Source organism: Pristis pectinata, chromosome 6 (genome assembly GCF_009764475.1).
Source record: "Pristis pectinata isolate sPriPec2 chromosome 6, sPriPec2.1.pri, whole genome shotgun sequence".
Taxonomy (NCBI): Eukaryota; Metazoa; Chordata; class Chondrichthyes; order Rhinopristiformes; family Pristidae; genus Pristis; species Pristis pectinata.
Window position 1 is genome coordinate 2795487 of NC_067410.1, and position 144179 is coordinate 2939665.

Genomic DNA, 144179 nt, shown 5'->3' on the forward strand with positions numbered 1-144179 from the left:
GCTGACTCCCAGAACAGCAATGCTATCAGTCCTTTGTCTTGCTGCTCAGTAACAACTCCCCTCTCACATACCCACAGATTCACATTTTTATTCTTTTACCACTTGCTTAGACTAGCAGCTAATTTACTGTTGACAACCAACCTGCACCTCTTTGGGATGTGGGAGGAAACTGGAACACTCGGGAAACCCACACGATCACAGGGAGAACGTGCAAACTCCACACAGACAGCACCCACGGTGAGGATTGAACCCGGGTCTCTGGAGCTGTGAGGCAGCGACACTACCTGCTGTGTCACTGCACCACATGACCTGCATATTGTTCATTTACCTCTGTTCTCCCAGATCCAACAAAGCCTAGAAATTAAAATTCTCACCCATCTATTCAATTCCCTCTGTCAGGCCAACAACCTCCACAATACCATTCCAGCTCACCCATTAGTAATTAGTATGTCTTGATGCAGGGTCTCAACATGAAATATCGACCATCCCTTTTCCAACACAGATGCTGCTTGACCTTCTGAGTTCCTCCTGCAGCTTTTTTTGCTCGTCATCAGCAACGATGACTGCAGGATCACTGGATTGTGGTATAAACCCGTCTGGTTCATTGATGTCTCCATGCAGAGGAGATTTGTATCCTTACCAGACTGGCCTCTCCAGACCCACCAATGTGGCCGCTCTTTGGTGTCCACTGAAATAGCCGAGGTAGCCACTTAGTTGAAAGTCACTTAGTTGAGGGCACGTACCACCAGGCTCAAGGACAGCTTCTATCCCACGGTGATAAGAATATTGAACGGTTCCCTTATACGATGAGATGGACTCTGACCTCACGATCTGCCTTGTTACGACCTCGCACCTTATTGCACTGCACTTTCTCTGTAGCTGTGACACTTTACTCTGTACTGTTATTGTTTTTACCTGTACTACATCAATGCACTCTGTACTAACCCAATGTAACTGCACTGTGTAATGAATTGACCTGTACGATCGGTTTGCAAGACAAGTTTTTCACTGTACCTCGTACAAGTGACAATAATAAACCAATACCAATAAGGGCTGGTCTGGATCCCAAAAATAAAAAAAATTGTTGCAATGACCAAGACCCAATTTCCTTAACCTGCATTTTGAACGGTTAATTTACCTGATGAATATTAATCAGACATCCTGGAGAAAGGGGAAATTAAGTAACATTAAAAGCACAAAATGCATGAGAAACAAGGTTAAGTTTAGCATTTCATGGAAACGGGTAGAATCAAACCATGTATTCAAAAAAGATTTTATTCAAAAAAAGCACAAAAGATAGCAAAATGATTTATAATTTGACTTTTCTACAATGGACAATGTTTTTTTTGTGTTTTTCCTTTAATCCAAAAAAATATAAATTCATTACAACTGGTGAAAGCAGCAGAGATGTACATATAAATGGTACCAACTTCACAGCGTGGGGGAAACAGTTACATACAGCACTTGGGGCAAAAGAATAGATGGAGTTATTTTCCAGAGAGTAAATTCTAAACTACCCGTGTTTTCCCAACCCTCCCCCGCCCACCCTGCTCATTTTAAACATGTAAAAACTATACAAAACTTTTTTTTAAAAAATAAAAAATAACACTAGCACACTTCCTATCTAAGCTGTACAATAATATTACAAAACCATTGGAGCCAAACTCTGGCCTTTTTTGCTTTTCATCATTTAAGCACAGACCCTGTACAGAGACAACAGCTCTTCCCCTGATGACCAAAAACCTTCCGACTTTGCCACTGACCTGCCCATTGGACTAAACAACAAACCATGGGCTATGTTCCAAGAGCTTAAAGCAAAAGGCTTCTGGTTTGGGAGCTAGGGTGCTCTTTCAATCTCTGACAGACAGGATTGATCCAGGAAATGGGGGAGGAAAAAAAGCTTTAATTATATGTACAGATTCTAAAGTTATGAAATCCAGATAGACACATCCCGTAGTCTTTGCAAAGAGGTTTAGAAAAAATGCAGAAACATTTGCACATTACCTCCTCTCAGGTCTTTCTGTAAAACTATATATAATCTTTAAAAAAAAACAGGCTCAGTTATTACATTTTAAAATAAAACCTTAGTTTTGCCACAACCAGGCACACAAAAGCAGGGCGATTGTTAGACCGTCTGCATTGGAGGTGCTGTTTGATCGGTCTCTTTGGACAGTGATTTGGTGCGACCAATTCTGGACTGCGACGTCAGGCTGCTGCTCGTTCCAACTGCTGAACAGAATCCATGGTCACCGACATCAGTACTCCCACCTAGAAATACAAACTCCTGGCTCTGACCTTTCAACCAGCAGCAGCCCAGGCGGCTCTGAGCTGTGCAAGTGTAATTTGACAGGAGGGTAACATCATTTCTCAGGGCTTTGTCTGAGGAGTGGTTTCTTTCACAAGAGATTAAAAAACAGGCTGTTTTGTTTTCACAGGAACCTACAGATCTCAAACGTCACTTTTGAATAGACTGAGATATTTGCCAGAGAGTAAATTCTAAACTGTGTCAAAGATTTTGCTCCAGGTTTTCAAATCGTGCCTCCACAAATCTCAACATAACCTGGTTCCATTATTAATATTGTTCTTGCAAACTTGGAGTGTATATACCTATCACACTAGGGGAAAGTAATGATGGATACGTGTCTGTCATAGTATAACACTGATAAACCGTTCTGTAACTGTATAACACTGGGGTACAGTATTGGTTAATACTGGCCTGTCACAATGCAGCACTGGCAAAAGTAGTGGTACACTTGGGTCCTAGTCATTAAAGAAAACAAGAATTGCACTGGCAGGTCAATACACATGTCAAAGAAATCCAAGGAGAGTGCTGCAAGACATTGATCAGAAGACTCTGCAGACTCCAATGATTAAGTGCCATCTTTGAGGAAAGGAACACAAGTTACTGATGTCACCACAGGCAGTGTGGAGCAGGAAATACACAACATCTAGCACACTGAGCAGAGAACTAGCTTTTCAAAAAAAAAACCTATTGCCCAAATATTCTCTCTTCTGTAACTCCAAAGTAATTTCAGTTGTCTCTTGTCGGAGTGGCCATTCTTACATTGGGCTGAATGATGGCTTCTGGTTGCCCCATCAGCAAAGGCACAAGGATAAAGGCACCCCTCAAACTGAATCCTCCTCCCACTACACCTGTTACAGGTAGGACCATTAGAGGCACCCCACTGACAATGCGACCAATCTAATGATTTGAGGAGGTTCAGAATACTTCTGACTATTACATAGGAAAAATCTAAACCTTCACAAAACACTTTAGAGAGGAAATTATGTCCTCATCGTTTCCTGTGTAATGGTTTGCACCTCAGTAGGAGATTGGCACACTTGGTTCAGCTCAGAGCGTGCAGCCCATGTGATTACTCAACCACTCGGGGAACTTTCCTTGTTAATTTTTCTGCTTGATCTTGTGTGTTTAACTCACACCAACATGAGCTGTTTCCAAAACAGGGGCTGTGTGTTCAAATCACGTCCTGACATGATAAATACAATGCTGAACACCAATCAGTTGGAAACACCTACCCAGGCAGGCAGTGCTGCTTCCAAACGACTCAGCCCTGCGTTTCAGTGGCTCACACACTGACGCTGTTTACGTGGTGAGTGTCATATTTTGGGGATGTTTCTTCCCACAGATGCCGATCCTCCTTCTGTGCACTGCCGTTCACATTCTCATCCAGCGACAACTGGGCAAGGAGGCAGTGTTCAATAATTCAGTGTAAACTCAGTACGCTGAACTCGAGGGACTGTGTGCAGAGTGAATACACCCGTGCACTTTGCAACATATCGAGATGGTGAAATGATCTTCAGATTTACATCTTTTCTCCTGCTCTTAAGGACGGGTAAACAGTCACTATCAGGACCCAAAGCAGAAGCATTTTATTTGTAATCAGCATCCCTCCTGCCAACTTCCCAAATCTGGGAAACATTTCCACTTCCTGATTAACCACTTCCAGCATCCACACAGCCCCTTATCATCCAGAATTTGGCTGCCTAGGGTAACTACAAACTTCTCACCACATCCAGTCATTCACTCCACAGGCACAAGGAAACACCTCAAGCCACACACCATCCTCCCCTGGAAATATACTGCTGGTCCTTCACTCTTGGGTCTCAGCCCTGGAACTCCCTACCCTACAGACCTGTAGGAGCAGCTTCACATCAGATGGTTCAAGGCAGCAGCTCACCAAGGGCAACTGAGGGTGGGCAATGATTGCTGGCCTTAACAATAATGCCCCCAACCTGTGACTGGATGAAAACAGACCTGCCTCAGACAGACCTGTACAGCTCATAATCAAGACAAAAATCTTGCCTCCTCCTCTATGCTCACTTTCTGCAATCCAGCTCCACAATTAAGGAATTAATTTCCACTCCTTCTCCCCCCTGCTGCCATCTTAATACAAAACCTCAGGACGTTTTAAACCAGTTGCACAGGTGAGTGCTTTTCCTGACTAGTAGGTAACAAGGGGATCTTTGATAAAATGGTACAGTGATAGTGTGCACAAAGTCTTGCGTTGTGGCAATAAAACAGGAACTATATATTCAGAATTCCCTCCGAAAAGATACAGCACGTGGGTGCACATGTTCTGTTAAGCGTTTACAAAGGCTCCAAGAATTGCTTCAGTTATCTCCTGCTCAACCAGAACAGGCTGGAGATGGGGTGGTGTGAAAGAAGTGCTTTTCACAGAAGTATTCAACTTGGGAATCAGCACAGAATTCCCCCAAATGATCCCAGTTACCCTGAGAAGGAAACAAGCTGGCAAGGACTGGAAGACGTCTGGAATCCCAAGTGCCACTTCCCTTTTAGAGAATGGTACATGGCTGATAATATTGGGTCTGTATTCTGGCCTTGATGAGCATTTCGTCAAAGTAAAATGAGTAAGCGTCATATGGATAGGAAAGAAAAGGGACTAGAAAAACAAAATAGCTTTACTCTGATGAGAAAATCTGTATAAATTGACAATGGATAATTTGGCAAATGAATGAAGTTCCACGCAACAGGGTGCCTTTCCTTCAAGTAACACCATCAGTTCACTGCAGGTTTCCACTGAGATTCTGTCCTCATTTTAAATGAACAGTAACAAAAGCGAGGACTGTGTTCTTCTGAAACAAAACCCTCCAAATAGAAGGTGTGCCAGCATATCGAAGTGGATCTTAAACCAAGCAAGTTCTCAGGCATATGAAACAAAAAGGCGACAGTTCACAGCGCACAAGGGAATTAAGATCCATCTGGCCTGGGCTTCTTGTTCAGGTTTAAGAGCTTGCTGTTTATGGTTGGAGGGAAGAGAAAAAAAAAGTGTTAATCTTGGGAAAGAAACATTACAGGCATATCCCCCTACCCCTTCTAAATAGCAAGGGAGCTAGCCTTGGATCAGGGTTAAGGTTCAACGAGTTGGGATGAAAATGCTTTGATTTCATCCCCAAAACAGTAATATAATAAAGCTCATTGCAACAGTTCTTAAATTTAAATATTCTCTTAACTCAAATTAAATCTTGTTCCCGCATCTACTCACTGACCTTGCTCTCTGAATTACACTGGAACATGGTAAAAATAAAAATGCATTTTTAAAGTTCTTCCTTTGTTTTTAAATTCCCAAAAACCTATTGCTCTCCACCTTGAATCTCTGCCAGCCCTGCAGCCCGCAGTTAACTGTACTCCTCTAAATCTGGCCTCTTGACTAGCAGTGAATTTCTTTACTCCAACATGTTAAAGATGACATGGAAATGCAGGCTATTACTGGTAACGTGTCTCTAAGATCAATTCTAAATGAGTCCGAGCTCCACAGACCAGGAGGTGTCTATCCTCTGGTTCGCAGCAGATATTGAACTTCAATGGACTTCAGCATTAAAGGAGCACAAAATAAATCCCCCTCCAGCCTCTTGTTCCCTGCAACTGCCCAGGGTCTCTTTCCAGACAGCGTCAGGATCAGCAATGATTCAGCCTACACCCACTGTCAAGAATCAGACACGAGTAGCAATTTGGATGAGAGACAAAGGGGAGCACTTGTAACCTTAGTTCAGGATGCCACTGACCCTGACTCAGAAAGAGAAGTAAACACGTTCAGTCCTTCAAATCGTTTAGTTAGCCAGGGCAACTCTTATCTTGTTCACTTTGAGTAAATCTCTGAGCCCATCAACACTCCCAGGGCAGAACGAACAGAATCTCTCTGAAATGTGCTGTCAAATATTTCAAGGAAACATAGCATGGGTTTGAAGAGGGTAAATTTCCCCATCTCATGACTTTGAAACAATTCTGTTTTCAGAACAGTATTCCTTATAATACTAGTTCTTTGCATCTCCCAGCATCTCTGCACTGGTAATTCAATGACCCTGAGGTCTAGTCTTTTCACAGCTTTGAGGGGATGGGTGGAATGAGCCTTAATTAGATACCGAATATCAGCAATTCCCTGCAACGCAAAGTACTTACTTATCAGGGGATGTGACAGAACGCTTGACTGCAGGTCTTGCCCCATCTTTACTGGCATCTGGAAAAAGATGGAAGCTTGTTAGAACTCCAGCTCAAGATCAGATGTCCCCGTAGTTGTGGGGAAGGCACCAGAATCAAAGGTTACGGGTTCAAATTAATTTCCCCAGATCCTAGCGTAAAATCCAGATCCACTTCTCAAAAACTTTTCTTCACTTCAGATGAAGAGTCTTTAATCCAAAATGATGACGGTTTCTCTTTCCACAGCTGCTGTCTGATCTGCTGAACATTTTACTTCAGACTTCCAACATCTGCAGGTTTTGGATTTTTCTTCACTGAGATTCTGTCCTCTTAAACGAACAGTAACGAAGCCCGTATTCCCAAGTGACTCACCCCTCATCAATTATGAGACAATGTGCGAGACTCCTCCATCACAATCCCTGGATACGTCCTGTTACACTGGTAGGTCAGATGCACTAGAGGTGGCAGTGCAGTGTACAGGTATGGAGAGAGTGCTGCACTATTGAAATGACAGGACTTGGGCAGGTTGGGATAGGGTGGGGAAGACAGTGAATGGTGGTGACATCTTTTGTATAACATCTTTTTCTGTTTAACATCTTTTGTATAAGATGTTAAACAGAGGCCTCAGCTGCAAGATAGTGGGAGCAAAACATCCCTGTTTAATGTGAAGAGCAGGAAAGTTTATCCCAGTAACCCAAGCCAATTTATTGTGCCACCAATATGACTAACAACCAACTACCTGGTGGTTTATCAGATTGCTATTTCGGGAGCTTGCTGCAAGTAATTTGGCTTCTGTTTCCCACATTACAACAGAGACTACACTTTAAAAAGTATTTCATTAACTATAAAGCACCTTGGAACATTCTGAGATCCTGAAAGGAACAAAACTGAAGCTCAATCATTTCATTTATCAGCCACTTGGTTAGACGTGAATTGGTTCTGAGGCTCTGTGGTTACAGTTCGATGCCAAACCAGGCAACGAATTCACCTGCCCAGCCAACAAGAAACACTATTCATTCAGTATCTACCAAGATAAACTGCAAGAGATGCTAAAACAATCTGCAGGCCGGTGATAACACTCCCTCCATCCCCTCCCCCAGTGAATAACAAGTGTGAAAACTTACATCCTGAACAGACTTTAAACCCTCCTTAAAAATATTCATCAACAAAGTGATTTAAAAGCTCGGATGAAAATCTAAGCATACAAAACTGACAAAGGGTTCAAGGAGATACAACACCTGCAGATTGTTTGTGATGATGCAGGCACAAGGCAGATAAGGCCCAATTATTTAAAAACAAATCACAAAAGCATCTCAGTAACAGGAAACCTTCTGAAAACAAAATGCAGAAGAGCATATATGGAGGTCAAGTTTCAGATGTTGGGTCTACATTAGAATCATACATTTCATTTCATTGTAGCTGCATTCTGACCTGTTGTGTGACCCCAGCGTTTTGTACACGATCACCAGCATATTTCCCATTTAGTCTGAAATAAGTCAATTTATTCAAGGGTCTGACAGTTGCTGAACTAAATAGATGAGCTACATACAATTGAATGGGAATAGGTGTGCTCTCTGTTAGGGTCATTGTGCGAGGCTGTAGAATACTCATGGAACTGGATTACAACATGCCAGCAGTGGGGAGGTCACGAGGGACGCTGGCAAGGAACAGCAGTGGGCTTTTGCTCCCACCTATTCCACCATTTTATTATCCTGTCACTGGTGTACATCCAGCCTTTCTCACTTCTCTTTCCGACAAAGATCTATTTGTTGAATAAGAGAAATTCCAATATACATTCCTGCTTGAATCTCTCCACCCCTCCCCTCCTCCTTGACACTCGTTCAAATCTAATCAAGCATTTTGTCCTCCATTTTAATCTCCTTTGGGGCTCTAATTTGATAATGTCCTATGAAGACCTTGGGGCACTTTATTACCTTAAAATTGATACGTAATCAAAGGATGTTGTGACAATCTCTGGGCCATTAATGCTTTTACCCTCCCCCAGTGATTCCCCCACATCAAGTACGAGACAACGTGCGAGACTCCTCCCTCACAATCCCTAGGTCCATCCTGTTCCAATGGTAGGTCAGAACCACTAGAGGTGGCAGGGCAGTGGAGTACAAGTAGGAGGGAATAGCCATGGAGTTTTCAATACTGGCTCTAGACTCCACAAAGCCCATGGCATCAGGTCAGATACGAGCTGAGAAACCACTGCTTCATTATCACCTTCCACCCTCCCTCACCTGATGAAGCAGTGCTCCTCCATGTCGACAATACTTGGATGAAGGACCAGAAGTGGCAAGGTACAGAATACAATCCGGGTGGGGGACTTCAATGTGGTGCCACAGGACACTATGAAGGGCATCACTAATGTGAAGATAGGACTGTCTCCACAAGAACCCTGCAGTGGTCACTTCTACTACGCAGAGAGTTGTGGACACAGCTCAGTACATCACAGAAACCAGCCTCCCCTCCATGGACTCTGTCCGCATTTCTCGCTGCCTCGGAAAAGCAGCCAACATAATCAAAGACCCCACCCACCCTGGACATTCTCTCTTCTCCCCCCTCCCATCGGGCAGAAGATACAAAAGCCTGAAAGCACGTACCACCAGGCTCAAGGACAGCTTCTATCCCGCTGTTATATTGAACAGTTCCCTAGTAAAATAACATGGACTCTTGGCCTCACAACCTCCATCATTATGACATTGCAGCTTATTGTCTACCTGCACTGCACTTCCTCTGTAACACTTCATTCTGCATTCTGTATTGTTTTTACCTGTACTACCTCAATGCACTCTGTACTAACCCAACGTAACTGCACTGTGTAATGAATCGACCTGTACGATTGGTATGCAAGACTAGTTTTTCACTGTACCTCGGTACAAGTGACAATAATTAAGCAAAACCCACCTCAGTGCACTATGTAATGAATTGATCTGTATGAACGGCATGCAAGACTAGTTTTTCCACTGTACCTTGGTACATGTGACAATAATAAACCAATTTAACAAGTTACTAATGCTGTCATGTACAGAGGACAATGTATATTTACAAGAATGAGGTCCCTCACCACCTGACAAACCTAATCTGGATTTGGCCAGCTAGGTCAGTGGTGGTGCTATGGAACTACCAACTGTGCTAGGTAGCGAGACAGCCAATCCAGTGTAGCTCATTCTTGCCAATCTATCAATCAGTGGACAACTAAAACAGCCAGTTGGAGGAAGCAGCTTCCAGATGCAAAAATCACCTTAATCATTAACTCTGTTCCTTTTCCCACAGATGCTGCCTGACTTGCTGAGTGTGTTGGGTTCAAGAATGGCTCTATCCTCAATGATAGCAGGGCCGGTGATGCTAGTGCTAAAAGCTTTAGCACTTGCATCACAGTCAGCCAGAAGTGCCAACTGGATGATCCTCCTGAAATCCTACCAGCAGAGAAGCCTGTCTTTTGCCAATTTGATTCATTTCACATGCTTTCAAGAAATGGCTGAGAGTGCTGGATACAAAGCTATGGAATCAGACATCTCTAGGCTGTTGTATTGAAGAGCTGCACTCCAGAACCAGTTCAACTCTATCCAAGCTGATTCTATACAGTTTTCTATGGGATAATGTGGAAAATTGCCCAGGTATAACCTGTTAACTCGATAGTCTCCTTACCATCAGAAAAGTGGTGGTAGCCCTGTCAAGTGGCAGTTACCAATAACTGCTTTGCGTTTCACCAGGACCTCAGCACAACCTTGGTCCAAACACGGAACAAAGAGCTGAATTCCAGAGGGGTGTTGACAGTGTCATTAGGGCATCCTTTCACTGAGATTGGCAACACAGAGCCCTGTTAAAAGTGAAGTCAATGGGCATCCATGGGGAAAACACTCAAATCACACAAAGGTATGCAGTCTTTGGGAGGTCTATCACGCCAGCCCCAGGACACCACTTCAGCTGCTTCCTTGCAACACAAGGTCAGAAATAGTTATGTTTGTTGGAGACTGCACGAAGTTTAATTTCATTTTCAACTGTGTAGAAAATGTAGGAGTCTGTACATAGCAAGACCTGGACAAAATGGGCAGACGTGCCAAGTGACTTCACCCAGCGTGTATGGAGCATGAACGTCACTTGCCACATCCTGAGGGGAGGGTTAAAATTGATCAGAATCTCAAGTGGACCAGCCAAATAAATGCTGTGAGTACAAGTTGGAAACTGACTACCCCGTTGTGATTGACACGTCTCCTGCCACCCAGAAGCCCTTCCACCATTTACAAGACAACTCAGCGTTATGGAACCACCTCCACTGGCCTGGAGGAGTGCAGATCCAAAGGTGAAGCAGCCCGACACTTTCCAAAACAATTGGCACCTAATCCACCCTCCTCTTCCAAACTACAGGTGGTGTGTGCACACCATCTACAAGCTGCATTGCCAGGCTCCTCCCACAGTATCTCCCAAACTCATGACCTTTACCACCAAGGACAAGGCAGGAGATGCACGGGGACCACCACCACCTGCGGGTTCCCCGAGCTGCACCCCAACCTGACTTGGAAACACATCACTATTACTTTGTCATCACTTGATCTAACCTTAGAACAGCTTTGTGGAACTACCTTCACCAAAAGGACTGCCATGGTCCAAGGTGGTGATTCACCATGAACTTCTTAATGACAGTTAGTCATTTGCAATAATTCTGATCCTCCTCGTGATGGTGGAATCCTGAAAATAAAAATCCATCTTACCTTGTAGCCACCTGACCTGGGTGGCTGGTCCGTAGCCCTTCTCGTTCTTGGCTGCTATCCTAAAGATTATTGCAGGCTTCGTGGTCGTATCAATGTGTGCGTTTGCCAAGTTGGTTGAAGACACCAAACAACTGGGAATTGGCCCACAGTAAACACGGACAAAGAGCAGATGCGAAGTCCCCACAGGCTTGGGATCTGCTGCCTGTGACCCTGGCAGTGCCAAATACACAGAATATTCAATAATGACTCCAGAGGTGACGGCAGGAGGCTCCCAGGAGAGCTGTGCACCTTCAGCAACCTACAAAATAAAATGTGCCCCAAAATAAGATCTATTAAATTCTGTGAATGAGCTTTTCTTGACTCTCAAAAATATCTAAAAAAACACTGAATGATTACTGGGGCTATCTGGCCCAGAACCCAGATGATCATTGTCAACTGATCAGTGTTCACAATTCTTTACTGTAATAATAACTGAAAAATGACAAATGGAATTTAATGCAGACAAGTGTGAGGTGATGCACTTTGGGAGGACAAACCAGGGTAAGACTTGCACAGTGAATGGTAGGGCTCTGAGGTGTGCGGTAGAACAAAGGGACGTGGGAATACAGGTCCATAGTTCCTTCAAAGTGGCATCACAGGTAGAGAGGGTTGTAAAGAGAGCCTTTGGCACTTTGGTCTTCATAAATCAGGGCATTGAGTACAAGAGTTGGGATGTTATGTTTAGGTTGCACAAGATATTGGTGAGGCTGAATTTAGAGTACTGTTTGCAGTTCTGGGCACCTACCTACAGGAAAGATATCAACAAGATTGAAAAAGTGCAGAGAAAATGTACACGGATGTTGCTGGGACTTGAGATCCTGAGTTATAGGGAAAGGCTGAATAGGTTAGAACTTTATTCCTTGGAGTGCAGGAGAATGAGGGGGGATCTTATAGAGGTATAAAAAAATTATGAGGGGTATAGATTGGGTGAATGCATGCAGGCTTTTCCCCCCCAAGGCTGGTTGAGACTAGAGCTAGAGGTCATAGGTTTAGGGTGAAAGGTGAAATATTTATAAGATATCTTTATTAGTCATATGTATATTGAAACACACAGTGAAATGGATCTTTTGCGTAGACTGTTCTGGGGACAGCCCGCAAGTGTTGCCATGCCTCCGGCGCCAACATAGCATGCCCACAACCCGTACGTCTTTGGAATGTGGGAGGAAACCGGAGCACCCGGAGGAAACCCACACAGACACAGGGAGAACGTACAAACTCCTTACAGGCAGCGGCCGGAATTGAACCCGGGTCACTGGTGCTGTAATAGTGTCACGCTAACCGCTACACTACCGTGCCTGCTATTTAAGGGGAATCTGAGGGGAAACTTCTTCACAGAAGGTGGTGCGAGTGTGCATTGAGCTGTGAGCGGAAGTGGTAGATGCAGGTTCAATTGTAACATTCAAGAGAAGTTCGGATAGGCACATGGATGGGAGGGGTCTGGAGGGATCTGGTCTGGGTGCAGGTGGGTGGGACTAGGCCAGGAGTTCAGGTTGGCATGGACTAGATGGGCTGAAGGGCCTGTTTCTGTGCTGTAGTACTCTATGACCATAACTGGTGCGTTAAAACAGCAATAATGAAGCAGAACATATCGTTGTTAATTTAAAGTTCTGATCAAATGGGGCTCGTTCTGTGTACTGAACCGTGGCTCAGTGGAGGCAGTTGAGCAGAAGGTCATGGATTGAAGTAATGAAGAGTCATAACTTCTGAGGCACTTCTGCAAATGGTTGGGAATTTCTTACGTCTCCCTGTTGAAATAGATGCAAGAAATTCCATGACACGATTCGAAGGGCGGAGGAGCCCTTCTGGCCCATGAAGCAAAATGAAAGGGTCAATCCTCTGGGCAGCGTCTGTGGAATCTTGCTGCATTTAGTAATTGTACAATGATCATCCATCAATAGCAATTCATGAATTCACTCTGAAGACCATGGTAAAATGAAGTTGTGAAAGTCAATCCAGAAATGCAAGCTCTTTTGAGTGGATTAATTGTTTTAAACAGCAGCTGCTGTCGGTTTCAAATTAGCTAATGTATTACCACATAATCCAAAACATTTGAATGGATAACATGGGTCAGGAAATATTTCTGTTGTCAAACAGTTCATAACATGAACAGTTCATTACTGTTCATAACACAGTTACTGATTACTCTTAATTTGACTTTTCAAGCCACATGACCAGGTGCTGGATCAAGTGACCAACTAAAAGAACTTGTGGATCACAGCCAGATGTTACTTGGGCACTGCAATTTGTCTCCGTCCCTCTGGGCATGCAGGAAGGAAGCAATATAGGGGATCAATCAGGGGACCCGTCCCCATCCAGAAGTTTGCTTTCTGTCCTTGGTTTTAATTTCTCCTTGGTCTTAATTTCTCCTTGGTCACAGTTTCAAATTTTGTTTGATAATGTTCTAGTGAAGTACCTTATGACATTTACCACATTAATGGCTCCATGCAAGGTGAGACGTTGCTTTGGCCTTGGAGCTATTCATGCACGTACCTCCTTACACATCCTCCCTCACTTCAGGTACATGAGTAAAAATCTCCCCAGTTCACCTTGTAGCTTAGGCAGCCGGCCTTTAGCTCCCCTCAACAGATCTCATGCATTGGATTAGGTAACGAAATTTAAGATTATAATTCACTACAGGCCGTCCCAGGTAATGAATGGGTTGCTTTTTTTTAATTTAAAAACAAATATTCATAAGGTGATTTGGCCCATTAGTTGAAAAATACACAAACACAAAAAGAAAATCACTCAATATGGTAATCACATCTCCACAGTATTGTACTGAATGGCATCAAAAGCACACAAGAGTGATCAGAAAGAACAATTACTACTGGGCAGGCACGGTAGTGCAGCGGTTAGCATAACGCTATTACAGCGCCCGCGACCCGGGTTCAATTCCGGCTGCTCTCTGTAAGGAGTTTGTACGTTCTCCCCGTGTCTGTGTGGGTTTCCTCCGGGTGCTCCGGTTTCCTCCCACATTCCAAAGACGTACAGGTTAGGAAGTTGTGGGCATGCTACATTGACACCGGAAGTGTGGCGACACTTGCGGGCTGCCCCCAGAACACTCTACGCAAATGATGCATCTCACTGTGTGTTTCGATGTACATGTGACTAATAAAGATATCTTAAAAGGCGATGAGAAAAGAGAGAAAACTAATTCTGCTGTTTGTAGTAACAATGTATGTGCACATGTTGGACATTTGAATCTATTATTATAGGAGCTCATTTGTATGGTGGGGTGTCTACAAGTTGGGCGTTCTTAACCTGAGGGTGGCCTGTGGTAATATATGAAAGTATTTGCCTAAAAACCATAATGGCTTTATTTCAAAAGCAAATGGTTGGTATTCCTGAAACACATGACAGAAAACTACATAAATGCCAGCTCAAACTCTGGGCTGCAGTTGGAGGCCTCAATAACCTGAAGCAGAAGCTCACGAGTCTGGATCATAAAAACCATAAATAGTCACCAGTGATAACGTGTACAATAGAGAACAGCCATTCAGTTCTTCAAGCTGATTCACAATTTCCTCAGTCACGGTCTGCTTCTCAATTCCTGCTACCTACATTGGTTCTGGAGTCCACAATACAGTAGCGCAGCCAGTAGAGCCACTGCCTCACAGCACCAAACATCCGGGTTTGAACCTGACCCTCTAGTGCTGTTTGTGTGCAGTTTGCACGTTCTCACTGTGACCGTGTGGGTTTCCCCTGGGTGCTCCGGTTTCCTCCCACATCCCAAAGACATGTAGGTTGGTAGGTTAATTAGTTAAATTGCCTAGGGTGTAGGTGAGTGGTAAAATAAAGTTGATGAGAATGTGGGGAGAATAAAAGAGTGGAATTAAGGTAGGATTGGTGTAAATGGGTAGCTGATGGTCACTGGGGTGGGGGGGGGGGGGGGGGGGAGAGTGGAAAGTGAAGGACCTGTTTTCATGCCCTATGTTTCTATGACTAATAATCCTACCCAACAAGAGCCTTCAGTCCTAGTATCATGGCAGCACTGTCAGAAAGAACAGAAGCAATCAAGGTAGACAGGGTTGTAAAGAAGGCCTTTGGCATCCTGGCATTCATAAATCAAAGTACTGAGTGTAGGAGTTGGGATATTATGGTGAGATCGTATAAGACATTGGTGAGGCCATATTTGGAGTACTGTAAGATATCTTCATTAGTCACATGTACATCGAAACACACAGTGAAATGCATCTTTTGCGTCAAGTGTTCTGGGGGCAGCCCGCAAGTGTCGCCACGCTTCCGGCGCCAACATAGCATGCCCACAACTTCCTAATCCATACGTCTTTGGAATGTGGGAGGAAATCGGAGCACCCAGAGGAAACCCACGCAGACACGGGGAGAACGTACAAACTCCTTACAGACAGTGGCGGGAATTGAACCCAGGTCACTGGTGCTGTAATAGCGTCATGCAGTTCTGGTCACCTAACTATAGGAAGGATATCAGTAAGATTGAAAGAGTGCAGAGGAGATTTACTAGAATGTTGCCGGGTCTTCAGGAGTTGAGTTACAGGGAAAGATTGAACAGGTTAGGACTTTAATCCTTGGAGCATAGAAGAACGAGGGAAGATTTGATAGAGGTTTACAAAATTATGAGGGGTAGAGACAGACTAAATGCGAGTAGGCTCTTTCCACCCAGATTAGGAGAGATAAGTACAAGAGGACATGGCTTTAGGGTGAAAGGGGAAGGGTTTAGGGGGAACTTCTTCACTCAGAGAATGGTGGGAGTGTGGAACGAGCTGCCATCTGATGTGGTAAATGCGGGCTCACTCTTAAGTTTTAAGAATAAATTGGATAGATACATGGATCGGAGAGGTCTGGAGGGTTATGGACTGGGTGCAGGTCAATGGGACTAACGGAATAAAGTTTCAGCACAGACTAGAAGGGCCGAATGGCCTGTTTTCTCTGCTGTAGTGTTCTATGGTGACAAATTCAAACAATACTGCTACAACCAAATAGCTGCAGGGAGACCCTACAGGACTCAGGAACCTGTAAAACCCAAAATCGGAATGCTCCGATATCCCCCAGTGAACCTTCCCCTCTCGGGAGATGATCAGTTGCTGAGAACCCAAAGCAATACTGAGGCTGCACAAGGCCACTAAAACAGGGAACCATTTCATTCTCGTTCAAGTTTAAGATTCATTTCCACGAGTTGGTTTGAACCAACAGCCACTTACCTTGCTTATCTTGATGGCAGATGGTGCACCTGGGAATCCTGGCATACAGGTCTTGAAGGCTGAAATTTCACTGAAAGGACCCCGCCCACAAGCATTTATTCCGGCCACCCGGAACTTATAGGCAGTACCCGACTGCAGCTTGACAGTCTTCAGGTTGCTGTGGTCTGGGATATTGTCTCCACTTCCATCCTGAGTGAAAGGAACATCACAAAGAAAGATCTTCAAAACCGATTTCACTCATGTTGACAATCGAGTGTTTAGTAGACCCAGCTCAGGTATTAAAAGTCTTTAAATGATCAGCTTCTCAATCTAAATGCACCATCACAATCTGCTATAGCAAGTTCCACATTCTAGCCACCTTTTAGATAAAGGCAGCTCTCTCAAATCTTCTGCTGGTTTTATTAATGGCACAATTGGACATACAATTTGGATCTCGAGATTAGATTGTCGATTTAAGGAAAGGGCATAATACTGGACAGGACGAAAATAATTTTTTTTCTAGAAAGTGATGGAATTTTTAAGAAACATTTTCCACCTTAGTAGGGAGACAAATCGGTGGTGAAATCAGTGCTACACTCACTTGAAGGATGGCAGCTTTGATATAATAGCACTTCCTTCGAACACGAGCAAGGGACCAGCTTGGTAACGTGCTCAAACTTGCAGTGGGGATCAAACCCATAACCTGACAGTCGAGGGATGGTCCAACTGAATCAAGCTGACAATTTCTTTGAGGGGTTGTGTAAGTAAATAAAAGCTCTCCTTTCAAATGCTCCATTATGCAGAACAATCCCCTATCTAATTAATAATGCATGTAAAAGCCTGCACTCTCGAATTGCTGCTTCACTATTAGTGGGTCTAAGAGAATGAAAGTACCTTTCTGGTCATCACAGGCTGATGAGATATGACAACAGAATAACAAGATGCAAAGCCTGCATGTCCTTTCAGATGATATTTCAGAAAAGAAAGGTCACACCCATCAGGAGATGAATATCATAGAATCATAAAACAGTACAGCACAATACAGGCCCTTCGGCCCACAATGTTGTGCCGACCTTTAAACCTCGCCTAAGACTATCTAACCCCTTCCTCCCATATATCCCTCTATTTTAAATTCCTCCATATGCTAATCTAGCAATCTCTTGAATTTGACCAATGTACCTGCCTCCGCCACTGCCCCAGGCAGTGTATTCCATGCCCCAACCATTCTCTGGGTAAAAAAACCTTCCTCTGATATCTCCCTTGAACTTTCCAACCATTACTTAAAGCCATGCCCTCTTGTATTGAGCATTGGTGCCCTGGGAAAGAGGTGCTGGCTGTCCACTCTATCTATTCCTCTTAATATTTTGTACACCTCTATCATGTCTCCTCTCATCCTCCTCCTCTCCAAAGAGTAAAGCCCTAGCTCCCTTAGTCTCTCCTCATAATGCAAGGTAGTAAAAAGAAAACAATGCAGAATATAGTGCAGAAACTACAGAGGAAGTGCAGTGCAAGTAAACAAATAAAATGCAAGGACCACGACGAGGTTGACTGGGAAATCAGGAATTCATCTTTAGCATACGAGAGGATAGGAATAGGAATGGTGATATACTCCCAAATCTGTCACAGAGGGGAACCTACAGGTGGCATTGCTCCCATGCACCTGCCAAGCTTGTCCTCTGTGTGTGGGAAGTGTTGGAATAACCTAGGTGAGTAAATGCAGTGCATTTTATAAAAGTACACAATGAAGCCATTGTACTTTGGTGACATAGGGAATGAATGTCCAGGGTGTTAGATGGAGTACCAGTCAAGCAGAACTGTCTCCAATTGCCTGGACAGTGTTGAGCTTGAGTTTTATTGTAGCTGTACTTATCCAGGAAATATGACAGTATTCCTGACTCATATCTTGTAGACAGTGGAAACATTCTGAAGTGTTAGGAGATGAGGATGTCCAGCCTTTTATCTGCTTCATACTTGAAATATACCACTGAAAATTGGGAGTATTTCTGGCACAGGTAAGCAAACAATATGGTACTTGGAGAACTAGTTTCAACAAAAAGATTTATAGGACCATCTTACCTCTTCCCCTTGGGAACCCTCTGCAGGCAAGAAATAGGAAACCACCACCGTGCTCGTAGTTTTAAATACACCAACATCGAACCACTGATTGGCTTCCTTCCTGACTGTTGGCTTTGGCTGCGGCTGCGCAGGAGACGCATCTTGTTTCTAAGGAGTTGTATTAAAAATATTGGTCAAGTATTCAGCTTTGGATTTCCACAGAAGATAATAAAACAGAACAAACTAGCAGTAATTATTTCTGCTGAGGGATGACTACAGCCAAATATTGGAAGATTTCACCCTTCTACAATGGTATTTGTTGAGCACCTTTAATGAAGTGAAGCATCTCTAGGTACTTGGTGTCGTTTTTGTTCTCAAATCTGACAAACTGTGTACCCATACTGTATATTATGGGGTCGTTCCACTGATCACATTCTTACATTGTATGATCCATTAGTGACATCCTCTGCAGGCAACCTAAATAACCTGCCATGATTCTGTTAAAATGGCAAGGATTGTTCTGAGATGTTATTGTGGCATAGCTCTCAGTTTTCTCTAAGGAGGTAGAAACATTATATTTTGCTCTTACAGTGTGTCTCTGGAGCGTCAGGATCAAATCTGGACCAGAAATTTAGGATTGCAATCACTACTTTCAGCTACTGTGCATATTGGTGCCAGTCTTCTAGTTCTGTAATATAGTTTCATTATACAGTATGTCTCAATGTTTAATGACTTTAATTGAGAATAATCTATTGTAATAAAACACCCAATCAGCTGATTGCAGAATCGTTGAAGTATAACTATGCAGAGATACAAAGGCAATGTGCAAGGAACATAACCGCTTTAAACCCCCAGCTCATAATTTCTCAGGGAACATTGAATATCAGTCAGGAAAATAGCTTGTATTTTCCCTCCAGCACGGGCATGGCACTTTTAGTTCCAACCTGATCCACAGGAACAGTTGGACAGACAAGTTTCCATTTCATCTGAAGGACAGGTGAAACATCTCCCTGTCCAAAACAGTGGCTGGTGTAGAAAGGCTACTATCTCTCCCTACACAATGGGTACTGCAGTCCAACAGCAATGTGTTTTCTGAACCATTCTGGGATACCTTTTAGCCTACATGCCTTTGAGTCAATAGCATTAAAAGCCAGACCAAACTGCAAGGTCCGGGGAGGAATGGGAAAAATGTATTAAGATGCAAATGTTATTCATATCAATTAATACTAATTTCAAGTCAATACCAGATTTTAAGACAGTAACTTTCCTCCAGGATTTGCATATACTCATAATAGCAAGAGGAACACATAAGACTGCAGATGCTGGAAATCTGAAGCAACACACTAAAAGCTGGAGGAATTCAGCATCTGTGGAGGGAAATGGACAATTGACGTTTCAGGTCGAGATGAAGGGTCTTGACCCGAAACATCAACTGTCCATTTCCCTCCATAGATGCCGTTTGACCAGAGTTCCTCCAGCTTTTTGTGTGTTGCTCAGAGCAAGAGGGACTTGTTTGTGGAACTAAGAGCTTCCAATTTCAGAGACTCAAGGGCATCAGATTATACCTTGCAAGGACAAGTGCAGTTGATCTGTGAGGAATGTTACCTTTGCTCCAGCTCAAGTGTACAAGGCAACCAATGGTTTACAAGGGACGTAATTATATCACGTCCTTGCAGGAGTACTTACCGATGCAGGAAGTCCTATTCCATTGGCTACTTGAGCTAAAGCAGTGGCTGCCTGTAGTTTCACTGGACTGGAGACTGGGTTGGTTGACGGTGTCAGTAGAGAAGTATATGGCGTTAGACCTGTTTTACAATGAAAGTAGTACCAGTCAGTATTCTTCTCAAACTGCATTTGGAAAGACTCAAGGCTCAGCTCCCATGCTGTGGTTGCTTAATATTCCTATCCTATAATGAAATGAACACTCTGTTCAAAGAAACATTTGTTTCCCAGGTGTAAACCCATATTCATCACATATTATATGCTTTCAGATGTGTTGTCAATAACTTCCATTCATACAGCACCTTTTTTAGCTGGTAAAACAAGCTATATCATGCGGCACTGAAGAAAAATAAACTGACAGCAAGCCACACATGGTGATATTAGAACTGGACCCAAGCACAGTTAAAGAGGGTTGTTTTAAGGAGAGCCTTAAATGATAGAGGGTAGGACTGTTGAGAATTTTAATTTCTAAGCATATTGGTAGCTGGAAACATGGCCAACAGTGGCAAATGAAATTTGGGCCTGATCAAGAGGCAGTTGTAGGAGAAACGCAGGAGGTTTTGTAGGGCTGGGGGAGATTACAGAAGAAATGAGGGAACTGAAAGTATTAAGGAAAATTTTAAAACACGTGTCAGCAAGTACAGGAGTGACGGTTGAATGAACAAACAGACAGTACAAGTTCGGTCATGAGCAGCAACATTTTGGATGACCTCAAGTTTACAGAGATTAGAACCAGAGGCAGTCAGTAACAAAGGCAAACAGTAGCAGGTGCACGAGTGGAGGGATTCAAACCAAGAATTTTGGAAAGAAAAGGGATGGTGTTCAAAGGCTAGAATTCACTCAACGATTTGAGAGAAAGGGAGACTGGAGGTGCAGCAATGATGTGCAAAGAGAAAGGGCAAAATTTGAGTAGGTTACAATAGTACAATGTCTGACGTGTGGGAGTTGTTTAAAGAACAGCTGATTAAAGTTCAGGATCGGGATGTTCCAGTAAGGAGCAAGGACAAGGATGGTAAGGTAAGGGAACCTTGGATGACCCGAGAGGTCCTAAGTTTAGTCAGAAAGGAAAAGGAAGCATACGCAAGGTTTAGGCTAAAAATCAGCCTGGGCCCTTGTGGAATATAAAGATAGCAGGAAAGTGCTCAAGCAGGCGATTAGGAAAGCCAGAAAGGGCCATGAAATGCCCTTGGCGAGCAGAATCCCAAGGCATTTTATACTCGCATAAAGAAAAAGAAAATAACTAGGGAAAGGGTAGGATAAAGAAGGGAATTTGAGCTTGGAATCGAGAGTAAGTAGCTGAGGTGCTAAATGAGTACTTTGCATTGGTATTTACCGAGAAGGAATTGGAGGACAGTGAAAACAGAGTGGGGCATGCTAATGTGCTGGGACATTTTGAGATTAAGGAGGAGGTAGTGCTGGGTCTTCTGAAAGCATTAAGGTGGATAAATCCCCAGTGCCCGATGGCATATATCACAGAATATTGAAAGTACTGAGGAGATTGCTAGAGCTTTGACAAAGATCTTTGTGTCCTCACTAGCAACAGGCGAGGTCCCAGAGGACTGGGGAGTTGCAAATGTTGTGCCTCTGTTCAAGAAGGGAAATAGGGATAATCCAGGTAATTATAGGCCAAGGTATGGAAGCTATTGGAGAAGATACTGAGAGATAGGATTTATGCGTATGGCCTGCTTAGGGACAGCCAGCATGGTTTTGAGGGGCAAGTCATGCCTTATAAACTTGATGTGAGTTTTTTGAGAAGGTGACAAAGGAGCTCGATGAGGGCAAGGCGTTTGATCAGGTCCCTCATAGTAGGTTGTTTCAGAAGATAAAGATGCATGGGATCCAGGGTGAGTTACAAATTTGGATTCGGAGCTGGCTTGCACATAGAAGACTGTTATTCTGGCTGGAGGCCCATGACCAGTGGTGTTCTGCAAGGATCAGTGCTGGGACCTCTGTTGTTTGCGATATATATTAATAACTTGGATGAAAAATGTAATGGGTGGATTAGAAAGTTTTTGGATGACACCAAGATTGGTGGAGTTATGGATAATGTAAAGGACTATCAAAGAACACAGTGGGATATAGATCAGCTACAGAAAGTTGCAGATGGGGTTTAATCTGGGCAAATATGAGCTGTTGTACTTTGGGAGGTCAAATTAAAGGAGGAAGTATATAGTATATAGTTAATGGTAGGCCCCTTAATGTCATTGAAGTACTGTGGGATCTTGGGGTCCAGGTCCATAGTTCACTGAAAATGGCTATGCAAGTGGATAAGGTGATAAAGAAGGTGTATGGCACGCTTGCCTTCAGCTGCAGCTGTATAAAACTTTAGTCAGACTGCACTCGGAGTGTTGTGTGCAGTTCTGGTCACCCCATTACAGGAAGGATGTGGAAGCTTTGGAGAGGGTACAGAAGAGGTTCACTAGGATGCTGCCTGGTATGAGCTATAAGGAGAGGTTGGACAAACGTGGGTTGTTCTCCCTAGAGCATCAGTGGCTGAGAGGAGACCTGACAAGAGGTTTTTAAAATTATGAGAGGCATAGATAGGGTAGACAGTCAGAATCTTCTACCCAGGGTAGAAATGCCAAACATCAGAGGACATGTTTTTAAGGGGGGGGGGGGGGGTGTGAGAGGAAAGAGTTTAAAGGTGAAGTGAGGGACAAGTTTTATTTTTAAAAGTGTGGTGGGTGCCTGGAATGGGTTACCAGGGGTAGTAGTGGAAGCAGGCAGTTTGGTGGAGTTTAAGAGGCTTTTAGATAGACACATGAATATGAAGGGAATGGAGGGACATGGATGATATAGTATAAATTGGCATCAAGATCAGCACAACAACATGGGCTGAATGGCCTGTCTTGTGCTGTACTTTTCTAATGTTTATGTTGTAACACAAGGTCCTGGAAGGAACACTGGTTTGATTAGCAGATTTGTGGGAATGGGGAGCAGGAGGTTGGTCTCTTCAATGACAGGAGCTCAAAGGGGCCAAGGGAAGAGGGAAGGAAAGCTACAGAAATTTGGGGTTGGGCACCAGGCAACATCTAAAGGTTGAACCAGAAAAGCTACGGGAAGAAAAGGGCTATAGCAGGGTCTAAACCAAATCAGATCGAACTGAGTAATTAGTAAGATGAAGACAACTGATAAGGAGTACCTCAATAATGCTAATGAGACGATGCCCACATGGAAGAGCAGGAGGGGCAGCAAAGTGAAGGAGAGCGGAAAGTAACATTTTCAGGAAAAATATCATCGCAACAACCACAAGGGTTGGTCAGCATTAAACACATTTTTGGAACAATTTACTAGAAGAATAGGAGATACAACAACAAAGGGTCACAATAAGTACGAATTCCATCACACAGGAGGCAATATTTACCAGTAATAGCTACTTTATACATAAATTGAAAGAACCAATGATTTGCTTATGGAAATGTCTTTTTTGGGAAAAAAATATATTCACACATCTTAAAAAGTAAACAAGGTCACTGAAAAAACCCAGTCAGATACTATAATGTGAAGAGGTCACCAATACTCTGTACCACCTTATGGGAGATCATTGGCACAGAATGTCAACATTGTACCTTTCAAATGCAAGAATTTCTTTCAGAGCAGTTTGGGAATAATGCAAATTAAGATGTAGCCTCCAAGACTTTTAATTATGATACCGATGGGTCCTTCCTGCATTTACTGCAGCCTTAAATATGAGCTTCTTCCAGGTTAAAACTAGTTGATATACAGAGCCCAATAACCAACTTGTTTTCTCACAGATTTTTTAAAAAATAAGTGGTACCCATTTGCAGGTTGTACAGAATTTTGAATTGCTCGAGTACTCACTCTGAATGGGATTGTCCCACTTAGTGATGTTAGAAAACAGTAGTGCAGTGGTACAAAACTGAATTAACAGCCAAGAGAAAAAAATTGACCACCAAAGCTCCTGGATTGTCGTAAAAATCCAACTAGTTTACCAGCATGCTGTTGGAAGCTTGCTGCGTCTTGACCGTTGACCCACATTATCTGCCCAGATCAAAGCTCGAGCAAGTCACTTTATGAAACAACTACTCTGCCCTTTGACCAGTTGGAACATCTTTGCCCTCATCCCAAAAACAACTTTATCTGGCTAGTGGCTCTCAACCCACAACCCAATCTGCAGCTGCTGTAACCCATTTGACGTCATCCTGATTTACTTTAACAGTTAATATACTTTGTTCATTTAAAATGTATTTAGTAAACATTTGACAGTAAGAATGAAATATAATTACAGAATATTGATTTATACTGCGTTATGGTCAGTTAATAATTCCAAAATATTTAAAATGGATACATTAGAAGTAAGGCGTGTGGCTGTATCCCACCAAACATTGCAAGTTGTAAGAGTGGCCCTAGGGCAAGTGGGTCGAGAACCACTGATCGAATCCTGACTTACTACCACAACCAAAGATCCTTACTCAAAACAAAGCTTAATGAAAAAAAAGGATAGATGACAGGCTTTGAAGATTGCCTGAGAGGAAGAGGGTTAGTGAGGTAGACAAGTTTAGAGGAAAAATACTAGGGTTTTGTTAACTAGGGTGAAGTCATCAAAAATCAGAGATACTCAAGAAGCCAGAGATGAAAGTTTACTGTGATCCTGGAGAGCTATAAAGCTAGCAGTTGTTAAAGAGATGGAGGGTGTCGGTGGGCAAAGGTCATGGAGGGGTTTGAAAACCAGACTGAAAACTTTAAAATTGGAGTAGTTGCTAACGCAGAACGTGCACAGAAGTCGATGCACAAGTTAGGATACAGGGGAAAGAATTTTGCATCAAAACAGAAGCGAGGGGGGAGGAGGAGAAATGTTTTTTTTTGCTGAACTTACCCGTGGTTCTCAGAATGGGCAGCTGAACACTTGAGACAGTGTTGGCCAGTTCCTGAGGCCCATTGGTCTCCGAGGTAGAATCATTGAGACTATCTGCTGGTGCTAGAGCCTCTGCTAGCCGGGAGGGTTGGTTGCTCTCTGAAGCCTGTTGCTGGCCTGCTCTTTCTATGTCCTGCTGTGCAAGTTCAGCTAACGGTACAATAGACTGCAGGGACACCAGTGTCTGCAGAGCCTGGTGAGAAAGCTGTGCTGGCTGCATTGTTGCCAAATCTGCTGATGAGGTTTCCATTGGCTCTTCCCTTGCTGTATTTTAAAGAGGGGAGAAAATTGCTGCAGTTTTGAGTTAGTTATAAGATCAATGCGCACTAAAACTGGCTAGTCATTTACCAGGCAAAAAGTCACAAAAAAAAATCGAAGGATGCTGGAAATTAAGAGAGATGAGGAGCAGTAGACAGATTAATATCTTGAGTGCACAACTTCCAGAAGAAATGACAATGGAAGTCAATGGTGTTCTTCCCCATTCTACACTGAAGAATCGAAGGCTAGAATGATTGAAGATACCTGCTATGCCATTTGCAGGGTTTCTCCTCCAACTGTCTCTTTATAACTGATCTCACCTGCAGGTGTACAGGGCAATTGTAGAGCCGAATGAAGAGAGAGTGAAATGTGTGTGTGCTGGAGGAACTTTAAAAACAGTGCTTTCACATCATCTCTTAAAAGGACACAGCCTCAGAATAAAGGGACATGCCCTTAGAACGGAGATGAGGAGGAATTTCTTCAGCCAGAGGGTGGTGAATCTGTGGGATTTGTTGCCACAGATGGCTGGGGAGCCCAAGTCATTGAGTGTACTTAAGGCAGAGATTGATAGATAAGGGGGTTAAGGGTTACGGGGAGAAGGGCAGGAGAATGGGGTTAAAACAAAAACCAGCCATGATTGAATGGCAGGGCAGACTGGATAGGTCAAACAGCCTAATTCTGCTCCTATATCTCATGGGCTAACACTCCAGACAGAGTGAAGGATGCCTAGCCAAAGCTTAGTAACAGTTAACTTCATCCTGCTTGCCTGAAAGGGCAAGGCCTCTCTGAATGGACTCATTCCCGTAGTCGCTGAAGCGGGCAACTTGCGTCATTACCCATCTCTGCATGAAACCCAATTAGCAATCACCCTTTCTGCACTCATCCTCTCAGATGGCATACAATTCCACAGAGAGGGTGTGCTCTGTAACCATGCCTCAAGTGGACACACTTCAGCGCTAAGCATTGGGTCAGACTCCAACTGTTGTACACCTGGTTTGAGGCAACATACCCCAAGAAAAATATACTGGCATTAGACAGAATGCAGAGCAGATTCACTGGAATTACATCCTAGTTAGAATGGAATTACATCCTAGTTAGAATGGTTAAGTTTTAAATACTAGGCTCATATTCTTTTGAGTGTAGAAGACCAAAGGCTGATTATAATTACAATTTAAAGCATTTTAAAAATAAAAAAGGTTTGGCCTAGCTTAAGAATGGAGAATACAGAATTATTTTAACATAATACCTAGGCCATCCTAAGAGAGGAGTGAGGAAATACCTCTTCCACACAAAAGACGGGAAGAGCTGGTTCTCTCCCCATTAGGATGGTAGGTAAGTAATGACAGATTTTAGTTAGGCAAGGATGTCAAAGGATATGGAACTGGTTCTTAAGTGGAGCTAAGGTAATCATTTAGTCGAATGATGGCATGGGCTTGAGCGTCTAAATATCCTCCTCTTGCTCCTGTATTGATCAGCAACAGTGTAATAAAATCATGAGGCAGAGACAGAGTGAATGCACACAGTCTTTTTCCCAGGAAAGAGAATCAAAAATTAGAGGGTATAGGTCGAAGATGAGAAGGGAAAGATTCAAAAGGGATGTGAGGGGCAACTTCCTCACAGGGGGTGGTCCGTACAAGGAACGAGCTGCCAGAGGAAGTGGTTGAGGCAGGTACATTAACAATATTTAAAAGACATTTGGACAGGTACATGGATAGGCAAGGTTTAGAGGGATATGGACCAAACATGGGCAAATGGGGCTAGCTTAGATGGGCATCTTGGTTGGCATGGGACAGTTGGACCCATTTCCATGTTGTATTGCGCTATGACTGATTTGAGGAGATTACAATCACAGCCAATCCTATAAATTGGAGCCCCATGCTATTTGCACTATTTGCATTCAACTGTTAGGACAACAGTTTTAACTTGGTCACTTTTAATAATGCAGTGTTATACTTACTGCTTGCTAGCTGGGTGCCCAGCACACACCTACCTGTAGCCTCATTAGATGCCAGAGCCACCGCTGGTGCCGTCGTCGTTGCCCTGGCTTCTTCATCCAGTAATGCCAAGCGAGCTGCTTCCTCTGCAGCCGCTGCTACAGCCAGCTCTTCGGGGGACAGCCCCAAGTCAGCCAGGGTCTCAGGCCGGCTGTCAGCCAGCAGCTCACGGGGAGGAAGGAGCTGGTCCTGCTGGAGGCCGACAGAGGACTGGGGCTGCAGTGATTGCACTGCTGGGGTACTGGGCATCTGAACTCCTTCTGGTGCTGTCTGAGGAGCTAATGTGATGTTGGCTGTTGCTCCTGAAGAGCTGGCAGGAAGAATCTGTAAAATCGTGTGACCCATCGTCACCACGGAACCTTGCTCATCATTATTAGGTTGAGCTTCAGTCAATGGGACCGCCTGAGGGGACGGAGAAATAATAAAGGACCTCAGTGGTTTGCTCTTAATTATCTTATTGCGACATAGAAGACCTGGACTTCATTTCAGTTGTAATTTAATCACAACACGAGTTAGTTAAAGCACGAGGAAACATTCACAAAGAAATTAACCCCGAAATCTCAAGCGCCTATTTTTCAGCTCTTCACGATCCATAAACTCAGAGGGCTAGACATATCACTGCTATCTGAATATTCATTAGACTTTCACTTTGGTTCATTAAATTGATTGTGGGTGAAGGAAAGAGGGTGAAAATGAAAACTTTGAATTTCAAATAATTTAAAAATCATTCCTTGTGATTAAAATTACTGAACATAACGTAATGGTGGGAGTGCAAGTGTGAACGTGTATACAGACCAATTTACACTGATATGTGCCTCTGTCAACCTACCAGGACAATCACACTCCCACAAAAGGCTTATTGGGGTGGGGGGGGGGGGGTGATGGAGATGGAAACAGTGGAATTTTTAAAATTGCAGCTTTTTAAGCCAGTATGTAGATAGACATGGTTGAGGAGTCAGTACTGGACCTATGGAATGTAGCGAGGCAAGTTGACTGAAGTGTCAGTGGGAGAGTATTTTGGAGATAGTGACCAATGCAGCTACGGAAAGAGATAGGAGTGGTCTGGAAATTAAAGTTATGAATTGGGGAGCCTGATTTAAATATCATTGGACAATACAAAAGTCTACATTTGACAAGTGGAAGTCAGTTGAAAGTGAAATATTGGTATTGGTTTATTATTGTCACTTGTACCGAGGTCCAGTGAAAAACTTTTCTTGTGTACCGATCGTACAGGTTAATTCATTACAGAGTGCATTACACTGAGTTAGTACAGCGTGTATTGATGTAGTACAGGTAAAAACAGTAACAGTACAGAGTAAAGTGTCACAGCTACAGAGGAAGTGCAGTGCAGGTAAACAATAAGATGCAAGGTCATAACAAGGTGGACCCTGACAAAATCTATCTCATTATATAAGGGAACCGTTCAATAGTCTTATCACAGTGGGATAGAAGCTGTCCTTGGGCCTGGTGGTATGTGCCCTCAGGCTCCTGTATCTTCTGCCTGATGGGAGAGGAGAGAAGAGAGAATGTCCCGGGTGGGTGGGTGGGGTCTTTAATTATGTTGGCTGCTTCACCAAGGCAGCGAGAGGTAAAGACAGAGTCCAAGGAGGGGAGGCTGGTGTCCGTTACGTGCTGAGCTGTGTCCACAACTTTCTGCAATTTCTTGCAGTTGTGGGCAGAGCAGTTGTTGTACCAAGCTGTGATGCATCCAGATAGGATGCTTTCTGTGGTGCATCAATAAAAGTTGGTGAGTGTCAAAGGGGACATATTGAATTTCTTTAGCCTCCTGAGGAAGTAGAGAGTTTAGGGCCAACCTGTTCTCATAAGGCGAAATGCAAGGATAGCAAGTCCATGGGTTTGCACTAAAATGGACTTCTTTTTTTGAACTAATTGTGTTCTTTCTTGTAAAAATTAATGTTTTTCTTGTGAATGCTGCTTATATACTATGTGCCTGTGATTTTGGTGCAAGTAAGTCTTTCAGTGCACCTGTGCATACATGTACTTGTGTATAGGACAATAAACTTGACTTTGGATAATAAAAGCATACAGTAGTTATAGAGAACTGAGAACAGGGGAGAACCTTCATAAGTATAGAAAGTGCAGCAAGTATTCTCATTCAAGATAAATCAGCTACATGGCAAGGAAGGGGAATTCTGTTGGAAATGTTTTGAAATTATAACTAGCAGGACGTTGGTAAATCAGTGATATGGTGTAATTAGGTTTTCCACAAGGCCTTCAATATTTATCACAGATTATTACACAAAATTAGATTGCACACTACTGGGGTAATGTATTGCCATGGGGTAATATATATTGCTGTGGGTTAGGGGTTCATTGACTAACAGATAACAGTAGGAATGTGGACTATTTTTTGATTGGGAAGTGCAACCATTGGGATGCAAGCTGTTCACAAATTTATGTTAATGATTTGCATAAGGGGACCAAGTGATTCAGTTAGATGACATTGTGGGCTGCAAGAAGGATACTGAGGGGCTACAGGGGACCTAAGTAAATAGACAAGGACATGGGAGATGGAATATATTTTGGAAAAGTGAGGTTAGCCATGGTAGAAAGGCTGATTATTTAAGTATACAAACATACAGAACCTACAGCACAATACAGGCCCTTCAGCCCACAAAGCTGTGCCAAACATGTCCCTACCTTAGAAATTACTGGGCTTACCCATAGCCCTCTATTTTTCTCAGCTCCATGTACCTATCCAAAAGTTTCTTTAATGACCCTATCGTATCCACCTCCACCACCGTTGCCGGCAACCCATTCCACACACTCACCACTCTCTGAGTAAAAAAAAACTTACCCCTGACATCTCCTCTATACCTACTCCCCAGCACCTTAAACCTGTGTCCTCTTGTGGCCACCATCTCAGCCCTGGGAAAAAGCCTCTGACTATCCACACGATCAATGCCTCTCATCACCTTATGCACCTCGATCAGGCCCCCCCTCATCCTCCGTCGCTCCAAGGAGAATATATAGAAATATTTTGTTGTTCAGAGGAACCTGGCTGTCACGTTCAGTAAGGCAAAAAGTAAGGGGACCTTTATTGCAAGAGAATTCCAAGAAAATAATAGACACCTTTTTCCAATTATATACGAATCCCAGTGAGACAGCACTGGAAGTTCGTGCACAGATCTCGTCTCCCTACCTAGGGAAGGATATACATAAGATTGAGCGAGTGCAGAGGATCACCAGATTGATTCTTGGGATCAAGAGTTTACCATACAAAGCGAGATTAAGCATACTAGGCCTGTACCCTCGTATTTAGAAGAATGAGAGGAGGTCTCGTTTAAACATAAACTTCTTAATGGGGCTTGACAGGGTAGATGCAGAATTCATGCTTCCCCTGGCTGGGGTGTCTAGAACCAGGAATCACAGTCTTAAAACAAGGATCATCATTCAGGGTAGAACTGAGAAGAAATATCTTAAACGACAGGGGAGTGAACCATGAATTCTTTACCCAAAAGGGTGTGGAGGATCAGTCGCTGAGTATATTTTGGACAGATCAACAGTTCTAGGAAACAAGGGATATGGAGTTAGTGTAGGAAAGTGGTAGGGAGCTAAAAGAATAGCTGATATCTTACTGAATGTGTGTGCCGATGTGAAAGGCTGAATTGCCTACTGTTGAGTCTATATCTTTTGTTCAGAAACAGACTTCTCCCTACCGCACCAATAAAAAGTAAGTAAGTCACTGAAAAATCCTGCTTCACAAGAGGAATAGGCTCAGTAATTCTTCCAATCGCCTATACTGATGGTGCATAATTCTTGGTCCCAGGTTTACCCACACTTCTTCGGTATTCCCAGGAGAATACTGGGAATTTCCATCTGTGGCTCAATGCAACACACCTGCACCAGTTCAAGCACCTTCCCCCACCCCAGAGACGCGAGTACAAATATATAGGCTAACACTTCACTGCGGTACTGAGGGTGTGTTGTTAAATATGCCATCTTTTGGGCGAGTTGTTAAATTGACATCTCAGGTAGGATCATTTGAAGGTGGAGAAAGATCCCACATGATTTCAGAAAGAGGGGAATTACCTTTGGTGTCCTGGCAAACAGCACCAGAAGAGATTATGTGGTCATTACCTGCCACTTCAATTATTGCAACAGTGCTTACATTTCTGAAGTACTTCACTGGATGTAAATGTTTTGACATACCCTTAAAGACACTACCCAAATGTAAGCCTCACCTTTCCAAACTAAGGTTATACATTCAAATAATTTCAAGCTTAGAGATTTTTGTCTAGTTTGTCCTTTCAGGCATCACCTGTACCTGGCCTTAAACTGTTAGGCTGCTGGGTTTGAAAGGGATTATATATTATTGACGGATAATCCAGAATAGCAGCAGATTTATTTTGGCACTTCTTCTCTGTTACAGAGTCAACAGTGTGCCCAACACGGCTCTCAGCCACTCCTCTTGAAGGCAGACATCAAAGCCAGTGCCTGAAGTATTTCAGAAATTAAACAACACAACTGGAAAGCAAAGAGGTCACCTACTTATTTACAGCTATGTGACAGAATGCTGTCCTATTCTGAACTTGCATTGGTGCCATGCAGCTGTAGAATCTTATATGGGAATACTGGTGCTGAATACAAGAGTGCCAATGTGACATCTATTCAAATAGACAGATGACTATAGGCCAATGAGCCTAACACCATTGTTAAAAAGTTGTTAGAATGAATTTAGGAAGTAAAAGCAGCACATTTCAAACATGATAATCTAATCAAACAAAGTCAGTATGGTTTCATGAAGGGGAAATGTTCCCTGACAAATTGAGAGATTCTTGAGGAATCCACAACCAGAGTGGAGAGAAGGGAACCAGTAGATATTTCGTATTTGGACTTCCAGAAGGTGTTTGACAAGGTGCCTCACAAAAGGTTAAGTCAGTAGACGAGAGCCCATGGTGTTCCAGGTATCATATTGAATAAAGGACTCGCTAACAGGCAGGGTGCAGTGATTAGGAATAAGGGGGTAATTTTTTTTTATGGCAATCTGTGCCAGGGTGGGCTACCACAGGGATTAGTGCTGGGATTGCAACGGCGTATATTGATGACTTGGATCAAGGAAGCAAATGTAATGTGGCCACATGTGTGGATGACGTATAAATAGGTGGGAAGGCAAGCTCTGAGGAGGATACAAATGGTTGACAGATGGTTACTGATAGTTTAAGTCAATAGGCAAAAAGTTAGCAAGTAAAATAGTCACAGAATGATACATCACAGAAACAGGCCCTTCAGCCCAACACATTCTATTCTATACTAATCCCATTTGCCAGCACTTGGTCCCTAGCCTTAATATGTTGTTGATTCAAGTGCCTGTCTAGGTACTTACTATATTTTGTGAGAATACCAGTCTTCACGAGCCACTCAGGCAGTGTGTTGCAGATTACAACCACCCTCTGGGTGAAAAAGTTTACTCAAATTCCCTCCAAACCTCTTACCCGTTAACCCTAAACCTATGCTCTCCAGATTTGGGTAACTGCTAAGGGGAAAAGTCTCCTCCTATCTACACTGCCTATGTATAATGTTGTATACCTGTCAGGATCCCCTCCCACCCACCCCCCCCCCCCCCCCCCCCCCACCCCAACTTCCCTGCTCCAAGGAAAGGAAATCCAGCCCATACAGTGTCTCCTCATAATTGAAACACTCCATCAAAGGCAACATCCTGGTAAATTTCCTCTGCACCCTTTTGGTAACAAGAACTTCCTACAATACTCCAAGCTGTGGGCCTAATCAATGTTATATAAAGTGGTACATAATCTCCTTGGTCTTACATTCTATGCTCCAGCTAATGAAGGCAAGTATACGATGAATGCAACTGCCTCTCAGAACTGCAGGTTTAAAACAAATTTAAATTAAGTGATACTAATCATATTTCTTGATGGCACTGGTTGAGGTAGAAGGACTGACCACACTTGGCAATGCCATGCTCTTCAAAAGGTGGCACCTGATCTTTACTTTTACACGGCCCAATGTTATATCCAAAGGCTGGTCCTGACAGTGCAACATTCTCAAATAATGAAGTGCCAGCTTAGACTTTGTGTCAGGAGGAAACCATCCAGAGGCTGTCCATGATTTAATTGAGGTTTAGAACATAGAACAGTACAGGCCCTTTGGCCCACGACGTTGTGCCGACCTGTACAAACCTACTCCACGATCAATCTAACCCTTCCCTCCTACACAGCCCATAACCCTCCATTTTCTTACATCCATGTGCCTGTCTAAGAGTCTTTTAACTATCCCTATCGTAAAGGCTTCTACCACCATCACGGCAGTGTATTCCAGGCACCCAACGCTGTGTGAAAAACCTACCTCTGACGTCTCTTCTAAACTTTCCTCCACTCACCCTAAACGGATGTCCTCTGGTATTGGCCACTGCGGCCCTGGGAAAAAGGTGCTGGCTGTCCATTCTAATCTATGCCCCTCATAATCTTAAGCCTGTTTCCCATGTGGCATCATATCCCCAAAAGGCTCTCCCTTTCCTACCTGTGTGGAGGGGCCAGGCGCAGGTGTGGACTGCGTTACCATGGTGACTGCCCCACTCTGAGCTGTAGATGCAGTGGTTGCAGTGTTAGTCGTCCCTGCTGTTGCAGTTTCACCGTGCACACTTTCAGGGAGACCTTGAGCATTCAGGGCGGGAGGCTGGACTGCAAAATGTGGAGAGACATAAGAGATAGGGAAACAGAAAATTAGGTTAAGCATAGCTTCAATGTTATTCGAAGACAATTCAGCACATTGCAGCCTCTGTAACAATAACCATTACACCACTTAGTTGTAATGAAAGCCCCATTTGGTTCAGTAATGTTGTTCAGGAGATGGCAAGGTATTATCTGTACGCAGTCTGGCAATGTGGTTGACTCTCAGTTGGTGTGCAATTCGGGATGAACAATAGACAGCAACATCCACAGGAAACAAGAATGGGTCCTTTACCAGGTGGCAGGCCGAGAACTAAGCGTAATACAGACGACACAAAGCTTGGGGAAGATGTAAAGAGACAAGCTGAGCGAGTGGGCAGATGCAGTATAGTGTGTAAATGTGAGGTTATCCACTTTGGTAGGAAAAAAAATGGAGACCAATTATATGAATGGCGATAGATTGGTGGAGAGGGGAGGCACAACAGAACCTAGGTGTCTGTGCACACCAGTCATGGAAAGGAGGCAGATCAGGTGCAGCTAACAGATAGGAAGGCAAATGATATGTTGACTTTCATTACAAGAGGATTTGAGTACAGGTGCAAAGACGTCTTGCTGCAGGGCCTTGATGAGGCTTCATTTGGAATTATTGGGCTCCTTATCTTGAGGAAGAATGTTCTTGCCATGGAGGGAGTGCGACGAAGTTTGATTAGACTGATTTCCAGGAGGGCAGGACTAACACAAGGAAAGAGTGGATTGATTAGATGTATTCACTCAAGTTTAAAAGAATTAGAGGGGATCTCATAGAAATTCATAAAATTCTAAAACAGACTAGACACAGGGAAGATGTTCCTTATGAGGAAGCCACAACTGAGGTTACAACCTCAGGATACAGGATATGCCATTTAGAACAGAGGTCAGGAAAAATTTCTTTACCCGGAGGGTGTGAACCTGTGGAATTCTTAACCACAGAAGGCAGTGGAGGCCAGGATTAATGATGTTTAAGAAGGAGGTGGATGTATTTCTAAATGCTAAAGAAATCAAACGACATGGGAACACAGCATGAACAGGGGACTGAAGTGGATAATTGGTCATGACTATATTGAATGGTAGAGCAGGGCTTAATGGCCTACTCTTGATCCTATTTTCTGCAACCCTATCTCATGAATGAATGAACAAAAACCCATAAAATGCATCAAACTTCATCATTTGGCCTCCCTTTGGATAATTCCTCATCACAAATATATATAACACATCATTGACAAGCCCACATGTGATGAAATGAGTCTAAAGGAAGCCACTAAGCTGGTTGCACCATTCAATTAGATCAAGACTGATCTACTTTTCCTTAACTCCATCAAAGGACATGGGGTTAGTGCAGGAAAGAGGCACCAAGGTAAAAGATCAGCCATGATCATATTGAATAGTGGAGCCAGCACTGTCTGTAAGGAGTTTGTACGCTCTCCCCGTGTCTGCGTGGGTTTCCTCTGGGTGCTCCGGTTTCCTCCCACATTCCAAAGACGTACAGGTTAGGAAGTTGTGGGCATGCTATGTTGGTGCCGGAAGCGTGGCGACACTTGTGGGCTGCCCCCAGAACACTCTACACAAAAGATGCATTTAAATGAGAGTTTGGATGTACTTGTGACTAATAAAGATCTTATCTTAAAATGGCCTGCATCCAAATTTATTTCCCATGTTCTTTTCCCTCCTAATGCTAGATACCCATGGCCCAAAATTTATCAATCCCACTTTAGAAGTTTGCAAGCGACTCACCACACACAATTATTTTGTGAAGGAATTGGGGTTGGGGTAGGGGGTGAGCTGCAAATTAGATGTCAATGCCAGGGAATCTCACCCAGTAACCTCAGGGGGAGGAGAGGAGGACAAAGCAAGACAGGTGATGACGAGAGGGAAGAAAATTGATTTTATGGTTTAAAGAAATCCAGAGTGATGAACAAAATATGTCAGAAAACAAACAGGATTCTCACTGCCCCAATTCCTGCTACACACTCACCCTGGTTTGCTGCGATATTCGCTGTGGTGGTTGTAGAGGTATTGGTGGTGTTAGTTTCCATCGTCTCATGTGGAGGGTTCGAACACCTAACCGGTACTTCTATCAACTCAAGCTGCTGGGTCTGAGTGTCTGATGTCACGGTGGAAGCCCGAGAAGCTGCAATCAAAGTGGACCCTGAATTGACGAGCTGTTGGGCTTGTTGTGTCACCATGCCACTGGGGGCAGCGACGATCGTCACCCGGTTTGGCTCAGAAGCAGGCTGGAAGAAATTCACAGATAGACAAGGGTGAGAGGCGGGAAAACAAAGAGGACGTGCAAAAAAAAGTCATTGTACTTCAACTATTTTAACCCAGTAAGACGAACAGAGAAACGACCAAGTTCAAGCAATAGAATTGAAAAGAAGGAGCTTTTGGAGAACTCCTTCGATAAAAATGTGGGTAAACACATTGCAAACAATAATATGAAATACAAGTGTCAGATCTAGGCTGAGCTACCTACTCTCAACCAGGTGGGTGTTGTGTTATAGCTGTGCTAGGAAAGAAACCATGCAAATGCACCTGATGCAGGTATGGATAAACACAAGACCAGAAGTGGGCATAGCTGAGATACATCAAAAAGCCGACGCTTGAACCACCCAGGGCGCACATGCACACAGACAGACGCAGTTACAGACACAGTTCATGAAGCTGAAATCTGACCAGTATTTTTTGACAATATTACTAACAAAAAAGCATTATGATTTTGGATTTATGTTCGGGGCGGGGGGTGGGAGGAAGTGAAGGAGGGGAAAAGAAAATAATAGGAAAGGAATTAGAAACCAAAAGAATTTCAGTGTATTATGTTATTAGCCAGTGGAAACAGCAGGTTACTTCCTTTCTCTTGAATGGTCAGAGGAGGTACACATGATTCTGGGCCTCATTAAACATCGAGATGGAGAGAAACAGCCTGTCTGTAGTTGACCATGGCACTAAAAACCAAGCCTGCTCCTGCTGGCTCCACAGAATCAGAATCAGATTTATCAGCACCAACATGTCATGAAATTTGTTGTTTTTAACACTCTAGCAAGTAGATTTTTAGATCCATACTTGGTTGGTTGCAGTTTAACAGTTAGTCAGGGCAAATGACAGCAGAAATAAGAGGTCCAATGCTTGTTTTTGTCACTACACAACAACAATTATTTTAAGCCTTTGCCACTAAGGTAGATGAAATTCCAGTTATTTAAATCAGTGGGCATTTCAAAGCATTGTACTGAAGAGCTCTGAAGGTCTAACACCAAAAGCAGGCACTGGCCAGACTAATATCCAGGATGCAGAGTTGATTTAAATGACTCCATGAATATGTTTCTGGTTAAAAAAAACAGCTCCTGGTTCACAATCCAAATTAAAACAAGGTCTTTTAGGAAAAAAACCATGGATTGCTTAATCTCTTGTGGGTGGGGCTAGGGGTTGGGGAGGTTGGTATACTCCACATTTTCTGGTATCTGCAGTGGTGCACTGCATCAAGTTCCCACTGAAATAAAATAAGGATTCACTTGAAAAGTAACTTCATTCTGGGGCTCAAAGTAACACAGCATGTGATGGGATGGGATGGGCATGAGGGGTGTAGTGAAGTCCTGCTCCAATTAAATTCCTACCTGAAGAGCGATGATGGGAGCTGTGGAAGTGCTTCCAGTTACTGCAGTGAGTTTCTGAGAGGTATTGGGGGATGCACTGATTACCTGGCCGGTAAGGTTGGTGATGGCGCCAAGGGTTGCAATGGGAGTGTTGAGTGTGGGCGATACAGTAGACACTCCTGCCAGTGTGGTGCCCATTGTGCCCAATGTATTGACATCTAATAAACAATTTAAAAAGCAGTCAATAGAAATACCAACAATCAATTTACACTCAATTCTAATGCTGAACAAAAAAAAATTTACATTAAAACCAAATTGCCCCAAGACCCTTGTAAAATGTTTGTAGATTTTTTTCTCCAACCATCAATTTTTGGGTAAGTCCCACCTTTATGTTTCTGCAATCTCCATTAATTTATTAATCTGACGAGATACCTGAAGCAATAGGAACAAACTTGTGCTCAATAGGGCAACTCATACAAGAGGGCCTGGCTTTAAAGTAATGGGTGGGAAGTTCAAGGAAGATATCAGAGGAAGGGTTTTTTTACCCAGAGAGTGGTTGGTGCATGGAATGCGCTGCCTGGGGCGGTGGTGGAGGCAGGTACATTGGTCAAATTCAAGAGATTGCTAGATAAGCATATGGAGGAATTTAAAATAGAGGGATATGTGGGAGGAAGGGCTTAGATAGTCTTAGGCGAGGTTTAAAGGTCGGCACAACATTGTGGGCTGAAGGGCCTGTATTGTGCTGTACTTTCTATGATTCTATGACAAGGTAGTTTCTGTACCAAGCCTCCTGGTGGGATCAGGGGTGCTCCCTCCAATCTCTCCTGGATATCCACCACCTGTCCTAAGCAGACATCATTTATCTACACAAAGTTATTCCTCAGTGGATGACATTACAACTGTGCCCAATGTCAAAGCAAACATAGACATGTTTGAGTAGGTCACACAGTAATCTTGTTAAACTCTTGCTGGTATCTCTCTACCCACTGGCCTATGTTTACCAGAGACCAGTGCAGTGTCACTTGGATGTCAGTTAACACAGGTTAATCAAACACAAGACCTTATGATATTGGTCCTGTAATGGGTGAACTGTGTGTCCACTTTGCAACCTTGGTGGATCACATACTTCCCATCCATTCAAATAAATCCTCAAAACAACTTCTACCCACGAGCATCTACAACCTCATCGTCAGTGAAATATAGTTAGGGGCTCAAATGGTTTTACATGGTGTCAATAGATAGCTCAATGGAACAAAACATGCATTGCATAAGTACACACCTGTGGTGCCTTTCACTACCAAAGTAGTGAGTGCTGGTTTTGTGGTAGATACAGTGACTGGGGTGATCAACCTGACACCACTCACTGGTGTCCCAGAGATTGTTCGTAGTATAGTGCCAGGCTGTCCTGCGGTGCCCTTCAGCAATACCTGCCCAATGTGAAGGGTGGATTAACATGAGAATGGGGTGGGGAGAAGATACAAGACAACATGTTAATGTATTATTGCTTAATTACATAGAAGACAAGCAATACCAAGTGAATATTAGCTTCCATCTTCAAAACAATTAAAACAATAAAGTGAATCCTTTTCAAGACTCTGAACCCTATTCTCCAGGAATGTTGGCAGTTTTAGACTGCACTACAGTGCCAGCCAATTAATGTTCAGATCTATTCTTGGGGAAAGAGGGATATTTTCCTGCTAAATGTACATATGTAAAGAAGAAAGCATACTTACAGCAGATTGGATCTGAACTTGGTTGCTTTGATAAAGTCATTCATTTGGAATGACAGGTTATTGGATTAAAGAGACCTTCCCACCTAGATACCTCCTGCCAACCTCCCCGGCTGCAACATTGCAGGAACCACTGTTTGCAGAGGACAGGACTTTTCTTGTTCCTTGACACGGTCCACTGCCCTCTCCTACCGGATTCCCTCTTCTTCAGCCTTTTGCCTCTTCCACCAATCATCTCCCAGCTTCTTGCATCTTCTCCCACCCCCCCATCCACCTACCTCACCTCCCCCCACCAACCTACCCCCTGCCCGCATGTATTCCTCCCCCTCCCTCCATCTTATTCTGGCTCCTTTCCAGTCCTGATGAAGGGTCTTGGCCTCCATGGATGCTGCCTGACCTGCTGAGTTCCTCCGGTATTTTTTTGTGTATTGCTCCAGGTTCCAGCACTTGCAGAATTTCTTGTCTCTGTCACTGCTTAGCTCGTTATGCCTGATTTACCATTCCTTAAGAATATGCTAATATTCTACCTCATTAATCTGCTCCATTTCCCATACTCCTCGATGAACAGTACCAATCACTGAGAACCCACAGCTCTCTCGGTAAAGAATCACAAAGATTTGCAATTTCTGAAAGAATTTTCCCCTTCTTTCAGTTCTGAAGTACTGATCTCTTCTCCTGAGACTATGTGCCCTAGTTCTAAATACACTCATCAGAGGAAAAAAGCTAGCAGTATTTACCCTGTAAATCTTTTTCAGAATCGTCTTTGTTTCAATAAGATCACTTCTCATTCTTTTAATCCTTAGTGAGTACAGGGCATCCTACAACATCTTGTCATAGGAGAACAGCCTCATCTCAGGAACCAATCCTGTGCATCTAAGCTTCTCTAACTCCAAGGCAAGCATTTCATTTCTTACCAAGTGCACAGATATGATTAGAAGATTCCCCCACCGGAGTTAAATTCTACAGAACAGGCTTTCTCCTTCTGGATTTGACATTAAAACTTATTCACAATTTCTTTTTAAGATAAATACCTGACCCAATAATATGGTTATGATTGTTACCATACCGCTTTAGAGAAAGGGAAAAAAAGGAAATCAATTTAAATTAAAATATTATTCACAGCAGTGTGTAAATGGCACTAACCTGGGTCAGTCCTTGTTGCCCTGCCTGCAGTTTAGGCACAGCAGTAATGAATTTTGTTGGTGTTCCAGTTCCAGATGTCATTACTTTTGTGGTGATGATTGTAATTGGCGATTTCATGCCAGCACTCCCCGTGACACCTTAAACATAAGGGAAGGAAAACAGTAACATTAAGATTACTCACTGCACTCTCAGACATGAATTTCAACTGATCAGCTCAGCTCAAGGATACACACTGGGAGTTACACTCCTACAGTGACTTTCACAACCACAACATTCCAAAGCTAATTAATTCCCGTCTAACGAGAAAAAAACTGCTGGGGGAGCTCAACGGGTCAAGCAGCATCCGTGGAGGTAAAAGAATGGTTGACCTTTCAGGTCGAGACCCTGCATCAGAACTGAGAGGGGAGATGGCCAGTATGTAGAAGTGAGAGGGAAGGGTGAGTCAGGGGCTGGGAGGTGACAGCTGGAACCTGATGAGGAGGTAGGTTGGAAGTGGATGATGGGCAGATGGAGCCAGGCGGGGGAGAGTAGAGTAGAGACAGGGGCTGGTAGGTGAAAGGTGGAGCCAGATAAAGGAGGGACGATGGGCAGATGGGACCAGGTGGGCAAGGAGATAGGAAACGTGAACCAAGAGAGAAGAAGCCAACGTAGATAGTTCAAGCATCTGCAGTCTTGTGTCTTAATTACTTTTTAAACTGATGCAGGGAGCTTGGCAACCAAGAAAACATCAGGGATGAGATGATCCATTTTTAAATCAGCTTGGTTGAAAAATTAACATGGGATAGGACCAGTGGGAAGAAAATCCTTTCTCTGCTTTCACAATAGTAATGATATTTTAAACGTCTACCCGAGAGCAGACAGGGCAGACTCACAGTGCTTAAAGCAGTACATGGAATCCTTGGTCCCCCAGATCCTGTTTGCTGCAAGATTAAATAATAATTTGATTCCAAAGTGGATAACCTCACGTTTTTCCATGTTATGTTCCATCTGCCAACTTCCTGTCCTTTGCGGACTCTGTGTCCTCCTTATGATTCGCTACCCGCCTGTCCTGGCATCATTGGCAAATTTGGCTGTGGTATACACAGTCCCTTCATTCAAGTCATTGATATAGATTGTAAAGAGTTGAGGCTCCAGCAATGATCCCCTTAGCACTCCACTAGTTACTATTCTTCAATCTGATATTGATCCACGTACCCTCACTCTGCTTTATGTTCGTTAGCTGATCCTCTATCCAGGCTAACATAATACCCCAACTCTTTGTGCTCTTATCTTGTTCAGTAACCTTGATGTGGCATATTACTTAATGCCTTCTGGAAATCAAATCTACTAGTTCCCTTTTATTAACATATTTGTTAATTTCTCAAAGAATGCTAGTGAATTTGTTAACCACAATTTCACTTTCATAAACTTGTTTGATTTTCTTTCTATAATAACGGATTCTGGCATTTTCCAATGACTGATGTTAGGCTAACTGGCCTATAATTTCCTGCTTTCCGTTCCCCTCCTTCCTTGAATTGTGGTGTTATAGTTCTGGTTTTCCACTCCTTTGGGGCTTCTGCAGAATCCAGGGAATTTTGGCAGATTACAACCAAAGCATCCACCACATCTTCAGCCATTTCTTCCAAGATTCTAGGAGGAAGGCCATCAGGTCCAAGAGACTCGTTGGCCTTCAGCCCCATTACTTTGCACAGTACTTTTTCCTCCAGTGACAGATTCCTTCCTCCCTATGGGTTCTTGTTATCACTATCATTGGGACGTTCATAGGGCGTTCTACCTTGAATTACAGAGCAGGTTTGCGGGGCTGAGTGATCTACACCTGCTCCTCCTATGTTCTTGTGTGTAATTCATGAACAACCTTTATAAAACATTGGCTCAACCATAACTGGAGCATTGTGCTCAGTTCTAGGCACCACATTTTAGGAAAGGAAATCTAACCAATGTTGGAAGTTAAAGTGGAATTTGAGAAATGCTGCCTTTTCATTGTATAAATAGGGTAGAAGAGCAAAACAATTTCCCAAGGAGCAGGTTCATCCAACACACACACACACATGCCTGTATTAAAATAGATCAATATCTATCCCTCTTCCATACCTGTAGCACTAGGCTGTGAAATAAGTGCAGACATAGGGATAGTTTTGAGAATGGTGGTTGTTGGTTTAGAAGAGGCAGGTGATATGTTGCCAAGGCTCACGAGTGTCTGCTTAAGGCCCACATTTCCTGCTTGGGAAGTGGTGATGATGGTGGCAGGCTTCCCATCTGCAGAAGTAACGAGCTTTAATATGGTGGCCCCTGGGGGCAGTTGACCTTTAGTCTGTTGAAATTTAAAAATATACAAGCAAGCCATCAGGAGAATGAATTCAGTATTACAAAAGCAATTTGTAGGCTGGTCCCATAAAGCCTTCACCACAAATGCGTATAGAAGAATTGCAAGAATACTTAGCCACTCCATAATGAATTGAATGAATGCAAATTGTTATAGTAAACCAGAACAATGTGCAAATTACAATTTTAATTGTTGCAGATTAGACGTTCTAACATAAAGCAGCAAATTATTACATATATATTTTACATGGTGTATAACTTGATATTAATCTAAACAGATTTTAGGTACAGTTTTTCCAATCACAGCAGCAAAAAGAGGCAAAAAAACAGTATCCCCAAGGCTTCCACAATGGGTTTTTGAGAGGCTCCCACAGGAATTGCAAGTATTCTAACATTTAAAGTGTACAAAAAGTCAGAGTTATTATAAGCTTCATGGACAGGTCTGTACTGGTCTCTCCACACTCCTCTTTATAATTAAAACTGGATGGACAGAATGTGACATGAAATTAAGGCATCTGGGACATGATACTACCTTGTGTTGAGATATGGGATGGCGCTACCCAACTAACATGGCATATATTTGATCCCAGAGCTTTCAAATGAGAAGCTTGCTTAGGCACTCCTATTGCAGGAGGCCATTGGCAGCATTTTGGTCACCTTTCAATACACAAAGCTTTTACGTTCTAGAAAGTCAAATTTAAACAAAACCCCTTGTGGTTTTTGAACGAGACCTTTGAATTAAACTTCTGAAGGGAGAAGAACCGAGGGTCCCTTGTAGGATAAAGCACGGAATCAGGCTGGTTGGTGCATTGGCAATTTTCTACTTTCACAAGCACTGTTCTGTAAAACTGCACAATTCTCAGTTTAGGCCAGAGATTGGGGACTCATGGTTCCCAAGATGCCCAAACTAAAAGTGAAGGCCAAATATAATTGACAGGAAGAACCCAAGGAGTTGATGGCTTGGATTTATTCAGATGAGCTTCCAAAGGCACATATATAAAAAAAATAAATTTCACCATGTTATAGCTGTGTGAAATTAGAAAGCAGGAAAATACCACTGATCCATAAAGGTTACTCCCACGTTACCTCACCTTCTACCAATAATTACAGGTTTTCCTTTCCCGTAAACTTATTTCAAGAGCGCATACAGGGAAACAAACTACTTATGTTTTGAAATTTGCCAACCTGGAAGATCTGTGTAAGTGGCCCAGTGGACCCTGCGCCTGAGATGGTGGCCTGTTGCCCTGGTTTAGCTTGTAGGGTTAACACTTTGCCCAGGTTGGAAATCTAGGACAATAAGAGTGAAGATTTACAATTCAGGTAAAACACTAAGAAAATCATTACAGTACTTTCACTATCCAAGAGAAAACACACAATACATCACGGGCATCCTCCCCACCATCGGTAGTATCTACAGGAGGTACTGCCTCAAGAAAGCAAAATCTATCAAAGATTCCCACCATCCGGGCCATGCCATTTTTTTTTGCAGCTACCATTGGGCAGGACGTACAGAAGCCTGAAATCCCACACCACCAGGTTTAGGAACAGCTACTTCCCTTTAACCAACCAGCAAAACCCTAATCTCTACAATTTTGCAACACTATTACCACTTTGATCACTTTGCACTAAAATAGACTTTGTTTTTCTTTACTCTAATTATGTTCTTTCTTGTAAAAATAGTGTACATGTTTAATTTATGTTTTTCTTATGAATGCTGCTCATCTGATGCTCTGTGCTTGTGATGCTGCTGCAAGTAAGTTTTTCATTGCACCTGTGCACACATGTACAGATGACAATAAATTCAACTTGACTTGACAGTTACTTACCTCCAGTACACATCATATTTTATTTTCCATCATAATTAGTGATACAAACTGTTCTTCTAGCCCAACCTCCCTTTGATGAGCCAGGGTAAATTATGAAAGACTTGCATCTAACCTTAACCCTTCTGCACTGATTTCATAATGTCCAAAGCACTTCACAGCCAATTAAGTCATTCTTAATCAGAGTCACTACTGTTAAAATTCAACATTCTTAATCGGAGTCACTATTGTTATTAGAAGACACAGCAGCCAACTTGATGATTGTTCAGTCCCTCGTTGTACCGCTGAGTCATCAAACGGCCCACAGGGGGAGCATTAAAGGGACTAAAATTCAACAATTTTGTCTCTTTGCCCCATTAGTTCTGATATTATTCAGAAGTCAATCAAGTGGAACAGATACTCCCACAAGGATTGGTTCTGGGACCTCTACTTTTTGTGATTTTTTTATTAATGATTTGGATGAGGGGGTAGAAGGGTGTGTTGGCAAGTTTGCAGATGACACAAAGGTTGGTGTGGATAGTATAGAGGATTGTCAAAGATTGCAGAGGGACATTGATAGGATGCAGAGCTGGGCTGAGAAGTGGCAGATGGAGTTCAATCCGGAGAAGTGTGAGGTGGTACACTTTGGAAGGACAAACTCCAAGGCATAGTACAAAGTTAATGGCAGGATTCTGGGCAGTGTGGAGGAGCAGAGGGAACTGGGGGTCCATATCCACAGATCCCTGAAAGTTGCCTGACAGGTGGATAGGGTAGTTAAGAAAGCTTATGGGGTGTTAGCTTTCATAAGTGGAGGGATCGAGTTTAAGAGCCGTGAGGTAATGATGCAGCTCTATACCGTGTCCAGTTCTGGTCGCTTCGTTATAGGAAGGATGTGGAAGCGTTGGAAAGGGTGCAGAGGAGAGTTACTAGGATGCTGCCTGGTTTAGAGAGTATGCATTATGAGGAGAGACTAAGGGAGCTCGGGCTTTACTCTTTGGAGAGAAGGAGGATGAGGAGACATGATAGAGGTATACAAAATATTAAGAGGAATAGATAGAGTAGACAGCCAGCGCCTCTTTCCCAGAGCACCAATGCTCAATACAAGGGAGCATGGCTTTAAAATAATGGGTGGGAAGTTCAAGGGAGATATCAGAGGAAGGATTTTTTACCCAGCGAGTGGTTGGGGCATGGAATACGCTGCCTGGGGCGGTGGTGGAGGCAGGTACATTGGTCAAATTTAAGAGATTACTAGATAAGCATATGGAGGAATTTAAAATCGAGGGATATGTCGGGGGGAAGAGGTTAGATAGTTTTAGGAGAGGTTTTAAAGGTCGGCACAACATTGTGGGCCGAAGGGCCTGTACCATGCTGTACTGTTGTATGTACTGCATCAGAACAGTTTTTCGTAAGCAATAAATAAAGAATATTAATTCCTTGAAAATTTCCGTCACATCTCAGCATTCTGAAACGTTAATAAAACAAGTTTCCTATTCTATTTTTGCCTGGTTTTCAATTTCCCCTCAGTGGGAAGTGCAGTCAAAGAAGTCATGGTAAGTTGCTAGGCTGCATGTTGTAGATGCTATACACCATAAACATTTCACTCCTTCCAGTATTGGTGCATTGTGGTTAAGGGGGCAGGGGGTGCAGGATATTTTGTCCTGCATGGTGCCAGGCTTCATTGGTGCCTCGCTCATGTAGTCAAGTGCATGGTACCCTATCAAATTCCTGAATTGGGCCTCATAGATGGTAGGAAAGGTTTGGGGGAGTTAGGAGGTGAATCACTCACTGCAGGAAACCTAATCTTTGATTCAATCTTGCAACCAGAGGCTGGTCCTGCTAAGCTTCTGGTCAATGTTGACACCCTATGATGTAGATGACAAGGGACTTGGTGATGGTAACACTCTTCAGTTCACTTTTTGTTGGAAACCCTCACTCTCTGGCACTTGCCATTTGTGGTGGCAATGTCACTTGCCCCTCATCAACCCATGCCCAAATGCTGTGCCAGATCTTGCTGCAAGCAAGGCCTGCGAATGAAGCAGAACATTTTGCCATCACTTACATCCTTTCTCTTCTAACTACTGTGCTGCCATAGTCTACTTTTTATACTGTTAAGCCTCTTGACATCGCTTATTCATCTCTTCTCATAGATAATTCTCACATCCAGGAATCAACCAACCGAACCTTCCTTGTACTATTCCAAGTATAACCTTCCTTAGGTATGGAGACCAAAATGGAACACAGCATGCTGTATGCTGTCTTGTCAAAGCTGCAAATGTGGCAAACTTTACTTAATGCTCCAAACTTCTCCGTGCAATATGCCCTCTCAACCCCTTGAAGTAGCTGCACATTGTATTTTGTGTAAAAGACACTCGCTGTCATGTAGTCTCCTTCGGAGGTCACTGGCTAAAGATCAGGTTCAACTATGAACCATCAATCCATTCCTTCAATTTACGACATTCAAAATTCACTCAACAATACTAGCTGCTCAGGAAAGGTACCACAGTTTTACAGGCAAACGTAGCCTGGCAAGAAATCAACAGCTTCAGGAGAGCAAAGTGACAGGAAGCAAAAACTACACAGCAAATCTGAAAATGAAAGCAAATACACAATATTATTTCAATTTAAGAAATAAGACAGTGTTAAGAGGAGTTCCAATGATCAGTAACAACATTAAGGTAAGCACGACTGACTTCTAAAGGCTTTTGAGAATTTTAACTGGCCTGAATGAAGGTGTCATAATTTGAAATTAAAAATGCAAAATTATTTGACTCCTTCTTCTGATAATGAAGTCAATGATGATTAAAAGCTCACCGCAGCTACAGAGCTCCTATCCTTACCAGTGTGCTTCCACCTGCCATGGAGATGGGGCTCTTTACCAATGTAATTGTTTTGGTGACCCCTCCCACCACAGTGGTCACCACCTGAGTCTGCTGGGTCACAGTGACCGCACCCGATTTGTGCACTGTAATAATGGGCCTAGTCGGAGCGGTGGTGGTGGCAGTATGAGTCGGAGTCACTAACTGAGCAGCGGCTGTCTTCAACATCGAGGTTGCTGGTGCGTTGACCTGGAAAGCAAATACAGATTTGCATCAGGATAAGTGAAAAGCCTTCCAGGAAGCAAGTCGTGCCTGCACCATAATGTTTGGATTAAAGTAAAATAGAAGAGTCCAGACTTTTGATACCATACCCTACCACGCGCCAAACCTGCCCCCAAAAGGTGGAGGAATACATTCTCACACTAAGAAACAGACTTATAAATCCAAGTGGGTGCTTAAATTCATAGCACCTACCCCGTGAACTGTGATCTATGCTGCAGCTTAATACTAATTTAAGGATGCAGTGGCAGAAGAGTGTGTAGAAATGGAATAGGCTGCCATAATATGGAAGTTTCAAAAGCATTACAAGGGAAAGAGGCTAATTGTGCAGGACTGTGTGTAAACGGATTATAGGGGACTCATTTAACCTTGCAGCTGTGACTTCAGCAGCCAGTTCTTGACGATACATAAATGAGAGGTTGGACAAACTTGGATTGTTTTCTCTGAAGCGTCGGAGGCTGAGGGGTGACCTGATAGAAGTTTATGAAATTATGAGAGGCATAAATAGAGTCTTTTTCCCAGGGTGGAAATGTCAAATACTAGAGGGTATAGTTTTGAGGTAAGTGGGAGGAAGTTTAGAACATAGAACAATTACAGCACAATTCAGGCCCTTCAGCCCACAAAGCTGTGCCGAACATGTCCCTACCCTAGAAATTAAAGGAGATTTATGAGGCAAGTTTTTTTTAATGTAAGCACAGAGAATGGTGGGTGCCTGGAATGCACTGCCAGGGTAGGTGGTGGAGGCAGATACAATGGCAAGGTTTAGGCACTTAGACAGGCGCAAGAACAGGCAGGGAATGAATGAATATAGACCACATGCAGGCAGATGGGATTATATTCAATTGGCATCATGGTTGGCACAGACACTGTGGGCCAATGGACCAGTTCCTGTGCTGTACTGTTCTATGTTCTGTAATACAACAAAATGCTGGAGGAACTCAGTGGGTCAGGCAGCATCTATGGAGGGGAATGGACAGTCGACGTTTCAGCTCGGGACCCTTCGTCAGGACTGGCCTCTTTTAAAATTAGAGGTAGAAACGGTCAGTGCAGGGTTAGGGAACAATGAGGTTGGAGGCTGTACAGGGGAGATCTCCAGAGGTGACGAGGTTGGTGATGGTGTGGGAGGCAGTGGTCTGATGCTTCTCAGTGGGGTCCTGGTTCAGGGGTAAGTAAGAGGAGGTGAACAAGAGCTGCCATCTGGCCTCTGCAAAGTAGAGTTCAGTCCGCCAGACTACAACAGCACTGCCCTTGTCTGCCAGTCCTGATGAAGGGTCTCGACTGGAAACATTGACTGTCTGCCTGACCTGCTGAGGTCCTCCGGATTTTTGTGTGTTCCTCCAGATTTCCAGCATCTGCAGTCTCTCGTGTCTTTATGTTCTATAATGAGCTGGGAAGTAGTGGGGAAATTACTAGTAGACCATACTTTCTGAAACAGTAGCCTAACCCTTTGAGTTGGTAATATGCAAACCTCTGAGTCAATGCTATAGGGTTCAAGTCACACCTTCAGCCTTGTTGCAGACAGGAGGTCCAGTTGTTAGGTCAACATCTAGTGATACTCAGTAGATAAAATTGTCTGTGCAAATGTGGCCATCATGTTGCCATCTCTCCCACCTTGTGGGATTAACCCCATATCCCTACACTGGTTAAAAAAAAAGTTTGAGCTATGATGTGAATATTCATGTTACACACATTCTATAAATTCTTCCTCTACTTAACGAGGGAAGGATGTGTGTGTGTGTGTGTGTGTGTGTGTGCGCGCGCGCGCACACGCCCACATTAAACAGTAAATCAGTATATGAATCTTCCCACTTTATTCTGTTTTCCAATGGAAAACTTCTTGGTTAAAACAATCAGATTTGTACCATTTCTTTATAGAAATGACATACCATGACTGATGGAGTGGCTACTTTCACAGTGGCTGGCAAAGTATTGGCTCCAGGGGTGACTGTCATTGTTTTTACCATGGTTGTGCCTGGGTGAATTCCAATTGAGGTAACTGCTGTGCTTGAAGGAATCTTCTGAGTGGCAGCGGCTGCAGCAGCAAGAGCTGCCATTCCACTCATCTGCGGGCTGGAGGTAAGTGGCTGGGAGAAAAGGGGAAAAAAAAATCACCAAAAGCAGCAAGAATGGGATCAAACATCATCCTCCAATGCAATACCAATCTTCTCCTTCATTGACAACACATTTCAAGAGCCTATTCATAAATAGGCAAAGGAGACCCTTGCTTCTAGATGTATTCAATTGAGAAGAGACAATGCAAAAGTGCTTCACTATAAAACATTAGAATTTATTAGGAGCAATTCTGGCTTCCCATTATTTCCCAGTCTCTTAAACAATGCAAAGGCAACTCTGCAACTGAAAATGCAGTCATAGTTGTGCAGAGAGAATGAGGTCATTTAACCTCCATGAAGGTCACGTGCATCATAGGTTTGTACCCTAATTTGCAGTGATTTGCAGATGTAGTTAGGGCTGCAATGGTAACCTATGCGAGGACACAAATATTTGGGCTCAGTTGCGAAGCTCCATCAGAGATCAATAATCTTCCAACAATCCCTTCTCTGATTTCACAATAAAGAATTGCCACTTGGGTAAATTTCTTTATTAATTAACATATGGTCCCAACAAATGTTCTTTTAAATTTTTGTCTCATCTCCCTTTTCACAGCTATATACTTGCTTTTAAAAACAGATCCAGTTCCAATGACAAGTCATTGATCTGAAACAGCAGGTCCTGCTAATCTCCTAAGTGTTTTCAGCATTCAATTCCCTCCCCAGTAACATTCATAGGATAGTAATTACTAGTGCGAATGCTGCTCAATTCTTATCCTTAGTTAGCAGATACCCAACGCTGGCTCGGCGCTTCTGTTCTGAGTGCACAGTGGAAGAAACCAGGGAACAATGCGAATGCTCATGAATGCACCAACCACGACAGCCATTGAGGTGCCCACAAGAAAACCTTTTTCTGGTATGGTACACATATTACCGTTGATTCAATTTGTTTCTTGAACAGTAAATGTGACAGTTAAACATTTGTCTCAACTCACTAACTTCGCTGATGCTGTGGCAGCTGTAATGCATTTCCTAAAACATCTCATTATGTTGCATCCGCTGCTATCCACCCAAGAAGCTTGACAAAAAATTGAGAACATCGAGACAATCAATTTTAAGCCACAGGATGTAACACTGCACCTGTGCACACAATGCTCCACAGAAACCACAAAGCAACAAAAACTTACAGTCCCTGCTGTGGTCTGTGCTGGTCTCACCATACGAATACCCGGTGGAAGGGTTGCTACAGTGATGGGTGCTTTACCCTGAGGTGCAACTTGCCGTTGTACAGTGATGAGGGGTGCGGTTGAAGCTACTGATGCAACCACTGCCTGGCCTGCTGCTGTTCTGATCATTGTTGTCCCTGCATTAAGAAGAGATTAATTAAATATTACTCTAAAGAAGCCAATGAACTAAAAGATGAAGTTGCATTTTCTATGGCACTTCTCACACCTTCAGATATCCTAGAGAATTAACTGGTAATTAAATATTTTTGAAGTACGGTCTCTGTTATACTATAGCAAACATGGCAGTCAATTTGCGAGCAGCAAGCTTCCACAAATCATCTGCTTTTGGTGTTGGTGAGGGATATACATTGGCCAACATGCCAGGGAGAACTCCCTTGCTCTTCTTTGAAACAGACCTTCTATCACGATTATCCCAACCTGAGAGAGGAGATGGAATCTCAGTTCAACATCTCAACTGAGGACAAGAACAGTCACAGTGCAGCAATCCCTAAAAATGACTCTGGAACGGTCAGCCTAAATTGTAAGTTCAAGAGAGCTGAAGTCACAACCATCTCAAGAGAGGGACCTGACAGAATCACAATTGACATGTCACCCTGATACTGTTAGAGACACAATAGACTGGAATCTGGAGCAACAAACAGTCTGCTGGAGGAACTCAGCGGGTCAGGCTGCATCTGTGGGAGGAAAGAAATTGCTGATGTTTCGGGTCAAAACCCTGCATCAGGGGAAAAATTCAAAAGGGATCCGAGGGGCAATCTTTTCCACACAGAGGCTGATGGGTATGTGAAATGAGCTGCCAGAGGAAGCGGTAGAGGCAGGTAGAATTATAATGTTTAAGAGACATTTGGACAGGTACATGGATAGAAAAGGCCTAGAGGGACACGGGCCAAACACAGGCAAGTGGGACAAGCTCAGATAGACATCTTGGTCGGCATGGACAAGTTGGGCTAAAGGGCCTGTTTCTGTGCAGTAGAACTCCAAGATGGCAAATTTTATCCCATTCCCCAACATCTGCCAGAAACTAAAATATTTTGCATTCTTCAATATTGTATCTTACCACACACCCATACCATCATTAACTCCATGAAGCTACAATTACTGCGACATTTACTGTAACTTGCAGTTTACAAAGCATTTCTTCACATCAGCTGAACGTTATTTACACACTAATGACAGTACACATATTGTACTTTTGCCAGTAAATTCTGTGCTAATAAATATGCCTTATATATTAAACAAAGCACCCATTAATCACCTCTCTACCCAAAAGTACAGGAGTAGGTCCTTTACCTGGCGTGCGCGGAGAGGCCACAGCAGCAGGAATCCTGAGTACAGCTGGTGACGTTGCGGCAGGGGTGAGGGGTGCAGCCTGTGTCCCCACTGTGGCGGCTGTCTGCGTAACAAAGCGGATTCCCGGTGGTGCTGGCGAGGGTGATGACGCTGGTGCGGCTGCTGCGGGAGCAGGACTGCTGGGCGGTCGAACGCCCGAAACGCCAGAGTTTGTCAGAGGGGTCATGGCAGCAGTGGCTGCTGGCACGTCGTACTTCTGGAGCTGAAGCAAGTAACTGTCGGCTGTAGATACTGATCCCCAGCTGACCTCCAGAGAGTTGGTGCTTGCTCGAACCAGCTGGACTTTGCCAGGAGCAGGAGGCTTTTCTATTAGAAAGCAAAAAAGGAAACACAGATTTCATTAAAAAAAAGGTGGCAATGGAAAGTGCAAGTGGGGGGAAATGGTGGTATGATGACGGTCATTTGACCCAGCTAGTCACAGCTTTTTCATCCTACTGCAGAACTTTTTACTTAATCTGTTGGTGAAAACCTTGTCCAGCAGCAAACGAGCATGCCCTGGCAATGAGTTTGAGCTCATGATTTACTATCTTTCTTCTTCTTCCTCCTATTTCACACTTGCTTAGTATAATGACCTTTGACTGTTACAGTACAGGAGGAAATCATGTTACTAAATGAACTCTAAGAGTGCTAGCCCTGCCCTTTTCCTTCTACATTTCAAGCATTTAATCACTGTTAAAGCAAGACCCTTAATAGTGCTGATGTACAGAGGGATCTTGGGGTCCAAGTCCACAGCTCCCCGAAAGTGGCTGTACAGGTTCATAGGGTGGTAAAGGCAGCACATGGCATACCTGTCTTTATTAGTTGAGGCACTGAGTTCAAGAGTTGGGAAGTTATTTTGTAGCTGTATAAAACTCTAGCTAGGCCGCATCTGGAGTACTGCATTCAATTCTGGTTGGTCCATTATAGGAAGGATGTGGAGGCTTTGGTGAGGGTGCAGAAGAGGTTCACCAGGATGCTGCCTGGATTAGAGGACATGTGCTATGAGGAGAGGTTAGACAAACTTGGGTTGTTTTCTCTGGAGCAGTGGAGGCTGAGGGGAGACCTGATAGAAGTTTTATAAGATTATGAGAGGCACAGATAGAGTTGACAGCCAGTATCTTTATCCCCAGGGTCGAAATATCTAATACTAGAGGGCATGTATTTAAGGTGAGAGGGGGTAAGTTCAAAGGAGATGTAAGTTTTTTTTTTAAAAAAAACACGAAGTGGTGGGTGCCTGGAATGCACTGCCAGAGGTGTTAGTGGAGGCAAATATGATGGAGGTGTTTAAGAGACTCTTAGATAGGCACATGAATGTGCAGAGAATGGAGGGATATGGACATTGTGGAGGCAGAAGGGATCAGTTAAATTAGACAGATGATGACTAGTTTAATTAGTTCGGCAACATCATGGGCTGAAGGACCTGTTCCGGCGCTGTACTGTTCTATGTTCTAATTATTACTCATTTCAAGAGTTATTACTCATTGCAAACAATCTTTCTGGTCAGGTCTGCCGTTTCCTCACAATTTCTCCAAATTCCCTTCCCCACTCTTGTTCTTTTGATGATCTCAAATGTACTCCCTGACCAATAATAGCTTTTATCTATCCAGCTTCTCAGAATTATTTATGATGTTGAATGTTTCTATGAATTCTCAAATCATGACCAAAAGCCTAATCTCAATTATCATCACAGCATCCATTAATAGCCCAAGGACTGAGTTATATAGTGCTATTAGTGCTACTAATCTTGCAAAGGAAATTACACTTTGAATTTTTCCCAGAGTGGGTTGCACAAACTTAGGGGATTCCTTGCAATTTCTTTCGAAGTTCAGTCACTGTTGTAATGAATTCCACAATGAATAGCACAATAGTGAACAGATAACTGTTTCAGTGATATTGATCGAGGGATTGGCACTCACAGTTACGTCCTCTAATTGTAAAAGCTGGGTCCTCCAAAATTGTCTTTTTTCCAACCAAGGTTAATGATCAATGATAGAATTGGTGGAAGTGACCACAAAGTGGAAACGAAGTTCTGTTTCCATTGACAAGGCCTCCATTGTCTTGTGTGGTGCTACAATCAGCTGAACAGGACAGAACAATCTGGCAGCTCAAATTCGGGCACCCATGAAGCACAGTGGATCATCATCATCAGCAGACGAGTGTACTACCACAACTTAAAACCTAATGGCTCAGCATATCCCTCACTCTACCAATACTGTGAAGGCAGGGGATCAAGCCTGGTTCAATGAGGAATGCAGGAAGACACGAAGGCAACATTAGCACACCTAAACATGGAGGTGTTAACCTGGTGACGCTACGTCAAGGCTATGCACGTGCTAAAGAGCATGAATTAGCGAGAGTTCTCATAATCAACAAATCTGAATGAACCTCTGTAATATCATAACCAAGACATGAATGGTGGTCGACAACTACTCAGCTAACAGGAGAAAGAGGCTCCAAGAAAACCCCCATCCTCAACAATGGAAGGCTGAAGCATTCAAAACCATATTCAGCCAGAAGTGCCCAGGAGATGATCCATCGGGTGGCAGTTAGTCCTTGTGGGACCAGATTTGTCTCGACATTGGCTGCTGCCCGTGTGGATCTTGCACGTTTTCCCTGTGACTGTGCTGGTTTATTCTGGGTGTTTCATTTACCAGCAAATCCCAAAAAGTGGCAAAACAATCACAAGAGAAAGTTGGAGGGAATGCAAGAGAGGTTATGGTAGTGTTATAGGAGAAGATGGTGACAGGAGACTGGACTGATGGACTGCTTTGTTGGGAGTCAGAATGGATGATGGGCTGAATGGGTTGTAACTGGTATTTTTTTTTGCTATCAAAGCAGCTCGTCTTCAAGCCAATTAAATTCATTCCATATTATTTTGAGAAATATCTAACAGCACTGGATACATGAAGGCTCTGGATCCAGACAGCACTCTAAGTACAGCACTGAAGACCTGTGCTGCAGAACTAGTTGCTTTTCTTACTAAGCCGTACAGTACAATGGTTGGAATCATTCCTCACAGAAGGAAGATTGGTGGAAATCAATCATCTCAGCCCTAGAACATCACTGTTGACAGTATCAGAGACCCAAACATGGTCAGCTGCTTCAAACGGTTAGAAGTGGGGATATTTACTGATGACTGCACAATATCCAACTGCGACCTGCATGTGCGTCCGGCAAGGTCTAGACAGCATTCAGGCACGGACTGATAAATGGCAGGTAACATTCTCACAACAAAAGTGCCTGGCACTAACCATCTACCACTTGACATTCAATGGTAATACCACCATAGAGTTCCCTTCAATTAACATCCTAGGGATTATGATGACCAGAAACTCAACGCTGCCAGCCACACAAATAAAATGTTACCAGACCAGATCACTGGTTGGGTATCCTTCAGGAAGTGACTAAACTCCAATCACGTCACAGCCTTTCCACCATCTACAAAGGTACAGGTAATGTGTGGGATGGAATACCCTCCTCTAGCCTGGATCAGTGCAGGTCCAACAATAATCAAGAACACTTGGAACCATCCAGGACAAATTAGCCTGCTTACTGGCACTCCATCAACCACTTTAAACATTCATTCTATCCATGTCAGTGCACAGCAGCTACAGTGTGCACCATCTACATACTTCACTGCAATTACTCGCTGAGGCTACTCCAACAGCATCTCCAAACTTTACCACCAACAAGGGCAAGGGCAGTAGGTACTGGGAACACATCCTGTAGGTTCCCCTCCAAGTCACACATCATCCTGATTTGGTGATATATCACCAGTCGTTGCGGAGTTCAAATTCTTGAACTTCCTACACAACAGCACTGCGAGAAAATAAGTTCTACAATAGTTGAAGAGGTAGCTCACCTCCTCCTCAAGGGCAATTAGGGATAAGCAATAAATGCTGGCTTGCCAGTATCACTCAGAATATAATTCTAAATTATGGTACTGTACAACTGTAAAATTGCAAACTGATCCCTAATCAGCCCTTACCCGTTTCAAGATACCACAAGTCTTTACAACAGACTTGATTGTTCCAAGCTTTTCGATAGCCATCTCGACCACTCCACACATACAGACGTGTGCTTATGGAGACAGAGCAGTGACCTGCTCTGGCACGAGGAATGCTGTCCTCAAACGATTCAGTTGAGATCTGAGTCCAAGTCATTGTTTCTAGTTTGAAAGAAATGAAGAAGTTAACAGGCGAAAGGCAGCACTGGGACATAAACGCGACTCCACATCGAGGAATTCATGTTCACAAATGCTATGTTGGCCAGATGCTTATAAAAAGGAAGGGAATGGGAAGCAATCCAGAATAAAAGAGGGTAATAGCTTGAAGAGTACTTCTAACACCCTCCAAAAACTAGCTGACTCCATTTCCAAGTCATGGAAAATTTCAGATGTGCGAGGCAGTAATCTAATTCCACAGATCAGACAAAAGACAAGTTGAACATTTTGAATATCATTGAATTCCCCCTCTCAACCTGCAAGAACACAGTCACTCAAATTCACAATATTCTGAATTTTACAGCAATGGACAAATTACCAACACCAATTTTGGCATTTATTCTCTTCCACTGGGGATTTACTATTAACAGAATAGCACTGGAACAGAGAGACACGAGTTAAGAAGCAATTCACTGTACCAAGATCCAGACACGCCAGGGTATTTGTGCACTTCCATTCTTTCTCGTGTGTGGGAGCTTTGACATCTTCAAGCACAAGGGGGACCCAGCCACCAAAAACATACATTCTGGAAGAAGGAGAGCAAAGTTAAAGGTGTCACTGGATAGAAACACAACGAACACAAATACTAAACATTTCATTGCATCTGCTCTCAAGTGTAGTGGAATTTCTTACTTGCTCCCAATCATTGTGGCAGAGTGCAAGCTTCTGGGCAAAGGTGGAACTCCGGCAACTTCTGGCTTATTCCACGTTAAATTCTCTGCATCGTGCAAACAAATTACATTTAGAAATCTCGTCAGTCTGAAAGTGCAGGACTATGAAGTAAATTCTAGTTAAATTGTTAGTTCCAGCAAGAAGGGGGACCAGGAAACACAGATTTTTAAGTAACTAGTCAAAAAAAAATGGGGTGACAATGAGAATATTTGTTTAGTTAAAAACCACAAGTGGTTGTTGCAGTCTGGTATATGCTGCCTACTTGGGCAGTGGAGATTTCCAAACAGGGAAGAGATTAAAGACTTGAAAGGCAACATTTGTAGGGCTATGGATAAAAAAAGACAAAAATGGGACCAATTTCAAAGAGCTGGCACAGGGAAGAGTGGGCTGTTTGGCTCCTTCTGATGTAGTTATGATTTGATGACTGGAACATCTTTCTGGTTTTGACTTCAAACATTTCCTCAGGAGTAAACTGCACAATTGACTTCAAAGTTCATTCAATTAATGGACCAGAAAGGCCCACGGTCAATGTTTGCTGTCACCCAAGGTAGAAGGGGCATTACATCAACTTCAGCTGGAGGGAAGGGCAGGAGAAGGGGCGACTTTTTGGTAATCTTTGGTGGAATCTGGATGGCCGCAATGATCAGTTTCGAGCTCTGAAGATTTCTCCCATTCCCAAATGTCTCACGTACATTCATCACATAGACTTGGATGCAATTTGATCAAGAAACAAAAGACAGCGCCTGGTATCACACGTACCCCAACTGAATACATGTTATCTGGATTAACAATAAAAGGAACAAACAAAGAGGGGAGGATGCAAAGTTTTAGAGCCCGTTGTACAACAGACTCAAGAGGCCTCATGCGTGACCTTCTGTCTGTGCCTAATTATCCATTCTTAGCAAAGGCAGCAGGGCAGGTGCTCTAATTGGTATGCTGCCATTTTACAGGGGGTGTAAAAAGAAAAATGGGTTCTGGTCAATACCCAATGACCCCTTATAAAGTTTTATCTTGCTGCTCACCCTTCCCACAGCCCTGCATCTCATCAGTTCCCACAGGACGGCAGGAAGTGGTGGAAAGAGGGAACAAATTGAAAGGGATGCACATCTAGTGAATAACACAATTAGACTTTCTGAATACCATATCAAACCTTCTACATATCTCTATATTTTCCACAAAATATTTAAACCTCCTGAATCCCTGATGCAGCTTCACCTTAGAATAACACATTCAGAAACTATGTGCGACTCCCAGCAGAAGGTGGTCCTCCAAGTATCTGATCTTTGTTTCCCCAGTGAGTTTCAGGAATCCATCAACTGATGTCTAGCTACAGTTAAAATTTCAAAGTTGGTTTCCATTGCTTGTAATAATGGGAATAACAATCCTCAGATTTCTTTCTTAAGAGAGCCAACACCAAGTAAAATAATTTGGAAAGCAACATGCAGAGACCACACTTCCTCAACTGGGTACTGAATTTATAAACATGAATGTCGTTAAAAGATAGTTCCTGCTGTCAAAGAAATGAAAAAAGATATTTACCAACATCCAGAATCCACAGGTCTCCAAGTCGACAGCCACTCATTCCACCATAGATGACAAGTTTTGGTTTATTGTCTTTGCCACGATACACAACTGCTGTGTGAGACTCTCTAGGTGGGGGCGGAGTTCCATACGTGACTGGTATGTCCCATCCTACAACTCCAGACCCTGGCTTAAGCTCCAATATATACAAGTCATTTAAATACCTTGCAAAAAATAAAAGCAAAATTATGAAAACTGCAATACATACAACACATGCAGTATGGCATTGGATCAGCAAACTACCAGACACAAGCTCAAATCCTTGGAAGGTAATAAATTGTATTCAATAAATATATTTCTCAGACCGTCACCAAGTTCAGATTGAAATCTGCCTTTCCGACATGGAATCGGGTTGGTTTTTAACATTTATTACATGCCCTGAATTGCATTCATAGTGTCAAGCTTCTTGGGAGTTGTTGCCACATAATATCCCACCCTTGACCTGCTCCTGAAGCCAGCCTACTTATGCTGACTTTGAGGATGATAACAGTGGTGGAATCAGACATTAATAATATTGAATATCAAGAGGAGATGATTAGACATACTCTTGTTTCGGATGTCTTTGTGGCACGGATGTCATTTACCGTTTATCAGCCCATGTCTGAATGTTGCCTTGGTCTTGTTACATGCATGAATGCATTGCTTCACTTGCCAAGAAGTCAAACTAAATATTGTGCAAATGTCAGCAAACGTTGGCACTTTGAATCCTTACAATGGAAGGATAAAACAGCTCAAGATGATTAGCTGTAGGACACAGCCTCAAGAAACTACTGCAGTGGTGTAATAGGAATGATTGACCTACAACCATTATAACCACTTCCCTTGTCTGAGGTATGTCTACAACCACTGGAGCAATCTCACCTTGATCCTCACTGACTTCAGATTTATCAGGTTCCTTGTTGACCCCCTTCACCTTTGGAATTTAGCTCTTTGTTCTATGTTGGGACCAAGGCTGGAATGAGGTCTAAAGCAGAGTAATCTGGCAAAATCCAAACCAGGCATCAGTTTAGTGTGCAGGTTATTGGTAAGTAAGTGGCACTTGATCACACTGTTGCCAATATTTTCCCTCACTTTGCTGATCATTGAGAATAGATTGACTGGGCAGTAATTAGCTGCACTGAATGTGCCCCATTTTTTTTGTGAACAGGACACATTTGGGCAACTTTCCATGTATTCGGGTAGATACCAGAGACTTTATTGGGACACTTTAGCTTGAGATGCAGCTGGTTCTGGAGTGCAGGTCATTACTACAGTCGGGATGTCATCTGATACCATAACCTTGGCACATTCAGTGCATATAGTGTGAATGAGGCTGAAAACTGGTTTCTGTGATGGTGGGGTTCTTGGGAGGATAGTTGGACCAGGGCTATAACAAAGTCCTGAACTGTGTGGCCCTGATGAAACCCTGTTTATTACTGGCCTACTCTTACCTGCCTGGCTGAGCATCCCACAGTAGCAGGTGACTGGCAAGCAACACAGTTGTAAAACTACAACTTAAGATTAAGCTACTTAACATTTTCCCCACGCAACAGGTAATGGCAGCCTTACCAGTACCAGCGCAACTCCAAAGAATAAAATTTAAAAAAGACAATTCAATTTTACATTGGTGTCTAAATAAATTGATCAACTTGCAGAAAGGGATCTAGACAAAAAAATATTTCCTCCATCATGGATATGTTTCATCAGTTACAGTCCTAAATGGCCCAGGTCTAATTTTAAGGCGGTGCCCCATTGCATTGGCTTCACTATGAGAACATCTCACTAACAACAAATTTTTAAAGATTTGATATGCAATATTTGAAATGTGACAACTTTGCCAATAATATTGGAAGGGAGCCTAGAGCAGCAGAAAACACTATAAAACCTTTACCATCTAATAATTTTTACTATACTTGTGATTCTACAGCCGCCAAGCACTTTTGCAGTCCACCACAGCTGAAAAGATCTCAGGACTCGCACGCACACTAAACACAAACCTGCCAGTATTGGCTGGAGAAATCCTTTTCCTATAGGTTTTCACCAACTTCTACACCACTAATGCTGAGAGACTATGCCATACATAGTTAACAAGGAACTGCTTATTATAAATTCTTACTTAACTCCAACAAAGTGTAATTCACTGATGCCAGATGTATATTTAAGAAATGCATTCACGTTGTCTGTTACCAATTTCCTCCATCGTCCTATTGTTTATCATACGCTAGCTCTCCTGGGGCAGGCGCACAGACTACCACAGCGTTCATCTCATACTGTCACCAGAAGCACAAGGATAAACTAATTTCCCTCCCAACTCCAGGACACAGGTGTTCCTCTTAACCCAATCTGACTAGAAATCACCTGAGTATTTCTAGCATTGTGCATTTATTTTTGATTTCCCAACCTATTCAATAACACATTTCTTTGGAATGCAGACTTCACCAAATAAAGCGATGTTGCAATTCTGGATTGACTCAATGCTTGGAGAGGAGGTTATTTAAAAAAAATAAAAAGACAACAAACTTACCGTGGAATATTGTTTTTTGGATCTTCACTGTCATTGGCTAATCCCCCAAATAAATAACATTTATTGTCAATTACTGAAAAGCAGTGCCCAAGTCGGGCACACGGTGGGGGGCCATTCTTGGGGGCCCTGGCTTTCAATTTTTTCCATTCCCATCTGCTTGCCTGGAAAACAAGAGCAAAGCAGCACAAGTCATTTGTGATTTCTTGCCTGGGTATCATCAAACATTCAGGGTTAATTACACAAAAATGTGTAGGGATTTCAAAAGTAGTTCTGAGGTCAAGTATTAAACAGCAACCTCTTTCACTGATGAACAGTTGCTTCTCCGAGACATTTAATACAAGCATAAACTTGGTCAATTACCAGCCTTCTATATTTTAGCATATAAAATAAATCAAATAATCTGGCAAATCCTTTAAGGGAACAATCTAGAACATAGAACACAGCCCTTCAGCCCACAATGTCGTGCCAACTTATGTAAACCTTATCCCCATTTAATCTATCCCCCTCTCTACTTCACCTCCATAACCCTCATTTTTCTTTCATCCATGTGCCTATCTGAGAGTCTCTTAAATGACCGTTGTATCGGCCCCTAACACCACCCGAGTAAAAAAAAACCTACTTCTGACATCTCCCCTGAACTTTCCTCCATGCACCTTAAATGGGCGACCTCTAGTATTGGCCATTGCCACCATGGGGAAAAGATGCTGGCTGTCCACTCTGTCTATGTCTCTCATAATCTTATACATCTCTGTCAAATCTCCTCTCATCCTCCATTGCTCCAAAGAGAAAAGCCCTAACTTGCTCAACCTCTCCTCATAAGACATGCTCTCCAATCCAGGTAGCATCCTTGTAAATCTCCTCTGCACCCTCTCTAAAGCTTCCACATCCTTCTGATAATGCGGTGACCAGAACTGAACACAATATTCCATGTGTGGTCTAACCAGAGTATTATAAAGCTGCAACATTACCTCTCGGCTCTTGAATTCAATCCCCCGTCTAATGCAGGCCAGCACACCATACACCTTCTTAACCACCCTATCCACTTGTGAGGCAACTTTGAGGGATTCATGTACTTGGACCCCAAGCTCTCTCTGTTCCTCCACACTGCTAAGAATCCTGCATTAACCATGCACTCTGCCTTTAAGTTCAATCTTCCAAAGTGTATCACTTCACACTTCTCCGGACTGAACTCCATCTGTCACTTCTCTGCCCAGCTCTGCATCCTGTCTAAATCCCGTTGCAACCTACGACAACCTTTTTCACCATCTACTACACCACCAACCTTCGTGTCATCTATAAACGTCCCAACCCTCCTTCCACTTCCTCATTCAAATCATTTATAAAAATCACAAAGAGCAGGGGTCTGTCACAAACCAGCAACAAAAGAAACACACTGAGCATGATTCAGTGTTAAAAACTATTTTATTAATCACTACTTATGATAATACGTAAAATAAAAGTAAAAATGTTAGTATGTTAGAATTCAAAAATGTTAAACCTCGAACGTTAACCCCAAAACTAAACTCTTCGTGTGTGTGTGTGACAAAGTCCAAAACTCCCAGTTCCTGAATGGTTCTTAAAGTTCAGTTCCGCAAGCCATAAGGTGAAACATGAGCAAGGGCTTCTTCAACAACCACCGTTGTCTGAAGATAAGATGTAGATGTAGAAAAACATAGAGAGAGTACATACGAAATCCAAATGTTCCACGATGGAACCCAAACGACACTTCAGTGTTTACTCGGTAGTGACTTCCTCACCCCGAAAAGCATCCGAACTGTGGTCGTCCACACACAAATACCTGTTTCTTTCTACAGGTCAGCAACAAAGTGAACTCCACCGGATTACTTCCAACTTCCATACATGGATTTCAGTGGCAAACACAGTTATTGTTTCTCATCCATCGATAGAGAAAACAAGCAGGCTGGTGTCTCTCTCCCTTCTCTCTCTCTCTCTTCTTCTTCTTCTTCAACAACATCATTACGTCCTTTATCTTCTATTGACGTAAGCACGCCCCACACACACATACACACACACTCTCTATCTTAAAGGGACTTTCACTGAGTCCATAACAGGTCCCAGAACAGATCCCTGAGGGACACCACTAGTCACTGATCTCCAGGTCGAATACTCCTCTTCTACAACTACCCTCTGTCTTCTGTGAGCAAGCCAATTTTGAATCCACACAGCCAACTTTCCATGGATCCCATGCCTCATGACTTTCTGAATGAGCCAACCATGGGGAACCTTGTCAAATATCTTGCTAAAATCCATATATACCACACCCACCAATTTGTCTTGTCACTTCCTCTAAAGAACTCTATTAAGTTTGTGAGGCACGACCTGCCCTTCACAAAGCCATGTTGACTGTCCATAATAATACTATGCTTCTCCAAATGCTCGTAAATCCCGACCCTAAGAATCCTCTCCAATAGTTTGCCCACCGCTGATGTAAGATTCACTGGTCGATAAATCCTGGGATTATCCCTTTTACCTTTCTTGAACAATGGAACAAGGTTTGTCATCGTCCAATCCTCCGGTACCACTCCTGAGGCCAGGGAGGACTCAAAGATCATTGTTAATGCTCCAGCAAGCTCTTCCCTCGCTTCCCATAGTAACCTGGGGTATATCCTGTCCGACCCCAGGGACTTATCTATCCTAATGCTTTTTAGTAACTCTAACACTGCTTCTTTCTTAACCTCAACATGCTCCAACACACTTGCCTGTTCAAATGGACTATGAAGATGAAACAATTATGGCTTGCAATGACTTTTGAATAATACAAAGGAGTTCCCCAATGAGCTGGCTCAGAAGTTATGGGTAAATATTGATATGACTGAAATGAATGAGTCACTCGAAAATCACTGCATAAAGACTGCACATTATATTTTATGTTGTTGAGTTAGTAAACATAAGGAGAGATTTATCCAGCTTATCCCAAAGAGAGTTTGTTTCCACCAGAACAGCGTCAGCACTCATTTTGGAAAATATTTTGCTAAAATTTGGATAAAGTGCTCCAAGTTCACGACAGCAGTTTTTTGGCTACCAGAAGTGCCTTCAGAAGCAAGCAGACAAATCAACAGTTAGCAGGTAACATGAACAGGGGAGTATAGCATCTGAATTGATGAATATTTCAATGATAGTAACTCAACATAGATAGTGAAATCGTGCCAACATTATTGGACCTGTCCAATAATTTGTAAAATATCCACACTGCAAGCCATCCACACATTTAAGGCTGGTTTAAAAAGTGAGCAGTTTCAAGAGTTAAGCAAGGAGGGGTGGAAGATAAAAAGATGCTCCATTTTCAGGGCTTTCATTTTATTATCACTTTTTTTTTGTTCTTTTTTTAAATTGGTGTTCAGGAATGATCTGTTAATTTCAGAACTGAGAAACAAGCAGTCAAGAGAAACACCAATCTTTATTGTCTAAGTGAAGCATGCTGGAAATGCTTCTAAGTAATGATCCTGGAGGGAGAATTGCATATTTGGATAATTTCCACCAACTATTAAAATAATGCCCCTACTAAGGTTTCTTCATTAGTCACATGTACATTGAACCACACAGTGAAATGCATCTTTTTGCATAGAATGTGCTGGGGCAGCCTGAAAGTTAAGCCATGCTTCCGGTGCCAACATAGCACGCCCACAACTTCCCAACTTGTACGTCTTTGGAATGTGGGAGGAAACCGGAGCACCCGGAGGAAACCCACGCAGACACGGGGAGAACGTACAAACTCCTTACAGACAGTGGCTGGAATTGAACCTGGGTCGCTGGCATCTAATAGCGTTACGCTAACTGCTACACTACTGCACCTGCCCTCAATAATGCTCTCATTGTCACAGCACTGGCAGGGCAATCAAGCTGTATCTCAGGACTTTCATCAAGGTTAATGACTTTTTGAAACAGGTGTTGGAAATCACTTTGAAAAACCTCTGCCAAATACTCACTGTAAAGCTGGCATGTGAATGGCAGGAGTGCTCATCGCAAGGGGCTGTTTTGCAAAATACCTTATCGTGGGTCCATCCACTTGATTCAACAATGGTCCCCAATTGCACCATTGCCTCAAATTCATGACTGACATTCTTCTCTTTCTCATGCCTTTTTTTCCATTTTAAATTAGAATCAACAGTGGATGGTTTTTAATTTTACAAGCAAAGCACAGGGTAAGTGCTCTGAAATTGCCAGTGATTTTACCAGTAATAATTATGGTGACAACACAACAGCATTTACAGACTACCTTTAATTAATCCGCTGCAACAGCTTTATTTTTATTTAAACAATCATGAACACCTTTTGTTTTATTGCTGCATTTCTGCCCATGCTTTTACCTTTGGCTTTTTCCACAATCAACAGGGCACCCCACAGACTGAACAATCATTTCTGTCTATGTGCATGTTTTAAAAGCACTGCGAACCCAAAATGTAAATGCTCCATGGTTCACATTTAGTGCCCTCATACATTTAATTGGTCAAAATAAATTCTCCCAGTCTCCACCTCTGCCTAGTGACACCTGATAGAAGTGATGCAGGCACTTCTTCATGAGGGAGATCTTTAACTCAGTTTCTATTAACAGCTGAGAAGAAAAATCATTTTTAAAGAGAGTAAAACATAGCCCTTTAAAATCTTAAAGCTTTACAATGTGGTGATGCTTGAATGAGGTTCTTTGATAGCAAACCCTCAATATCCCAACTCTTTTTTAGCAATAAAAGTACTTTTGAAGTGTAGTTATTGTTGTGGAACAGCACAGTTCCACGAACTGTGAGAACATAGAACAGTCACAGCACAATTCAGGCCCTTCGGCCCACAAAGCTGTGCCGAACATGTCCCTACCCTAGAAATTACTAGGCTTACCCATAGCCTTCTGGTCTGGGGCATACATAACTCGTCTTTCAATGGTGCTATGGCACTTTCCATATTCACCTGAACTAGCAGGTGGGGCTCAGCTACCAGCATTAATAAAACAGCATTTTCAGTAAAACCGAGATTATAATCGCATGTCCTAGATGAGGGCCCACAGCCACATATCCTGTAATTATTAAATACACTTTGGATAGCTCCATTTCCTTCAAAAATGTATTACCAACCTGATAAAATAAATCAGACTTAAGCTATTGGGAAGTTCATGTTCCTCCCAACTTACCTGTAGTTCATACAACTCATTACTGTACTTCCCATACTCCACCATGCCACCAAACACCAACAGACGAGTCCCATCGCACACAAATCCATACGCTGCACATCCTGCAGGAATATCCCCCCTCACTGCTGGGATGAACCACTGGTTGGTTGCTGAGGGGTAAAAAAAAGAATTAAAATATTATCTTACAGGTCTATTACCAATATGCTTAGAAAAGCCAATTATTTTTATTTATATAAATCTTTAAAACAATAAAGTGCCCCCAAATGCTTCATGAAATGAATTAGAAACATAGAAAACCTACAGTACAATTCAGGCCCTTCTGCCCACAAAGTTGTGCCGAACATGTCCTTACCTTAGAAATTACTAGGCTTACCCATAGCCCTCTATTTTTCTAAGCTCCGTGTACAGATCCAAAAGTCTCTTAAATGACCCTATCGTATCCGCCTCCACCACTGTTGCCAGCAGCCCATTCCACGCACTCACCACTCTGAGTAAAAAACTTACCCCTGACGTCTCCTCTGTACCTACTCCCCAGCACCTTAAACCTGTGTCCTCTTGTGGCAACCATTTCAGCCCTGGGGAAAAGCCTCTGACTATCTACACGATCAATGCCTCTCATCATCTTCTACACCTCTCATCCTCTGTTGCTTCGAGGAGAAAAGGCCGGGTTCACTCAACCTGTTTGGAGTCCAATAACATTCTACAGAAAACATAGGCTAAGACTCACTCCAACTTAGTTGCCCCCATGCAGAGAGAAATATTAATTTTTCCACAAACTAAAAGAATCCAGCACCAGTATATCAAAGGAAAATCTCAAGGTACTAAGGGCCACGTGGTGGTATTAGGAAAGGAAATAGAGGTGGGAAAAAGTATTTGGGTAGTTTATTCGATAAGATGAATTTTAGAGGCAGGAGGATCACATGATGAGGGAATAAGGGGTTACATGGAAGACTCAGGATGGAACACATGGCTACACGAAAGTGCGGGGGCTAGATAAGGATACGGATTTTAAATTGAATGCAATTGGGAGACAAACAGAATAAGAGGGTGACTCAGACTTAGTGTGGGTTGGAATTATGGATATGTTGGGATTTATGGACCGGAGAATGCTCAGACAGGAGGCAAAGCATGGATAAATATTTCAGCAATTTCTACACCCTCGTGCTCTCAATTGTGACTCTGGTTTCATGAAATAGAAGAGGTGAGATTAGATTACACAGTCGGGTATAAATAGAGATGACAAGGTTCATATTCTATTACTAGTAAACCCACATGTGATAAATGTGGAGAACAAGGTTCATTTAGGATCGCACATAGAACCCGCAGACAACCCATTTGATATTCAAGATAAATTTACTTTTTAGCATGTGATCTAATGAAGAGTTTAAAGTTGCATTATTGTTTTATCCTTTGCTGTCAAAACAGCTGGAGGCAGCACATGAACTAATTACTCTGCTGCTGTGGGATGTTACTTTCAGGTGTCAATTTAAAAACTCTCTCTTCAACTGAATTAGTGATGCAGAGATGAAGAATCATTTTAGTGATTAGCATGCAAGATGATTCCATATCCATTAGCTGTGCTGCCTGCAGGGTTAATGGACATCACTACAGTGATAAGCTGAACTTTAAATCAAGATTTAAGCACAAACAAATTGTCCTCTGCTAAAATTGTTACCTCAAGCAATCAGGAAGAACAGACTGCAGACATTTAAAATTAATTATATGTAAAGAGCAAATATAGATGGAAAATTGTTTTCTTTCAATTGCTTTATAGTGCGCAGAGATTGAAGCTGCTCAAAAATTTATTCTCTTATCTTTCTATTAAGCATTTTCAAATGATAATTTTTCCTCTCAGAATTCCCCTTCCCTGTATATTTTCCATCAATGTCAGCAAAACAAAAAAGCTGGTTGTTGACTTCAGGAAGGGGTTGGTGGGTCGGGGTTGTACATGCTTCTGTTTATATCAACGGTGCTGAGGTAGAAGGGTTAAAGCTTCAAGTTCCTAAGAATGATCATCACCAATAGCCTGTCTTAATCCAACCATTAAGACACCATGGCCAAGAAACTTCATCAGTGCCTTTACTTCCTCAGGAGGCTAAAGAAGTTTGGCATGTCCCTTTTGACCCTCACCAATTTTTAATCAATGCACGACAGAAAGTATCCTATCTGGATGCATCACGGCTTGGTACGGCAACTGCTCTGCCTGTGACCGCAAGAAACTGCAGAGAGTTGTGGACACAGCTCAGCACATCACAGAAATCAGCCTCCCCTCCGTGGACTCTGTCTACACTTCTTGTTGCCTTGGGAAAGCAGCCAGCATAAGACCCCACCCACCGTGGACATTCTCTCTTCTCCCCCCACCATGAGGTAGAAGATACAAAAGCCTGAAAGTACACACCACCAGGCTCAAGGACACCATCTGTTCCACTGTTATAAGACTACTGAACGGTCCCCTAGTACGATAAGATGGGTTCTTGACTTCGCAATCTATCTTGCTATGGCCTTGCAACGTGTCTGCCTACCTGCACTACACTACACTTTCTCTGTAACACTTTATTCTGCATTCTGTTATTTTACCTTGTACTACCTCAATGCATTGTTGTATTGAATTGATCTGTATGGACGTGTCTTAATGCATTGTTGTATTGAATTGATCTGTATGGACGGTATGCAAGACAAGTTTTTCCACTGTACCTCGGTACATGTGGCAATAATAAACCAATTCAATTTACCAGGCAAAAACACACACTTATATAGTAGAGACACAAGAGGCTGCAGATGCTGGAATCTGGAGCAACAAAAACCGGCTGGAAGAACCCAGCAGGTCGAGCAGCATCTGTGGGAGGAATGGAATTGATGATGTTTCAGGTCAAAACCCTGAACCAGGACTGAGAGTGAAGAGATGAGATGGGCAGGATAAAGAGGAGTGGCATTTATATCGTACCTCTACACAGTAAAATACTCCCACAGTATTTCACAGAGTACCTGATGTGGTCATAGTGATAGGGTTTAAGGAGCATCTTAAAAAGGGGAAGAGAAAGGCAGAGAGTTGGGGGAAGGACTTCCAATGCTTTAGCAAGTTAAGCATGACTACCAATGGTGGGGAGATACATCATGGATATGCAAAAGATAGTTAACAAAGTTCAGAGATCTGAGAGGGTTGTAGGTCTGGAAGAGGGACAATGCACGCGAGAAATTATAGTTTGAAGGAAAACCACTGCAGATGCTGGAAATATGAAAGAAGGACAGAAGTGTTGGAAATACTCAGCTCAGTTACTTATCCAGTCACCCCACAGCAGCCAGCCCAGTAACCGCAACATTGTGCACCCCTAGTCATCTTCAGGAAGGTGATTTCAAGTCACTTTCTCCAGAAGGTGCTCCCACAGGGCTGTTGTGTGGGGAACCCTCAGATTTGAAGGATGGAAGGACATCGATATATTTCGAAGGCAGGATGGTGTGCAATTCAGAGGGGAACCAGCAGGTGCTTTTCCCTAACGCCTGCTATTTTTGTTTTCCTTGGTTGTGGGTTTGGGAGCTGCTGTTCAATAACATAGGTGAGTAACTGCAGTGCATTTTGCAGGTGATACACAATGTAGTCATTGTATGCAGCTGACAGAAGGTTGGCACAACAATCAAGCTGGTTGCTTTATCCTAGATGGTGAAGAGTCAAATTGTCAAATTTCTACAAGTCTTAGGGCTCTTAGTCACTTACTGAAGGATAGCCAGACTTTAACCTTCTCTTGTATTTATGTGGCCGGTCCTGTTGAGTTTCCAGTCAATGTTGACAGTGGGAGACTCTGCAATGGTAATGCCATTAAATGCCAAGAGTAGATGGTTAAACTCTTTTTGGAGCTAGTCATTAGCTGACTCCTTTGCAACACAATGTTACGTGCCACTTATCAGCCCATGTTTGAATGTTGTCTTGGCTTTGCTGCATGCAGGTATGGACCGTTTCATTTGCTGAAGAGTTGTGAATGGAATTAAACACTGTGCAATTAGCAAATATCTTCACTTTTGACCTCATGATAGAAGGAATGTCTTTGATGAAGTAGCCGAGGAGGGTTGGATCTAGGACACTCTTCTGATGAACTTCTGCAGTAATGTCTTAGGGCTCGGATTATTGATCAATAACCAAAACCATCTTCCATTATGCAAGTTACAATTGCAGCCTTGGGAATACTTTTGATTTGACGCTGATTGACTTCAGTTTTCCCAGGGATCCTTTACGCTATACTTGGTCACAGGCCACCGTGATGTCTAATGCAATCATTTCATTTCACCTCTGGGACTCAGCTCCAAACTCTTTGGTCCACACTTGGACTAAAACTGATGAGGTCTGGAGCTATGGTCCCAGCAAATCTCATCTGTGCATTAACAAGCAGGGTATTACTGAGAAAGTGCCACTTTGTACATCGTCAATGACACCCTCCACCACTCTGCTGATGATTGAGAGTAAACCGATGGGTGGTAGTTAGACAGATTGGATTTGAGAGGCTTTGTGTGAAGAGGTCATACCTAGACCATTTTCCATTGTCAAGTGGATGCCAATATTGTAATTGTATTGAAACAACTTGGCTGAAGGCACAGCTAGTTCCGGAACACAAGTCTTCAGAATCAGGTTTATTATCACTGACATATGTCGCGAAATTTGTTGTTTTGCAGCAGTGGCACAGTGCAAGACATAAAGACATAAAAAGTGCTACAAGTTGCAAATTAAATAGTGCAAAAGAGGAATAACAAGGTACTGTTCATGGACTGTTCAGAAATCTGATGGCGGAGGGGAAGAAGCTGTTCCTGAAACGTGTGAGTGTGGATCTTCAGGTTCCTGTACGTCCTCCCAGATGGTAGTAACATGGAGGGCATGTCCCAGGTGGTTAGGGTCCTTAATGATGGACGCTGCCTTCATGAGGCATCGCCTCTTGAAGATGTCCTCGATGGTAGGGAGGGTTGTGCCCGTGATGGAGCTGGCTGAGTCTACAACCCTCTGCAGCCTCTTGCAATCCTGCACGTTGTAGCCTCCATACTGGCAGTGATGCAACCAATCAGAATGCTCCTCGCCATACATCTGTAGAAATATGCAAGAGTCTTTGGTGACCTACCAAATCTCCTTAAACTCCTAATGAAGTAGAGGGCTCAAGATAGATCCTCTGAGATGCTGACTCCCAGGAACTTGAAGATGCTCACCCTTTCCACTGCTGACCTCCCAATGAAGACTGGTGTGTGTTCTCCCGACTTCCCCTTCCTGAAGTTCACAATCAATTCCTTGGTCTTGCTGACGTCGAGTGCGAGGTTACTGTTGCGAGACCAGTCAACCAGCTGACATATCTCAATCCTGTACGCCTTCTCATCCCCATCGGAGCTTCTGCCAACAACAGCGGTGTCATTGGCGAATTTATAGATGGCATTCAAGCTGTGTCTAGCCACGCTGTCACGAGTGTAGAAAGAGTAGAGCAGTGGGCTAAGCATGTATTCTCAAGGTGTGCGTGTGTTGATTGTCAGTGAGGAGGAGATGTCACTACCGATCTACATTGACTATGGTCTCCCAATAAGGAAGTCAAGGATCCAGTTGCAGAGGGAGGTACAGAGGCTCAGGTTTTGAAGCTTGTTGATTAGTACCGAGGGGATGATAGTGTTGAACGCCGAGCTGTAATCGATAAACAGCAGCCTGACATATGTCTTGCTGTTTTCTAGGTGCCCCAAAGCCAAGTGGAGAGCCAGTGAGATTGCATCTACTGTAGACCTGTTGGTGTGGCAGGCAAACTGCAGCAGGTCTAGGTCCTTGCTCAGGCAGGAGTCATTTCTATAGCTAGGATGTTATCTGGTCCCATTATCTTTTCTGTACCAGCGGTGTCTGCAATTTCTTGATAACATCTTGATTGAATTTGCTGAAGACTGGCACCTGTGTAATGATGGGGATCTCAGGAGGAAGCCGAGATAAAAATCATGTATTTGGCACTTCAGGCTGATTGATAATGCTCTGGCCTAGTCTTCAGCATTCATATGCTGGGACCCCACTATCGCTGAGGTTGGGGATACTCTTGGAGGTGATTCACATTAGCTGCTTAGTTCTCCATCCCATGAATGGCTAGATATGGTAGGACTGCAGACCTGTGACCTGATCTGTTGGTTACAAGATTGCTTAGCTATGTCTATTGCATGTTATTTACCACACATTCAATCCTGCGCTGCAGCTTCAACAGGCTGGCACCTCATTTTTTAGGCATCTCAGGTTCTATTCTTCAAGCCAAGTAGCCAAGTCAGTCACCTGTGTACTGACTCACTCACTACCTGCTGCAGACCCAGTATAGCAGCTATGTCTTTCAAGACTTGACAGTAAGACACGGTGCTTCTAAATCACAGGTATGGTGCTCACTTGGTAATCCAGGAGGATTGGACTAACAGAGTTCAAATTCCACCACAAAATGCCCTCTGAAATGGCTCAGCAAGCTACTCATTAACACTGCAAATAAGAAAGAATAAAAGTAGATGGACCACTTGTCATCAACCTAAATGTTGAATTTGGCAACATTGCTTGCAACCCAGCTATTGCAAAATCCTCCTCGGACACCTGAAAACTGGAGTCTAAATTGACAGACATACTCAATGAATTATTCCTTACAGACAACACCCCAGACTCTTCCTTCACAATCCCTAGTACATCTTGTACAACCAACAGAGCAGAAATGGCAGAACAGGTGGAAGGGAACAGTCCTTGGGCCCCTCAACATTGACCATATTTCTCAATGCATCTTATTAAACATGTGCAAGGATACCTCCCCTTGCTTACCACCTAGTGTCTTCCCTCAGATGGTTAATCACTCCTCCAAGTGACCAACACTTGGAAGCAGCATTGAGAGCAGCAAGGGCACAGAATGCAGTTCAAGTTGGGGACTTCAATGTTCACTACCAAGAGTGGCTTGAGTACAATATAACAGTGATTGGATATAATGATGCCCGCTGCAGTGTGAAAAATAAAAACTATGCAGGAACTCTGGAGTGTCTGTAGCTAGTATTGGTCATAAGGGGAAGGGGCACAGCAATTTGAAGAATGTTGCAGAGGGAATGGTTGGGACCCCTTTTTCCTAGGCTGCTGTATTACAAGATAAAGATATCTAATGATTTTATATCTATGCTTGGCTGCATATTAACTGTGCAGTGGGCACACAAAGCTCCCAGTGAAGAAAACAACCAGGCGATGAAGTAGGGGCAAGGGATTCTGTCTGCGAACCTGGGTTTTATGGACCACCTACTTAAAATAGAGGTAAGGAGGAATTTCACTCCGAGTGTTGTGAACCCTTGGTATTTCGTACACGTCACAAAGCTAACAATGATGCAGCAGTCAATCAGGAAGGCAAACAGCATGTTGGCCTTTATTGCAACAGGGTTTGAGAACAAGAGTAAAAATGTCTTATTGCAATTGTATCAGGTTTTATTGTTCACCATTGTCCAGGTGTGGTGTCAACTTTGTTCTCCCTACCTAAAAAAAAAATTTGCAAAAAGAGAACAGCGAAAAGCTACCAGACTGATTCTCAAGTAAATGAGGTCTCTTTCTTTTGAAGAATGAGAGGCGATCTCTTCGAAACGGGTCAACAGTGTGAAAACCTTAATCATAGTCTGAGGTGTGGTTAATGAACAAGCATAGATATAATATCACTGACAAATGATCTGGAGAGATGAGCAAAAATGTTTTCACTCAGGTCTGGATCTGGAACACTGTCCTTGAAAAGAGCGATGGAAGAATTAGCAAATAATTTAATAATGAAGTTGCACAAGTGCTTGAGGATTAGGGATGTACAAGGTTACTGAAAAAATAGGGGAACAGTTTTTGGAAAGGACTGGAACAGCCATTATGGACTGACTGGGCCGCTCCTTATGATTCAATAATGTATACATCAGCAAATTTTTCTCTATTAATTCACTGATTCAGCACTGCTTGATGATATGTTTTTCCTCATTAGTACCACAACAGTAGCTAGCAAATGATTCACTTGGTTCGGAAATAGTTCCTGACAGAACAACCAGGCAAAATTTTTGTGATCACCCAGAAACCAATGGCTTGTTGCAGCCGAGTTGGCCGAAATCATACAGGTTTCCAAAACAAAACCTGAGAACGCAGTTCTCTCCTCCTGATCAGTTCTGGGATTTTGCCAACTGAACACTTTAACAGCACCATTCACCCAACACTGAAACAGCATGGGGAGGTGGGAGTGAGCTGAAACCAGCTCAATACATCAGCCATCTCCACTCCCCAAACCTCCCAAAACAGAGTTCCAATCCTGGTAAGCCGTGAACTTTGCAGCCTAGCAGCAGGATGGTTCAGCTAGTTTCTTCCAACGTTACCACTCAAAAACAGTTCACAAAGATAAACAGTCAGTTTGCAATACTCCATTTCCCTTGACTCTTGGTGACCAGAAGACACGTCACGAGCTGCATTTTTTACAGCATCTAATGTGACTCCAATATATAAAACAAACTTTACAGCTCACTTCATGTTACTTGCAATACATCACTGGTGTAAGCACTTTTGTATATGTTGCCAAATCCAGAAGTCCTGGACAGGCTGACAGATTCAGGATAACAAGTACAGCAGCACAGCTTTGTCTCACTGAGATTCCCCCTTCCCCCCACCCCCCATTAACCCCCACCAGGGCAGCACAGCAATTAGAGATGTTCATCTCACAGCGGTTCAATCCTGATGTAGGCAAAAGGCAGATAACTATAGGTCAGTTAGCTTAACGTCTGTAGTCAGGAAAATGCTTGAAGCTACCATTAAGGAAGAAATAGTGAGACATCGGGACAGAATGCAGATACAGCATGGACTCAGGAAGGGCAGGACCTGTTTGACAGACTTACTGGAATTCTTGGAGGATATAACAAATGCAGTGGATATCCAGAAGGTATTCGGTAAGGTGCCGTACAAAAGACTAATCCACAAGATAAGGATGCATGGAGTTGGGGGTAATGTATTAGCATGGATAGAGGATTGGTTAACCAATAGAAGGCAGAGAGTTGGGATAAACGGGTGTTTCTCTGGTTGGCAATCAGTGGTGAATGAGTGCTGCAAGGGTCGGTGCTGGGCCCGCAACTCTTCAGACTACACGTTAACAATTTGGAAGAGAGGACAGATTGTAGCGTATCCAAATCTGCTGATGACACTAAATTGTGCAGAGGATGCAGAGAGATATAGATAGGTTAAGTGAGTGGGCAAGGGTCTGGCAGATGGAGTACAATGTTGGTAAACGCGAGGTCATCCACTTTGGAAAGAAAAATAGAAGGTCAGATTATTATTTAAATGGTGAAAGATTGCAGCACACTGTTGTGCAGAGGGACTTGGGAGTGCTTGTGCACGAATCGCAAAAGGTTGGTTTGCAGGTGCAACAGGTTATCGAGAAGACAAACGGAATGCTGGCCTTCATTGCCAGAGGGATTGAATTTAAGAGCAGGGAGGTTACACTGCAACTGTACAGGGTACTGGTGAGGCCGCACCTGCAGTACTTGAGGAAAGATATACTGGCTTTGGAGGCAGTGCAGAGGTGGTTCACCAGGTTGATTCCGGAGATTAGCCTGTGAGGAGAGATTGAGTCACCTGGGACTATACTTGCTGGAATTTAGAAGAATGAGAAGGGATCTTATAGGAACATAAAATCATGAAAGGGATAGATGCAAGAAAGTTGTTTCCACTGGTAGGTGAGACTAGAACTAGAGGACATTGTCTCAAGATTCAGGGGAGTAAATTTAGGACAGAGATGAGGAGGAACTCTCTTTTCCCAGAGAGTAGTGAACCTGTGTAATTCTCTGCCCAGGGAAGCAGTAGAGGCTACCTCATTAAATATATTTAAGACACAGTTAATGTTTGCATAGTAGGGGAATTAAGGGTTATGGGCAAAAGGCAGGTCAGTGGAGTCGAGTCCACGGCCAGAATGGCGGAGCAGGCTCGAGGGGTCAGATGGCCTCCTCCTGCTCCTATTTCTTACATTGACCTCAGGCGCTGTCTGCGTGGAGTTCTTTCTGTGACCACGTGGGCGTCTTGCAAGTGCTCCCGTTCCTCCCGCATCCCAAAGGTGAGCTGCTGTAAATTAGTGTTGCTTAGTGGCAAAAACAAAAGGAATCACAAAGGGGAGGTGATGGATATGTGAGAGAGCGAGTAAGTTGTAGGGTACAAGGAAACGAGGGGGAATGGGGATAACTTGATCATTTCCCTGGGAGCTGGCACGGATGCAATAGTAGTTGCTGTTATTATTATAAGATAACTAAAAGGAAAAAGACAGACAACTAAGCAACAAGAAAAAGAACTCAATTCCTGTAGCAAGATAGAGACCCCATGAGTTTAAGTGGGGATCGTCAGGATGTGGTCAGGAAGCAAATGTAATTCCACTGCTTTAGTTTGAATTTTTAAATTATGCATTTAAGTATTAACTTGATTTAATAGCTTTTTTTTAAGGAGTTCCTTAAATGAGAAGTACAGAGACAAACATTTACAGAGAAAATTCAAGAGCTTCGGGTAAGGCTAATGAAACACAGTTCAACAGAGTAACGGTAGGAGTAAGCCATTCAGTCAAACCATTCCATAAGTTTGTGATCTTTTGCCAGAGCACCACTCTCCTGCACCAATCCCATAAACTGGGTTCCTTTAAATATCCAAAAATCCATCAATTTTTACCACATACACTCAGTGTCTAAGACTCACAACTCTCTTGGGCACAGACTTCCAAAGATTTACTCCCCTCCCTAGTGAGACTTATACTTGGTTCTAGAAACTCCAGCTGGGGAAACATCATTCCTTCAGCTACTTTATCAAGTTGGCAATCACGGAGTTAACATTGGGGTGCGCAAGTGGTCAGATTTTGAGGAACACATGTTCTGGAGAGTTGCGAGTTTAGAGGTTACAGAGTAAGGGAGGGGAGGGGAGGCCATGGAGAGCCTTGAAAACAGGGATGAGAATTTTGACATGAGAGGTTTGTAGAGAGGAGACAGTAAACAAAATCATGCGAGTTAAGATGTGGGCAGCAAAGTTTGGAATGAAGTCAACTTCATAGTGAGGGAGGCTCCTTAGGAAAACTTGGGGACAATCAATTCTGGAAATCAAGGACAAACTTCATGAGGAGCTCAAGCAAGAGTGAAGCCGAGTGAGATGCAAAGCAAAATGGTCTGGCTCAAATAATGGCTGGGAAAACGCACCAGCCAAGGACAACTTGTGTATCTACTCTCTCATTTTGCATTCCTACCAAATTTCCAACCAAGAGCAGATAAAAGTGATGGAACTCCACAGCCTATTACAAAAAGACTTACATACTTTGTGCATCTAGATTCCTCACAATAAATGTGAAAATCCGAATGCAAGAATCTCACTTCTAACAACTTGTGTGTGAAGACTTGGATAAGAGATAAAGAGCTAGAACGGGAAGGAGAGCTTGTGATTGTGGAGACAAACTTTTAAAATTGGTCTTGGTTATGACAACACAGATAATTAAGAAAAAACACAATTCCTAAAGGCCCAAACTCCCATTACGAACATTAACCAAGAAGTATTGGAATACCGCTGATACCCAGCACCTGGAGGAAATGGAGGCAAAACAATTGAACAAATTATATTGAAAAGCCCTTTGATTCTTCAAGAGTTGTATTTTACATATGCTCACAATGCAAGATACACATTTATGTGAAGAAATGAATCATTCCACCACTTTAAAAGTTTAATAGTCATCACAAGGCATCCCCCCAACAAAGAATTAAAAATTCTCTTTCTTAGCTTCAAAAAAAACATGCAAGAAAACCCACAGGTTTTGCAATGAATCAACTCCGAGTTGAGACTAAACCCCACATCAACTGCAAGAACATTGACAAAACAAAATATGCCAGTTACACAATTCGAGCACTGGATTGGAGGACTAACGACTGGGGAGAGATGGGACAGGCTGGGCTTCTTTTCCCTGGAGCAAAGGAGGCCGAGGGGTGACCTGATATTCAGGCAGTCCCAGGGTTACACAATGGTTCCACTCCCGAGAACCACCTGTAAACTAGTTTCTCTGCAAGTCAGAATGGTCGGTTTTCTGCAGTCACCCACATTGTATCACTCAACATGCACTTGGTATAATTCTTTCATTTCATTCAATATTCACCCTAACATTACTCATACTTAAACTAATGGAATATATACTGCATCCAATCCCTAATGAATATTATGAAACATATTATTATTACTAGCTTGAAGAATGCTTTAAAAATACATTGGAGAATTTGCATAAGGTTGGATTTTTTGTAAGTCAGGTTATTTTTAACTGGGGAGCCCCTGTATAAGATTAAGAGAAGTATAGATAAGGGAGGTAGAATCCATTGGAGTATAAAAAACAAGGCAGCATGGGTTAAGATGAGAAGTAGGAGTTCTAAAGGGAAGTTTACAGATAATGTTTTTTTTATATAGACAGAGAGTGATAGCTATCTGGAACTCACTGGAGAAATCAGGTACAGGTCCTCCCCAGCTTAGGTACAACGCCTGATTTATGTACAATTCATACACACGAGTGAGTGAGTGGGAGACTGGCAGAATGGAATTACCAGCTGCTGCAGGTATCTTCTGCCGTATGGGAACTCAGTTCGCAGCAATATCATTGCATCTTGCAGGGAAATATGAATATCTGTGTTAAATGCTCTGGTTTAACTACACATTGTCCTTGTTTTATTTAAATATATTGCTGGACAACAACATTTTTGATTTGTGGGTTATAAACAGCTCTAAGGAACTGTACAATCACTGCAATTAAGAGACATTGAGACTGACACTGACCAGGCATACGACCTGGTATAGGCAAATGGGATTAGCATAGCTGGGCAAAAAGGTCAGTACGAATGCGATGAACCAAAGGGGCCGTTTCTGTGCTGGGCATAAATAGGGTGAGTGCAGTCTTTTACCCAGGGTTAGGGATTCTAAAACTATGCGGCATAGGGTTAAGGAAAAAAATGTTAAAAAAAGAGGATGAAGCTATATGGAACAGGCTGCCAGAGGAAGAGGGTGAGGCAAATACGTTAACATTTTAAAGGTACTTGGAAAGAAAAGGTTTAAAGGAATATGAGCCAAATGGGACTAGTTTAGATGGGAATCTTAGTCAGTACAGACATGATGGGCCGTTTCCCTATTTTACAACCCCTAAATGCACTCCTCCCCCACCCCACCAAAGCAACCGGCAGCGGCTTCGCCTCACAACAGGCAGCGGGTGAACGACTTCAGCAGAAATTTCCACCCCCTCCCCCTCCCACCCTTCCCTCCGCTCCCCCTTCCTCACCCACCTCCCTCCCGTCGCCCACCCTCCCCCCTCCCCTGCCCCACCTCCTCTCCAATCCCCCCTCTCGTTTCCCCTCCTCTTCCCTGTTCCCCCCTCCCGTCCCCATCTCCCCTCCCATCCCCCAGTCCCCCCTCGTCCCCCATCTCCCCCTCCTCTCCCCTCCGCCCGCTCTCTCGTCTTCTCTTCCCCCCCACTCTCCACTGTCCCCCCTCCCAGTCCTCTCACCTCCTCCCTGCCCTCCTCCCGTCCTCTCCCCTCCCTCCCCCTCCCTCCACCACCTCTCCCCTCCCTCCCCGTCCTCTCCCCTCCTTCCACCTCCTCTCCCCACTCCCTCCACCTCCTCTCTCCCTCCCTCCCATCCCCCCTCCCATGCCCCCCTCACTCCCCTCCATCCCCCTCCCCTCCCATCCTCTCCCCCCTCCCTCCCATCCTCTCCCCCCTCCCCCGTCCCATCCTCCCCCCCTCCCTCCCCGTCCCCCCCTCCTCCCACTCCCTCCCCTCCCCCCTCCTCCCCATCCTCCCCGTCCCATCCTCCCCCCTCCCCTCCTCCCCATCCTCCCTCCCCTCCCCCCCATCCCCCCTCCCCCCCTCCCTCCCCCCCATCCCCCCTCCCCCCCTCCCCCCCATCCCCCCTCCCCCCCCTCCCTCCCATCCCCCCTCCCCCCCCTCCCTCCCCCCCATCCTCCCTCCCCCCCTCCCTCCCCCCATCCCCCCTCCCCCCCTCCCCCCATCCCCCCTCCCCCCTCCCCCCCATCCCCCCTCCCCCCCCTCCCTCCCCCCCATCCCCCCTTCCCTCCCTCCCCCCCATCCCCCCTTCCCTCCCTCCCCCCCCTCCCTCCCCCCATCCCCCTTCCCTCCCTCCCCCCCCTCCCCCCCATCCCCCCTCCCCTCCCCCCCCTCCCCTCCATCCCCTCCCCTCCCCCCCCTCCCCTCCATCCCCTCCCCCATCCCCCCCCCTCCCATCCCCCATCCCCTCCCCCCCTCCCATCCCCCATCCCCCCCCCTCCCATCCCCCCCCCTCCCATCCCCCATCCCCTCCCCCCCTCCCCCCCCCCTCCCTCCCCCCCATCCCCCCTTCCCTCCCTCCCCCCCCTCCCTCCCCCCCATCCCCCTTCCCTCCCTCCCCCCCATCCCCCTTCCCTCCCTCCCCCCCCTCCCCCCATCCCCCCTCCCCTCCCCCCCCTCCCCTCCATCCCCTCCCCTCCCCCCCCTCCATCCCCTCCCCCATCCCCTCCCCCCTCCCATCCCCCATCCCCTCCCCCCCTCCCATCCCCCATCCCCTCCCCCCCTCCCCTCCCCTCCCATCCCCCCCCCTCCCATCCCCCCCCCTCCCATCCCCCATCCCCTCCCCCCCTCCCCTCCCCCATCCCCTCCCCCCCTCCCCTCCCCCCTATCCCCTCCCCCCCCTCCCCCATCCCCTCCCCCCCTCCCCTCCCCCCTATCCCCCCTCCCCTCCCCTCCCCCCCTCCCCCGGGGCGACGGGTTGGCGCCAAAACCCCGCGCCTGCGCGCGCACCCGCCCGCCGCCATTTTGTGCCGGAGCCGCGGGCGCGCGCGCCGCCTCCATCTTGTTTCCTCCCCCCACCCCCCCCCCCCCGGCCCGACCGACGGGAGCGCGCCCGCGGGGGCAGGCGGGGGGGGGGGGGGTGGCGGCGGCGGGAGCGGCGTCGGGAGCGCGCACCCCCCGCAGCACCGACTCCTCCCTCAGCCGAGCACTGACCCGAGTTGTAGACGTGCAGCTCGTCCACGATGCCCTCGTTGCCGCCGCCGAAGACGACCATGAGCTCGCGGATGGAGACGGCGCGGTGTCCGTGGCGGGGCCGCGGGACCGGGCCGCTGCTGTCGGTGACGCGCCGCCACCGCGGGCTGGGAGCCGCCATCTTCTCCCCGCCGCCCGCCGCAGCCGCAGGACCCGGGGGGGAGGCGGCGCCCGACCCCCGCGCCAGGCCCCCGGCGGGCCGCCCGCAGCGCCGCCCGTCACCCCTGCCCACGCCAACCCGCTGCCCGCCCAACCGACCGCCACCTTCTCACACCTCACACAGTCGCTCTTCCCAACCTGTTATCTTTCCGCTGGGTACAGACAACTCCTGTTATTTGAGACCGCCTCTAACTCGAGGCTCGGATCAGGCAAACAGTCCGGACAGCTACAAGAGGGCGGGGTCTCCCGTTCCCCCCGGAGTACCCGGATGCCCCGCCTCAGGCCCACCGGCGGATCTCCCTCCGCCGAATAAAGTCATCGGTTCACTTCTTCCTTCCCCCCCAAAACACGGTCGGACGGTCGGGCGGCGGGTTCACCCTCTCCCCGCCCGCTCCCCACTGAGAACCAGCGGGGGTGGAGGAGAGAGCTGGGGACAGGCATCCTCCGCGGACACCCACAAGCGCCCGGACCGAGACGGACAATGAAAGGGAACGAAACCGCCCGCCGTTTGTTGGCCTTAAACTGGGAAACGTTGTAAATGTGACCGGCTCCGCGCCGCGGAGGCAGCTCTGCCCCCGGCCCACGCCCGGCGGGAAACATTCCGCGCAAAACAGGGAATGCCTCGACCACCTATGCAAGTGCGAGGACCCCCCCCCTCCTCCCCGTCCATTGACGAGCAGGTACCGTAATTCACCCCCCCCCCGCGGCAGAATAGTACCGTAATTTACCGTATTGCCGCGCCCGTGAAAAGATGTTCAATCAGGCGGGCGGGGCGGACAGCCCAAGCTCCCGCCCTGCTGGGTCCTGCAGCCAGGTGCTGGTTACCACCAGCGCCGGGAGGGGGCGCAGCGACGCGCGGATTCGCTCATTCAGTGTCGGGGGTGCGCGGTGCCCGGCCCGGGACAGAGCATGGGTAATCCTCCCATGAATGGGACTGCTAGCTGCAATACTCAGCAGACCGGGCTGCAGCGGTGGAGGGAGAAGCAGGAACATCCCCTGCCCTCATCGTCCGCCTGGGTACTGGCTTATTATTGTCACTTGTACCGAGGTGCAGTGAAAAACTTGTCTTGCAAACCGATCGTACAGGTCAATTCATTACACAGTGCAGTTACATTGGGTTAGTACAGAGTGCATTGAGGTAGTACAGGTAAAAACAATAACAGTACAGAGTAAAGTGTCACAGCTACAGAGAAAGTGCAGTGCAATAAGCTGCAAGGTCACAACAAGGTAGATCGTGAGGTCAGAGTCCATCTCATTGTATAAGGGAACCGTTCAATCGTCTTATCACAGTGGGATAGAAGCTGTCCTTAAGCCTGGTGGGACGTGTCCTCAGGCTCCTGTATCTTCTACCTGACGGAAGAGGAGAGAAGAGAGAATGTCCCGGGTGGGTGGGGTCTTTGAGTACGCCGGCTGCTACACCGAGGGGTAAAGACAGAGTCCAAGGAGGGGAGGCTGGTGTCCGTGACGCGCCGGGCCGTGTCCACGACTCTCTGCGGCTTCTTGCGGTCCCGGGCAGAGCAGTTGCCGTACCAAGCCGTGATGTATCCGGGTAGGATGCTTTCTGTGGTGCTTTGGTAAAAGTTGGTGAGAGTCAAAGGGGACAAACCGAATTTCTTTAGCCTACAACCCAATGGCATGAGCGTTTAGTTCTCCAATTGTTGGTAACACTCCCCTCTGGTGGGTTTTGCCACTTTCTCCCCACTCCCTCCTGTTTTTGGACCCTTCCCCCCCCCCCCCCCCCCCCCCCCCCCCCCATCACCCTTCTCTGTTCCATCCACCTACCACCCACACATTCCACACACTGGATCCTCCCCCACCTGGTTCTGGTTCCATCTACCATACACCTCTCCCATAATGATTCCCACTATAGAAACATAGAAAACCTACAGCACAATTCAAGCCCTTCGGCCCACAAAGCTGTGCCGAACATGTCCCTACCTTAGAAATTACTGGGCTTGCCCATAGCCCTCAGCTCCATGTACCTATCCAAACATCTCTTAAAAGACCCTATCGTATCCGCCTCCACCACCGTTTCCGGCAGCCCATTCCATGCACTCACCACTCTCTGAGTAAAAAACTTACCCCCGACATCTCCTCTATACCTACTCCCCAGCACCTTAAACCTGTGTCCTCTTGTGGCCACCATTTCAGCCCTGGGGAAAAGCCTCTGACTATCCACCCGATCAATGCCTCTCATCATCTTATATACCTCTATCAGGTCCCCCCTCATCCTCCGTCGCTCCAAGGAGAAAAGGCTGAGTTCCTTCAACCTGCATTCATAAGGCATGCTCCGCATCCCAGGCAGAATCCTTGTAAATCTCCTCTGCACCCTCTCTATGGCTTCCACATCCTTCCTGTAGTGAGGCGACCAGAACTGAGCACAGTACTCCAAGTGGGGTCTGACCAGGGTCCTATATAGCTGCAACAATACCTTTCGGCTCCTAAATTCAATCCTAAATATCTCTGTCCTTACTTGTCAGATTTCAGCACTGGTTGCCCTTGGTGTTCCTGCTTATCTCCCTCCTGCAGCTGTCTCCAACCTTCCCTCTCAGCCTCTAAACCCAGCTCCCAACTCCACATTTCCACTTCCCACCCCTACCTGCCCCTTCATCCCCCCCCCAGTCCACCAATCACCATGGACTCCTCTCTCCCCTCTATACCGGCCATCTCCCCTCTCAGTCCTGATGCAGGCTCTCGCCCTGAAAAGTCCACAATTCATTCCCACCCCCCCCCCCCCCCCCCCAACAGATGCTGCTCGACCCACTGAGTTCCTCCAGCAGATTGTTTGTTGCTCCAGATTCCAGCGTCTGCCGTCTCTCGTGTCTCCTTTCATCAAAACAGGAAAAAGTTGAGGATTTTAACTTTTTAAGAATCACAGCGAGAAATTAGAAATTCTATCGGGGAAACCAAAAAATCTTCAAGGTGGTTATCTGTGGAAACTCAGATCCAGTGAATTAAACAAAAATACAACAGTGTGATATGAATTTGCTTTTTTAAATCCTTGTCTGGAATAATTTGAATTTTACAATCAAAAAGGTTACCAAAATTCCAGTGCTGGTAAACTCAGCCACATATTAAGAGAACCAGATGAATTCCCTGAACTTTGGTCAAAATCCCAGACATGACACGTTCTCTTAAAATAAAAAAAATACAGAAATCTGAAATTATAAAACAAAGCAGAAAATGCTGGAAACTGACAGCAGGTCAGGCTGCATTCATGCAAAGAGAAACAGTCGACTGATGAAGTGTCTTCGATCTGAAAGGTTAATACAGACTATACAGCTGCGTGAAGTGAGCTTTGGGAGTCTCGTCAAGGAATCAGTCAAGGCTCTGCATGGGAGATTGCTCCCGATTCAATATATAAAAGAAAAAATGCTGTAAACTCTCAGCAGGTTGGGCAGCATCTGTGGGAAGAGAAATAGTTAACGTTTTAGAGTTAGCTACCCATCCTGTCTTAACCGAGTTAACATTTCAGATGGAAGGCAGGATGGGTAGCTAACTCTAAAACTATTTCTCTTCCCCCAGATGCCCCCTGTTTCCAGCATTTTGTTTTGTTTTTATTTTAGATTTCCAGCATTGATTGTATTTACTTATTATTATAGGAAGGATGTGGAAGCGTTGGAGAGGGTGCAGAGGAGATTTACCAGGATGCTGCCTGGTTTAGAGAGTGTGCATTATGAGGAGAGACTAAGGGAGCTGGGGCTTTACTCTTTGGAGAGGAGGAGGATGAGGGGACATGATAGAGGTGTACAAAATATTAAGAGGAATAGATAGAGTGGACAGCCAGCGCCTCTTTCCCAGGGCACCAATGCTCAATACAAGAGGGCATGGCTTTAAGCTAATGGGTGGGAAGTTCTAGGGAGATATCAGAGGGAGGTTTTTGACCCAGAGAGTGGTTGGGGCATGGAATGCGCTGCCTGGGGCGGTGGTGGAGGCAGGTACATTGGTCAAATTCAAGAGATTGTTAGATAAGCATATGGAGGAATTTAAAATAGAGGGCTATGTGGGAGGAAGGGGTTAGATAGTCTTAGGTGAGGTTTAAAGGTCGGCACAACATTGTGGGCCGAAGGGCCTGTATTGTGCTGCACTGTTCGATGTTCTATGGTACTTGCTCCGATCCAGCTGCGAATTTGCAATTTTACTGAGGCTCCAGGATCAGCAAAGATGGACTCGGTGCTCCCTCTGCTGGTTCAACTGATAAACACACACGGCAATGATGTGAGAAAGGAGGACATTCAGCCCCAGACCCCAATCCACCATTCAGCAATGCCACAGCTGATTTTCTGTTTCAGCACTATATCCATTTGTTCTTCTAACATCCAGAAATCTGCTTTTTGCACCGTAGGAGAATTAAGGGTTGTAGGGGAGAAGGCAGGTAGGTGGATCTGAGTCTATGGCCATGATCTTATTGAATGGTGGAGCAGGGTCTGTGGGCCAGGTGGCCTCCTCCCGCCTCCCATTTCTTATGAATGATGTGTCCAAGCCTCCACGGCTCTCCCGACTAGAGAACTCCGAAGATTCACCACCCTCCATGTGATGACACATCTCCTCATCTCAGTTCCCATTAGCCAACCTTCAATTCTAGGACTGTGACCCCTGACTCTGGATTCCACTGCTAGGGAACCACAGTTCGAAGAAGCCAATAATAATTTAAGGAACAGGAGCAGGAGGAACCAACTCGTTCCTTCAGCTTGTTGCCACCATTCAACAAGAATTTTGCTGATCTTCCACCTCAAACTCTACCCTCCTGTCCCATCCCCGTATCTATTGATTCCTCTTGTACCCAGAAAGCCGCCAATCTCTGCTCTGAATGAACTCGATGACCCCCACATCCCTCCAGGGTAGGAAATTCCACGACTTATTCTTTTTCAAGAATGGAGACCAAGTCTCCTCAATCTCTACCTGAGTGACAGGCTCATAACTCTGGTGAATCTTTGCTGCAATCCCTCTATAGCGAGAACATCCACCAAAACTCCAGATCTCACCAAACCCTTACAAAATTGCAAGATTATTTTAATTCATACTCAGACCCTTTTGAAGTAAAGGCCAACTACTATTGTCCTTCCTAAACATTTTTCTGCACCTTCAGTGCCTTGTGCATCAGGGCATCCAGGTCATTTCGGATATCAGGAGTTCCTGTTCTCCCATCTGTTAATCTTAGCTTCTAGGCCACCCTGATTTCTCCTGTACTGTATTCGTCAACAATTCTCTTCAGTTCCAAAGTTATGTAACATGGAGTAGATAGCATTTATCTGAGAAAACCTGTTTGATCAGCACTGGAAGGCATCAAGGACCATCCCAAAACTTGTGATTTTCTCTGAAGATCACAATGACATCCTAAGCATTTTCTAGGTGTTTATCATGGGTCACAAGGATCTAAAGTGCAGGTAACTATCCACTGATAGTGGATTTTCTGCTCTCCAACTGGCCTTGTCTATTGGCACAGCAGTGTAGCAGTTAGCGTAACGCTATTACCGCGCCAGTGACCTGGTTTCAATTCCGCCGCTGTGTGAGGAATTTGTACGTTCTCCCCGTGTCTGCGTGGGTTTCCTCCGGGTGCTCCGGTTTCCTCCCACGTTCCAAACACGTACGGGTTAGGAAGTTGTGGGCATGCTATGTTGGCGCCGGAAGTGTGGTGACACTTGCGGGCTGCCCCCAGAACACTCTACGCAAAAGATGCATTTCACTGTGTGTTCCGATGTACGTGTGACTAATAGATAAATATCTTAAAACCTACTTGGCATCTTCATATTTTCTATGGAACTGGATAACTTCACTTCCCTCCCGACAATGTATTTCATCTGCTGTGCTCTTTCCCAGTTACTGAGCTTGTCCCTTTCAAGCCTCATTGCTCATCCCATTCCTTCCATTTTGCGTCAATGGAAAACTTGGAAACATTACATTTGGTCGTTGACGTGATTGTTGGGGCTCAAGAACTGATTCACGAGTCACCAGCTGAAAGATGTTTATTCCTGATCAGTTTTCCTTCTGTTAACCATTTCTCAATCCACGCGAGGACATTTCCCTCAATTCATGTTCTAACCTTGTTCACCAACATGGAGACTCAGCCGGCTCCATCATGGGCCCAACCCTCCCCAGCATCGTGGACACCATCACGAGGCGGCATCCATCACTGAGGATCCTCACCACCCGGGACATGCCCTCTTCTCGTTACTACCATCAGGGAGGTGGTACAGGAGCCTGGAGACCCACACTCAACGATTCAGGAACAGCTTCTTCCCCTCCGCCATCAGATTTCTGAACGGTCCATGAACACTCCCTCGTTATTTTTTTGCACTATTTATTTAGTAATTTATACAAGTGTTGTGTCCTTGCACTGTACTGCTGCTGCAAACCAGTGATAATAAACCTGATCCTGGTGGTGCTGCCATATTGTTAAACCCTTAATTCCCTCTCTCTGTTATTGTCACTTTTGCAGGTCTGTTTGCACTAGTATACTTTGCACTATTGTTGCCTTTGCACTGAATGCTGCAGCTATTGTACGTAGTTTACCGTGAGCTTCACACCAGCAAGGAATTTCATTTCATCCTGTATGCGAGAATAAACTAATCTGAATCCTGTGAGTTCATTTAAAACCTGAAAAAATCCAAATCCACCAGTAGTCAAACACGATTCCTTTCATAAATCCATTCACTACTTAATTATATTATTTTCTAAATGTCTTAATATTACACCCTTTGGTATAAATTCCAGCATATTCCCCAGTACTGACATAAGGCTGCAGGTCAGTTGTTCCTCTTTCCTCAAATACCAGGGTCCTTCCAGAACATTGGTTATCATCTTCTGAAATTCTCTAAGTATCCACTACCTCGGCAACCACCATTTTCCAAACTCTGGGATGTGGGGCAGGTCCTGTTTACAGGATCATTAGCCTCCAGTGTAACACACAAAAGGAGCTGGAGGAACTCAGTGGGTCAGGCAGCATTGACAGAGGGACGTGGACAGTCGAGTCCCTTCATCCTGATTTTATCCACTCCAGACGAAGGGTCTCGACCCGAAACATTGACTGTTCATTTCCCTTCGTGTATACTGCCTGACCCACTGAGTTCCTCCAGCATCTCGTGTGTTGCTCCAGATCTCCAGTCTCCTGTGACACCATTAACCTCCAATAATTTTTAAAAATGAATCTATCTTCCTTTATTTGCATTGGATTTGCATTGTATTTGTGGGAGGTCTCATTTATCCCACCCAAAAGCAGACACAGATTGTTTAATTTCCCTCCTATTTGCATATTCCCTTTATAAATCCTTCTGCAAAGGACTCAGATTTGCCCTTCAGCCTAACTGGTCCACGCTGACAAAGGTGCCCACCTGAGCTCACCCCAGATGCCTGTGTTAAAACCACAGTGGTTAAAAGTTAGGGCCTAATACAGAGCCACTCAAACTCACTTACCTGAAACTAGAGGAAGTCGCTCGGAAATCATTCACTGTTCTGGTGAAAGTATCAAGAGTCTGTTTGGCTTAACAGGTAGATTGGATGCTGCTTCTCTGATGCTATGTGCCTGTGGTGCAGTTTTTCATTGCACCTGTGTACACATGTACTTGTGGATATGACAACAAACTTGACTTTGAATGCTAAATTCAACCCGTCTCTCGTGTTTCTCCGCCCAGTCCCCCTCCCAAATCCCATTCCCACCTCCAGTTTATATAATGTCTTACTGGATCAAATTAACTGCAGCTAACTGCCCCTTCTATCTCTTGTAAACTGACACTGAATTAAAAGAGACTGGAAATCTGGAGTAACACACAAGGGAGCTGGAGGAACTCAGCAGGTCAGGCAGCATCTGTGGAGGGAAATGGACAGGTTGACATTTCGGGTCGAGACCCTTTCCAAAGATGTTGCCTGACCCACCCCGGATTAAATGGAGTTTTCCATCTCTCTCTCAGGCAGCGGTGACTGGTATACCGTCCAGCTGTTCCCACACAAGCCAAGCCACCATTTTGGCTGCAGACATCTCATTGGATCTTCTGCTGGTCCGGAAGCAGTCAGTCATGATTGTGGGAACAGTGCCAGTCAGAACCCTGGCTGATTTTTAAATCGTCTCTCAGGGTGACAGAAACCGGTTCCATCAACGTTCCCACTGCTCAATGCCAAACACGACTAAGGAGTGGGACCCGTGTGAAAGAGAGTCTCCGTCTGGCACTGCGAGGGCCAGACTGGGATGTGGCTTCTCGTCTGACGGAAACCACTGGGAGACCAGCCAGGCACACTGGTGTCGGGGCTGGGTTCCCACATCGACCTCACGAGTCAGCCACACCAACGCTCTGAAAACTGGATCAGGCATGCAAGGCTGGGCAAGCTCTTGACTGCAACAACGCCGATCCTCTGCCCGGGACAGCCTCAGTCAGAGAACATCAACGACAGAGAGGGTTAGACTCTCAGTGTGAAGGGAATCCAGAGATTGGTGCAGGAAAATGACCCCCAGGTAAAAGCTCGGCTGTGCCTGTACTGAACAGAGGTGAAGGCCTGCTCCTCTTAGGGAAAAAAATATCAATTTTTCCTGGGAGAAATTCTGGCTGCAAGTTTTTAATTTAAAGGAAAATCCTGGTGGGTGCCCATGGCAAGGCCCAGATGTGCTAGCCACTCCCAGCAGCCCTTGCAGAGAGCTGCCATCAGTCCAGGCTGCAGCCGGCGAGGGGACGAGCTGAGGAACCAACAGGCCTGTTGGAATTTGCTTCCCCCCCCCCCCCCCCCCCCCCCCCAGTGAGGATCCTGGGCACAGTGTTGGGGAAGCTGGCTTTGAACTGCACTGGGAACTGGGTGCCTGTAACTCCTTCAACCAGGGTCATGAGATAACATTCAGCAGCTAGATCACTGGCTGATTTATCCTCTCCCTGTTGCTCTAGCCTTCTCCCATTCACTGTCAATAAGCATGACTGTCCTCTTGTGTCCTCTGCTCCCTCCAATCTCCCCCCTTGTGTACAATGAATACAGAACCTATTTCACAAAGATTACAGCCACCAGTATCGGAGACGGCAAGACGTCCTTTTAATTTTCTCATTTTCCAAATTAAGAAATCAAAGTTAAATTTACAGTGGGCTTCTCGGTCAGAACGAGGAAGACACAACCCCAAGCCCCTTCCCCACATCTGGTGCCCAGGGGAGGGGTTTGTCCTGATTGGCATACAAAACCACAGCTTTTACATGCATTTAATAAAAAAAAACATTCACAGAAGATTACAAGGGGGAGGGGACATCCTGTCAGGCACTGTTCAGAAGTTGGTGCAGTCACTTTCACAGCAGTTCCCCGCACTGAATCTGGCTCCAAGTATCAGTCATCGAGTCTGACTCCAGGAACCACCTGCCAACCTTAGAACTCCTCAAAGGGTTGATTCAGCGGGGAAGGTTTGAAACAAAATGAACTGAAACACTTGCCCACACCGTAACGAGCCTCAGAGTTAGCAGGGGTCACCACCTGTCAACCCGATTACACTAAACCCACGTTATACAGGGAAGGAACTCAGCTATTCATTTTAATATCATCCAATCTTTTGGTTACAGGGGAAGAGGAACGGAAAGTCAACCGATCGGCACTACAAGGCGTCCAGGATGGCATCAATCCTGGAGATGAGGTCCTGGCGCTTTGAGGAGAGGTGTTTGTCGTTCTCGATGTAGGCGTCTTTCTTCACCTTCCCGGCCACCAGCCGCTCTGCCTCCTGACTGGCCTTCAAGGCCAAGTCCTTCACCTGCCCGTCGAGCTTCTGGATCTCAGCCACCTGCAGAGGGAGGCAGAGGTAACGCCAGTCAAGGCCAGTCCAGCGCTGCAGAGAACCCCAGAGGACGTGCCCGAGGGAACAGGCCCTGCTCAGGCGAGGGGGACGGGGCAGAGGAGAGGGAGTCTCACTTGAGAGAGATGTACAAGATTATGAGGGGCATAGACAGTGGACAGCCAGCACCTCTTCCCCAGGGCAGCAATGGCCAATACTAGAGGACATCCATTTAAGATCAGAGGAGGAAAGTTCAGGGGAGATGTCGGAGGTAGGTGTTTTGTTTACACAGAGAGTGGTGGGTGCCTGGAACACACTGCCGGGTGTGGTGGCAGAGGCTGATACAACAGGGACATTTAAGAGACTCTTAGATAGGCACATGGAAGTAACAGAAATGGAGGGTTACGGGCTGTACATGAGGGAAGGGTTAGATTGATCATGGAGTAGGTTTAAAGGTCGGCACAACATCGTCCTGTTCTATGTTCAGCCTTGCCTACAGAGACTCACAAGCTCCTCGTGCTGTTATGGGAGGGGGTGGAGGGAAACAGTATGAGGGGAGGGTCTGCAGAGGAGTCTGGGGCCATCATCGCTCTCCACAGACCACGGAGCCATGGGTATCTTTGGGGGAGAAAAGCCGGACTCAGCCGTGCCTGTCCCTCCCCTGTACAGGGGGAAGGAAGGTCAAGATTATAAACCATGTCACCTCCTCCCCTACTCCAGGGTCTAACGTACTCATTCCCTCAACATACAGGCCAGCTCCGAGGAGATCTTCGGGATTTATCCGACTGTAGGCTAAGGCAGCATTGGAATTAGGTCGTGTTTGGAGACCTGGATTATTGGGAAGGCAAGCTGCTGTCCTTACAGTCCGGCCCCGTGAGACTCCAGACCCACCGACGTGGTTAACCCTTCGCTGCCTCCACAGTTCAGGGGACGGGGATGGAGGGCAAATGCTGCATTTACCCGTAACCACGTTTCATGGGTGAATAAATAAAGACCAAAAACTGGCAGAAATAGGAAAACACACACTTTGCTTCCATGATAATGTCAAGCAACAGCAAACAGAAGCACTTTCCCCCGGGAGAGTGTACTTCAGAGCTAACGCGTTGCCCTGGGTGTGTTTGACAGGACGGTGTACTTCACGCTGTATCTAACCAAGTGATGTACCGTTCCAGTTATACAGTGCACTGGCAAATGTCCATCTGGAATACTGTACATCCAACGGTGGATGTACGCTACATAAAGAGTGTTCACCAGATGGATCCCTTTGATAGAAGGACTGTTATGGGAAGATTGGAGAGTACAGGTCTAAACTGCCTAGAGTTTAGAAGAATGAGAGGTGATCTCATTGAAACAGAATTCTTACAGGGTTGGACAAGGGCACTTCCCCTGGCTGGGATGTCTACAAACCAGTGTTCAGTCTCAAAATAAAGGCATTACCCATTCAGGAATTTCTTCAGCCAGAGGGTGATGAACCTTTGGAATTAAGAGGGCCGAGGAGGCTCAGTTGCCAAGTTCAAAGGCAGAATTCAAAAGATTTTTGGACATTAAGGGAATGCAGGTATGCAGGGTCAGAGCCGGGACATAGTGTGGAGGTCAAGGATTAGCCGTGATCTGGGAAAGCAGTCACTAGGGCCGTCGCTGCGTCAGGTGGCTGTGCATCAGCCGGGGACTGCCTTACCTTCTCTGCCAGCTCCGACCCCTCTGTCTTTAGCTTTGACTGCAGGGAGTTGATGTCAGCGGAGAGGCCGCGGTGCTCCGTCTCCAGGGTCTTGCGGCCACTGTTGAGGGTGCCGATGTCCCGCGACTGCTTGTACTTGTTCACCGCCTCCTCGAAGTGGCGGTACAGCCCCAGCCGCTTGTTGACCAGAGTCAGGACCTGCTCGGTGATGGAAGCCACCTTCATCCGGGCCTCTGCTGCCGGGTCCTGCAGTGACGGGAGAGAATCGTTCAGGAATGGGCACTTGGCTGAAAAATGCAGCCACAAAAGCTAAATCCATCGAGTTAGCACTGTCCCACAGAGCTGGGGAGGCCATGGGCTTATGGTTAGGGACAGTGGATGTAGCAAGCTGTATATTTTAAAAAAAATATTGCCTTAAATTAGTGCAATAACCCCGACATTTACAGATGTTAATGTTTTTCTAAGCTCAATTACAGTCTCAGTGGGATTTGAGTATCTGAAGGGGGGAGGGGAAGAGGGAAGATGAGATGTAGGGAGGGAACTCTGGAGTTCATGAGGCACACAGCTGAAGCACAGCCACCAGTCGCGAGGCAGTGCCGTGTGGGGAGGATCACGTAGTGGTGAACTGCAGAGGACGATCGCGGGAGTCAGCACAGTGGCGCAGGGGGTAAAGCTGCCGTCTCTCAGCTCCGGGGACCCGGGTTCGCTGCTGACCTTGGGTGTTGTCTACCTGGAGTTTGTACCTTCTTTCTGTGACAGCATGGACGTGCTCCGGTTTCCTCCCACATGCAATCTGGTAGGTGAATTTGGCACTAAGTTGTGTGGGTGAGTGGTAGAATCTTTTGGGGGGTGTGGAGGAGTTGATGGGAACATGGGGAGAATACAATGGGATTAGGGTAGGATTACTGTACATGGGTGCTTGATGGCTGGCACAGACGATGGGCCGAAGGGTCGGTTTCCACGCTGTATGTCCATGTCAAGGGAGGAGGGTGAAGGCAGGCAGGGGTAGGGGAAAGAACAAGGAGACTGCCAGAGCTGGTAAGCACAATGGGGGAGGACGGCAGTTTGGGTGCACGGAATTGTGTAGTCGGGCTCGGCATGGGCGGAGTTTAAGGAAGAACACTCTCAGACAGGATAAAACCGGCTGAGTCACCAGAACCAGCTCACCTTGGTAATCGAAAAATCCAGCCGGACATAAATGATGACGGTGAAGAAGAGAATATAGAAAGCGCCAACCACGAGCAGGGGCTCCTGGAGCATCAGCACCTTGTTGAAGGTGTAGTGGATCTGCAGAGAGAGCACGAGAGGGGGGAATGATTCACAACCACAAGCACTCGTCACAACCCCTGGTGGTTCAGCACAGCCTCCCAGAGGGGCACTGGGTCACAGAAACCCGGTGCAGGGTTTGATGTCTGCTTTTGTGCAGGATCAGCTGAACCAACAACCACCTCCGACCCCTCGCTCTGAGGTGATCAGGGATCAAAGGTCAGCAAGGTCATGCCTGCCCATGGTTGCAGGAAGTTATACACACACACCCAGACTACGTTATCCTCTGCAGTGGCAGGGCACGGTTGAAAGCCCACTGCACGGATGTGCTAGTAAAGAGCGTCTCAGAGGTCAGTACGACAGAGATGATCAGAAGGGTGAAGGAAGACCCCACAACTCACGGTACCAGCCAGAGCTCCGCTGGTGTGGGTTGACCAGGTCAGCGCACTCACTAAAGAGCCGGCTTAACATGGTTAACCCTTTGTGTCAATGTTATGGCTCTCGAACACAGCTCAGTCGTGCAAATGCAGTCTCAGCCATCCTCGAACCCAGGCAGAGAGACGACAGCAGCGATGAGGACCAAAGGACACTGGTCGGAGTAGGAATTTGGCATCACCCACCACGTGAACCCCATCATCACTGAACATCGATGCCTGCTGTAAGCTGCAGCTCCTGCCTACACCAGAGAAAAGGAACAGGTACCACAACATCCTGAATGTGCTGCTCCACCAGGTTAGACTTGTGGGCAATGATGACGGGGCGCCCGAATGTGTCCAGGTAGGTGTAGTGAAGTTCGTCAGGCTGCCGGTCTATCTCGTACGGTGTGTCCAAGTGAATGTTCCTGCAGAAAGCAGAGGCATTGGGGCATGGTAGTTTAGTGCCAGATAATTCATTTCTTCTCTCCCATTTCAGGGACCAAGTGCTCTGTCCCACACTCCCAGAACAACAACTCGGATACAGAGCAAAATTCCCTCTAGCTTGTCCCGTCACTCTCTCCCGGGGCAGGGTCAGGAGGGGTTGGATACAGGATTAAGCTCCCGCTATCAATAATCTGCCCTGCCCGATCCCAGGAAAGCTCTTGCTGCAGTCCCAGTGTGATGATCTCCTGCACTGCGTGAACCAGGAGGCCATTCAGCCCATCTGCTCCTCCATTCAATAATAGCGCAGTTGTACTACATGAACACTCATGCCCGATCCCTGTATCTCTGGACTCTAATGATCCAAAAATCTACACATCCCACATATACTCAATAACCCAGCACACACAATCCGCTGAAGAGTACCAAAGGTTTACAACCTGAGTGACAATTGTTCCTAGCCTTGGAAATAAATGGCTGACTATCACAAAACCGTCCCTCAACTTCTGTCAGGGACACAGGGAGAAGGCATGGTGAATAATCACTTATCGTTGTATCGAATGGTGGAGCAGGCCAAGAGGGTCGCATGGTTTCTGCCTGTTCCTGCTCCTACACTCTCCACGGTCTCCCAGGGAGGGAATTGGTAGTTGGTTGATTATTGTCACTTGCACAAAGATACAGTGAAAAGTGTTTGTTTGCCTGTCATCCAGACAGATCGCACCATACACAAGTACATCAAGGTAGTACAAGGGCAAACAGAATGCAGAAAAGCATAACTCAGGCTGACCTGACTTACCTTTTTGACCCATCTACTCATTCCATTCTCACTAGGTGACCACCCCTCACCCTGGGGATCCACGTCACAAGCAGCACAGGGGTGACCCAGAGGGTGAGGGCGAGCTGGGGACAACAGTGAAAGCTTTATAACAGACTGATGGTGTACAGGCAGGTGTGTGCTGGGTTATTGAGTATATATGGGATGTGTAGATCTTCGGATCATTAGGTCCAGAGATACGGGGATCGGGCACAAGTGTTCATGTAGTACAACTGCGCTATTATTGAATGGAGGAGCTGAATGGCCTCCTGGTTCACGCAGTGCAGGAGATCATCACACTGGGACTGGGAAATGCCAGTGAATATGCAGGTTACCCATGCTGTGATGGTGCAAAAGGCTCAAGGGACTGATTCACCAGCATGAGACACATTCGCAAGATTGCAGAGCATCCCAGCAGACTGTGCTCTTTGGGTGTGCGAGACAAAAGGCTAGGACTATATTCCCTGGAGCGTAGGAGACGGATAGGTGGTGTATAAAATCATGAGGGGCATAGATAGGCCGAATGCACTCAGTCTTTTTCCCCAGGGAAAGGGAACCAAAAACTAGAGGGCACAGGTTTAAGGTCAGAGGTGAAAGATTTCAAAAGAGACCCGAGGGGGCAACTTCATGCAAAGGGTGGTGAGTACACGGAATGAGCTGGCAGAGAAAGTAGTTGAGGCAGGTACAATAACAACATTTAAACAACACTTGGACGAGTACATGGGTAGGAAAGGTTTAGAGGGATATGGCCTGAATACAGGAAAATGGGACTAGTTTAGGTGGGCATAGATGAGTTGGGCCAAAGGGCCAGTTTCCTGTGTTGCAACAGTCCAGAAATGGAGAGAGCAAATCCCAAAGTTCACAACACTCAGAATGCAAATGACAAACCATGCCAGGGAAATGCAAAACAGTGGCTGCTGCACAGAGCTACTGAAACTGTTAACTCCCTGAGCACCACTGCATTTGCTGCTGGTGCTTTTACTTGCGCAAGGCAAGGAAGACAGGAATAAAATAAGTGACCCCTGCTCCCGATTTATCCCTCCCATCCTGCAGGAAAGCGCACGTACACATGTGCGTAGATGCTGGTGCAGTCTGAGTTATCTCCAAGCTAGAATGGTGTTAATACTCTCCAGCTGGGAACAACACAAGCAAAACTTGGATTCACAAACTGCGCCCACAACAGAAGGGCAACGTGCCCCAAACCCTCTCGGAGCCCCAGTTACTCACCTCGCTCCCTCTGGGAGAATGAGTTTCACGGTGAGATCGTCAATCACTTGGTCATCAAATACGTGATCGACAAACCTCATCTTCAGTGCGTACTGGTCACCTGATGAAAGACAGGAAGGGAACACAAGCTTAACTGACCGGAGCAGCAGGTAAACACTGCTTGACATTATAAGGACGAGTCACGTTGTTCCCAGGAGCCCAGGATCGGACTGGGCGAGGACAGCGAGGTACCAGCTCCCAGACCTATCTATCCAGCAGAAAGCACACCTGGAGACACTAGGGACTGCAGATGCTGGAATCTGGAGCAACACACAAGTTGGAGGAACTCAGCGGGTCAGGCAGCATCTATGGAGGGAAATGGACAGTCGATGTTTCAGGTCGAGACCCTTCATCGGGACTGAAAGACAGAGGGGAGGTGGCTGGTATAAAGAGGTGAGGGGAAGGGGGTGGAGCAAGAGCCGGCAGGTGATGGGTGGATGCAGGTGAGGAGGGGCGATGGCAGATGGGGGGGGGGGGGGGGGAAGAGTGGGATCAGCGACAGAGGCTGGGAGGTGAGAGCTGAGAATCCGATAAGAGAGGAAGGTGGAGCATGGAATCGAGGGAGGTGGGGAGGGCAGAGGGGAACGGGGGTGGGGGGGGCGCGGGTAGTGGGAAAGCACGTGGGTGACGGGCAGATGGAGAGGATGGGGGGGAAAAGAGACAGGCTGAACGTAGGTAGAACTGGGTAGATCAGGAGGAGAGAGGAAGTCCACCTGCCTGGGTCCGACATTGTGTGAAGGCCTATTGTAGACTTCCACATGAAGAGGGCGATGGAGTTGGTGGGGAGCCCACTGGCGAAGTGTTGCCAGGGAAGTTTAAAGAGGTTATCGACTTCAGGTAAGGGGCTTGGAAAGGAAGTGGCAGGAATGAGATGGAAATTAGGATCGTGTATTCTGGGCGGTGCTGGTGAGCACCTTTCCCCAGGGATTGGTGGCTTTAGGCTGACCTTAGAACTGCAGCACTGCTCAAACCAACAGTGCCAGTCCTGATCACTCCCACACTGTACCTTCAGAAAGAATTGCAACTGGATAGATTGAAGACCAGTCTCCATATGAATGCTGCGGAAATACCCTGAAGAAACGCTGGTAGATTGCTCTTCCTCATTTAAGATCAAAAGCTGGAACAGGGGTACTGACCGAAGTTGTAAAGGTACTCGTAGCTGGGCAGGTTGTATCCAATGACGTAGTGAGTCTTCCACCCGCCAAACAGCGGGAAGCGAGGACGGACTTCCATCTCCACAGAATCATCCAGGACAACCAAATGGCTAGTGGAGATGTTCCCGATGTCATCACGATAGTAAACGTCCTGGGCCGCAGCAGGGAGGATGGTCTGCAACACACGGCAGGGAGATAGTCACCAGAACAGTCATACTCCAGTTAACCCAGAAGCTGAAACTAAGAAACATCCACCTGCCGACTAGAGTCAGAGTTACCATTATAGGTCTGTCCAAGTCTGCCCTGAGCATCAAGCACCATTTACACTTATCTAGCACTAATCCCATATTCCTATCAACTCTCCTCAGATTTTATCACTATCATGACACCCATCGACACAAGGGGAAATTTACAGCGGTCAATTAACCATCTTTGGGAAGTGGGAGGAAACCGGAGCATCCGGGGGAACCTACATGGTCACAGGGAGAACGTGCAAACTCCACACAGACTAATGCCAGAAGTCAGAAGTAAACCCGGGTTACTCTATCAGCTGTATCACTGAGCCAACATCTCTTGCCAATGTTTCTTTAAAACAAAGGGTTGTATAACCACACAATGGTACTACGACTACTCGTGAGAAAACAGCGTTTAATTTAACCTAACTTGAAACTTTCACATTTTACTGTTTAGTGGATGGAAGAGCATTGTCCTACAAAACAACAGTGCAGGAGCTCCCCCACCCAGCCCAACAGCACCAGGTACCCAAATACAGGCGCCACCTATCCCAGGAAATAAATCTCCCAACATAACACAGGAGGAAAATCAACCAAACACAAAGATGGAATGTGGAATTGACAGGCAAATCAGAGCCCAATTTAACAGAGCACATACAGAGAACTAACTGAGGCTCTGTAGGTCCAACAACTCAGTAACACCACACACCGACTCTGGAGATGCACAAACACAGGAGGTGCCACAAAGCCGAACATCTGTCCTCTCTACTTATAAGATCGATGAATAAAAGTCAAAGTCACACAGCATGGAAACAAGCCACTCAGCCCAACTCGTCCATGCTGATCAAGATGCCCATCTAAGCTAGCCCCATTTGCCTGTGTTTGGCCCATATCCCTCTAAACCTTTCCTATCCATGTACCTGTCCAAATATCCTTTAAATGCTGTAATTGTACCCACCTCTACCAGTTCCTCTGGCAGCTCGTTCCATATACCCACAACCTTGTGGGTATAGAAGTTGCCCCTCAAGGTCCCTCTTAAATCTTTCCCCTCTCACCTTAAACCTAATGTCTTCTAGTGTTTGATTCTCTTTCCCTGGGAAAAACTGTTGCATTCACCTTATCTATGCCTCTCAATTTTTTTTAAAAATAGGTTTACATGCAGCCATTTAGCCCCCTGAACTTGCACTGATTTGAACAGGGAGCCTCTTGCATTCCACACCCACCCACCCCCCAACACCAATAAGTAGCCCACGTTGAACAAAAATAGAATCCCTTTGGGTTTTTACACACCTCCAGCCTGGCAGGGCACAAGAGTAAAGCCCCACAGGTTCCTGGATACAAGACGTACCTTGAAGGATTTAACGGAGGATATCCCACTGTCCGGCTGCCTCTGGTAGTCATATCGGGAGAAGGGCCCCTTCAGAACAGCACCACAGTGCTTCAGGTCGATGGTCTCCTCCACGGCGATGTTCCCCCAGTGCGACACCTCAATGAGGCGCGTCATGCTGACAATGGCCAAGAAAGGGCTGTTATTCTCATAATGCAGCCTCAGTGGGTCCTGAAAGGGCAGCACAGCACAGCAAGTCAGTGGGAATGACCACCAGCATAAATTCTGCTCATCAAACCAGGTCCAAGTCTCACAGACGCCCTGCACAGAGTGCAGATTCAACTGCTCACTCCACAATCACTCATCTAATCCATCCAAGCAAGAGTCACCAACAGCATAGCAGGTCGAGTCGCCAGTGGGCTGGATCAACAACTGGCAAGCTGAGGTCCGTGCTGCAGACTAACACTTCCCCAGAGGAAGAATCACTTCAGGTGCTGTGCATGTGCAAGCGAGGGTGTAAAGATATGGCGAATCGCAGCTGTGCACTAACTGACAGTCCATCAGCAACTGCACTTAGGAGTGATTAATTAGCTGCAGAACCCTGGTGCCAAGGGAACATGCTAAGCAACTGCAAGCTCTTTTTGTTTCCAGTGGCTGGGCTTGGTCACAAACTGATAGGAAAGCCAGGGCCACATCTAACACCTGCTTTTGGTGCGTGGGGAAACGGCTATGAGGGGAAAAAATAGACAAGACAGGAAATACAGTTTATTTTGTAGATGACAGGAATTATTTACAGCTTTTGCGGGAGGCTGTTAGATATTAGGAACATACAACTTGTAGTATCCTACTGAACCATCATTAAATTAGTCACGTGCAATAGTATTTAAAGCTGAGGGAAGGCACTCTTCATGCATGGAGAGGAGATCCCTTCTGCAAGAGGTACATCCATTATAAATGCAAATCACACTCACATTTTCAGAAGTAATGAAACTGACAGCACAGGAGGGCGTGCGGTCTGTGCTGCACTCAGAGAGCTTTAATGCATTCCTGTTTCAGGATATTGGCATTGCTGCCAAGGCAAGTGTATACCACCCTTCCCCAAAATATAATTAATTCTCTGAAGAGCTTTTGACCTGAAACATTAACCCTCTCACCTCCACAGATTTTGCCTGACCAGCTGAGTGTTTCTAGCATTTGCTTCCCCCACAGATCTCCAGCATCTGCAACTCTATTTTCACAAGTAATTCTCTATGGCCAGCACTCCCAATTTAGCCAGAGTCCCCAGATGTTTGCGAGGACGACTCTAAGGTTGACTTGGCCAGCAGTAACTTTGTTGTGTCAGAATTCAGTGCCGTGGTCTGCTCAATGTTAATCCTTTTCTGTTTGAGTAAAGCAGTTACGATACAACTGAATGGCTTTGTGAGAAACTTATAAAGGTGGTTACAAATCCACTGCATCATCCTTTTACCACAAGGTTTACTTAGACACCACGGTCAAGAAAGCTCACCAGTGCCTCTACTTCCTCAGGAGGACAAAGAAATTTGGCATGTTCCCTTTGACACTCACCAACTTTTATAGATGCACCATAGAAAGCATCCTATCCAATGCCATCACGACTTGGTACGGCAACTGCTCTGCCTGTGACCGCAAGAAACTGCAGAGAGTTGTGGACACAGCTCAGCACATCACGGGAACCAGCCTCCCCTCCATGGACTCTGTCTACACTTCTTGCTGCCTCGGTAAAGCAGCCGACATAATCAAAGACCCCAGCCACCCTGGACATTCTCTCTTTGCCCCTCTCCCATTGGGCAGAAAATACAAAAGCCTGAAAGCACGTACCACCAGGCTCAAGGACAGCTTCTATCCTGTTGTTATAAGACTATTGAACAGTTCCCTGGTATGATAAAATGGACTCTTGACCTCAATCTACCTCGTTAATGATATTGCACCTTATTAGAATTGGAATATTATTGTCATTTGTACCGAGATACAATGAAAAACTTGTCTTGCATACCGTTCGTACAGATCAATTCATTACACAGTGCACTGAGGTAGTACAAGATAAAACAATACAGAACGCAGAATAGTATTACAGCTACAGAGAAAGTGCAGTACAGGCAGACAATAAGATGCAAGGTCATAATGAGGTAGATTGTGAGGTCAAGAGTCCATCTTATCGTACTAGGGGACCATTCAATAGTCTTCTAACAGCAAGATTGTCTACGTGGACTACACTTTCTCTGTAGCTGTAACACTTTATTCTGCATCCGAGACTGTCACTCCTGTGTAGGCCTCTACAGTCACAACAGACGCTGCTCTACTACTACCGACTGAAGCAAGACTCTCCATGCGCAGATCCATGGTCTCGCGAGACTAACGGATGCCGCCAGCACGTGCACTACCTCAGTGCACTGTTGTAATGAACTGATCTGTATGAACGATATGCAAGACTAGTTTTTCCACTGTACCTCGGTACGAGTGACAATAATAAACCAATTCCAATAGTGAAGATGTTTGCTAGTGGCCCAGTGACCCCAAATGTGTAATGTGCATTCCTACTAGGCTGACACACAACAGATTTCACCTACAGCTGGGGTAATCGCTACAAACAGCAGGAGGAACCCCGCTCCCACTGAAACCATGTGGCGAGGGGCAGTACAAATTTAGCCCAAGCTGGAGATGTACAGGCAGGTTAACCTCAGCTATAGAGACACAAGAGACTTCAGAAGCTGTAACAAGAAGTAATCTGCTGGAGGAACTTAGCAGGTTGAGGACCATCTGTGGGGGGTGGGGGTGTGTGGAAGGAATCGTCGACATTCTGGGTTGCATCTCTGCATCAGGACTGGGTTTTGATGCAGGGTCTCAACCCAAAAACGTCAACAACTCCTCCCCCTCACCCCTCCTTGACCCGTTGAGTTCCTCCAGCAGATTGTTTGTTAATCTTAGTTGTGGCCTCTCTCTGGGTGCGTTTTAGCCATTGAAATGAGAAATGTGGGAAGTTTGCCAAAGGTGGCAGAGGAACGAGAGAAGCACAAAATGAACCGTTGCTGTCATCACCTGGCTGTAGGCAGCGATGTCCTTGAATGGCCCATAGTCGATGGAGTCCTCAGATTTGCTGGGGTTACCAAGTTTGGTGTAGCTTTCAATGTTCTTTGAAGCGAGCTTGACCCGAGTAGTCTGGGTCTTGGTGGGGTACGGAGAGTAGAAATAATGGCTGCCCTCAAACACCACAAACTGCTTCTCAGCCTGGGCAATGTGCGTTGGGAAAGGCCGCAAGACATGCGTGAATGTGGATTCGATCGCCAGCTTAACTTTGGCTCCAGCTGCCAGGTTCGTTCCCAGCTTCACCTTGAAGAACTTGCCACTGGAAATGGAAGCAATAAGTGATGAACTGTCTCCAGAAAATCACTGCCCATCTATCAAAACATTTGCCCCAATAAACTCAACAACGCACAAGTGAACCCAATCCCGAAATGTTGACTGTCCACTTCCCTCCACAGAAGCTGCCTGACCCAAGTTCCTCCAGCAGCTTATTTTTTTGCTTCAGATTTCAGCATCTGCAATCTCTGTCTCCAATCTCATGTAACCCCTCCAAGGATTACATCCAAATGACTGAAGTTATCAAGGTGGCTGATTTGGCCACTTACCTACCTACTTTAGTTGCCCACTGAGCCTTTGGATTCAGCTGCTTTCAAGAGTGGTTCTCCATACCTCTTCATACTGACAGCCGCAGAGAGAAGTGGTTTTCATATTGAGACATTGCACCAGGTTGGGTCAGGAGGCTCCCTGATCCATAACGTTTAGCTGGAATTTTACACCCACTTTTGGATCAGGTGCTTGAAATTACATCACTCCACCAACACTCGAGGATTCTCTTGCTTTCAGATGGTTTTCTGAACATTAACCAGCCCTTGCTGCTTCACCCTCAAGATAGCCATTCACATGGAGATGAGAAAAATTTGGTGGATTCTTCTTGAGAAGAATTTGGTGGATTTTTCATATTTTCTACCCATGAGGGTTGTGGAAGCTTACAGTCAGTGAGTACAGCTAAGACAGACTTTTTTTCAGATATGAAGGGAATTAACAGATACATTTAAGAGAGAGAGAGAGCTGCAGCCTTTTTCCCCCAGGATAGGAGATTGCAAAACCAGAAGGCATAGGTTTAAGGCGAGAGGGGAAAGGTTTAAAAAGAGGATCTGAGGGGAAAGTTTTTCCCACACAGAGGGTGATGGGTAAATGGAACGAGCTGCCAGGGAAAGTGGTAGAGGAGAGTACAATTACGCTTGAAAGACATTTGGACAGGTAAGATGATAAGATTTCTTTATTAGTCACATGTACATCGAAACACAGTGAAATGCACCTTTGCGTACAGTGTTCTGGGGGCAGCCCACAAGTGTCACCACGCTTCTGGCACCAACATAGCATGCCCAAACTTCCTAACCCGTACGTCTTTTGGAATGTGGGAGGAAACCGGAGCACCCGGAGGACACCCATGCAGACACAGGGAGAATGTACAAACTCCTTACAGACAGTGGCCGGAATTGAACCCAGGTCACTGGCGCTGTAATAGCATCATGCTAACTGCTACACTACTGTGCCTGCCGGTAAATGGATAGGAAAGGTTTAGGAGGGAAATGGGCCAAACGCAGGTAAATAGGACCAGCTTAGAGGGACATCTTGGGCCAAAAGGCCCATTTCCGTGCTGTACAAGCCTATAAGTGCAGGAAAGTAGCAGTGAAGTAAAAGATTGGCTGGGAGCTCATCAAATGATGGAGCAGTTATGAAAGGCAGAATCTCCTGTTTTATTTCTTATTTCCTCTTGTTCTCAAGATGATGGTAACATGACAACAGATATCCCCCCCCGCCACCCCCCCCTCCCCTTCGAGTCTAGGCTGCCAAGACTTTCAGTAAAACTGCTGAACCAGATCCCTATAGTCACTGGCACTGGTCTAAATTTACCACCATTCGGTAGCACCATGTTCCACAGGCAACGTCAATATAAATCACTCAGAGGCTGGAGCCCATCTCACCAATACAATTTCATTCACTCATGATTCTGGCAAGCATTGCCCATTCCCAATTGCCTCAGAAATTTGTGGTGAGCTGCCTTCATGAAGTGCACGTTCTGGGATATTGAACCAGTGATGATTAAGAACAACCTCTAATGCACATCTATATCAAGACAGTGCTAGATTCTGCGGGGATGGTGTTGGCTTCCCATCCATTAGCTCCCGTGCCCTTCTGGGTAGCAGAGGTTGGGTGGTACCATCAAAGAAACCTTGGTGAGAGTCTCCTGTGGATGGTATATGCTACATTAATGGTACATAGTTTAAGCTGGTCAATGGAATGGCAACCCAGCGAACAGCTTTGTTCTGGAGCATCTTGTTATCACAGCTGAACCCAATTAGAAAAGTACAGAACTGCATCACACAACTGAATCATGCCTTGAATCTGGAGGAGACATGATCCAGGCATTGGGAGATGGTGACATTAAACCATTAAAGAAACTGGCATGGCAGAGAGGACTCTAGTGTGGGGTTGGGATGATTGAAGTGTAAGATCAAAGGCCAGGAGAACGACAAGAGCCAAGTCACATGTAGTTAAACTGACATTGCAGTTCCTACTCCCAGTGACGAACTTTGCCCACCACACAAACACCACCACCCAAAATGCTATCCCCTCATCTTTGTCCAGGTTAGATCAGAAACCATTATCAGGGCTTTGCAACTTTTCACATGAAGATTATAAAAACACCCAGCAGATAGGCACATTTCACGAATATGCTTTACAACAGCATCAGAGTCAAGATGAACATTGTACCCTCCCTCATCACTTTGAGCCACTTTCCAAGTTACAAGCAGCCAATCTGTGGGCAACTATAAGAGGACTTCAACTAGTCTCAATGCTGAAGGCAGGGGAATAATCAAAGAGGAGTGGAGCTGAAGGGAAGCAAGAATAGGAACTGGAGTGAGCCTCCTTGAGTTTACCCTTCCTTTCAATTAAACCATGGTTGATTTGTAATTCAACTCTGTTTACTCACCTTTGCATTCTCAGATATCCTTACCCAAGGAAATCTTATTGACAGACACACAAGAGAGTGATTTTTGCTTCAGATCCCAGCATGTGCACACTACTGGAAGAATTCAGCAGGTCAGACAGCATCTATGGAGACAGAGGGATGATTGATGTTTCGGGTCAAGACCCTGCAAAGGTTGAGACACCTTTGCCTCCACAGATGCTGCCTGACCCGCTGAGTTCCTCCAGCAGTTTTTTTTAAAACATCCTATTGACCCCACCCTTGCAAATTCCATCACCCACAAAACCTATAGCCTTTTATCAGACCCTCTTGCAGTTCCCAATTTAGCCTCCACAAACCTACACGATTGTTTCCAAAATTTAGACAAGAGTGATGCTTTTTTAATTTTGTATGGAAAACAGATCCCTAGGAATTTCTGGCATTTTAGATAAAATAGTATTCAGAGGAATGATTACAATTACATTCACTAATGCATGACATGAGTGGAACAATATTGGGTCACTAGGAAAGAGGCTGGATTTTGGGAAGTCAGGCACATTAGTCTCAGCTCAAGTTAAAGTGAAATTAACGAGGATAACTAAATCCATCCCTACTGTTGGAGAGAGAATAGGAAGAATGAACCACTGTAGAATGGAAATCCTGAGTGAGAATAAATCAGTTACCTCTGCCCTTTGACCAGAGTCTCTTCCAGATTCAACGAGGTTTCTTCTTCATCGTTGGTTTTTAACTGGATCAAAATAAAAGTTAAATTATTTATGAAGCGAAATGCAGCATTAACAATTAAACATTAATTTCTCCTCATCTCAAAAACAAGTCAATCAAAAAAATGCCACATGATTCAGTTCTGTTATGCAAATGGCTTAACACCTCCCCCCAGTGTTGGAACACTTGCACTCAGTTTCACTGCACTGGATAGGAGTAAATTGCCCTGAAAGCACTGATCAGAATGGAGGGCATCTCAATGGCATAGTTTGTTGCTTGCTTTGTCCCAGCCTACATAAAGCAGGTCACACTGCAAGGCACTGAATGGCAATCACTGGGTTTTCAGCTTTCAGTCCAGCAATGAAATGTCATCCATTGAAGAGAATTAGACTGCATTTATGCTATGCTTTAGGATATCGCAAAGCACTTAACAGCCAATGTAGACAAAGCCTGAGATTATGTCATTCACTTGAAAGATAGCACCCCAGGTAGTGCAGCACTCCTCAACTGACAGCCTAGATTATAAAACCCTCAGGAATGGCATTTGAAACCACAACCATCTAACATCCATGGTAAACCATCACACAGCGGACAACAACTGCCCCCTACTTTCAATCAAGTAATACATAGAGAAAACGGGAGGTTGGAGAGGGTTCAGCCCCAGGTCGGTGTGGTTTTATAGTCACAGGGCCTTTAAAAAATTCTTTAGTTTTGCCAATTTGCTTGCTGTAGTGGACTGGGCAACTGCCCCTCCAGCTTTTCAATCCCAGCACAGACTGCAGGCACTCTACAGCAAAGGTCACAAGAACAAGAGCATGAACAATCTCACTCCACTCTCTGATGAACATTGGCTTGACAGTAAAAACTCCTCTCAATTTGCACTGAAACCACAAAAGTCAGACAAGTCAAATGAAGGAACAGAGAAGTTCACGCCATTTTATAGGATTTAAAGAGATAATTTGCAATTTCTTTCATTTATCTGTGAAGCTTAATGTTGTTAGTATGAGACTCAATCACTATTTTGAAATAATTTACATTATTTTCTATTTAGATAAACTATCTTTATTAGTCACGTGTACACTGAAACACACAGTGAAATGCATCTTTTGCGTAGTGATCTGGGGGCAGCCCGCAGGTGTCGCCATGCTTCCAGCGCCAACATAGCATGCCCACAACTTCCTAACCCGTACGTCTTTGGAATGTGGGAAGAAACCGGAGCACTCAGAGGAAACCCACGCAGATACAGGGAGAACGTACAAACTCCTCACAGATAGTGGCTGGAATTGAACCCGGGTCGCTGGCGCTGTAATAGCATTACGCTAACCACTACACCACCGTGCCTGCCCCTGTGCTATCTGTAGCCCAGCCTTTGAACTATGTAAAGTTCTAGTGTGCTTTGTTCATATCCAGAAGTATTCCCATGCAAAATAATCCCACCATACTCCCAACACCCCCCCCCCAACTTCATCTCCTCTCCAAATTGTTGCAAACCCTCTCCTGTTGTCACAGTTTGCCTGACAACTGGTACTAGACAATCACAATCAAAAGTCTCTTTTAACTGCATATCAGGAAGAGCAAAGCCATCACCTTCAGTGCCCATCACAAGGCCCACTCCATGATCACCACTTTATCACTCCCTGGCAAACCTCCAAGGCTAAAGCAGATCTTTCACTACCTTGGTGTTATACCACCATCATAACTGCCATTTTCTAACTGTAGAAAGTCTCCTGACTCGGGCTCTGAAACCCTCATAGAACACAGACCCACCAAAAGCCGACTCAGCTCCTCAACCTATTGTGTTATATGGTCAGGTCACAGCTGATGTGCTGCATGCACACTCACCCTGCAAACACTGGGAACCAGCAAGAACTCAAGTGCTGAATATGTTCGGACGTTAAAACTTGTGTAATCAATGCTATAGCTGCAATGAATAAAAAAGCCCCAACTCCAGCATCAGACTGCATTCATCAAAACAAAACATAGGTCTTGCTTGAAGATTCACAAACTGTTTTAGGATCCCTCTTTTCATTTTGAAGCCACAAGCTTATTAAAGTATTGCGACAGTTTAATCATTAATCTCTCTGCTTTCACATCCTAGTCAAGTTCATTTTTATCACAGTTCCCTTCATGTCATGGTGTGCTTTCCGGAGTGAAGCGCATGGTGACCACCGTGCCTCTGCTCTGGATATTATCTCGCTCTCCCCTACCCGCGGAAGCCTGCCTCACACCAAGTGTCATTACCACATCAGGATAAGAGGAACGTTCTTACCACCACCCTCCCCACAACTTGATCCTTTTCCCCAAAAAGAATTCTACAAATCTCCTCAATCATGATATTATTAGAAAATAAAAAAAAACAAAAAAATGGTGGTAAACTGAGCTGCGAATCTGTGCTGAAAGCAATGTGGTAGAGCTCAGAGGATGATGAGTACACTTGGTTTATTGACCACAAGATATTCAATGCACCAATAGAAGGGAAGCTGGTTTTTCTAGACATTTATTGCATGAATGTATGTGGACATTAGTGTAAATGGGCTTCAGGATCCACATTTTGGAGATGCACAAATCAACCAATGAACAGGGCACCATTCATCTCCTCCAGCCTGTCCCACCATCAAGACCATAATTGACCTGGAATCGAATTATAACCCATCCCTTCCCACCATTGAATAACAAAATACCATCACTCTCATTTTTATGTGAGAATTGGCTAATTTTACCAGGCTGAAATGGTATCTGGCACGTGGGGTGAACGCAAATACAACAAAGTAATGTCAGAGCAACGGGAGAAGATTGCAACAATTAAGAAAAAGTATAGGACACTCAAATCAAGGGTTAGGGTTGGATGATAAGTAGCAAAAGGCAAAAGTGTCAGCTTACGTCAGATACAAGTGCCTAATACTACAGCAAGCCTAACAGTTTAGGAACTTTAGGGACAAAATAAAAACTAAAAATGCAAGAGGTATAGAGAAATATTGGCAAGTAAATTCAAGCCAAATCCAAAGGTATTTTATAAATACACAGAGCAAAAGAATAACAGTATATCAAAAAACTAAAGTAATAAATGTGCATAGGGACACTGACCTGACTATGGATCTCAATGAATACTTACACCTGCCTTTACAGAGATGGGTGACCATTGCCCATTTTGCATCCAATCTGCCACTTTCTTTTGAATCTCATAGGCAGATCTGACCTGCATTTCACAGGTTTGCACATCCCTTTGCTTTCTCTATTTCCCTCTGACTGCCTTCATTAACCTGTCCACTCCGCATACATTGAAATCACCTCAGTAACCTTGGCCTCACCTTAGGGATGTTCCCTTTGTCATGTCCTTGCCTCACTCACCCTCTGCAACTTATTTTGTCTTTCCCGGTTCTGACACATGGTCTTTAACCTGAGACGTTAATTCGGTTTCTATTTCCTGATGTTTCCAGCATCTAGAGCTTTTGGATTTCCAGAGACCTTGATACAATGCATGACAAAAATTATATCCAAGTGCACAGGTAACTAACCTGAATATAGAAGATTAAATGGAGGCAAGGAGAAATTGTAGTGAGCGTCTGGAATTTACTACACTCAATACACAGAATGTGTTCCCAAGAATAAGTATGCTACTGCAAAAAGGAGTAGTTATAGTTTTATATGCAGAGATTCATTATTGGCAGTAATCTGGTGCGAACTCCTGGCCTCCCCAGTGCTACACACTCCTCTGCAAGAACCTAGCACAAAACCAGCAAAAAATTGCCCCATGGATCGGTGTGGAGGAGCTGTCTGAGAGAGCTGGTGTTGGGATGGGGCGAGTGGCGAGGCTGTTCGGTGGCACCACACAAATTTCAGGGCTGCATGCTGTTCAGGACAGTGAGGGGAGGCGATGGCTGGGAACTGGCAGTACCTGTTCCAGGTGCTGACAGACCACCCTGATCCTTAAGCCATCCCCCTAGTCAGCTTATTACCAGAGAGAAATCTCCAAGTCAGAGAGAGGACTGTGGCCTTACAAAGAGAGGAGAAGGCAGCTTCCAACAGGAGACACTAGAATCTGAGCAGTCCATTCACACATACAGAGCAGGTGCTGCCAGTGTCCCGAGCCCCACATCAGTGCTGAGCAACCACACCCCTTCTCCAGCTTACCACACAGATAGCCTCTTCATACCAATCCATTACTGGAGTACCACCAGTAGAGAGCAGGGATTTGTGACCGATTCCCAGCACAGCTGTGGGAGGGAAACAGTTTACACTAGGGTCTCAGCACAACAGCATGCAGCCCCAGTGCATGCATATACTTTTTTTTTTGAAAAGCACATGGGATGGACGGGAGTGGTTAATATCGATGCGTGTTTAGATGGAGGACAAACAGCACCAGAATGAGTCGGTGCTTGGTGGCAGTAACCGTGTACCTGGTCAGGTGGTTGTGGAAGTAAGGATGGATGAGCATTACAAGTTCTGGCCTGGAACGTTGCAGATCAAGAGCTGGGAAGTGCAACGGCCTTGTTCTTTGCCAAGAATTTCTGATTCCATGATCATCAATCGGCATTTGTAGGAGCAGTTCCAAATTTCTTCCACACATTTCATCACTGAAGTGCTAAAATACCTCTATTTTCTTGAGGCCATGTTTTAGAAAATGTTCCTTGGCAGGGTAGGCGAACTATTCCATTCATTACTCTAACCACCTTGGAAAATTTTAATCAGATCACCTCTTAAATCTTCTAAATTCCAGAACACTTTTTTAGTATCAAGTTCATCCTTGCCCAAGTATCTTTCTGGTAAACTTACAAATGACTCCTTCCAAGACCAACAACTTCCTTCAAAGTCCAGCAGCCAGCCCTGCTCAGGTGTGGTCTAACAAGGGCTTTGTATAACTGCAGCACAACTTCTATCCTCTTGCATTTCAGACTTTCAGATATAAAGGCCAGGACTTCACTGTTCTTCTTGACTGCTTGCTGTACCTGCTCGTGGCATGCTTAATGATTTGCGTACAGGAACTCAATTCTCTTGAACTTCCACTATTTCTAGAGTTTCTACTATTTAGAAAGTTTTTGATCGATCCTTCAAAAGTAACTTGAACTTGCCATTTATACCTTGAATTTAACATAGCAAAACCATTCTGCCCTTCACAGGAGCAAACAAAATTTGACACCAAGCAAACATGGAGATGGAGCTTAAATTATAGGGAGGTTTTACGGAATGTCCAAGGAAAGAGAAGTCAGAGCAGCTTAGGGAGGGAATCCCAGAGACAGGAATGACACCAAAAGTGGGGCAATGAAATTTAGGGATGATTCAAGAGGCAAGCATTGGTGGAGCACAATTACCTCAGAGGGTTGTAGGGCTGAAGGAGGTTTACAGGGAATTTTGAGCAAAGACAAGAATAAGAATGAATTAAAGTGTCTGTACAATATGGAGTCAATGTAGGGCAGTAAGCTCAGGCAGGGGTAATGAGCAAATGGGACCTTGTGAGAGTCAGGACAAGAATAGCAGAGATTTGGAAGACTGTTGGGGAAGACAGAATGAGGAAGCCTGGCAGGAATGCTTTGGAAATGTTGAGTCTGGAGGCAATAAAAACTGAAACAAGGATTGTATTACAGAGATAGAAATAGACTTTGTGATGGCACATATGTGGACTGCAATACACGCTGCTCAAAACATGAGCTGCTGCTGTATGGTTTAGTGTTAAATTTTGTTTGAGTATGCTTGTGTTAAGCACCTCAGTTTTGCTACCTTTAAGGTTTCGTGTAAATACAAATCAGTGACTTTAATAACAGCCCAGCAAAACAAGGACAAGATTCAGGGATGAAAATGTAAAAAAAGAACTTCTGATGCTGGTTATCTGAAATTAAAAAGGGAAAGTGATGGGAAATGTTGGAAGCACTCAGTCAACCAGGCAGCAATGGGAATTTTAGGTTCTATGAGTATCAATTGCCATTTGTAAGAAGCAACAAGATTCAGGTATGGGCTGATTGTCACATAACTAACAATATGTGACAATACCACCAGGCTTAAGGACAGCTTCTACCCCACTATGATAAGACTATTGAACAGCTACCTTATACAATGAGATGGACTATGACCTCACAATCTACCTTGTTGTGACCTTGCACCTTATTGCACTGCACTCTCTCTGTAGCTGTGACGCTTTACTCTGTACTGTTATTGTTTTTACCTGTACTACCTCAATGCACTCTGTACTGACTCAATGTAACTGCACTGTGTAATGAATTGACCTGTACGATTGGTTTGTAAGACAAGCTTTTCACTACCTCGATACATGTGACAATAATAAACCAATACCAATCAATACCAATCTCCAGAAAAAGATTATTGGCATGGCAACTGCATCACCATTGTAAAATTTCATGAACATTAGTATTCTGGGGTTGAAGGACAAATTTACCTGGACCAGGCACATGATTACTGTGAATACAAAAGCACGTCAGAGACTGTAGCTTGTGGGAGTGGCTTATGTCAACTCTCCAAACCTTTCCCTTCATCTGCAAGGCAATGGAATACCTAACGTTTCCCTGGACAAGTGTATTGCTAACATTCATGTAACTTAACATCAAACAGAACAAAACGACCTGCTTAATCGAGACCCCAGTCACTTCTCCTAGAATTTGTATACACCACTTACAAGTAGCACAATGGCAACTTGCCAAGACTACAACAGCTTCATCCAATCTTGGGAACTATCTAAAAGGTGTCTGTGTAGGTATTTGGATGGAAAGGAACAGAACGATATGGGCTTAACGCAAGTAAATGGTTATGTAGACAGGAATCAGTCGGCATGGATGAATTTGCTAAGGGCCCATTTCTGTGCTGTGCACCTCTATCCACAAGTTCAACCATCACTTTCAAAGTGCACATGTTCCGACTTCAATACATCACCATTCCTCAACTGTCACTAGGTCAACATTTCTAAACTTCCTGGTTAAACTTCAGGACTGATGAAGGGTCTTGACTTGAAATGTTGACTGTTTATTTCCCTCCACGTATGCTGCCTGACCTGCTGAGTTCTTCCAGCCTTTTCCGGGTTGTTCAAAATAAATGTTAGTATCTGACGTCAATGCCAATGGATTTTGTATACCTGAGGGCAAGAGACCTTGGTTTAACATCCCACCTGAAAGACAGTTCTGCACTCCTATAATAGATGCCACAAGCACTGGCCTTGATTATGCACATTAGATCCTCAAATCAGAGATTAGGACGTAACTGGTAACTACCGTTAATCCTGGTCGGTGCTGAATCTCAGTGACCTCAGCCAATCGGAAATGAATCAATGATTTGCCAAACCAGTCTTAGTACATTTGTTTTAATACCAAATCATGAGCCACTTCATAGAAATGTAATCTAACACATCATGAACAAGAACAAAGATACAGGGATTTATGATAAAGAATTCCACAGCTTATGCTAGAGAATGATAGGGATCGTTACCAATCGTGCAGTGATGAAAATCTAAGATGCACAAGAAGCCAGAAATCTCAGGATGCTGCAGGAGGGAGTCGCAGATTTAGGGAAGAGCAAGGCCATTGCAGGATTTGAAAACAAAAAGATAACCTTTTGGAAAAAGTAGAACAGGACTTAGTTGAATTAGAGCAGCAAGGTAGGAGTGATGGGTGAACAGGACTTGGATAAAGGCAGCAGAGTCTGGATGAGCTCAAGGGGAACATCAGCCTAACAGCATCTTGGCAAGGGTTTCAGCAGATCTGTCAAGATAATACAAGGCCTGGAAGGTGCACAAGGGATATTTAAGCAATCATAATGTTATCTTAAATAAGCCAGGGATATATTTCTAACAACACTAATTTCAAATCATTTCTTGCGAGGCCACCAGACTAGTTATAAAATGTTCCAGTAATAAGATGAGATTCCATTTATTAAAAAAAGTCTGCACTGCATGAAATGAAAAGCTACTTGCAGGTTTCCCTTCACTATCCTGACCTGAAAATACATCACTATCCCTCTGTCATTAAATGTACACATTAGAACTCACTACAACCTTTGACTCCATCAACTGGGGGCCCACCTTTTAAATTTGGCTACCCACAGAAATTCATCTCCATTTCTACATTTTGTTCACAATGGCACACCAGTCACGATCCTAACCAATAGATCCTGATGCAGGGTCTTGACCTGAAACATCAACTATCCCTCCGCTTCTACAGATGCTGCCTGATCCACTGAGTTCCTCCAGCTTTTTCAGTCTACAACAGAGTCAATCGCAATGAAGACCGGCATCAAATAAGGCTGCCTCACTGCCCCATTCACAAAGATTTATTTCCCACTCCTATTCTTTCTTGCTGCACCTCACCTCACCTCCCTTAAACTTCCCATGCGAGTTGAGCTAATGGATAACTGTTCAACTATGGTGACTACACTCCAAGACCAAGGACACTCCAACCTCAGTAGTCGAGCTACAATTTGCGGATGATACTTGCATCTGAGAGGTCAATTGCCAAGCCACTTGCTCACGGAGGATGGGCCTTACACTCAATATCTGCAAGTTAGAAGTCTTTATCAACTTGTCCCCACTGCACCTTACTATCCTCCAACAATAAAGGTTCAAGGGGAGGCACTGGAAAAATGTGGACTGCTGCCCAATCTTTGGAGCCACTGTGCATAAAAGGAAGACATTAAAAGACAAAATTATCCATCACCTTCAATGAACCAGCACAGCCTTTAGTTGATCAAGGATTAGAAAGTTTCAAGATAAAGACTTCAGACTTGCATGATCCCTGCTCTCCTGCATACCTTCTGAGATACCGTCTGCCTATACCAGGCACCTCAACACACTGGAAATATACCACCAATGCTGGTTCCACAAAATCATTCAGTGGAAGGAAGGATAAGTAAATCTATGCCAGTGCCTTGTCCCAGACCAATGTCTCTAGACACCTTAGCTACACTCGGTTGGCCACACCTGGCAGGCCATGTCATTTGCACACCTGATACCAGACTCCCAAAAACCAACACTATTCTGAGTTTTGTCACAGGAAGACATTACTATGCAGACCGACTGAGGAAAAGATTCAAGGATGGGCTCAAATCCTCCTTGAAGTAATGCAACAACTCCAACTCTCGAGAATCACTGGCCCGTGACCAATCAGCAGTCTGGGTGGTTATGTGAACCTCAGGTTCATGCAATGGGAGCACACAATGGCTTGCTTAAACTGCTGGAGTGCACCACCTCACGAACTATGCACCCACCCACTCCAGTCTTCCATTCCCACATTGGCCTCATCAGACATTTCAGAGCCCAGAAAACCAGAGTAGAAGCAAATCAACCTCCACTGAGGGAAGCCTGAGAAGAATCAACCAAGAAAGGTGTGGTTGTGCTGGAGAGAGTGCAGAGAAGATTCACTAGGATGCTATCTAGATTAGAAGACATTAGTTATGGGAAGAGATTGGATAAGCTGGGTTTGTTTTCCTTGTAGTGGAGGATGAAGTGTGACCTGATGAAAGTATACATGAGAGCCACTACACTTTCTCTGTAGCTGTGACACTTTACTCTGTACTGTTATTGTTCTTACCTGTACTACATCAATGCGCTCTGTACTAACCCAATGTAACTGCACTAACCCAATGTAACTGCACTGTGTAATGAATTGACCTGTATGATCAGTTTGCAAGACAAGTTTTTCACTGTACTTTTAGCAAAGTCTAAAATTAGAGGGCACAGATTTAAGGTGAGTGGAGAAAGATTTAAAGGGGAACTGAGGGCTAAGTTTATTTCCCCCACAGAAGGCAGTAGGTATATAGAACAAACTGCCAGAGGAGGTGGGAGGCAGGTACAAAGTGCAACATTTAAAAGACATTTGAACAGGTATATGGATAGGAAAGGTTTAAAGGGATATGGGACATTCTCTCTTCTCTCCTCTTCCATCGAGTTGAGGATACAGGACCCTGAGGGCACGTACCACCAGGCTTAAGGACAGTTTCTACCCCAATGTGATAAGTCTATTGAATGGTTTCCTTATACAATGAGATGGACTATGACCTCACGATCTACCTTGTGTGACCTTGCACCTTATTGCACTGCACTCTCTCTGTGACACTTTACTCTGCACTGTTATTGTTTTTATCTGTACTATATCAATGCACTCTGTACTAACTCAATGTAACTGCACTGTGTAATGAATTGACCTGTACGATCGGTTTGCAAGACAAGTTTTTCACTGTACCCTCGGTACTCCTCTAAACCAATTCCAATAGCAAATGGGAATAGTTCAGATAGGCACCTTAGTATAAACCTGACTAAAAGAAACCTTCACTGAAATAGCGTTTCTCCCTGTCAGAACAGCTTCTTAAGCTTTTTGTTTGATTGGAATGGGATTGAAACGGATGTCTCCGCAGGGCAAATGCCCCTGAACCAATGCAGTGAAGCACTGGAGGTTAGTGCATACGTGTCAAACGCTCCAATTGCACCAACACGGAAGCACCACTCCTGTCATTCATCCCGGGCCAGGCACCGTTTCAAGAGCGCGTTAACTTCCTTGACTTTCAACTTAAAAATAACGTTGCTTGGCCAACTGATTATTTCCAACAATGTTTGCAAAATGCACCAAAGAAAGTTTGCACAGTTTGCAAAAGGACACTTTTCTTTTGGCAATTAAACTATAAGCGTCAAATGCAAAGGCTTACGGTGACTCCGAGATAGGCCAGGTGGTTCTCCAGGCCGGGCTCCAGGGCCAGCAGAAAGGAGGAGGCGGCCGAGGGTCCGCCGTTGGCCAGCGTCACCTCGGCCGTGATCTTGGCCAGGTGGGTGCCCAGATCAATGGAGCGCCGGACCTCCTCGTTGACCAGGGAGTCGCCATCGACCGGCCGCAGCGAGGCCAAGAGGCCGCACACCAGGATGGGGATGGAGAGGGCAGCCCTCATCTCACCGACAGCGGCCGATGGAGACGGATTCTTCCCACCCACCGGATCGCCACAGACGGCCGCCGCTCCGCCGGACAGTTCCCGCCCCCATCGGGCCGCAAATCATCCAATCGGCACACGAAGACCGGCTCCCGTGCCGATTGGCATCTCGGACAGCCAATGACCTACCGCTCCGCCGCGCAGTCCCCGCCCCCATCGGGGACGCAAATCATCCAATCGGCACAAAAAGGCGGGGTCCCGTGCAGATTGGCATCTCGGACAGCCAATGATCTTCCGCTCCGCTGCGCAGTCTCCGCCCTTCTTCTACATAAGGAAGATGGCGGCAGCCGACAGGCTCAGGACCCCGCCTTTAGCAACGATAGGTGGCAAGAGCACCGCCTGTCATCACTTCCCTTTTGAAAGAAAAACTTATTCCGTTCTTATATTATACACGAGTTGCTGAGATACTAATTATATTATTTAACAACTGTGGGATTTCTGCACAGGTACGATTCAAATACCCGAGACAAATTATCAAATCAGTTGCTTACGCTAATCTTTCTCTCATTGGCTTTCCAAGATGTCAATCTTCACGGGGACACCCCTCTTTTTTCCATTGGTTGTCCAAGATGTCAATCTTGAGCAGGCTCCGTCGATTGGATGATGTATGACTAGTCATTTGGCCCACCCCATCTCCTTCACCTCAAAGGATGACCTTTATTTTGGCACTTCGCAATTGCAAAGTGATTTAGGACGTCCCAAGGTTTTTTTCTTCTTGAAGCCCAATTAATGCAAAAGAAATAAAAATATCGAAGTGGAAATACTCAACTCTACTGCTGTCCCTGGTCAGAAAGCTTAAGCAAAGTTGAGGACTATCAAACTGAGTGAAGTTTGCAGGCAAGCTCGGTTCAGTTCAGAACAGCCAACTCTTTAAATTGCTAAAAGAAAGGTCACGTTTCAAAAGGCAGCAGAGCCAACGCTAGGAGAAGTACTAAAAGCAATTCTGGTGCCAAATTTAGATTACCACCAGACAACAACTTCATATGGAGACACAAGAGACTGAAAAGTCAAAGTCGAGTTTATTGTCATCTGCACAAGTCCATGTGTGCACAGGTGTAATGAAAAACTTACCTGCAGCAGCATCACAGGCACAGAGCATCAGATAAGCATCATTCACAAGAAAAATAAATTAAACATGAATTTTTACAAGAAAGAACACAATTAGACAAAGTTCATTTTATAGTGCAAAACAATCAAAGTGTTCGTGATGTTGCTAAACTCCAGTGATTTGGGTTGTGTTGGTTGGTTGGTTCAAGAACCAAATTGTTGAATGGAAGTCACTGTTCCTGAACCTGGTGGTGTGGGACTTCAGGCTTCTGTACCTCCTGCCCGATGGTAGCGGTGAGAAGATGTGCTTCTCACTGAAGTCCACACTATATTAGTGCTCCCAACTGAGGGGTGCTCCCCATGACAAGAAATGTTTGCATCTGCACAGTCCTCCTCGCTATATGGTGATCCCCTTTACAAGATGTGCTATAAGGTATGCTCCCCTCTAAGGATTGCTCCCTTTTACAGGGACTGAATCAGAATTACATTATCACTGACATATGTTGTGAAATTTGTTGTTTTGCAGCGGCAGTACAGTGCAAGACATAAAGACATAAAAATTACTATAAGTTACAAAAATAAATAAACAGAGCAAAACAGGAATAATAGTGTTCATGGGTTCATGGACTGTTACGGACTCAGTGAAAGTCCCTTTAAGATAGAGAGTGTGTTTGCTCATATTGCTCTTCTCCTAACTAATCTTCAGAAGAAGGGAGTAAGTTTGTTTGGACAGATTCTTGTCAAGAAGCATTTAAGAAGCTGAAAGCCATTTTATGCTACCATCCTGTGCTCAGAACACCTGACTTTGAAAAGCCATTTTCATTAGCAGTAGATGCCAGTGATGAAGCTGCAGGAGCTGTGTTGTTGCAGAAGGATGAGCTTGATGATATTGACCATCCTGTAGCTTACTTTTCAAAGAACTTTAATGAGCATTAAAAGAATTATTCCACCATAGAAAAAGAATTACTGTCGCTTGTTTTAGCCTTGCAACATTTCAGTGTGTATGTTTGCACCGCTCAGAAACCATTGACTGTGTATACAGATCATAACCCATTGGTGTTTCTAAGCCGAGTCAAAAATGGAGTGTTAATGAGGAAATGGAGACCTCCTCATGTTCCTGTTACTGAGGAATGGGAAGTTATTCATCAGGTTGTTGTTCCAAAAGTTTATAGGGATGAGATTTTAAACCTGGCCCATAGTATGCCTTTGGGTGGTCATTTTGGTGTGAATAAAACTGTAGGGAAGATCTTGAAACAATTCTATTGGCCTGGTTTGAGAAAAGATGTGGTGATGTTTTGTCGAACCTGCCACACATGTCAGATGGTAGGTAAACCAAATCAAAAACCCCCTGTGGCTCCTTTGAAGCCAATTCCTGCTTTTGGTGAACCCTTTTCGAAGGTGATTGTGGACTGTGTTGGTCCATTACCAAAGTCTAAGACTGGAAATCAGTATTTGTTAACCATCATGTGTGCCACTTCTAGATTTCCAGAGGCAATACCCCTTAGAAATATTAAGGCCAAGACGGTGTCAAAGGCTCTTGTAAAATTTTTTACCTTGTTTGGTTTGCCAAAAGAAATCCAATCTGATCAAGGTAGTAATTTTATGTCAAAAATTTTTCAACAAATAGTCTATGAGCTGGGAGCAAAGCAGATTGTATCATCTGCATATCACCCAGAATCTCAAGGAGCTCTGGAGAGATTTCATTCTACTCTCAAAAATATGCTGAAGACTTATTGCTTTGAAAACACCAAGGATTGGGACGAAGGTATCCATTTACTTTTGTTTGCCGTTAGAGAATCGATCCAGGAGTCAATAGGATTTAGTCCGTTTGAGCTTGTGTTTGGACATAGGGTGAGAGGACCTTTGGAGTTGTTGAGAGAGCAATGGGTTAATGAGGAAGTTCACTTGAGTCTGTTGGACTATGTCCAAAAATTTAAAACTCGGTTGGAGAGAGTCTGCCAGCTAGCGAGAGAGAATCTGAAAACAAGCCAGATAAGAATGAAGACATATTTTGATAGACGTGCTCGGCCTAGGACATTTGCAGTGGGGCAAAAGGTGTTGGTATTTTTCCCTAGCCAAAATAATCCCTTGCAATCTCGTTTTTCTGGACCCTATGTTATTGAATCTCGAGTGACTGATCTAACATATATAATCAAAACACCAGATAGACGCAAGAAAACACAACTCTGTCATGTAAACATGCTAAAACCTTATTATGAGAGGGATTCAGTTGTGGCCTTGGTGGATGGTGAAAAGGTTGTTTCTGGAATGCCTGATGTTGATGTTGAGGAAGGCCAATTTAGACCAAATATTGTTCCATCGAAACTGAAAAACCAAAATATCCCGGACGAGCCCCCAATTTTGTCATGAACCAGCAACAAAAGAAACACACTGAGCATGATTCAGTGTTAAAAACTATTTTATTAATCACTACTTATGATAATACGTAAAATAAAAGTAAAAATGTTAGTATGTTAGAATTCAAGAATGTTAAACCTCGAACGTTAACCCCAAAACTAAACTCTTCGTGTGTGTGTGTGACAAAGTCCAAAACTCCCAGTTCCGGAATGGTTCTTAAAGTTCAGTTCCGCAAGCCATAAGGTGAAACATGAGCAAGGGCTTCTTCAACAACCACCGTTGTCTGAAGATAAGATGTAGATGTAGAAAAACATAGAGAGAGTACATACGAAATCCAAATGTTCCACGATGGAACCCAAACGACACTTCAGTGTTTACTCGGTAGTGACTTCCTCACCCCGAAAAGCATCCGAACCGTGGTCGTCCACATACAAATACCTGTTTCCTTCTACAGGTCAGCAACAAAGTGAACTCCACCGGATTACTTCCAACTTCCATACATGGATTTCAGTGGCAAACACAGTTATTGTTTCTCATCCATCGATAGAGAAAACAAGCAGGCTGGTGTCTCTCTCCCTTCTCTCTCTCTCCTTCTTCTTCTTACTTCTTCAACAACGTCATTACGTCCTTTATCTTCTATTGACGTAAGCATGCCCCACACACACATACACACACACTCTCTATCTTAAAGGGACTTTCACTGAGTCCGTAACAGGACCATTCAGAGATCTGATGGCGGAGGGGAAGAAGCTGTTCCTGAAGCGTTGAGTGTGGGTCTTCAGGCTCCTGTACCTTCTCCCCGATGGTAGTAACGTGAAGAGGGCATGTCCTGGTTGGTGAAGGACCTTAGTGATGGATGCTGCCTTCTTGAGGCACCACCTCTTGAAGATGTCCTTGATGGTGGGGAGGGGTGTACCAGTGATGGACCTGGCTGAGTCTACAACCCTCTGCAGCCTCTTGCGATCCTGCACATTGGAACCTCTATACCAGGCGGTGATGCAACCATTCAGAATGCTCTCCACTGTACATCTGTAGAACTTTGCAAGAGTCTGTGGTGACATACCAAATCTCAAACTCCTAATGAAGTATGAAGTACATAGAACATAGAACAGTACAGCACAGAACAGGCCCTTCTGCCCACAATGTTGTGCCGACATAGCTCATCCCTCCTACCTACAGAATCCCCATATCCCTCCATTTTCCTCTCATTCATGTGCCCATCCAAGCCCCTTTTAAAAGCCCCCAATGAATTTTCCTCCACCACCCTATCAAGCAACGCATTCCAGGCATCCACCACTATCTGAGTAAAAAACTTACCCCTCACATTTCTTCTGAACCTCCCCCCTCTGACCTTAAATGCATGTCCTCTGGTATTGGATCTCTCAATAATGGGAAAAAGATATTGCTTGTCCACCCTATCTATGCCCCTCATAATTTTATACACTTCCAACATATCACCCCTCAGCCTCTGCCGCTCCAGAGAAAAGAGCCCAAGTTTGTCCAGCCTCTCCCGATAGCACATGCCCTCTAATCCAGGCAGCGTCCTAGTAAACCTCCTCTGCACCCTCTCTAAAGCCTCGACATCCTTCCTGGAGTGAGGTGACCAGAATTGCACGCAATATTCTAAATGCGGCCTAACCAGAGTTCTATAGAGAGGCATCATAACTTCTTGACTCCTGTACTCAATACCTCGATTAATGAAAGCAAGCATTCCGTAAGCCGCCTTAACCATCCTATCTACCTGTGTAGCCACTATCAATGAGCCATGGACCTGCACCCCAAGGTCTCTCTGCTCTTCAACACTGTTAAGGGTCTTGCCCTTAAGAGTGTTCTGCCTCTTGACATGAGTCCTACCAAGGTGCACCACCTCACATTTATCCGGGTTAAACTCCACCTGCCATTTCTCTGCCCACATCTGCAGCTGATCTATATCACGTTGTGTCTGTCACCAGTCTTCTACACTATTCACAACTCCACCAATCTTGGTATCGTCTGCAAACTTACTAACCCACCCATCAACATACCCATCTAGGTCATTTATGTACATCACAAACAGCAGAGGTCCCAGCACAGATCCCTGCGGAACACCACTACTCACAGGCCTCCAGCCCGAATAAGTCCCTTCAACCACCACCCTTTGTCTTCTACAGCCAAGCCAGTTCTGGATCCACACAGCCAATTCTCCACTGACCCCATGCATCTGAACTTTCTTGATTAACCTATTACGTGGGAGCTTGTCAAATGCCTTACTGAAGTCCATGTAGATGACATTCACAGCTCGACCTTCATCAATCTCTCTCGTCACCCTGTCAAAAAACTCAACCAGGTTAGTAAGACACGACTTGCCTCACACAAAGCCATGCTGGCTTTCCCTAATCAAGCCTTTGGATTCCAGATGCTCATATATCCGATCTCTAAGAATTTTCTCCAGTAATTTCCCTACAACTGACATGGGACTCACTGGTCTACAGTTCCCGGATTTTCCCTTGTTCCTTTCTTAAACAGAGGAACAACATTAGCCACTCGCCAGTCCTCCGGGACCTCACCCGTGGTCAAAGAGGACACAAAGATACTGGTCAAGGCCCCAGCAATTTCCTCTCTCGCCTCCCTCGGTAACCTGGGGTATATCCCATCAGGCCCCAGGGACTTATCCACCTTAATACTGTTTAGGAGACCTGTAAAGACCTCCTCCTTGACCTCTAAATGCCCTAACACGTTTACGCCCTCAGTTCCAATTTCTGTGTCCTGCATGTCCCTTTCCTGGGTAAATACTGAAGAGAAATACTCATTCAGAACTTCAACCACATCCTCTGCATCCAAACGTAGATTCCCTTCTTTATCCTTAAGTGGTCCTACCCTTTCCCTCGTTATCCTCTTATTCCTGATGTAGGCATAGAATACCTTTGGATTCTTCTTAATCCTACTTGCTAAGGACTTTTCATGGCCCCTCCTGGCTTTCCTAATTCCTTTCTTGAGTTCATTTCTAGCTCCTCTATAGTCCTCACGTGCTCTGTCTGATCCTAACTTCCAAAGCTCTACATACTTGTCCTTTTTCTTCTTGACTAAGTTCATCACTTCTCTGGACAGCCAAGGTTCCCTTATTTTGCCATTTGTGTCCTTCCTTCTAATCGGGACAGACCTCTCCTGTACTCTGTGTATTTAATTCTTAAACACTTTCCACATGTTCGATGTGGACTTGCCAGCAAAGAGGCTTTCCCAGTTTGCTCTACCTAGTTCCTGCATTATGCCTTCATAATTAGCCCTGCTCCAATTTAAAACCCTCCCGCTAGCCCCATATCTATTATCCTTATCTATAGTTATCCTGAAAGTTAACGAGCTGTGGTCACTGTTCTCCAATTGCTCACCCACTGATAGGTGAGTCACCTGGCCAGGCTCATTACACCAGGTCCAGAATAGTCTCTCCCCTTGTTGGATTGTCAACATATTGATTTAAGAACCCCTCCTGGATACACCTAACAAATTCTGCCCCATCTAAACCCCTTGCACTAAAAAGGTCCCAATTTATATCAGGGAAGTTGAAGTCTCCCATGACCACAACCCTGTAATGTTTACACATTTCCCTAATCTGTTTGCATATCCATTCCTCAATGTCCCGGTGGCTATTGGGAGGTCTATAGTACATCCCCAAGAGAGTGATTGCACCCTTCCTGTTCCTGAGTTCTACCCATACGGACTCTTGTGTCCAAGCCCTCCATTATGTCTCCCCGGAGTGCAGCTGATATATTATCTCTAATTAGTATTGCAACTCCTCCCCCTCTTTTACCCCCCTCTCTATTCTTCCTAAAACTTCAAAACACTGATACATCGATCACCCATTCCTGTCCCTCCCGCAACCAAGTCTCTGTAATGGCCACAGCATCATAGTTCCATGTACTGATCTGTGCTCTCAGTTCATCTCTCTTGCCCATGATACTCCGAGCAGTAAAGTACAAACACTTCAAACCATTCGTCCCATCACATCTTTTATCAGGAATCTGCCTAATACTACATTCCCTGACATCAGCCCTCCTGCCCATTCTCTCATTTACTGACCTGTTGTTCCGGCTCCCATCCCTCTGCGAAGCGAGTTTAAACCTTCCCCAGTAGCATTAGCAAACCTCCCTGCCAGGATATTGGTTCCCCTCCAGTTCAGGTGCAACCCGTCCCTCTTGCCCAGGTCACCCCTTCCCCAGAAAAGGTTCCAATGATCCAAGAACATGAAATCCTGCCCCCTGCACCATCTCCCCAGCCACTCATTTGTCTGTGCTCTCGTCCTGTTCTTTCCTTCACCAGCTCGTGGCACTGGGAGTAATCCGGAGATTACTACCCTGGAGGTCCTGCTCTTCAGCCTCCTTCCCAACTCCCTCTAATTGCACAGGACCTCTCCCCCTCTCCTGCCTATGTCATTTGTAGCAATATGCACCATGACCTCTGGCTGCTCACTCTCCCCCTTAAGAATATTCTGCAACCGCTCGGAGACATCCAGGACCCTCGCACCCGGGAGGCAACACACCATCCTGGCGTCTCTTCGGCGGCCACAGAATCTCCTGTCTGTCCCCCTTATTATCGAGTCCCTTACGACTATCGCTCTGCCTGACTTCACCCTTCCCTTCTGAGCCTCAGAGCTGACCACGGTGCTACTGGCCTGGCTGTTGCTGCCTTGCCCAGATAGGTCATCCCCCTCAGCAGTATCCAAAGGGGCATACTAGTTGCTGAGAGGAATAGCCACGGGGGACCCTGCACTGACTTCTTTTTCCCCCTACCTCTCTCGGTGCTCGCCCATCCACTACCTGAATCCTGCCCTCTGGGTGTAACCACCTGCTCAAAAGTCCTGTCTGTCATTCGCTCAATCTCCCGGATGATCTTTAGTTCATCCAACCCCAGCTCCAGCTCCTTAATCCAGTCTTCCAGGAGCTGAAGTTGGCTGCGCTTCCCGCAGGTGTGGTCATCAGGGAGACCATCAAGTTCCATGAATTCCCACATCCTACAGGAGGGGCATTCCACTGCCGTACCTGCCATCCTGCCTACACTGTACGAAGGGAATCTGAGACTAAAGCACCAATAATAAAAGGACAAACTTACCCTTCTTACCTGTTCTTTTGCCTCGGCCTCTTCTCGTCGAAGCCTCTTGAGTCAAAGCTTCTAATTTCCCACTCTGACTCTAGCCCACTCCAACGATGGTCGCTCCGCGACACCCTACCTCTTTTTTATGGTTAAAGACCCCAAGCAAGGAGAGAGGACAAAAACTCACTGGGTCAGGTGACTCTCTGCTCTCTTCCTGCTGCCTGAGCTGCTGGTGTGCCTCTTCGTGATTGCATCAGTGTGTTGGGCCCAGGATAGATCCTCTGAGATGTTGACACCCAGGAACTTGAAGCTGCCCACACTTTCCACCACTGACCGCTCAATGAAGACTGGTGTGTGTTCTCCCGACTTCCCCTTCCTGAAGTCCACAATCAGTTCCTTGGTCTTGCTGACGTTGAGTGCGAGGTTGTTGTTGCGACACCGCTCAACCAGCCAATCTATCTCACTCCTGTACGTCTCCTCGTCTCCATCTGAGATTCTGCCAACAACAGTGATGTCGTCGGTGAATTTATAGACGGTGTTTGAGCTGTGCCTGGCCACACGGTCATGAGTGTAGAGAGAGTAGAGCAGTGGGCTAAGAACACATCCTTGAGGTGTGCCTGTGTTGATTGTCAGTGAGGAAGAGATGTTACTACTGATCCACACTGACTGTTGTCTCTCAGTAAGGAAGTCGAGGATCCGGTTGCAGAGGGAGATACAGAGACCCAGGTTTTGAAGCTTGTTGATTAGTACTGAGGGGATGATGGTGTTGAGTGCTGAGTTGTAATCGATAAACAGCAGCCTGACGTATGTTTTGCTGTTGTGTAGGTGCTGCAAAGCTGAGGGGAGAGCCAGTGAGATTGCGTCCGCTATAGACCTGTTGTGGCAGTAGGCAGATTGCAGCGGGTCCAGGTCCCTGCACAGGCAGGAGTTAATTCTAGCCATGACCAACCTCTCAAAGCACTTGAGAGGCGTGAGTGCTACCGGGTGATAGTCGTTGAGGCAGCTCACCCTGCTCTTCTTGCGCACCGGTATGATTGATGCCCTTTTGAAGCAGGTGGGAACCTCCGACTGCAGAGGTTGAAGATGTCCTTGAACACTCCAGCCAGTTTTCAGTACAGGTTTTCAGTACTCTGCCAAGTACACCATCGGGGCCTGACGCCTTGCAAGGGTTCACCCTCTTGAAGGACGTTCTGACGTCGGCCTCTGAGACAGAGATCACAGGGTAGCTGGATCCTGTGGAGATTCGCACAGGTGTAGTGTTTTCTCCCTTTCAAAGCATGCATAAAGGCATTGAGCTCATCGGGAAGTGAAGCATCACTGCCATTTATGCTGTTAGGTTTTGCCTTAAAGGAAGTAAAGGCATGCAAACCTCGCCACAGCTGTCAGGCATCCGCTTGTGTCTCTAGCTTCAATCGGAATTGTCTTTTTGCTCTCGTGATGACCTTCCGTAGGTCGTACCTGGACTTCTTGCAGGGTTCTGAACTGCTGGTCTTGAACTCCACAGATCTAGCTATCAGCAAACTGTGAATCTCCAGGTTCATCCAGGGCTTCTGGTTTGGGAAGAGTCAGTATGTTCTCGACGGCACACACTCATCCACGCAGTTGCTGATGGCTGTGGCATATTCATTTAGATCCAATGATGAATCCCTGCATATGGTCCAGTCCACTGATTCAAAGCAGTCCTGTAAATGCTCCTCCGCCTCCCTTGACCAGACCTTCGTGGTCCTCACAACTGGTGCTACCGTCCTCAGTCTCTGCCTGTATGTCGGGAGTAGAAGTACAGCCAGGTGATCGGACTTGCCAAAGTGCGGGCGCGGGATGGCATGGTAAGTGTTCTTGACTGTGGTGTAACAGTGATCGAGTGTGTTGGCTCCTCTGTTCCGCAGGTGACATGTTGGTGGGAGTTTGTCAGAGACTTATTCAAGCCGGCCTGGTTGAAGTCCCCCGCGATGATCAGGAAGGCATCAGGGTGCACTGTCTCGTGACTGCTGATCACGGTGCTCAGCTCCTCCAGTGCCAGCTTGACATTTGCCAGGGGTGGAATGTACACTGCTACCAGGATGATGGCAGAGAACTCCCACGGCAGATAAAATGGATGCCAAATGTTCTGGGTCAGGGGAGCAGGATTGAGACCGAACCACCACGTCTGTGCACCACGAAGATTTAATCATGAAGCAAACACTGCCACCTCTGCCTTTACCTGATGCCACTGTCCGGTCCATGCGGTGGATGGTGAAGACCTTAGGCTGGAGTGCTGTGGGTGAGCCATGTCTCTGTGAAGCAGAGTACACAACAGTCCCTGATGTCCCTCTGGTACTGCAGTCTTGCTCTGAGGTCTTCAATTTTATTTTCCAGAGACTGTACATTGGTACAGAAGAGATGTCAGGGGTAAGTTTTTTACTCAGAGAGTGGTGAGTGTGTGGAATGGGCTGCCGGCAACGGTGGTGGAGGCAGATACGATAGGGTCTTTTAAGAAACTTTTGGATAGGTACATGGAGCTTAGAAAAATAGAGGGCTATGGGTAAGCCTAGTAATGTCTAAGGTAGGGACATGTTTGGCACAGCTTTGTGGGCCAAAGGGCCTGAATTGTGCTGTAGGTTTTCTATGTTTCTATTAGCCAGGAGGATGGTGGGGAGTGGGGGGGCCTTAGGACCTTGCATTTGTTTTACCTGCAGCCCTCTAGGAGTGGACTGCAAGGAGTGCTTGCCTCTGTGTGCTCTCCTTTGTTCTTCCCCATCAATCAGCCTCAACCCCAATTCTCAACAAAATATTTATTAATATACACAAGACCACCAAAACAAACAATTATATAAACCAATACAGAACCACTGCCAGGGGTGCTGCCCACTGCCCACGAAGTGGGCGGCACTCCCTCCATCTCTTCAAAGGTGGAATCTGGACTGCTGCCCCCGCCCCCCTTCTGTAAAAGGCAGGGGAGGTGTGGCAGACTTATGGAAGTAAATCCAATGACCCATGAACTGGGTGAAGTAGTCTCGGATATTGGACATGGGGAATTCTACATGTTTACTTACATGGTCATTTACATGGGCATCATGATAACCTGGAGGCATCTCAACAGAAATATTCCATCAGGTCAGATTCTGTCTCCTAATTATGCATCAGACGTTCACTATGAGGCTGTAGGAGTTTTGTTGACATTGTGCCTGGGTTTGGAAGTGAAGATATCCTAAAAACCTTCAGATGCTGGAAATCTGAAATAAAAATAGAAACTGCTGAAAACAAGTGTGGTGTCTGTGGAGAGAGAAACAGTCAATGTTTCAAATCAAGGACTTTCCATCAGATGTTATGATGAAGGGACTGGACTCTGAAAAAGACTTTCCTTGCCTGATCTGCTGAGTTGGATTTTTTTTTCATTTTATTTCAGATTTCCAGCATCTGCAGTGTTTTTTGGATTTTTCTGAAAAAAAGGATTTGCTGTTTTACACTGGATTGATCCTTAGTGTCACAGTGGTGTGAGCAAGTTTGAAGAAGTTTGAGGAAGTTTGAGGAAGTTGAGAAGGAGAGTTGATTCATTAAGGCAGAAGAATCTGAGACAAGCAACAAACAATCTGCTGGGGGATCTCAGCGGGTCGAGCAGCATCTGTGGGGGAAAGGAATTGTCGATGATTCGGGTTGAAACCCTACATCAGGACTCAGTGTGGGGAGGGAAGATAGCCAGTATAAAGAGGAGAGGGGGAGTGGTGAGACAGGGGCCAGTAGGCAATAGGTGGACCAAGGAGGGGTGAAATTGGTAAACAGGTTTATAATTGTCACATGTACCGAGGTACAGTGAAAAACTTTGTTTTGCCTGCCATCCATGCAGATCGTTTCATTACACAGTGCATTGAGGCAGAACAAGGGAAAACAATAACAGAATGCAGAATAAAATGTTACAGTTACAGAGAAAGTGCAGTGCAGGCAGACAATAAGGTGCAAGGACCATAACGAGGTAGATTTTGAGGTCAAGAGTCCAGCTTATCGTCTCAGGGACTGTACAATAGTCATAACAGTGGGATAGTAGCTGTCCTTGAGCCTGGTGGTATGTACTTCCAGGCTTTTGTATCTTCTGCCCGATGGGAGGGGGGAGAAGAGAGAATGTCCGGGGTGGGTGGGGTCTTTGATTATGTTGGCTGCTTTACTGAGGCAGTGAGAAGTGTAGAAAGAGTCCACAGAGGGGAGGCTGGTTTCCGTGATGCGCTGGGCTGTGTCCACAACTCTCTGCAGTTTCTTGCGGCCCCGGGGAGAGCAGTTGCCATACCAAGCCGTGATGCATCCAGATAGGATGCTTTCTATGGTGCATCGACAAAAATTGGTGAGAGTCAACGGGGACATGCCAAATTTCCTTAGCCTCATGAGGGCGCTGGTGAGCTTTCTTTGTTGTGGTGTCTACGTGGTAGGACCAGGTGAAGGATGATGGATCTATAGTGTGGATGTTGGGAGGCTGTTTCATCAGGCTGGAGAGTCTGAAAACAAGGGCTCTCAGGATAAGGGGACAGACATTTAGCACTGGGATGAGGAGAGATCTCTTCAGTCAGACAGCTCTTTGAAGATTCTCCCCTCCATGGGTGCTCAGTCACTGAGTAGATTCGAGGACACTGGGGAATGGAGGGATTTGGGAATGTGGGGGAGGGAGAGGGTGGGCAGGGGAAGGCGATGAAACGAAGGATGAGCCAAGTTCTGAATGAATGCAAGAGCTGACCTGAAGGGCCAATTGGCCAACTCATAGAGTCATATAGTTTGAAGAAGGGTCTTGGACTTCTTTAACAGTTTCTCCTTCCACAGGTGCTGCCCGACCTGCTGAGTGTTTCCAACATTTTTCGGGTTTTTTTCAGACTTCTCCTGCCTGTAATTTTCCTTATTTCTTATGATTTGTTTGAACCTGATCACCCTTCTCAACTCTCACACAAAAGAGTCAAAGCATTGCAGAGGCAACAAGTTCCTTTTGGACTGTTATTGCTGTTGTTATATGGAAGAGCCATTTTGCCCACAGGAACATCCCAGAAACCACATTGAGATGAATGACTTGTCTCATCTGTTTCAAGCAATGTTCAAGACAGAAAGGAAAGACATCTTACTTTTCTTCAAGTGATCTTCATGGGACCTTTAGTGTACCTGAGACTCTGGATTAACAGATAGGCATGCTATGTCCTTATCTGAAAGACACCACTCTGACACTAAGCTCAACCAGACTCTTGATGCTGCTAATATCTCCAAACTTTCTTAAGTTTACAGGAGCCTGAGGGCACGTACCACCAGACTTAAGGACAGCTTCTACCCCACTGTGACAAGACTATTGAACGGTTCCCTTATACAATGAGATGGACTCTGACCTCATGATCTACCTTGTTGTGACCTTGTACCTTATTGCACTGCACTTTCTCTGTAGCTGTGACACTTTACTCTGTACTGTTATTGTTTCTACCTGTACTACATCAATGCACTTTGTACTAACTCAATGTAACTGCACTGTGTAATGAATTGACCTGTACGATCAAGTTTGTAAGACAAGCTTTTCAGTGTACCTCGGTACGTGACAATAATAAACCAATACCAACACCAATAACTATGTCTGTAGCTCTTGATACGAGGCTCAGATGCACAGACTTTAAGGATTATCATCCAACAGGGCAGCTGGAATCTCCTCTGATTTCTCAGAATGACCTCTTCAAAGACTGGAGAGACTTCTTCCTCACTGAGAGTGGATGTCTTAAGATTGATTAGTGGGACCTTGCTTAGGAAACTTGATTGCTCAGGCAAGACCAGCTCACCTGACCTTTGAGATGTTTAGAAAAGCAATGGAACTGAAATTAGGAAAGTTTTCATGGATGGTTCTTTGCCATTAGTTCTTTATTTTAAGCACCCTTTAATGCTTGTCACAACCTATCTATTGTAGCCTTTTAGCCTCTTTGCTGTCTACCAACATAATAACCTTGTTGTCAATGGATTATTAAAGATTTTTGGGATTTGCTGGTCATTTGCACCTTGTGACCTGACCACTGTCTTCATTAGATTAGAGCATCTAATAATCAACAAGATTTATCTTTAGGAACTTTGGAATAGGGATCTTGACCTCCCGTCCATTGATAGGGCAAGATGTCCAACACCTGATCTCACAGAGTGAGCACCTTTAGGTTAAAAGGAGAGAAAATTGTGAAGCCGTATATCAGCAATAACAAAATAAATTTAAGTTTATGCCTCCTTGCATGAGCACCAAAGTTGTTTTGGCATTGTCTACCAGTGTGTTGACCAGTGAGTTTGGTTTCCACTTAAGTAGGGTGTTTCCATTACCCCCATAATCTCTGAGTACACTTGTTGTGGAGAACGTAGCTAAATGGAGTGGTTGAAATATGTCCACATGTAGACTGAAGACATTAACGAGCAGCGTAAACAGGCCAGCTCACACAATCCTAACTGTCACCATTGAGTACGGGAACTTCAATCTATCTTAAAAGTTGACACTCAAGAAAACCCTAACTGATGGCTCCTGTTATCCAGTTTTACCACAGTATCCTGACCAGCGGCTGGCACCCCACTGATAAACCCAAGACTGGCAGCGGCAGAGCTATTAACCGGAAACCCTGGACCGGCAACATAGGTTCTGTCTGGCTTCTCACAGGAAGCTTTGTGTGGAAGGCTTGTCTTCAGTTGTTCACGCTGAAGCAGCTGGGAGGGAGGAGGGGGAGCGGAGAGGGAAGGGGGGGTTGGGAGTGCGGATGGAGTGAGCGATGAGGAAGGTGACTGGTCAGTACACTGTAGAATAAATGGCCTGAAATGTGCCTCGTTAGGTGTAGAGCCGTTATTGGAATTGGTTTATTATTGTCACATGTACCAAGATGCAGTGAAAAACTGTTTTGCATGCCGTCCATACAGATCATTTCATCACATCAGTTCACTGAGGTAGTACAAGGGAAATCAATAAGAGAATGCAGAATAAAGTGTCACAGTTAAAGTTACAGAGAAAGTGCAGTGCAGGGAGACAATAAGGTGCGAGGGCCATGACTTGGTAGATTGTGAGGTCAAGAGTTCATCTTTAACATACAAGAGTCTTATAACAGCGAGATAGAAGCTGTCCTTGAGCCTGGTGGTGTGTGTTTTCTAACTTTTGTATTTTCTGCTCGATGGAAGGGAGGAGAAGAGAGAATATCGGGGTGGGTGGGGTCTTTGATTATGTTGGCTGCTTTACTGAGGCAGCGTGAAGTGCAGACAGAGTCCATTGAGGGGAGGCTGGTTTCCATGATGTACTGAGCTGTGTCCACACTTCTCTGCAGTTTCTTGCGATCTTGGGCAGAGCAGTTGCTGTACCAAGCTGTGATGCATTCGGATAGGATGCTTTCTATGGTGCATCTGTAAAAATTGGTGAGTGTCAACAGGGACATGCCTAATTTCCTTAGCCTTTGTTGGGAAGCGAGCTATGAGCTTTGGGTGGTGACTTTACCACTGTATGTTGGCCCTGACTTCAACACCATTCACATATTCATAGCAAATACACAACACAGCAGGCAACAACGGAGTCATCCTCTCTAAATCCACATCATGCCCCCTCTTTTCCTTATCTCTTTATAGTTTCTTGTTGGCCAATTGCCCTTTTAATTGATGAAATGTTACCTTCTTGGGGGTAGGGTTAGGGTTAGGATCAGGACACTGGGTGGGACTGGGGTCTGTGCATCGATGGCTGTGGTGGGATTCACTTGTTGATCTATCTGTGTGATGTCACACCATGTTACTCCACCACGCAGAGCCAGTATGAGGCGAAGGGTTAGCATGAAGAGGTCAAACATTTGGCAGCGCCCTCAGCAACAATTCTGGACCCGTGACACAGATTACTGTGAGGGGAACTGAATACAAAGTAGGGAGGTTATATAGGGAATTGGTGAGAGGACATCTGGAGTAAGACGACTTGTAGATGGGCATGGGTTTCACTGCAAGTAATTACTCCATCAAAGTGCAAGCTGTGGGGCAGCAAACCCTTGCTGAAGTTCACCAAAGTCATCATCTAGAATTTTGTAGCCCAGCAAGCTGTCCCAAGAAAATTTGCTTGGGGAAAGGGAAAGGTGATGTGGGGGGGTTGATCACATGATTAAAGAGACACAATCACAGGGGCAGTGGGATGTTATTCAATCTCTCAAACCTGCTCCACCATTAAGATTAAGATTAGCTTATTTTCACATACACCAAGGTGCAATGAAAGATCATGGCTGAGCTATGTCCTAATTCCCATCTACCTGCCTCGTTCAGTCTGATTATCCCAATTTATCCCATCTATCAGTCCAAGTGTTGAAACTTTCTGCTTGCCTCCAGCCTCGGAAGAATGTGTGTAAGGATTCCGTGGGTGAGGCAGGGATGGATTGACTGGTAGTCAGGGTGATGCATGGGTTTCAGGGAGATGTGAAGTCCAGCTCCAACTTAAAGCACAGAAGGAAAGTCATGGTGGGTGTTTGAAGGTGGATTCAGGAAGGTTTGACTGAGCATTTGCTCTGTACCAATGAGCTCTTCCATCCCCCCTCTTGTTACGACGTTGGTAGGTAGTGGGCAAAGGTCAGGGAAATGAAATATAATGTAGCAAAATGTGAAAATGTCAGCAAATACTCCAACTAACTTCCACAGATGCACTGTTGAAAGGATCCTGACTAGTTGCATCATGGTCTGGTACGGCAATTCCAATGCACAGGAATGCAAGAGGCTGCAGAGAGCAGTGGACACAGCCCAGTCCATCACGGGCACAGCCCTCCCCACCACTGACAGCATCTACAGGAGGCATCTATCATCAAGGATCCCCACCGTCTGGGTCATGCCACCTTCTCACTGCCACCATCAGGCAGGAGATACAGAAGCCTGAAGTCCCACACCACCAGGTTCAGGAACAGCTACTTCCCTTCAACCATTCGGTTCATGAACCGACCTGCAGAACCCTAACCCCACCTCAGCAACGGAACACTACGGACCACCTCTCGCACTGCCACGGACTTGTCTCTGACTGTGTCTTTGTACAAATGTCTTGTTTTGCACTGTCTTTTCTTCATTATTTTGTATAATTTATGTTCTGTGTGTTGTCTGTACCTATGTGCCTGTGATGCTGCTGCAAGCAAGTTTTTCTCTGTATCTGTACCTCACTGTACTCGTGCACATGACAATAAACTCGACTTGACTTTGGTAGAAAAAAATGAAAAGCACATTGTCTAAAAGGCGAGTGATTGCAGAGTGCTGAGCTGCAGAAGGATCTGGGGTCTGAGTGAATGATTGGCAAGAGTCTAATATGCAGGTACAGCAAGTAATTGGGAAAACTAACAGAATGTTATTGTTTATTGTGAGGGGGATTGAATCCAAAGTAGGGAGTTTAAGCTTCAGTTATATAGGACATTGGTGAGACCATATCTGGAGTATTGAGTACAACACCGGTCTCCTTACTTAAGGAAGAATGTCAAAGCAGAATCAGAATTAGAATTAGGTTTATTATCACTGACTTATATTTTATGAAGTATGTTGTTTTGTGGCAGCAGTACAGTGCAAAGACATAAAAATTACTATGATTTACGAACTAAATAGTGCAAAAAAAAGGAATAACGAGGTAGTGTTCACGGGTTCATGGACCGTTCAGAAATCTGATGGCGGAGGCGAAGAAGCTGTTACCAAGTTGTTGTGTGTGGGTCTTCAGGCTCCTGTACCTCCTTCCTGATGGTAGTAACGAGAAGAGGGCATGTCCTGGGTGGTGAGAGTCCTTAGTGATGGATGCTGCCTTCTTGAGAACCGCCTCTTGAAGATGTCCTCGATGGTGGGGAGGGTTGTGCCCGTGATGGAGCTGGCTGAGTCTACAACCCTCTGCAGCCTCTTGCGATCCTGTGCATTGGAGCCTCCATACCAGGCGGTGATGCAACCAGTCAGAATGCTCTCCACCGTACATCTATAGAAATTGCAAGAGTTTTGGGTGACATACCGAATCTCCTCAAACTCCTAACAAAGTAGAGCACTGGAAGTAATTCAGATAAGGTTTACTAGACTAATACCTAGAATGAGTAGGATTTCTTATGAGGAAAGTTTGGACAGGTGAGGCTTCTATCCCCTGGAGTTTAGAAGAGTGAAAGGGGATATAAATGAAATGTAAGCAGGATAAAATGCCAGCACAACATTGTGGGCCGAAGGGCCTGTACTGTGCTGTAGTGTTCTATGTTCTATATAAGAACCTGAGAGATATTGAGAATGTTTCCTCTTGTGGGGGAATCTAGAGCTAAGGATCATTGTATAAAAGTACAGTGCCACCCATTACGATAAGGATGAGGTGATTTTTTTTAATTTCAGAGGATCATGAAAACTCTGTGGAACATTTTTCCTCAAAGGGAAGCAATATTTTTGAGGAATATTGTACAAAGATTGTTGATTAACAGGTAGACAGGAAGGTGGAGTTGAGTTTACAATCAAATCAGCCATGATCTTGTTGGATGATGCAGCGGACTCGATGGGCTGAGTGGCCTACTGCTGCTCCTGTGCCGTGTCTTTCACACTCCTGACTGAGAGTGAATTTCTGGGAAACATTTCTCCACTGAGATACCTGACATCACCGTCAAGAAGATCATTGCCGTGTCCTGCGACTTTAACACATATAGAACGAGCAGGGGAAGTAATCAGAAAGACCAATGGACACAGTGTCATAGGGTCATATAGTATGGAAACAGACCCTTCAGCCCATCGAGATTCTACTAACCATCAACCACCCATTTACACTAATTGCATTTTATTCTCCCCACATTTTCAACAACTCCCCCAGATTCTAACCCTCACCTACACACCAGGGGCAATTTACAGCAGCCAATTAACCCACCAACCCTCATGTTTCTGAGTAACTGGAGCACCCTGGGGAAACTCACGCGGTCACAGGGACAATGTGCAAGCTCCACACAGACAACATCAGAGGTCAGAATTGAACCCGGGTCTCTGGAACTGTGAGGCAGCAGCTCTGCCAACTGAGCCACTGGAATATCCAGGGCTTTACATCTAAAGCATTGGTTTACAAGTTATGCTCCAGTGATAAAAGCTGGGAACAATCTTGGGATCACATCGCAAGAAGGATGTGTTGGATTGTGTTGTGTAATATCACTAGTACTTTTTTCAAATGTCTTTGTTCATAGGATGTGCCAGTACTAGCATTTATTGTCCATCCTTAACTGCCCCAGAACTAATTAAGAGTCAACCTCTGGTAGGTATGGAGTCACATATGAGCCAGACAGGGTAAGGACGGCAGATTTTTTCCCCCTAAAGGGCATTAGTAAACCAACCTCCCCTCAACGGACTCTGTCTACACCTTGAGAAAAGGTGCCTTGAGGAAGCAGCCGACACCCACCCCAGATATTCTCCCTTCTCCCCCCTCCCACAAGGCAGAAGATACAAAAGCTTGAGAACATGTACCACCAGGCTCAAGAACAGCTTCTATCCCGCTGTTATAAGATCCTTGAACGGACCTCTCATACACTAAAGATGAAATCTTGGTATCCTAATCTACCTCATCGTGGCCCTTGCACCTGATTGTCTACCTGCACTGCACTTCCTCTGTAACAGTTTTCTGCACTCTGTTTTCTTATTACTGCATCAATATACTTATGTATGGAATGATCTGTTTGGATGGGACGCACACAAAAGCTTTTCACTGTATCTTGGTACATGGGGCAGTAATAAACCAATTCCAATTGGAATTGGGATTGGTTTATTATTGTCACTCGTACCGAGGTACAGTGAAAAACTTGTCTTGCAAACCAATCGTACAGGTCAGTTCATTACACAGTGTATTGAGGTAGCACAAGGTAATAGACATAATGAGTGGACCTGCAGAGACCAGCTTGCAATTAGTCACCTCGCTCCAGTTCCAATTCCAATTCAGTGACCTGATGCACACGGAGACACAGGAGATTCTGCAGATGCTGGAATCTGGAGCAACACACACCAAATGCTGGAGGAACTCAGCAGGTCGGGCAGCATCTATGGAGGGAAATAAACAGTCGACGTTTCGGGCCGAGACCCTTCATCAGGACTGGAAAGGAAGAGGGCAGAAGCCAGAATAAGAAGGTCGGGGAGGGGGAGGAGCACATTCAGGCAGGTGACAGGTGAGTCCAGGTGAGGGTTTTTTACACAAATCTGGATGCTTCATGGGAACCATTCCAAATTGATCTCATGTCTTGAATTTAATCCTCTGGCTGCTGTGGTGAAATGTCTCTGGGTCAATGAATCCAGAACTCTGACTGCTAGTCTAGTGGTTTGACCATTACATCAACATACTCCAAATACCACCAATGGTTAAATTATGAGGATAGATTCCACACACCAAGGCTGCATTCCCTGGAGTTTCAGAGGTTAATAATGATGATTTGAGTTTTCCAGGTTTTAAGGGGAACCCACGGAGGGGATGGATGGGGAGAAACTCTTCCTGTGCTTGTGGAGTCCGGGATTAGGGGTTGGAGTCCAAACATTAGATCCAGGGTTGCATGAGTAAGTTTGGAAACTGCTCTAGACATGGTGTAAGGTTGCTGCAGATGAAGTTCAGTGTGAAATTTATGGGCTATTGTACTCCAAAGGTTTTAAGGGATATTGGGAAGAGATTGGTTTCTGGAGCTGGGTCATTGAATGGTAGGAAAGGTTCGATAGGCTGGATGGTCTGCTCCTATCCTAATGTCAAAGCCCAGTGAAACTTGGCCAAAGATGTTCAGTTGCCTTCCTCTAAGTCAGCAGAGAAAGCAAGAGGGAGGGAGAGAGAGATTGGGAGTGGGAATGTGAGAGAGAAAGATATCTGGTGATCCAAATCAAGAGTCATAGAGAAACTCAGCTTAGAAACAGGCCAAGAAAGCTCACTAGTGCCTCTAATTCCTCAGGAGGCTAAAGAAATTTGGCATGTCCCCTGTGACCCTCACCAATTTTTACCATAGAAAGCATCCTATCCGGGTGCGTCACAGCTTGGTACGGCAACTGCTCTGCCCGGGACCGCAAGAAACTGCAGAGAGTTGTGAACACAGCTCAGCGCATCACGGAAACCAGCCTCCCCTCCATGGACTCTGTCTACACTTCTCGCTGCCTCGATAAAGCAGCCAACATAGTCAAATACCCCACCCACCCCGGACATTCTCTCTTCTCCCCCCTCCCATCGGGCAGAAGATACAAAAGCCTGAAAGCACGTACCACCAGGCTCAAGGACAGTTTCTATAAGACTATTGAACGGTTCCCTAGTACAATAAGATGGACTCTTGACCTCGTAATCTACCTTATTATGGCCTTGCACCTTATTGCCTGCCTGCACTGCACTTTCTCTTAAATGTAACACTTTATTCTGGATTTTGTTAGTTTTCTCTTGTCCGACCTCAATGCACTGATGTAATTAATTGATCTGTATGAAGGGTATGCAAGACAAGTTTTTCACTGTACATGTGACAATAATAAACCAATTTTAATTTACCGATGTTCAAATGTTAGCTTGTTCACCAGAAGAAGTAATTTCTGGGTGAAAGAGTGATATCATGAATCTGGAATAATTTAAGAAAGAATTGGATGGACTGATGGGTTCAGGGGTAGTCACAGATGTCCAAATGAGTTCACACATTGTGTCAGTGCCATGAGTGTGGAGTTTGCATGTTCTCCCTGTAACAGCGGATGGTTGTCCAGATGATTCTCCATCCCAAAGATTGGTAGGTTAACTGGCCACTGTGGTGTAGCTGGGTAGCTGGAGAATTGGGGTGAATTAGTGCACGTGAAAGAGAATTGGTTACAGGGAGATAAATGAGAGAATGGGACTGATGGGATTGCTCTGAGCTAGCAGAAACTAAGTGGGTCAGATGGCCTCTTCTGCTATGAGAAGGTAGGGGAATACAATGCAAATCACAAAGAACTCCATTGGGTATAATGTGGAACATAGAAAACAGTACAGGAACAGGCCCTTCGGCCCACGGTGTCTGTGCTGATCACGATGCCAAATTAAACTAATCCCATCTGCCTGCACATGATCCACATCCCTCCACACCCTGCCTGTTCATGGGTCTGTCTACATGTCTCTTGAATGCCACAGTGGTTTCTGCCTCCACCACCACCCCTGGAAGCCTGTTCCAGGCACCCACCAAAAAGCTTGTCCCTCACATCCCCTTACAGAGATGTCCTTGGACTGTGACCCACACTCTAGGAAAACAGCCTTGTTTTCTTTGTTACTTTATTTTATCTGTTATCCTCTCTCTCTCTCTCTCTCTCTGTCCTTCCCTTTCTCTCTCTCTTTCTTTCCACGTTCCTTCTGTTCTGAGCTGTGCCTCAGAGGGAGCACAGTCCCTTTCACCTGAGTCACAAGGTTGTGGGTTCAAAACCCACCAGAGGCAAGAGCACCAAAACTCTAGGCTGTGCTTTCAGTGAAGCACCACAGGAATGCTGTACTGCCAGAGAGACCACGTTAATGGCTACTTTGAAACGGAGTCTGGGGTGTTCTCCTGAGAGACTTTGAGAAGGTATTAGCCCATCGTGAGATCTCACTGGGGTTGTGGGACCTCACCAATGGGATTAAGCTAATGAAAGTCAACTTGCAGGGTCTCGATCTGAATATTGACCATGGCTTTGCCTCCACAGATGCTGCCTGACCCACTGAGGTCCTCCAGCAGTTGGTTTTTAGCTTGTTGTCACAGTGGTTGTGGGATCTCACCAAAGGGATGAAGCCACTGAAAGCCAACACTTTGTTTATCACTGGTGGAATCACATCACCAGAGATCCAACCAATTAATTGGTTGCTCGTTTTCCTAGACTGCTACAGTGATTACACTTCAGAACACCCCATCCGCTTTGAGACGTGGGAGAGGTAGCACCAGCCATCTTCCTCCTTTCCCCAAACTAACCATCTCACTGGTTTTCTCATGAGGGCTTCACTGGTAGATCTTGATAAGCAAAGGTGAGAGAAGATGAGAGTGGAGCATAAAGGCTAGAACGGGCTGGTTGGGCCAAAGGGCCTGTTTCCTTGCTATATCTCCCTCAATGACTAGAACATCCCTGAATTCAATTGCTCCACCCCTGGCTGCTGTGCCTCCAGCTGCCTGGGCCCCAAGCTCCAGAATTCCCTCCCTAAACTTCTCCACCTCTCTCCCCCTCCCTTCAGACCCTCCTTAAAGGTTCCAAGTTTCTGATTATTGTCCTACAAAAACAAAAGAGCCCGTCATTGACTTCAGGAAAGGGGGCGGTGCACATGCACCTGTCTACATCAATGGTGCTGAGGTCGAGAGGGTTGAGAGCTTCAAGTTCCTGGGAGTGAACATCACCAATAGCCTGTCCTGGTCAAATCACGTAGAAGCCACGGCCAAGAAAGCTCATCAGCGCCTCTACTTCCTCAGGAGACTAAAGAAATTTGGTTTGTCCCCTTTGACTCTCACCAACTTTTACTGATGCACCATAGAAAGCATCCTATCAGGATGTATCACGGCTTGGTACGGCAACTGCTCTGCCCAGGACCGCAAGAAACTGCAGAGAGTTGTGGACACAGCCCAGTGCATTATGGACACCAGCCTCCCCTCCTTGGGCTCTGTCTTTACCTCTCGCTGTCTTGGTGAAGCAGCCAGCATAATCAAAGACCCCACCCACCTGGGACATTCACTCTTCTCTCCTCTTCCATTGGGTAGAAGATACAGGAGCCTGAGGGCACGTACCACCAGACTTAAGGACAGCTTCTACCCCACTGTGATAAGACTATTGAACATTTCCCTTATACAATGAGATGGACTATGAGCTCACGATCTACCTTGTTGTGACCTTGCACCTTATTGCGCTGCACTTTCTCTGTAGCTGTGACACTTTACTCTGTACTGTTATTGTTTTTACCTGTACTACATCAATGCACTCTGTCCTAACTCAATGTAACTGCACTGTGTAATGAATTGACCTGTATGATTGGTTTGTAGGACCAGCTTTTCACTGTACCTCAGTACAAGTGACAATAATAAACCAATACCAATACCAATACTAAGATGGTTTGGTGTGGCTATGTTGACAACGCTCCTGTAACATTAGAGCCTTGTGATGCAAAAGCAAAATGAAGAATGACGTTCTCTGTGTGTAGGGTTGTGGAATCTGCAGCTTTCCCTGCTGTGTTTCTGCAGTGGATGGATGGCCATTGGGTCAGGCTACAGAGAGGCGCAGAGCCAATGGGATAAGAACGTTATTCACAGTCTAATTGAAGGGCTGAATGGCCTCCTCCAGTTGTTATGTAATGGGTTCAGGAGATGAATATTCCAGTGTATAGGTCCTCTCAGCTTAGGAATGCCCGACTTAGGTACAGCCCGTACATATGAACGAGTGTTTGGAAGACTGGCGGGGATGAATGGATGGATGGGTACTTCTACAGGTATGCAGTGGAAAGCATCCTGACTGGTTGCATCACGGCCTGGTATGGAAACTCCACTGCACAGGAAAGCAAGGGGCTACGGAGAGTGGTCCGCTCAGTCAGTTCCATCATGGGTACAGCGCTCCCCACCATTGAGGACATCTACAAGAGGCAATGTCTCAGGAAGGCGACATCCATCATCAGGGACCCCCACCATCCGGGCCATGCCCTCTACTTGATGCTGCCATCAGGCAGGAGGTACAGGAGCCTGAAGACCCCACACCTCAAGGTTCAACAACAGCTTCTTCCCCACTGCCGTCTGACCTGAAAAACCTTAGTGTTAAGGTTTATATTTCCGTTTTCTCTCTCTCAACCTGCACTAATGTTGTTCTGTTTATTTTGTAAGTTATGTATAATTTATGTTAATTTAAGTTTATGTTAACTCATGCTGGTCAAGTTTATAATGCACTGTGCTGCTGCTGCCAGAAGCTATTCTTCATGGTATTTATACCCTGGGTATGTGTGCCCATGACAATAAGCTTGATATGAACTTGAACTTGATTTAGATTCGTTGGCTGCTGCGGGGCTGCAGACAGTCTCCCTTCTCCCCCCTCCCATCGGGCAGAAGATACAAAAACCTGAAAGCACGTACCACCAGGCTCAAGGACAGCTTCTATCCTGCTGTTATAAGACTATTGAATGGTCCCCTAGTACGATAAGATAGACTGTTGACCTCACAATCTACCTTGTTATGACCCTGCACCTTATTGTCTGCCTGCACTGCACTTTCTCTGTAACTGTAACACTTTATTCTGCATTCTGTTATCGTTTTCCCTTGTAATACCTCAATACACTGTGTAATGAATTGATCTGTATGAGTGGTATGCAAGACAAGTTTTTCACTGTACCTTGGTACAAGTGACAATATAAAAGTTGGGAGGTCATGGTGTGGTTGTACCAGGGTGCTGTTGAGGCCACACTTGGAATATTGTGTTCAGTTTTGGTCGCCCTGCTATAGGAAAGATGTTATTAAACTGGAAAGAGTGCAGAAAAGATTTACAAGGATGCTGCCAGGACTTGAGGGACTGAGTTATAGGGAGAGGTTGGACGGGCTAGGCCTTTTATTCCTTGGAGCACAGGAGACTGAGGGGTGACTTTATAGAGGTGTATAAAACCATGAGGGACATAGGTGAATGCACTCAGTGTTTTTCCAGGAGTTAAGGTGAGAGGGAGAGATTTAATAGGTACTTGAGGGGGCAACTTTTTTACACATACCGTGGTATGTATGCGGAACGAGCTGCCAGTGGACGTGGTTGAGGCAGGTACAATAACGACATTTAAAAGACAGTTGGACAGATACGTGGATTGGAAAGGTTTGGAAGGTTATGGGCCAAACACTGGCAAATGGGACTAGCTTGGATGGGGCACCTTGGTCATCATAGACCAGTAGGGCCGAAAGGCCTGTTTCCCTGCTGTATCATTCTATGAGTCTATAAATATAGGGTCAGTGCAGCAGGAACTCATAGTTCCACTATCATCAAACCTGGCATCTACCTATATCAAAAAATTAAAAGTTCTGGAACACTCAGCAGGTCAGGCAGCACCTGTGGAGAGAGAAACTGAGTTAGTGCTTCTGGTCAATGATCCTCCATCACAATGCTGAACATTCCTGGCAATTTCTGATTTTATATTCCCATTATTTGTGGGATTTTACCTCTGGGATCTTGCTGTGCTGTCCCAGTGACCCACTGGATTGCAGCCTGAGGGGTGGGGTTGGTGTACGTGAGGAATGTGTCAGTTTCAGTACAAGTGGGATTACAGGAAGAACACATTCCACAGAACAG

General features: G+C 45.2%; 2 protein-coding genes across 5 annotated transcripts; both read right to left on the minus strand.

Annotated features, from left to right (window-relative positions):
- Positions 1 to 1288: 1288 nt before the first annotated feature.
- On the minus strand, positions 1289 to 82244 carry LOC127571264 (host cell factor 1-like). Of its 4 annotated transcripts, none has more exons than XM_052017501.1 (26): positions 81382 to 82244; positions 66383 to 66531; positions 61243 to 61403; positions 58698 to 58903; positions 57120 to 57204; positions 56906 to 57012; positions 56253 to 56432; positions 52226 to 52591; positions 50876 to 51051; positions 49527 to 49724; positions 47383 to 47610; positions 43929 to 44030; positions 42513 to 42732; positions 40422 to 40558; positions 38828 to 38975; positions 37654 to 37766; positions 35937 to 36195; positions 33777 to 33937; positions 27272 to 27677; positions 24985 to 25287; positions 20112 to 20230; positions 18447 to 18593; positions 16392 to 16580; positions 11176 to 11473; positions 6440 to 6497; positions 1289 to 5276 (listed from the first exon to the last, which is right to left on the minus strand). In XM_052017501.1, the coding sequence occupies exons 1-26, from the start codon at positions 81539 to 81541 to the stop codon at positions 5231 to 5233; spliced, it is 4722 nt and encodes a 1573-aa protein (XP_051873461.1). In that variant the 5' UTR covers positions 81542 to 82244; the 3' UTR covers positions 1289 to 5230. The 4 variants fall into 4 exon arrangements, with proteins under 4 accessions (XP_051873461.1, XP_051873460.1, XP_051873463.1 ...); XM_052017500.1 differs by having other exon boundaries at positions 37570 to 37766; XM_052017503.1 differs by lacking the exon at positions 24985 to 25287.
- An 8322-nt stretch (positions 82245 to 90566) lies between these two features.
- rpn1 (ribophorin I) lies at positions 90567 to 117607 on the minus strand. The gene is made up of 10 exons (XM_052017506.1): positions 117276 to 117607; positions 106601 to 106665; positions 102959 to 103265; positions 99923 to 100132; positions 98324 to 98516; positions 97149 to 97248; positions 94953 to 95091; positions 94152 to 94271; positions 92985 to 93230; positions 90567 to 91315 (listed from the first exon to the last, which is right to left on the minus strand). Exons 1-10 carry the CDS (start codon positions 117510 to 117512, stop codon positions 91133 to 91135), a joined length of 1800 nt encoding a protein of 599 aa, XP_051873466.1. The 5' UTR covers positions 117513 to 117607; the 3' UTR covers positions 90567 to 91132.
- Positions 117608 to 144179: the final 26572 nt, after the last annotated feature.

Excerpts from the sequence above, each read along its gene's own strand:
- LOC127571264 (XM_052017500.1), bottom strand. The coding sequence starts at position 81,541 with ATGGCGGCTCCCAGCCCGCGGTGGCGGCGCGTCACCGACAGCAGCGGC. Across the intron at positions 58,904-61,242 it reads CCAAAAAACAATATTCCACG|GTATTTAAATGACTTGTATA; the intron begins GTAAGTTTGTTG and ends ATTTTTTGCAAG. Across the intron at positions 27,678-33,776 it reads CGCCTGGCCCCTCCACACAG|GCGGTCCCATTGACTGAAGC; the intron begins GTAGGAAAGGGA and ends CCGTCCCCTCAG.
- rpn1 (XM_052017506.1), bottom strand. The coding sequence starts at position 117,512 with ATGAGGGCTGCCCTCTCCATCCCCATCCTGGTGTGCGGCCTCTTGGCC. Across the intron at positions 106,666-117,275 it reads TGGCCTATCTCGGAGTCACC|TTAAAAACCAACGATGAAGA; the intron begins GTAAGCCTTTGC and ends ATTTTGATCCAG. Across the intron at positions 100,133-102,958 it reads ACATCGCTGCCTACAGCCAG|GACCCACTGAGGCTGCATTA; the intron begins GTGATGACAGCA and ends CTGCCCTTTCAG.